Consider the following 121,866-nt stretch of genomic DNA (forward strand, 5'->3'; position numbering starts at 1 on the left):
TACAAGTAGGTTCCAATTAACAGTCAAACCAGGATTTCTAATGACAAATGAAATTTCTGGTAAACAACAGTCTTAGTCTGTCATTCCATTGTTGAACTTTTGAGGCACATTGCAAGAGTTATTGTTCTTGATTTACATGGTAGATGAATGCATGGTTTTCTCAAAAATACAGATCTCAATACAGAAAAAAACATTTTAGTAAAAATATGTGCATGTACTATGTAGACTGAATAAACATCATCATTTATTTGATGGGTTTTTCTGCATTATGAATCATAACTACGGTGTAGAGGTCTGAATTATATATGAATTGGTACTTAAACCAACCTTTACATGGTAATACTGTCAATACAAATGAAAAGAAAAATGAAAATAAAACAATTTATTGTACATAAAACAGTATTCTAGAAAACTGTAAAATTAACAATGGATTTATCAGTGAACATGAGTAAAATACTTGATTAACTAAAAGCTATAACTATTTACATACATAAAATAAAAAAAGTACATACTACATAGAAACAAACACAGAACTTTAAAGGCAAAAGAAATAAAATATTTGTATTTCGTGTTTCCTACAAGATGGTCTAAGTCAACGCTATAGAAACCAGTCTGAGGCCATAACAAAATAATTTCTAGGACTACATTAACATCAAGAGCATGTTTATAAATGAAACACAATTTATTCCGATCTAGCTCTAGAAGGAATAGTTCTCAAAGAAAATTAGAAAAATGAATGAAGACTAAGATAGGCTTGACGAGTACTAATTCGACATCTACACATACTAATAGGTGTTAATTGAAATTTTTCTCAACGTAACGAAAAGAAGTTAATGCATCATTGGTCAAAGGCTTTTTTTTATATTTTGCACTACTCATATAATAAAGTATTCGAAAAAAAATATTTCCAGATTTTGAACAAAATTAAGCATTTTAATTCATATTTCTTTTAAAAAGCTTGTACTTTTGAAACCAATCTTATGAACATGAAAGCAGAAAATTAAAACAAAATTTCATTACAAGACAAAACATTCCTATCAAGTTATCCACTTAAGTAACTTGATGAATATATTAATGACAACACTGAGATCAATACTTTATGATCAAAACATGAAAACAATAGAATAAAACACAAGTAAATAATAAAAAACATGTATTTCAGGTACAAAACTGCTTGTACTACACAAAAAAAATAAAAATTGTTCTCTGCTCTTTTTACCCTTGCAGAGAAAAAAGAAAGTAATTATACTACAAACTGTGCAGTACATAGTTATATATTTAAGAGCATAATCTAAATTTAAGTAATTTAAATACAAATTGAATAGTTCAGTTTCAAGGTATAAAACTACTAGTCCATTCAAGCTTACGTCCAAAAGCTTAATAATTTCATCTGCAGTACTTCCTTTAAGACACAGATTTTAGCTACATTTTTATTGTTACAATTAACAGTTCTACGACAAAATGTCAGTTACAATTGCACATATATTTTTCATTATGTTGGTAGTCTGATATCAATTATACCATAAAGTGAGAACAGTTAAAAAATTTGAATTGTCAATAAAACAAAAGATAAAAATTCCTACATTTAATGTTTAAGTAACAGCCCACCTAAGTATATGGCAAAATTAATTATAAAATTTCATTGAAAAAAAGGTCAAATTTTGTTATTTTTATAAAAGTTAGAATTAGGCAATTCATTTATCGAATAAACAAGGATTTTTTTGTATGAAGCCTTCTAGAAAAAAGTTGTGTGAATTGACAAATACCATAGAATGCTGTCAAAATAAGAGTTACCTCCCCTTAAAGAAACTTCAATGCATTTTATTTACCCTTTCCAAGCACCAAAGGTTGATTTCACAAATAATTCCAGTGTAAAAATAGTTGCAAGCCATGTAGCTACAATAAAATTTCCTATTTTGATGTCATTACCTACAACCAGTAATACACTTATGATTTTTTGTGAAATCAATCACAGATGATACAACTTTCTAAAGCAATCTAAACAGCATATAAAAAATATGTAACCTCCCCATATAAATCACCCCTGCACAATTTTTAGCTAAACAGTTGCTATAAGCTAACTAAATGTACCTTAAAATACAAATGAGATTAGTATACCAAATAACTATCAAAAATTTAACAAACATATTATGGCAAACCTTCTATTGTCTCATCCCAAAAGTGCAATGTATGTTATTGGAGCAAACCAACAATGAACAGCAATGTGAATTCCCTGATTATACTATTTGAAATAACTACATGTATCTGCTATACACATAACACACAGTGAAAATACATAAGAATTTGGTTAATGGCAATTAAAACTTATTTCAATTTTAGGGCTGGTAATAAAATAACATACATTTAAAAGTCTAACTACAATTAAAGGGCTACATACATTTACACTGCAGGGCAGGAGATTTTGTCATTTTCACTTTTTCATTAGAAAAAATCTCCCAAAATACAATTATTAATATTCCAAATAGAATACAGCAACTGAATAGGTCTTTTTTATTTCTGTCATTAAGTAGCACTCCAGTTAAGAATCATGCAAAATGTGATAAAAGGTTGGAAAGCCTACATATTTTTATTTTTGATATTTTGTTTAAAATGTTATCATAAACAAATTAAAATGTGGTTTTTCATATAACCCTCATTCTTAGGAGATGAAAATTATATAGAATGAACTGTTGAATTCAAAATTAAGGGAGACAGCCCCGTAACTGACACTAAAATACTGTTGGATTTTCAATGTGGATTTCCTCCTAAGTGCAGACAAGTTGGAATGAATAGTTAAACATTTCATCATATAGACCTATAAAGCAACTTAATAACAAAAATGAAAATGTGTAGCCTTTTTTGGGATGTATCACATATTACAGAATTTGTGTAATTCTTAAAAAGACTACTACTTAAAAAAATACAAGTCTAGATCCACTTTTGCTATGACTTGCCCTACACTGAGAAATGGTCCTGTTGTTTAAATTTTAAGCTCCTTAAAGCTTCGTTTTATTAACACAGTCAACCATATTTTATTACAAATTGAAAACTCCTGTATATACTCTGAATCAAAACATTGAAGTATGAATACAAGTAACATTACATGCAATGCCCACTGCATCAAGTACAATGATTGAAATTTACCTGGCCTACAGTGTAACACAAAAATATATGTATACAACATAATTTAAGGTAACACAATGCAGAAATAAAGTAAAAATAAGGAGGATGAAATCTTAGTTCTGTAAATATACATTATCAAGGGAGTCATATCATATCTTCTACATTTCATAAAATGACAAAATGATGTATTTCACAATTTATAATCTCAATTAAATTATAACTACCACAACAAAAGTCCTGATTTGAGACCATTCTTTTCAAGAGGTTGTACCTTCCAACACTCAAATCCAACAAGCTTTAATTTTCTACAATCTTGTTTTATTGTAGTGCCATATGTACTCTTTCCAGTTGTGGGCAGCTTTTGGACAGGAACTTATGGTTCCACAAATTAAGTCCTATCAAAATTCCTTCTTGTCCATAATGAGAAGTTCAGAATTAATCTAGCAGTACACGCATCTCAATATGACACAGGCATCTTTCTAGAACAGTCCTCAATCAAACTAACTTTCTTATTTTTCATGAATGAAAATGTCTATTCTTCCATATATACACATGTACAGCCCAATACAAGTGGGCAATTTTTTTTTGCAGAAGAGCAAAATAAAATACATTTTTGCAGTTCAAGGTGAACTTTTAAATGTACATACATGAATATACATATGTATTCATGAATACAGCCATATTAAAACCACATAAGGGCAACATTTCAAAATACAAAAGCCTAGATACAATCAATATTCATAACATACATATTCACTTTTGAAAAATATTGGCATTTCTAGCATTTTTTTCATTAATATATATTATAACCCATTTGCTAGGGGATTTAATAAAGAACATTTCCATCTTTAAAGCCCTTGTATTGATTTAGTTTTCTGTTTCTTCCACATGTGCTACTAAAATCATAAAAAAATCTTGGAATTCTTCTTACTTATCAAAGAATTCTGATCATGAAAATCATTCGTCACTTCCCATTTCTTTTGACATCAGTCAAACTTTGTCTATTTCATCAGTCCTATTAATAGAATTACACATATTAATAAACACATGAAAATACATCATATTTATCACATCAAACACTACAAAATAGTAATCAGCACTGATGTAAAAATAGAGCATAAAAATATCAAAAAGTTTATATATAGTAACATTCCTGATCGTGTGATGGTCTTGATGATGCAAGGTAGTTAAGTAATGCTGTTTCTTTCCCCCATCTTCTGTTCTCCCTCATCTACTCCATATCTACTTCACAACTGCAAAAAAAGATCAATTGTAAATCATTTTCCACAACTGTACATTGTCATTGATAAGAAAACTATTCCTTGAAAACTTATACATTTATTTCTACACGTAAATCAAGTAACCTTTTAGCAAGGGCCATAATTCCTTAAAACCATTTCACTTAGATATTGTTTTCATTTATATTGTTTGTTTTATTTGTTGGGATTTAACGTCCGAGCAGCAATAATTTTCATTTATATTTATCTTGGTGTGTGCACATACATGTACATGTATGTACCAAGTTTCATGGTTAAGTGACTCATTTTCCCATGGAAAGAGTGTCAACACAAACTCAGACCTGATGTGTGATGGCTAATTTAACTTATGCACATCAAAATAAATCTAAAGCCTTTGTTACCAAACAAAATAAAGGATTATAAAGCAAGATATGAATAATTATGTAATTTCCGACAAACTATGAAATGATAACAAAATGAATAATGAATATACTCATTGCCAAGGCAAGAAAAGATTAGATCTATTATAAATAAGAAATTGGTGTTTTCAAGCATAAAAAGAGTGAAATTAGCAAAATTTAGATAATGAAATACTTGTACATAATGTAAGACAATAAATATTTAATAGTATGAAATTGATAAGTTTTAAAATAATATATTGCAAGGGTTTTGGATTTAAGTAGAAACGTAAGCAAACATAACATGTACAGAAGTGTACAACAGTTCCATTCTCATCATGGAACATTTAAGGCTTTCAGTCGCAGATCTAGTGGTTCCATACGTCAGAACTCTGTCAGAAAATTTTGTAAAGTTCACACAAAAATGAGCAAATAAATGCCTGAAACCTAGCTACATAAAATGTAAAATTCCCCTTTTCAAATTGGGCTTTGCCGTGACCCAATAATACATTTTTACAAAAAATTACAAGAAAGTACCATCTAGCCTTTAGTGAAGAACAACTATCACTAAATGATACGGTCTTTATGTATGGCAACACAATTAACAGTGAACAAAATTCAACAAGACCCCTAATTTTCCTCTCTTTTAAAACTGTGGTTTATTTTTTAATAGTTTTTTATTTACTTTCTTGTCTCAGAAATTAAACTTAGGTACCCTTTTATTTTAACCTTGTACTATTATCTTACAGAAATTTCCTTCTACTGGTACATTGTATCTGAATACTATGAAAGAACTATAATGTAGGTGGGTAAACAGTTTTTGTAGTTTATGTGACATCAAACTGCCAATTAAAAATATCCCCATAACGTATTTGTTTTCTATCAATCAAAACTAAGATTTTCTGACGATACCCGAGTTCAAAACTTGTGTCCTATCCAACAAACCCCACCGATAAAAATAGATTGAGAGTATTGGCTACTAGAATTTTAAATATGGAGACACCCCCCAACTCACTCTTCCATATCATCTGTCATATCAAACATACTGCTATCCTGGACAATTCCTGAATCTGTGTAGGAAGCACTACAACAAAACACACACAACATACAGTAGTTTGTCTCACAAAAAGTCATTAGTGTAAAATTAATCCAAAGTTATGACATCATGACTTGAAAAATGCATTGTGATATCATTACTTATGACAAATTTTACACTTTAAAACCCAGAACAACTTCTTGTGAAACTGACCACAGGGTGTTTATGATCAACAAAATTCAAGTGTAAATGTCCTGTCACCGTGTACAATGTACTGGTATGTGATACACACTGTTGCTGAATGCTTACTGAAATAATGTCCTATCACTGTGTACAATGTACTGGTATGTGATACACACTGTTGCTGAATGCTTACTGAAATAATGTCCTATCACTGTGTACAATGTACTAGTATGTGTGATACACACTATTGCTTACTGAAATGCTTCTAATAGGTTAAGGTACTATATGATTACTAAAATTAAGTGTGATTTATAGACTAAATATTATCAGGTGCTTGTACGTGTACAATGAAATCTAATACAATGAGAGAATTGTTATTACAAATTTTCACAGTACAACCACAACCATAAAATTGTAATGGTGCTGATAAAAACTAAAATACTTTAAGAAAGTCATGAAATTAGAAATTTCACAACTTAACAGAATTTTCTCAAATTAAGAAATCTAATATCTACATATCTAAGTACATGGTATTGTATCCATTATCATCTAAACTGGAAACAAGATAAATTTGTCTTAATGTTTAATATCATAATAGAACAGAAAAGTCACAGTTGGAATATTTTAGTGTTAACTAGCAAAGAAGTAAATTAAAGAGCATCATACAAAGTTGCAATGAAAAGCATTATAGCTATACATGTACATGTATAAATGAAATGAAACTATAGAATGCCAATGAAAAGAGGCAATTGTAAAAAAACATATTTATGAAATATACTGTATGTACTGTTGTAAAGGTCAAACTAAGGGTCAATAGTTCATAAAATTAAATTGTAATGTTTCATTGGTATTTCTAGATACATGTGTGTGGTTTCCATATGCCTAATTCTGAAGTTTCTGATTCGTATTTATAAGAATGTGGTAAATCAATATATGCTTCTTAAATACAGAGAAACATGTCATAACAGACCCACATTAAAAATGAGATTCAGTTCAAGCATACAGTTTCAAAAAGCCAACATTATAACACTTTAAACAGATGTTTCATAACAGGTTTATAGTCCATTCAGGTTACTTTGTACACTGGAATATGATACAAAAATATTCTCACCATTAAATTATATTGATCCTTTAAAGACATGTATCTTGTTTACTTACAAGTAATTATTTTCTGAAATTTTGAACTTCACCAGATAATTAATTATAACCTTTGCTCAGAGCAACTTACCTTGAAGATCGGCAAGTGAAGAAAACAAGGCGTTTCAGCTTCTTGTTATAAAAGAAATAGTTGAAGGACCAGATACATCCAGCTTCTCCATATGGGTCAGAGGCCAAATCAGGGTTATAACTGTGACAAGAAAAGATGACATTAGTTAAGAGCAGGTTGGTTGTAGTACAGAAACTTATTTGTGAATCCTATGACGTTTATGAATACACAGAATGAGTAATCAAGGGAACCAAGGTTTTAGCGGAAATCAAAAGAAAGCAATCCAGGGACCAAACATGGCAAACAGACATACACAACTCGGACTCGACCAATAACTGGGAGTATGAACCAGGTACATGTATACCGGTAGTGTCCTCTGCTTTCCTAGAAACACCTGCGAGTTGCTCATGTATTTTTTTTAGTAAGACCTGTCTAAACACATTCCTGGATAAACCAGTAACCAGAGTTCTGTGTAAACCAGACATATTCTGCAGTCTCTTTATATCAGTTTCAAAACATTTGTACCTGTGTAAACCAGACATACATGTATTCTGAAGTCTCTCTATATCAGTTTCAAAACATTTTGTACCTGTGTAAACCAGACATATTCTGAAGTCTCTTCACATCAGTTTCAAAACATTTCGTACCTGTGTAAACCATGGATCCGGAAATGGACAAAAATGCCAGTCATCGACCAACAAATTTTGCAAATGACCGACGACAATTTTCCAATATCGGACATAAAAAAAGTGTCAACCCTTATAAATTACAGTCTGTTTGGTTTTATTAGTGTATAAACATCCTTTCTACCAGTCTCCTAATTGTTTATTGGAAATTAATTGACAGGTGTGTGTCAATTTAAGCCGAAGTGCAGCCACCTGTGACTGTGATTTACCTGTAACTGATTAGTTGATCGCATAATTGAATTAACGGTACACGTGGAGCCCCATTGCATTTACAAATTAATTGAAGTAACTCGGAGAATCTTCATACATTTATTAGTTGATTAATTAAGAAAAAAGATTGACAAGTCCACCATTTTCCTGCCGATCTTTCAGAGGTAATGAAAGCACACAGAACTGAAACTACAAATCAGTCGTAGTTTGTAATTATTAATTCATCAATTGAATCATTTTAACACAGAAGTCAACAGACCATTTAAATCAATATACAAAATGTGTTCGTGAATTTCTTTTATAAATAATCAACTTTTTTTTCATCACTCGGAAGTTTTCGGCTGTTATGTGATGAAAAAGTCCGAGAGATACGATGTTTTGTTTACATGTTAGAACATCCACATTTATTCGAAACCAAACTCATTCACTCGCACTGATATTTTGTAAAAGTCAGAGTATGTGATGAAATAACACACTTTCCAATATTTATCTTAAAATAACTACATACAAATGTTTTTTTAAGTTTATTTTCAATCGGAGCATGCAAAAGACTGACAAAAATGTCTGCTGAAGCTTGATAAAATGTTCAGCATGGGCTGTCAGAATTTCCAGACCCTTGGTGTAAACTAAACACTTAAACATTTTGCATAGGACAAGTTAATTATATCTGTCACTTGTCCTTTGGACTTCATACTGTTTGAAACTGTCAATCTTTTATGGAATTAATTTATGAATAATCAGTAAGAATGTACAGTAATATTGCCAAGGTTTAATTTTTAACAATTTATAGTCACATGTACATGTATATCAATTATGTCCATGTGTACAAATTACATAAATACATGTTGTATACATTGTATGAAGATAAATCTGCTACACAATTGATTTATCTTTATTTTATATCTTCAATTTTATTCAAACATGGCAGAGTACTTGTATGGAATTATTCATAATACCTGTAGATTTCACACTCCTGTAGGGAACATTCTTCATCAAATGATGTCCACAAGCTCTGTTTCAAAGCTCCATATGCTTCCCCTAGTGTGGCAAACAGCTGAGTATCTATTGTGTTCATTACCCACTACAAATAGAAAAATGATGGACCAAGGTAATTACAACAGTACAGTCCTGTTTATGATACTTGATGACTACCCACACAATACATGTATTTTTTACCATATTTTAAGAAAATGATTCATAGAATCATCAACTTCGTGTGATTTTAACATACATGTAGAAACATGAACTATGAAGAGATTAACAATAGTTAGAGAGAAATTTGAAGTCAAATTTTGTAGAAACTACAAAGAACCTACATGTACAAGTATATAGGTAAACATCATTGCTGGTATACATGTACACGTGTATAAGTGATTAGAAAAATAATGATTATATTATTTGTTTGTGGTGTTTTATCTTCAGACTTTGAATGAGGTATCCATGGAAGTTCAGAAAAGTCTCATTCTTCAGTATTTTTCACAGTTTGCAACGCTAAGGCAAGGGTTTGCTGTACATACATGTAATAAAGCGAATTATACCTCCAAACTTGGTTCTTTGCTGAACTCTTCACTTTTGGCATTACTGAAGTCATAGTCTGGGTTAAATGAAGCATTCAGCGTGGAAATCAGATAAAACAAGGTCTTAGTAGAAATTGTATCACACAGATAACTCTCCCCTTCACTGCCAGTACTCTTGCTGTAAGCCCTGTAAAAGATAACAACAGGCACATTATGTACAGAATGAACATTGTAATGCATATACATTTGTACATGGAAATATCATGTTCAATGATCCTCCTACTAAAAGTGAACTTTAGGAAAACCATCATACACATACTAAAACAGTCCTTTTTATTTATTACATGAGGTTATATAAAATACCTGCAAGTGCTCAATGCACATACATAAACACTGACATCAATCCTATGATTGAACTTCTACAGATGTATAAATTCAGAGTTTCCTTAATGTACAATGTTAAAGTACTCTTGCAGCCAATTTTAAACTCTGGAATCTCACATGTTCATGTACATTGTATAATTGTATATCAGCGAACTACATGTAAATGATAAATTTAAATCTACAAGTAAAACGACCTCCATACTGGTACTTACTTAGAAGGAGACCTTGAGAGAACAGTTTGAGGAGGGGATAAAGCCTGTAAATCTTCAGGACCCACTCCTCCCTCAGCACTGATCAGTTTATACAGTCTTTTATCGTTACCTGCCATCTTACAGGAATAACACTCAACTCTGTAAAAAATGTAAATGAATCAAATCAATGTAAATTGTACACTTACACATGTACATACTGTACTTACATGTATATAGTATTTTATGCATCAGTACAAACAAAAAATCATCATATTTTTTTGGCAAAACTACAGTATTGTCTAATAAACATATTCATTGTGAGCAAGGACTGGTTTTAAAATATACATAAACAATAATTAATTTTGATGTACAACAATATGTTGTACATGTACACCTATAACATTACATGCATGCAAAACTGTGTATTGAGTGTACTATGTAATGTACATGTACTTGCAATCATAATATTTTATGTGAATGTATATAGGAATCATGTATGTAGTTATGTATTACAATTGAATCATTAACTACAAGGTACATAAGCCTCAGGCTATATACATGCAGTGACTTGCTAAAAGAATAATAAAACTCTTCACAACTCTATCAAAATCCCAATGCATTTGTGTTTATACTGCAGTTTTTATTCAAGTGTTTTAACACTAAACATGTACATTTTCTTATTTTAACATGTGCAACTGTATACATTTAGTATTTTAGTAAGCAATTTGTCCAAAAACAATATAAGCCTATTACATAATATTACTAAAATGTCATTCAAACAAAGAATATTTAAACTCCTCTAAGTTTTCCAGTAAACCATCTACATGCAAGTTTAGGTGATTACTTACTGGTGTTTGTATGGCCTATATACATAAAGTGTTAACAATTAAACTTATTTGCAAAGACAAATTGTGCAAAGAACAGTGGCAGTAGACATTTGTGGTTAAAACTATCATGATTTATAGATGTGCTTACCTTCCTTCCAACTTGGAGCTACCCAGCTCTTGGGTTAAAGCTGAGTTAATTTGCTCAAATTTTGAATTCTCTAGCAACTTCATCTTGATTTTTTTCACTAACTGGTGAAGCACAAGCAAATCTTAGATATTACTATCTTTTACAATCAATTTGATTTGTGGTCAATCAATGACAATGTTCAATCAAGCGTGACTTGGGTGTCACTTGCACCTGTGGTTAATCAAGAGGCACTAATTTAATTAATTTAATTAGACAAACTAATAAGACTGAGTGAAGGATTTAAGGGCGGCAGATGACAGTTAATAGAAATGATACTACTTCTTCTTCTCGTTGATAAAACAGTTTGTTTTTGCTCACAATAGAAAAAGTCATTCATATCAACAACAATGAGCTCGACGTTTTCCATGACAAATTATTCAATAACACCACAAACTCACAATTATTGGACAATGTTAAAAAGTCTCTGTCAAATTCTCAGTCGTACAAATATGATTTGGTTCGTGAAAAACGTCTTTATCAAGCAATATCCTAGATCTTTTTTACTATTTCCTTATTACAGCTGATTTCGAAATTTTTGTCCCTCAAAATGTCCTTCACCTATCAACATATCCCAGAAATCCCCTGTACATCCGTGGTCTTACTATTTAGCGACAAGTGATGTACCGGAGAGATAGTTACATATGTCAGACCGAAAAACTAAATCCAAGGATTTTCATATCAGACTACTATAAAGAAAAAAAAAAAAAAAAAAAAAAAACTCCTTACAATCAATTATCAAGTTTCAAGTTTAAGCTGACTCCTATGCCGATATTAGTTATTTATCATCATACAGGAAAATCTGAAGAAGCTAGGCATATCTCACAAACTAATTATAATTTATCATTGAACATTCAGAAACCTTTTGAATATTCTTACAATAAATACAAATTTTACATCTTAATCATAGTAATTGAAACAATTCTCATTTGGCTGCTAAACATTTCTTAATCGAAATAAAAAATCGTAAAATTAAAATAATAATAATAATAATATCTGAAGGACAATGGCCTTTGAACCAAAATATTTACCTTCAGGGTCTACTCCAAGCCCGGGACTACCAGTTAAAGTACAAAAAATGTCACTTATTTTAGGTACAGCAATTATACTAGATATATAAACCCTCCATAAGACACGTTTAAGCTATGTAGCTGCGTGAAGTCGCTGGAACAGCCTCCAAGTCCTGCGAATTTCCTTTGTTTCTACAACACTCCTTTTTAAGTCGCTAATATTGTTAGCGACCTAGCTCTTGCACTCGTAATTTCAGTTCTTTATATTCGCGTATGATTTGCATAATTATATATTCATACTCCATGTAATGCTGCAGATCTTTGCCGTGTTTACCGCCATAGCGTAGTTCTAGCTTCATACTCGTGAGATAAGGTGTACTTACATGTAAATATCATACACGTGTGTTAAACGTATGTTTCTTGCTTGTATGGGAACGGGAAGTTTACATGAAATAATCGGTTAGCAGTGAACATTAACTAGTCACCGATTCAGACACAGGACTCAATACAAGACTAAATAGGTCATATACATTAGCAGTTTCCCGATCTCTATGAATATTAATTGCCAGTTGTTTAATCTGGTTCCTAATCTGGTTCCCTGGTCAATATCATAAGCGATCCAAATATCGCTACAACGTACATTTTGAACTTTTTTTAAATAGAATACACATGTCTATTTGTGTTTGTTTGTTTGTTTGTTTGTTTTGCCTGTATGAGAACGGACAGTTTTTCATTAAAAGATGAAGTGATCGATTAGCATTGAATTTATGCGAAGATATCTATATATATAGCCATTGCCAGTTGTTTAATCTGGTCCCGGGTAATTGAAAACGTTCGGGTCATCATGGTTACGAAACAGTGCGCAGTCATATCAAGGGGACCAAAATTTTAGTGGAAGTCACCCGCTTTTAGATATATCTCATTCGTATCATTTCGGATTTTGAAAGTAAGCCAAAATCAGCGACAGAAAATATTTGACGATTAGCGTCTTTGAAGACCTCAGTCTTTGATTTTATTTGGATACGGTTTCGGTTAACCGGTAAACAGCCTGTCAAACCATCTCAGTGCTGAAAATAGTTTTTCTCAATTTAAGGTATGAATTCAGCCATGGAAAGGTTAAAATGCTGGTACTCTGCTTGCAAATATAACTAAAATGTATTTTTATTATTAGTTCATATATAGTTATTTGACCGTGATATGACAGTGAGAAGCCATTGCCTATAAGCGAACATTTTATTTGGTTCACTGTAAAAAGCGAGTAGCTGTATGCACATGAGTCGATTTCGGCAGAGTATGTTTTTGATTTTAAGGCATTTATTACATAGTCTTAATTTTTAGATAATATTTGGAGAATCTTATTTTGTGCATTCTCTTCGCGACATGTATCACTTCCGGCCATTGTGTTAGGGGTTTCTATAGTAACAATTCCCTAATTCCATTTTGTCCCATTATTAACTTTTGAAAATATGTAAATTATGTTTGTTCAATACTAAAACAACCCCTAACGTTAACGAAGTTATACTTTTGCCATCATGAACTTGAGGATAGATATGATGTGTCCATCTCCACCATGAGAATAGAATTATCATTCATTTGTTCTCTTTGTCCTTGCTATATATGCTAGTATAACTGGACGTGTATACACGTATTATATAAGCAATTCGTCAGCTGTTTAGACCATGCAGATAAATTTTACTTTGCAGATGAGCCATGCTTCTCTTAGTGTTTCTAATGCTCCGGGTGTATGCTTGTTAACCAGTCCCTTACCGGCGTTCAGCGAAAGGGACTTTATATTTTCACTCCGTCAGTCAGTCAGTTAGTCCGGCATATCAGCGTTTGTCGTCATGCTTGAAGATATACATTTGATAATTGTACATAGCTTTACCATGGCAAGTTGTAGATCAAGTTGGAATTATGTTCCGGTTCGTAGATTCTTTGCTTAGTTGTGGCCCTTTCCACACTTTTTTGTCATGCTTGAAGACCGTCACAAGTTACAGGTCAAGTTTTAATTTTGTTCCGGTTTGTTGACTTTTATCTGAGTTATGGCCCTTGGGATTGGAAAATAATTAATGCAAAAACTCAGTTTTCCGCACTTTTTTCATCATACTTGCAGATATAGATTTGATGTTTTCAATGCTTAATCACGACAAGTTAAAGGTCAAGGTTGAATTTTGTTCTGTTTCTTGATATTTTGCTGTGTTATGGCCCTTGAACTAAGAAAATTATAAAACATTTGTTATTTGGTACATTGATTTGCCATGACAAGTTACAAATCAAGTTTCCATTTTGTTCCAGTCCTTTGGTTATCTACATGTGTAATGGTCGTAGGGTTTTGAAAATTAATGCAGCCTCAGTTTTCTACACTTTTTTTTGTTAACTCATTATTTTCATTTCAATGGGGTTTTTCCCTTTTGACATATTCACCACATACATTGTCGACTTATAATAAGCCAAAATGCGGTTACCTTTAGTTTCTCTACGGACCACAGTCTTGAACAGCACAGAACTGTGGATCGTTTGAAGGAGATCAACGAACCCAAATTGTTTCAAAATACCAACCCTTGGGCTATAATTTCAAAACTGGCCTCTTGGAAGCGAAGTTAAATAGCCTTTTACAGCCTGTAACCAGAACCAAAAGTTGCCCTTCCATTATTGATTGGACAGTGGCTTGCTCCCACTATTAAATATGCAGCCTACTAGTTAGGTTAGTACGAAATCCATATGTCTAGGTAAGCAAATAAAAGTAACACAGATGTCATGGAATAATATATGTTTATTGATAACATTAACAACGAAAACAAATAGCAGTGATCTGAAGTCACAAGGTGTGTTTGATTTGATTTTCCATACACTCCATCGAATATCATTAGGTACAGGTAAGACTATTAAATGATCATATGATCAGGATGTCAGCGGTGTACTCGGATTGATGACTAGGTATCTGATTTGCTCAGGTAGAGTTACGGAAAAAAAACTGGGTAGTATTCAGTGTTTTCTTTTTGCTAATTAAAAATGAATATGACGTGTATATGATTAACAATAAATTAGTACATTAAGGTGACTATTTTCATAAAAAAATGTGAATGAAAATTATCATGATTTTATATATTTTTTTTTTCATGATTCATGTTTATTGTAACATATTACGACCCAGTGAGTGACTGCTAATTAATATACCATGAACGACTAACATTTTTTTTTTCAATACTTGTACATGAATTAAATTCGTCAAAAGTGCTATTTATGTGATTGCACAAGTTTATCTACTTTTTGAACCGAAGACATCAATACTAGTTGCAGGCGATAATCTTAACGTGTGATGTATCATTTGTATGTGAATAATATATTTGCATGGTTGCATTCACTCATGACATTAAACAGTCAACATTGCCGATAATTTACTACATAACGAAACACTGGGCTCAACATGCCCAATGAAATGAACACAATATTATATTTGCATAACAATAATCAATGAAAAATGGAATATCAAAGTATACATATTATAGAATGTAACAATGCCTCGGTAACACAATGTCTGATAGGTAACACACTGCCTGACAATATTATATAATATAATATCCCGGTAACAATGAATATAATTATATCATAAACAAGTAATATATTTGACCCAGAGATTCGTACAGTTTAACATACTCGCAACAGAAACAATGAGTATTACAAATTTCCATGATTTACATAATTATTGTTCTATATTGTACAAAACAAGAGAAGGTCACCCTTTATGTTCAACTTGTTATTTTGACCTGCTCATTGATAAATATATCAATTTATAATTTAAAGAAAATAAAAAAGAAAAACACGTCATAATGATGTTAATTTGCATGCCAATTTGCATTTCAAAATTCTATAACATTTATTCATTTGGATATATCATTATATTTTTAATAATCAGTACGACTAACTGTATGTTTTGTAACCTTGACACTTTTCTCTTTTGAATGAAAAAATAAAATCACCAATTGCTTGCATATTGCCAAACAGTCAAGCAGTCGGAAATACTGAGAATATCTGTATTATAATAGACATAACTATATGTTATAATGTAAAATCCTTGGTTATCTATCAAGGGATTAGCAAGTTTAACAACTATATACAATGCCCAGCTGTTTTTGTACCACTGACGAAGACCTTAGGGTCGAAAATTTTGGCATCACTTTCTGCGTTTTATTTGTATTAAATTTGTATTAAGGTCATTTTTACGTTTAAATATGACAATTGTTCAGTTTTTTTTAATTTTTATAATCGTCCTCCTTAAGAGCAGTATGGCAAATGACAAGGGACATCTATTTTATTTTTAGTAGGCGTTGATCCATTCCTGTAATTTTTTGCCTTGATTTTTTGAAAGTCACTCTAAACTCTCAGTTTTTTAACTACTGGACCAACTCAACTACGCTTCACACACGTTCTACAAGCAACAACAAAAAAGGCCGAGGAGTCCTATTGAACCAAAAAATCATTGACTAACGAAGATGGCCTATGGAATATTTCCACACTCTATCGATTCTATGCAAGCTTCCTCTGCTGGTCAACTTTACTCTTGGATCAATGATATGTGTTCCCAAATATACACATTCGGGGGCTCTTTACTTTACTTATTTGTGCGTTACTAATCGGCCATTTCTGTTACACTTGTATATTTTTTCTTCTGTGTAACGAGGAAAGACCGAGTAGTTCTAATTAAACAAATGAAAGAACGATAGGGCGGACCTACTGGTGTCTATAATATACATAATTCATTGGAATACATAATTCAAACAGTAAATGGCTTGTCCGACCGAATAAACTTCATGTCTTAATGCTTAATGGGACTATTAGTGTCCTTTTAAGCAAAATCTTAAAGGCATTAGTTTTACGTAACTTTTTACACCCACGTGACATCTATTTAACAATATCAGAATCCTAAAATGCCTCGATATGATAATGACAGTCAAAACTAATGAGATACATGGGAAAATAACAAGTAACTTTCCACTAACACACAATGGTTTAGATTTTGGCTTTTTTGTTCGTTCTATAAATAATGAACGCACAGTTCACTTCCGGTAATGTTCAGGAATATACGAAGGAAAAAATGAACACTTTACGTTACATGAAACAGGACAAAGGTGGTAGTTGGTACAAAGTTTATGCTTTCAAGTTGACAAGGACCTCATTCTTAGCTTATCACTGTTTATTTTTGATTAGATCCAAGTCGCATGCATTCTTTCACAACACCAACTTCGTCTACTGTAACATCTGTAAGTTTTATTTGGTCTTATTTTGTCCATACATATGGAATACACTGTCAGTAAGTCATCTGCACTTTGTACTTCTAATTCAAATGCTTCGAACGCACTTAAGTATGTGCTATGCATGTGTAGTTAATGATTTCCCCTCATCCACTAAATCATGTTATTCAAAATCCTATTTGCATTGGTCTTTATACAATATATACAGTAAAATACATAGCTATAAACTATAACTACGTTCAAAATTGATCATCTGGTAAGACGTTGACGAAGTAAATCCCGCATTTCGTACAATTGAACTTGAATGTTGGCTGCTGTAGTCTCTAAATTTTCTAGCCTTTTTTGCACGTTTTCTTGGTTTTGTTTCACCGTAGATACTATATCACATACTTCTGTAACCCCTTTGGATATCTCAACGGTACCGATCACATTCTCGCGTAATCTATATTTTTCATCATGAGATTTGTTCATGGTACGAATGGCAGACATCAACTTCCGGCGATGACGCAAAACGACTGTGCTAGTATGTCCATGACCAACTTTACGAAGCCTCCAAATAAGCATAGACTGCTTAACCACGTCTGCCGCTGCATTGCGGCGTATTTTATCCATATGAATCTGTTGAACGAATGTATGCACGTATTTTTCTGAACGCGTCTGTTCTAGCTTTTTAGCCAGGACGGCTACACAGAGAGCCATAATTCCAACACCCATCATGCCCGTGCAAATGGCAAATACTCTTCCGCAGATACTGTAAGGGGTTATATCTCCATATCCAAGAGTAAGAAATGTAACAGCAATTAACCAAACTGCGCTAAGGTAGCTACCTGCTGGAGAATGCTCCTTGTGGAATTCAAAAGAATAATATTCACATATTCTGACGCTCCATGAGTTGACAATAAGTGTAGTGACAAGAATGCTTGTAAGACAAGTACCTGGCATGGTAGACATTAGGGCCTTGAACACAAACTTTGCATTGATATTAACCTTGCTTAATGTGCCCAAACTTTGGACAGTTGTATCCCTGAATAGACTGCTATGAACAACTAGGAACCGTCCTAGTATGTAGATTCGTAGAAACATAAGAACAGACAAAATTGCATTTACTGGTATGTAAACTGTTTCGTACCTAAATGTATCTGGATTTAGAACCAGCATAGGCGTCGTAGCATTCCCATAGGGAATAGGATGAATGGAACAAATGACAAGTTCCATAATAGTCTTGATGATGATTTTCATATTGATCACCAACTTCCAATTGTCCAGTCCTGTGGTAACTAACTGAAGTTTAATACCTATAAAGTTATAGAGAAGGACAAACACTATCAGTATGACAGTTGTTATGGTAGTTATTACCCGTAGAGCTGTTGAGGCGACGCTATCATAAACAATTACGCCTCCTAAAACTAATTCGTAATGAAAAACATTACACAAAATGCCAGTGAGGCTGAGAACAAAGGAGACATCTACGACCTTTGACCTGTGACTGATGAGCTCCTTTCTGTGGCGGAGTCTGAACCCTAAGTTGTGCTTCTCATCCATGAGTTGTGCTTTAAAATTCTTCATAGACTGGTTATCAATAAGATCTTCAGTGCTGACGTAGCGAGTATATTGGAAATCTGACTTAACTAGTGGTATCCCTGCATTTTCCATTATGGTACAAACTTTGGAAAGTTTCTGTAAATAGAAAAATTCAGATAAAACATACAGTCAATGTTATTAATATTACTCAATATTAACTCAAGAAATCCGAAATCACAATAAATATTTCAAACGAAGATACACAAATGCTGGTATCGAATTTTTTTTTCTTAAGACCTTCCAAATGCCAGGATTGCATAAGAGTATTAAGCAGATGTGCAATTGCTGTGCAAGTCCTGTGCCTGTTAACCTGGAATAGAATTTGTCTTCTTCTTCTGATTAAGAATGAAAGAGAAGGACAGAGTTAATCACTGATTAAACTACTTTATAAAAACAGGAACTAACTGACAATACAAAATAGCAATTCATGAATATATTAAAGCACGTATGACATCTGTGGCACTGTCGGACGTGTGTTTTCTGTTTTTACTGGAGTGATAGGGTTGGGTCTGGTCATCACGGACCATGGACTGAAAACAACTCATATATATATATATATATATATATATCAGTACACGAAGGAAATTCAATACGTTCCCTCTTAATTACTGTACCTACTTTTCTCTAACTTCTAATAAAAAATATAATAGAACAAATACATAAATAACTTAATGTTATTACGCAAACACTTAGCACGATTTCGTGTTGAATAAATTCTTATAATTCCAATGTTAGGATTGACAGCGAATATCAAGTCAAACTAGAGTTAAACTAGGAAAATGTAGTTATGAACTGTAGAAAACTTAGTTGACTTCATTGTTGAACGATTTCCGGAAATACGATTGGAAAATTCAATATTACATTTAGAGGATTAATGTAATGATCATTGATAAATGAAAAGAGATCATTTTTTATATGAAATTTGAAATTATTAAGGAAACGAAGAAAAGTCATCATGCAATTGTCTTTCTGATATGTATCATAAGATTGTATTTAGAAACCAGTATCCAGAACTAAGGCTCAATATTGACAGAAACACCACCGAGAAACCAATGATCGAAAGGTCATCCAACAGATGATCGTCATTTTCAATTAAACATCATGATATTTGTTTCAGAAATTATCTGTCTCCTATAATGCATGTTTGATTCGTTTCCTCATGGCAAAATTTTATTTCATAGACGTAAGGCATTCTGAGACATGACAACCTCATTAAAACTCTCGGCATCCTTAACTATCTTCTGCCCAAAAGTCTTGTATCAGATAGAAAGTCTTATTTGTTTAAACTTTAGTATTAATTTTATAAGTAGTACTCCAGCTAAGTATCATGCAAAATGTGATTCATGGTTGGAAAGCCTACATATTTTTGTTAATGATATTTTGTTTAAAATGCTATTATAAACAGATATTATCATGTGCCTTTTCAAATAACCCTTGGTCTTAGGGGATGAAAGTTATATAAATTAAATTAAGGAGATAACTCTGCAGATGACAATAAAATACAAAATATTCTGCTGGATTTTCAATGTCGATTATTTCCTAAGGGCAGACAGACTGTAATGAATGATTACGCATTTCATTATATAGATCCATTAAACAAATCAATAACAAAAATAAAAATGTGTAGCCTTAATTTTTTGGGGTATATTACACATTACAGAATTTGCATGATTCTTACAAAGACAGCTACTTAAAACCTCTGTATTTTTGTTTATAATCGTTTGGTATTAGTACAGATCCTATGCAGGAATCAGGTAACGCGAATATTCTAAGGACAATATACTTTTAAGAGTATATTTAATAGTAATCAAGGTATTCTAGCGGAAATCAAAAGAATGTATTCCAGGGATAAAGACCAGACCGGGAAAACATGCAGACACATATAACAAAGAACATAAAATAAACAAAGTAAATGAGCAACTCGGATTCCACAAAAAAATTGGGAGCACGGACCAGGTGCACCGATAGCGTAAGTGTCCTCTGTTTTTCAAGAAACACTTGCCGAACCGCTCATAAAAAAGTCAAGTCAGGGGTAGACAAAAGGTGAAAGGACCATGATACGTTGAACAAATCGGTTCTCATAGTGGATACACTTTAACTATTCACGAGTCCATGATGACGACTTCTGTAGTGATGACTTCAATCTTGTAGCAACATATATATAAACCCTGTCCAGAAGCCTAATTGTAAGAAGACTAGCGGTACAATAGTCTGCGTAGTTACGGCAAGCTCTAGCATAACGTATAAGATGTGATATGAAAACTCCATACGCAGGTGAAAGTAAATGAAAAGTCACCGCGTTTGTCGTAGTTTGATCAATAGTTTTCCTTTACCATCGATCTCTACGGGTAGGTCAAGATATGAGGCTGACTTCAAAGAGTCTGTAATATCCTCTTACCTCAAGTTCTTTGGGGTAGATGCGATGTATCAAATCCCCGAATCGAGGATTTTTAACGATAATATGTCATCTCTATAGCGGAAACTGAGATTATAGAATCTGGCTAAAAGATGTTCCTTCCTTTAGATCAGATCAGCTATAAAGTCAGCCTCGTCATAAGAGTGAGCAAAATTTGTTCCCATTGGAATGCCGACTGCGTGTTGAAATAACGCGTCTACAACAATGGACAAATATGTTGTCGATAAAAATTCAAGAACTTTAAATATATATCTTCTTTGGTATATTTGGAAGATGATTTGGAATCGTATTTAACACGTATGAGGAATCTCTACCAAGTGCTACATATCTGTATCTAAGCGTACCGTCATTTTTTAGAGTATCAGCGATGTATGATGTTTCTGAGGCGGGATTTTAACTGTTTTGGGCGAATAAAAGTATAAAGAGTTGAAAATCATAGGTTTTAATCTAATGTATTCTGATTATACAAGTGTAATTGAGGGTTTCCAGAAGATCTTTCGAATTTTTCAGGATCCACATTGAATTTAACATACTAACTGTCAAAACATGTAAAACGTGACCTTACTTCATCAATTGACCAGAAAAGCTTTATAGAAAACCAATATATACATATTGGACTACCATGGATTTTTTTTCAGAAACGACAAGTGGTGCACACTTAGAATCTATTCCATGGTATTTTCCGTCGATAGAATCAGTGTTCTTTGCTTAATTGCTCTGAAATAACGCAACCTACAATTTTTGCTACATTTAATGTTCTAAAAGGATATTACATAATCCTGCTAACTCAACTAGAAGTAAATGCCGAACAAATTATTTCATCTTTGATAGCTTCTATTTGTTCTACAAAGAATAGGAAATTCAGGAAATACTTAAAGGTAATTTTTGGCATGATATGATTATGATATGACATCTTAAAGACCTCTTAAATACATGAACGAGAAGTCACGACATCCCAAGTCAAGAAAGATAACTCAGAGCTAGCCAAATTAATATTAAGCTCTTTATTTTGACGACATGCAGAATATTTCCATCGTGTAAAATTTACTTTTAACTTCAAGATTATTGTTTGTTATTTTATTTAATTAATACAAGTGTATATTTAAACCGTCACTGTGGTAATGGGGAAAAACTATGGCGACTAAGTGGAATTATAATCACGTAGTCAGACACCACTGTGAATTCGAGTTCAGCAAGCGCGTAACAGTTCGAAGATATTTTCCAAAATTCGGGGATGTTGGTGGGGGGGGGTCAAACTTTCAAATCTTTCAACTACCCGCGAAAGTTTTATACAAGGTTGTAACATCCGCTGCTACGATTATGACAGCACACTCGCCTTCGGCGTGTCAGATTGTGGATTCACTTTGGACAGAGTTTAACAAATAATTGATATTTTGCAATAGGAACGAATTTTTGTGGCGAACGATCATTTTAGTGTTGTCTGTGAAACTGCATTCACAAATTACTCCAAATTGGCGGACGGTCAGACGGACACAAAACATACTATGATTGTTCACAGTAGCTTTCTATAAAGAGGAGACAAGCATACTAGTGATATTTTTTCTCTTCAAATATTTCACAAAAATGGATCGAAGACAGCAGTGACCGATTTTCGTTAACACAGGAAGTTGATGTCCGAAAAGCCTGAAATCGGATCCCAAAATATGAGATCCGTACCTGATACTGGATATAAAATATCAAGAGGCTGCAATTAGTACATGTAGTTGCTGAGAAAGGACTGGTGTTACGAAAATAATTTTCCTGCTCGCCTGTTCGACCAGCATTCACCAAATTTGTATGGAATAAGCATGGTTTCTTTTAGTATTTCTAGAACTGTCATGTTCATAGTTTCTAGTACTATTGACACACCGTCAGAAAAAAAGACGAAGTTACATCCATCCTTATATATTGACCCTCATAAAGAGAGAGAACATATTGAATAACGGTAATGATTAATAAACAGCTGCGACACAAGCACATGATACGCCCGTCGTCTTGTGAAAAAAAATATGTTTTTGGAATAACACAGGGTTGTACAGGATGTCATGCCAAGTATACCCAGACTCATCTTTTATTTTTGCTTAATAAGAAGTTTAAATAAGAGACAGACAAAAAATGCTTACGGCATATTTTATACGATACCAAATTGAAGCAATAATTATGATTAAGGGAGCAAATATTTTTGCAACGAAACTTTTGCATGTCAATACTTAAATTGCAAGAATTTGATAAAAAGAGGAACAAATTTAAAATTTGTTACAACATGTTTCAGCATTCATTGTATAATGTATCTCTAAAATAAATTCCCCACAGTGGTTCTCTAAGCAAAATAGATGTTGCCCTGCCTTATTTGTCATACCAGATTTCGAAAAGAAATTCATGTTTCATATACTAGTAACTCGAATATCTAGCAAAACTAACGTGTTTAGATATAGCATCTATATGATGTTGAGCGCAAATTTTGTAGGAATATTTAGTAATATGATTTTAGGCTATGCTTATGAAGGACAGAGCTCAATGTCGTATTTAAGACAAAACAGCGTCTCCGCATTTGTGTAATCGTCTACTTCCGTCAGAATATTTTTTAGCCATTTATAGTTCTGGTCTTACATTCTACATATACATGACGTCACTAACGCTGCGTCCATATAAAGAACAAAGTAATTTGTTTCAAAATAAAATCTTCATGATTAAAAAAGTCTAGATTGATTGAGAAACATAATCCGTTGAAGCTCAAAAGATGAAAAGGGGAATAAGAAATGGCTTACACAGCATGCAAGCAGTGTGGAAAATAATTTCTAACAAAATATTTTAAAGAAAGAATTAGAAGAAAACATATCACAGCAAAATATTTATGCACCAATAAAATTCCCAACACTCACATGGTCAATAAATTGTAAGGATGGTAATGGATTATATCAGTCAACCTTGCTTACTTAACAAATTACGAAGGTTACTGTTAATTTGTTGATAACATTTTCCAATATGATATTCTTTGGTGATAAGCTATTGAATTCCTTCTTAGGCCTGAATGTTGTCAATACTACTTAGCTTGTAATAAGACATAGTTGCCTGTCAGTTTCCCTTTATTTCGCAATTTTTTCTTCTGAATTAACTTTATCTTTGATAAACTCTGTCTAGAGTTTGGTCGAGTTTTTTTTATGAACACATCTTTTGAAGAACCGCTGCCCGTCTCCCTAGCAACGTATGCGAACTAAAATACGCCATAGGCCAAGTGAGCTATCGCCATCACTTGGGAGTCCGTCGTCGTCGTCGTTAACAATTTGTCAAACATCCTCTCCTCTGAAACTACTGAATGGATTTGGATTAAACTCAGCATGACTGTTTCTTAGTGTAACCTGCACAAAATGACTATTTGAATTTTTGATACGTGAAAAAAAAAACGGCCGCCAATACTAAAATTAGAACATAGGGGTAAGACAGAAGTTTTTCTCGTGTATTTCCAAAACCGTTAAGTTTAACCAAATTCTGGTTAGGATAAAAGTGTTTAGCATTACAAGAGCTATTTGCGGTCGAATTTTGATGAAAATATGTTGACCCATGTTGGAGTCATTGCCTTTTTTGGACGCTTGTTGCTGTTTGTGATGTTATTACTGTAAAATCTTCACCACAGAAACTTATGTAAAGAGTTCAATGAAAGTATATATGTTTGTTTCTTAAGGTATACTGCACAAAATAACCGTTTGGGTTTTTGATCCGTAGCAAAAACAATTGAATTTAGCTTAACTCTGATGGAAAGTAATATTGTTCACCATCAGAAGATGGACTTATGCCGAAATTTTCAAAATGATTCTTCACCCAATGTAGGAGTTACTACCCCTGAAACATATTTTTGTCCTTTTTGATGTGTAACCTTCTTCTCTGAAACCATGCGGCAAAATTTACTTAAAATTGGCATATTATTTTAAGGTATCCTGCAGAAACTGAATATTTAAATTTTTTCATCTGTCCAAAACATGACCGTCGTCAATAAATATAGAACATGCGGCTAAAATGCTTTTTTTTTGCTATTTTTCCTCGACTAAATAAGAAAAATGAAGATGAAAGCTTTTTAAGGAAATTCTATACAAGTTCGGGCATCATATGTAGATATGCATGAAGAAGATAATTAATGTCAGGTCCCTGCCAGGGGTATTATACGACTTCAAGGTTAAATGGGCATTTACACGGATAGTGAACAAGATATTATGTAGGAGTAATCACGGGAACCAAGATTCTAGCGGAAATCAAAAGAATGTAATAATGGGACAAAGACCAGACATGGAAAACAAATACAACAAAGAACATAAAGTGACTAAAATAATACATAAAAAGTAACAAAAGTGAATGAGCAATTCGGCCACTGCTGTCTGTAGAATCCTTTATCTCAAATTCTTTGGGGTAGATGAGATTATCAAGTCCCCGAATCTACGATTGTTTAACGATAACACGTCATCTATATAGCGGAAACTGAGATCAAGTTAAACGATGTTGTTTTTCTTTCCGATCAGATCAGCTTTAAAATCATCCTCATAAGAGTGAAAGAGTAGGTCAGCCGATAGAGTAGCACAATTTTTTCCCTTTGGAATGCCGACCGTTTGTTGAAATACTGGACAAATATGTTGTCGATAAAAAAATTTCAGCATATTGAAAACATCTTCTGTATATTTGGAAGATGATTTGGAATTATTTTTTACAAAGTATGAGGAATCTCTACCAAGAACTATACATTTGTATCTATTTGTACCATCTTTTTTTTGGAAACAATGATGTATAATGTTTTTGAGTCGGGATTTTAACTGAGTAAGGGGAATAGAAGTATGCTGTGTTGAAAAATCATAGGTTTTAATGCTATTATGTTCTGATATTAATCTTGAATTGTAAGATAGACATGATGTTCTGAGTTGACAGGCAGTGTATTAAAATTTTGCGACCATTTTCACCAGTTGCTCGGATTCCAATGATGTTTGGTCTCTAGAGGAACATTATGTTTTAAGTTGAATGGTGATCACGAAAGTTTTGTTCTGGGCGGACATTTCCCGGCTAAGTTTTATACTTGGTTTGATTTCATTAATATTTGGTTTGTATTGGAACATGGTTGAATGGTGATGATGAAATTGTTGCATAGCCATGGTTTAACTTCATTCTATGTTCTTTTCAGCAAATGTACACCGGGCAAATACCCCTTCAGACACGGTGGAATAACAGGGCATAGGGGTACCACTACCAAAGTTTTTTCTAGAGGTTCTAAAACACTTTGAAGGCATTTCAAACATTTTACAGTGCCTTAGGTACACAGCTGAAATTGGAAAGCCTCTCGATTTTTAACTCCGAGTTTAAGTTTCAGGAATACTTGACTACTATTATTGCACTAACAAAATACATGTAAATCACAGGCCCCCGTTTCAGACAGAGCCTCACCCCTAAGTACTAATACACAGATATGTTGTAATACTTGGGGGGAGGGGGCGAGGCTCTGTCTGAAACGGAGGCCTGTGATGCTATTACCCAACTGGACTTTAATATTTTATTCCCTTGCAGTGACCTGACAGTAATTATCTTCTTCATACATATCTACACATGATGCCTAAACTTTGTATAGAATTTCCTTAAAATCCACTGAATAGTGTAAGTTGATTTACCAATTTGTGTGTATCACTGAAATTAGGATTATCTCCCTCAGAAGGCATTGATATTTTCATGCACAGCTATATTTGATGCCAAAATTTCCTATTTAATTTCATCATAATCAATTATGTGGTTTACGAAGAGTTGCACTTTCGAGGTTTCATCATATTAAATGCATAAGTTGTATCATCCTTACAGACATCGGACAATACACATAAGATGCCAAGCATAAAAATTATTATACTCAAACCTCAATGTTGCTCTTATGTCCAAATGACTAAAGGTGAAGTTCTTTTTACTTCAGATAGATTTTTTAATGATTAATGTGATCCCTATACTTTTAAAGGGCTCTCTATTTTTATTTTACTCGTAGACCAGGGTAAATTGTCTCTGGTCTCTATACTGTTCCATATAGTATGCATATTAGACCTGGTCAGTACCAATCTAACACGAAGAAAAATCGTCGGGAACGCCGGTTCGAAATTACAATAAAAAAATCATTCAACAACTTTTAGAAAGGACATGTAAGTCAGATACAAAAAGAATAACGATCAAAAAGTAAAATCATGGAATTTTTTAAGTGTATCATTGGTATAAAATAAATAGATTTTTTAAATGTAGGTATGATCAAAACACACACACACACACACACACACACAAAATAAAAACATAAAACCTCAAAAAATAAACTTGATTGTTAAGGTAATTGTAGCTGATGTTTAATTGCTTGTATATAGTTTCAGAGATTTAAATCACAAATATAGTTCATAACAGTCTAGTTCTGATAGTAATGTGCATATTATTTGTAATAGTTCGGAATCATACCCATTTTGTAGTTTTATTTAGCTCTTAACCCATATCATTAGCACAACATTAATCCGATTTTAGTAGTTACTAATTTCAATAACTGACAAATTTATCCGTAATAGTAATGTAAGCCTTTCAAATCTTAGTAATTCAAGATACTTTACCTAATATAGAAATCAAATCCACATTAATTCAGTACCCAGACAGACTAGCAGTTAAAACATAAAAAAATATAATAAATACCGTGTACATTATGATAAAGAAACATTTATCTACTTCGTAAAATTATGTACAACACATATTCACAACTTACCACAATCAAAACCAATACTAGAAATCAAAACAGCTAATGCAAAACACACACAGGAAACTACCCTGCTCAGGCAAAGACAATCGACACAATGATATAGTCAGCTGTGAAATATCAGGTTTATAGCTGTATATAGCTGTTCTTGTCTGTCACCAAAGGTCGAATAACAAGAAAAGTGTGATCATTTTACAACAAAGGCATGTGGGTTTATAATGTACGTCCAATCAAAATTTCACTAAACTACATTTTTCATAGATGTATCCAGTTGAATTCTTGAACTTCACTGGATGTCATAAATTTTGTTATTTAACGCTGTTCAACAAATATTTAATATACTTAGAAGAATACCTAGTATTCGCACTTAAAATTTGGCTTTCATGCAGTAAAGTCACAACATTGAAGACCTCAGCTCTAAATCCGTTTTGTTATATGCATGCTGATAGTCAAAACATATGTGACAGGTGTACTCCTCAAGTACATCTTGTCTCTTCTAAGTATATATCCCCATAGCAAAATACTAAATATATGTTTGCACCCAACGCTTTGTAAAACACAGATTTGCCAAAAAGTTTTGAATTCTACACTTTTATAAAACTTTAGCTATTAGCATGTTCAAACCCTTAGAATACGCAATCAATGAAATGAAGTCTGATCCTCTTTGTTTGCACAGTGGTATTTCATGCGTCAGAATTCGCTTCACACAGACAAGATACAAATATCGCAGACTTTTTTTTAATTTGAAAATACAAACTTCACGTGAATTGAAAGAAAACATCAATATTTCTAGAGCATATCTCTTTGGTATTTGATCTGGGAGTGCAAGTGTGAGATAATACAGCAAGTAGGCTTTATGCTATAGCCAAATACGTACTAAGAAAATAAGTCCTTGTGTCACTGCACTATATATTTCAAATGTCAACATTTTAAAGAGACCCGAGAAAAGAGCGCCATCGTGTGATCAAAAGTCAAACTCATTGCAGGAAACAACATTACGGGATCCGAATGAACAACACAATGACATTTGCAATCCTTATTAAAATATCGAATGCGTATATTTGGAATTCTCTCGCCCGACTTAGTCTTTACGTTTGTGCAATATCAAGAACAAAAATCGTGAAAGAAGAAATCCTCAAAACATTAGATTACATTTTGTTTCCGCGACTTCCAAGCAACAGTCTAACTATCTCCAATTTAACAGCTCCCAATGAATTTGTCCAAGGGATTACAGCTTGAAGTAATTATTTACCTAACGATGCCCATAAATATGTCAGCGGGGAGCAATTAAGATATAATCGCATTATCCATTTAAAAACAAAGAACTAGCACAATTACTCAAAATAATCCTTCGTTCCTTAAAGGCTCCAACCTTGCTGATATAAACTAATTGTCAATAGTTCAAACAATCGGTTTTTATTAGTCTTTTATCATCGAAGTTCGTGTTGGAAATTTAAAACAACAAAACAACGGCTCTCGTCACTTGATTGCTGCAGTTAGTTTTGTTTATGTATTAAAAAATGTCTTTTTAAACAATGATGGAGACCAACAATGTGAAGGAAAAACAGCAGTATAAAAAAATTGACTGAAGGCAAGATGGAGGTTATTGTATGCGTCATTTGGCCATATTGAGCGAATATAATCTATGAATCACAATTAACAGAACACTGAACTATTCAACCGACAAAAGAAAGTTATAAGCACGCGCTATAGCCTCACACAGACGGCGATTGTAATAAGTAAAAAAAGTTGAGATCTTAATAAACTACAGTAAAAAAGCTGTGGAGTTTGAAAAGGGTCTTATTATCTATTATTTTTTGTGTTGTCTTTAGGAACAATACATTGCTAGGTTTTCCAGGCGATATATATTGGATATCACCCAGGTTTGACCCTATATTTACAAAGTGAAACTGTAGAACATCGAGATAATTAAATGTATATCACAAATGGTCATAGATATATATTAACCTATTTCGCGTTCATCAAACATTGATTTTCTCCTTTCGAAGCATGATACGCTCTTGTGTATAGACTTAACCCATAACGACTTTCAGATTAATGTCCCCGCATGACGCACTCAAATATATCAAAAATCATTCTCATTTTTCATCTTCTATAAAATAATAACCAATATCTTATTGATCAGCTTTGAAGTTTTTTTTAGAAAGTGCATTAAACTGATTTCGGAGCCAGTCAAACATCCTCCGATGATTCTTTGGTTTAGATATATTCAATGGCGTCGTGATAAAAAAAAAATATTGAATTAACAATAGACCGTAATGATGTGTTTTTAAGAGAAATAAAACGTTGGACTTTGATTATAGCTCATGATTAGCATCTATCATATAAAGGTTTATACTACTGAGGTCGCTTAATTGAATACAAAATGGCTTATTAACGAGAAAAATACGGTTTATTTAAGTACGCGGGAGACAGTTGCTGTAATCATTAGTTTTAGTTTTTTTTTTTGTATAACAATGGGGCATGGTGCTAAACAAGTTACATAGTTTACAATTAACAAGTGAATGTCATTCAGCGATCAATGACATTGCATCACAATGGAGCAAACAGGTGATACTCAAAGAGGTGACAATACGAAGACCACAAGACTGGACTAAATTACATATTATATACGTGCATTGAAATGTGCACGTAATTGGACAACTTTGGTAGTATAATATAATACAAGTGTCATATAGTGTGGGTTTTTTCTATAAAGCTGGTGGGTGTATTGATTTTCGGTCGGTGCTTCCGTGCTTTCGCCACATGCGTTAAGACAATAGCCGGTTAAATAATTTTGGTTCAACGAATAAAAAGTGCAATGCAGACACCAGACATTAGAGCTTAAATGGCAATTTTCTATCCCAAAGAAACAATTTATTCTTAGTAGTACTAGTACTGTGGTGTATTAATACATTTACATGTTTAATACATCTACATGTATAACCTTGGTTCCCTTGATTACTCTTTAAAAAGTTCAATTCAGATGTTTTCTGAAAACGGACTTTACTACACCTTTAAAGCTAAACCCTTTAAAAATAAAATGTGTTGATATTAATCCTAATAAGTGCCATTTTCCTTGTGTTTTGTAAAAGCATATAAAGCCGACAGGTACGAATTACAATTTGTACTGACAAGTACAAAATTAAAGGATCGATACATTTAAACAAACCATATTTTTTCAAACCCAAAACATGATGATCACTTTAAGCATGTGGGGAATAATATGGGCCTGAATATAAACTTTATATTTTGTTTACAGACGATGGGCAAAATTCGATTACACAGTAACAACAGGCGAATTATCTCGCTGCAGCTGATAAACAACAGAAGCTCAGACAGATTCATGAAGAGAAAACAAACTAGATTAATTAATTTAGCAAATGATGGTGACATCAATACTGACAGAACAAAAGCTATTTCAAAGAAACAATTTGCATTACGGCTTGTAAACAAGCTAATACAACAATCTTCTCACCAAGTAAATGAGAGATGCGCGGTGAGCAAGGTCGATATAATTTACGAAATTTTGGGAAAAAAAATTTAAAATACACGTTCCAATTCAATATGATCTTTCAATTGCAAACATGATAAATAGAACTGGTTAACAGTAAGGAATAAATAACTATATAATACTTAACTACTCAAATATTTATACAAGAGATGTGAAATTGGAACGAACTGGCATAAACTAAACTAATTTCTTAGAAACAATTGACATTTGTGGTTGTGAATACATTGACTTAAATAACATTTCCAGTTGTTAATTGAAGGCCTCATGTAGCAAAGTTTGACAGATACTTATGAGAATGGAGTTAATTGTCTGACCCTGTGGGTGAATGATGAAGTAAAAAAGGCCTCAATATTATAATGGTCAAATGTCTGCACCTATTCGTTCACCGAGTTCCCAATATGATTGTTTATGTACTTGTTTCGTAAATAATGGTCTAACCAACCCTGAATAATCTGAAGACCTGTCTAAATCAGTTACTGTTTGCAGTCCTTGGGAAACCGAACACTTCTCTAAACCACATTTTTAAAGTCCAAATGGGACTCGATTTATATGGATATTCGCTGTACAACTTTCTGGTGAGATCACATACACTTGGGCCAGAGATTTTTTTATATTTAAATTTTTTTCCAAAAAAATCAAAAATTCATCGTTTTTAACCATTATAAGCAAGTTCTGACAATTTTTTTTTTCCATTTTTCGCAATTTTGACCACTATGGTATATACAGGAATATGATAATGGCAAAATTGTCGTAAGAACTTGCTAATAATTGTTAGAAACGATGAATATTCGAATTTTTTTTGGGGGGGGAATGGATATAAAATAAAAATCCTGGACCCAAGTGGCTGTGGGTGAGATGTTAGACATTGAAACGTATGTACAGCATACCGGAATTAGCAATGTTATTGCAATACTAACATTTTTAGAGAAAATGAGCACAATTTGGGCTGGGATTGGCATGCTATAGCTAATTCCATAGTTTTGGTTTCGAGTACTTCTTGTATACAATTTTTTTTTATAATTTAGATCTTTCTATGTATTTGGTTCTGTTCTTGCTGCTGATAAAAGGTTACACTTCAAACACATGTAACTGTAGTACATTTGCAATATTAGTATGAGTGGTACTTCCGCATCCGTAAAATAAGAAAGCCTAGAATACACCCGTTACCTTTTCACTCCATAAATTCCCAGTGACAGAGAATCTGAAATGGTGGTTTTCAGAAAATAAGGTTCAAGCCTTATATGTGTTCTCTTTGTAAAACATTCGTATAAAGTTTTCAACATTTTCTAGCAAAGGTTTATTCCAACCCCGGAAGATCCCATAGATCCCACTGTATCTTGGGTAAAGATTAAAATAAATACACTAAATATTAAAAAAAAAAAAATGTGGGGTCCAATTTATTTTCCAATAGACAAAAAAGCATCAGTATCAAGTATTAATTAGATGTATCATCGTGTAAATTCCACAAGTATGAGTGTTCACTTGTTGTTAATCTTGAACTTCGTAAATAGCGTCTTTCATGCAGATTACACATGGGAAAGTGGCAACATCCCAGTATATGGTAAATTTAGAGGAACAAAATTTACATTTTAAAAAAATTGATGTAGAAGAGTATTGCTTTTTTTTTTCAATTTGAAAACTTTGTAGTCGGGTAAATGCATATGGACTTCATAAAAACAAACCAAGATTTCAAAAAGCTTTTAGAAAATGCCAAGCTTATACAAAATATAGTTGACATTTTAATGACAAATGGCGTTTCATTACGTCAAAGAACGTCAATATGTAAATCTAGTTTGATTAGCTTATTTTTCCCTTTACACATTTACCACCTACATGGTAGGGTAAGTATTGTTCGAGTTGGTGATAAATGTTTTGGTAACACTCCTAATTTTCCAGTAAATCATGTTACTCTATATAATTTGCATTGTTCATTCGATTTAAGTCTGAGAAGATTATCATCTAAATAGTAATACAATTTGTCTGTGGTCACTATAATTTGACACATTATATTTAATACGGAGGAACCATTTACGTAAATGTCTAATAAAAGGCTATGAATCGAATTTGTTTTCGCTCAAAATAACAAATTGAGATCGTCGTGTGATGTCCACTGTGCGACCATTTGTCCATCAAACCGAGGTTAAATGGAGGAGCCCTTTTTAAAAAAAATATGCTTCTAAAACATTCAAGTCCTGTAGTACCAAACTGATATATCAAAATGCCAGATTGAAAAGGTAAAGAATAATGCTTATATCCATGATAAACAAAATCATCATTTGCGTTTCATAAGTATTATCCGTCATGCAACATGGTAATTTAGATTCCTACAGTACATTGTTTTTACATATTTCACATCTTACCTGGCGGAAGGGAAGGTCCATTATAGTATGGTGGAATCTTGTATTCTTTCATCCTCGCTGTATCTCATGGACCATCGTCTGAAAAATAATAAAAAGCTACTGAAAAATATTATCCAACATCACAAATGAAGAAACAATGTATTAGATGCATTAGAGTATAAGTCCCCTTTTCTTGTACATGTACATAGTTATTTTATAATTCTTGCAAAACTCAAGTAAAGAATTTTTGAGTATTTGTAAGTCTGAATACATTTTAATCGGTAAAAAAAATACCTATCACATCTTCGATAACCAACGATTACACCCCGTCCCCTCTTTCACAGGACCGTAATCCTTTGATAAGGAAGATGAAATATCTATTGCATACACATTTCTGATAGCACTTCAATTGGTTGTCACAGAAAGTCCTCTTTCAGCAATGACATAAATACGATAAAGCGTGGTAAAATTATCGGTCCCGACTTAGCAAGGACATTTTATTTCCCATCTCAAATATATCTCAGAAATAAGTTATCATATGAATAAATTGTACCAACATGTACTGGAGCGAACAGGAAGTCAAATTTGAAAGAATTGCATATAATTTGTTTTGGTATATTTTAAAATAGGAAAGTCCAAAGTCCAATTGAGTTATTGTTTTTTTTTGTTTTTTTTTTAATTATCTACTTGACCTTCATATAAATGCAAAATAGTATTGTTTCGAACATATGTCAGCCCCATTAAAGTGTTAGTCTATAAGAATCAGGCAGTGACTCAAAACACGATATAAAACAAAATATTTTGAAAGTGCAATTTATCTTCTTATGTTTGTCTATTTGCACCATCAGAATTATTCAGGAAAAAAAGACAAGAGTTTCCATATCATTTTGGTAAATTAAGTTATAAATTCATGAATTCAAAAATGCACCGAAAATGAACATTTTAAAGGCAGATAACTGTGTCAAAAACCTCGTTTTTCTTAAAGTCTATTGAAAATGTTTTAGCAAATTCAGTGATGCAGAGATCAAATAGTGTTTTTTCTTTCAAATAGAGAAAGCATCCTTGAGCGAAATTATACTGTCTGATCGGTAGGTATTTAAGTCTGATAATTTTCACAGGTAATTTTTTTTCTGCTGCAACCAGAGTGAATGCCATTTATTTAAAAATATACATCGAATATATATTATTTATAACAAAGAATCCCCCTTGGTAATAAAACTGTTGGAGCCTACGGACCCGAGCAAAGTAAAAGTGCTACAAAGTATATAACATTTGAAGACACCACAACCATACGAGGCATGGCATTTGCCAATTTAAAATTATTTCTTTAAAAAGAAATCCATAAACAATGGAGTAGGTCGCCAATTATTTCCGGGGACAATAGGGTATTTTGCGGTCTAATAATATTGGAAAACCTAGCTGTTTGTAAATTGATGTGGTTAAATGAGATCAAGCATCGATTCAAAAGCTTTTGAAAACGATTTGTATACTTCAAGAGAGTACCATGGGCCGCCTTAAATATTCAAGGATGTCCTTTACGATAACCATTTTGATGAATAAATGCACATGATTAGTAAAAAATAATGAGATTTATCAAATCAGGGACAAGATAATTCGGCGATGTTTTACAATTCATACAGGAATTTATAACAGCAAATTCCAATTAACAGCCATTGAATAGTTTTCTATATTAATCTTTTAACAAATTTGCTGCACGTAAATTTTTCACTCAATATCATAATGCAGATAAAGTGCAAATACTGTTACTGAACAAATGTAATGCTGAATTGCATTTTCTGTAAAACAAATAAAAGATCTGCTTCGATGCTGATGAATGAAGGCTCTGGAAATCTATCACCGTAGCATTAATTCAGTACATATACTTGAAGTCACGAGTAATGCAACGCCTCTGCCCTTGCTCTTGTATAGAAAGGTTTTGAAATCCTTACTCTGAACATTGCAGACGTGCCGATGCACCATACATTTATGAAGGACAATCTAGGATTTCTCTCCGACACCAATATATTGATTTGGTAATTTTGCCCTAAGTAATGTCCGGTATAGTTCAAGTTACGCACCAACCAAGTTTCTTTCAAAAATGAAAATTACATGAAATATTTAACTTTCCTGTGGTGTTGAACCATTTTTAGACAGTAATTATATGCGTTTTTCCTATCATTCAGTATACAGAATGCCAGAATACTTAGTATAATGGAAGCTTAACGACGTTTGTAATGGTGGTCATACCGTATTAATTGTTGCTGTTGGTGCTTACTAATTAGTTATATATAAATAACATTGTATTTATTAACTCAATGTAATCTAAACTTCTCGTGACTGCGGTGATTCGATGACGGGACAGAAAGGTCACTCATTCTTTTGTTCTTGGACCATGAAGTAATGAAAAATGCCTTCTGCCAATGGTGTAATGGTTTGGTAAGCTATAGATATATTATGTCTAATTGTCACAAAACAATTCTTCTAACATTGTATATTAAGGTCCGGCTCATAATAATAGTTGTTAAAATGTGACATTCACTCACTCAGTGAATTTAGCAATGACAACTCATACACACACTAGCAAAAAAGGCACAATTCAAAGCAAAGTCTTTCTATAATTAATGACACCAAAAACCTCTTATTTTGAAATTCTAAATATCGAGATTTCAGGAAATACGATTTAATAATGGTTAACTGTATCGATACAACAATACTATGGTATATTTAGTCATAATCAAATTTCGCCCTTTAATACCAAATTCTGTCAAAGAAAGACTTAAATAGAGATGCCACGTCTCGGGTGATATCAGTCTTTCGAACACTTCTTACAGTACACTAAGGTAGATTCTTCTTTAGAAATAAAAATGCAATGGATCCAGCTATAAGATGGATTTAATGAAACCTATGATATAATTTATATCAATGCGGTTCGTTCCAGTTAAAACGTCTTTTTGTGCCAGACGAATGCCGCGGTACCGGGTAATAGAAAGTAAGCCTTTATTTAAACCATTACCACTTTTTATGAATAATATTGTCTTTTTGTGAGCATGTACTGCTCCTCCCGATTTCCCGGTCAAGTCCTTTTGGTGGTGTTATCACGTACTTCAGGAATTCGGTTAATTTGACTACACAACTAATCTCGACTCCTGCAAAGAGGGTATAAAAATTATATCCGTAATGTCAAAGCTTTACATCTCTGATACGGTACAAAACTCCACCCCTTTTATGACACCAGAAACAGTGCGGATTTGTAATCAGTAGTACTCATGCCCTGTGATATTTAAACATCCTGTATACCAGAGCCTGTAAGTGATCGGAGTGATATATAAAAACTCAGGAAGCGGTTATAGGTCTGCGGAGGAGATTGACAGAAGCCTCTCAAAACAAAAGTGGTGCTTCGTACTACTTCGAGCAAGGAATAAATTAAGTATCCAACGTGCCCCCTGGGGCAACTTTCATACCATTTGCTCTTTGTGACAAAATATCACATTAAACACAACTGTCATATCAAATTTTGGATAAATGCATGATGTTTGTTTAATGTTCGTTCCCACAGAAGCAAAAAAAAACGTCCATATTAATTCAATTAAGTGTACTGTATAAATACAGTTGGTAAAAGTTTCTAAGTACAGCTATATCTAATACAATTTGTACTGAGTACATTTGTGTAACAACTAATAAAACGAAGCCATTCGGAATTTCCAGTATTATATTAAAGGCTCCTCTTACCGTATTGAGTTCCGAAAACAGTGGGTGTTTGCATTGTCGGTCGGCTTTCCAATTCATTGCTATATAGCGTGATACAAAGGACTTGTGGTGGTACGAATTTTCTCTACAGATGAAATGATTATGTTTTGCAAATGAAAGTAGAATATTTTTAGTTTTGATGATTGAAGCACGAAGGTCGTTTTAATATTTTTGCTATCGTTTCTGATGGAGATGAGAGGTAATTATTCAGCGTCAGTTGTTAATTGACAGGTCAAGGTCGTGAATTGCAAACTGATTAGACAATCATTTTTAGTACATCTTTAGCACCGAGTAACTGGGTAATGCTTTCACTTTTGATAAATTAACCTTAAAATACGTTATACTGAAAGAAAGTCTTCGGTTATATTCGGGTGAAAATGTTAGGTATGGGAAGTGCATCAGCACAAAATAATGAAGTGTACACTGAACTGTAAAGTTTTCTGGCAACGAGGTTTTTTTTTTTCACTGTGTAAAAAGAGGACATGTCAAGCGAAATACTGCCAAACCATATCATCCAAAAAGTTAAAATCAAAAGACCTACGGCAAGGACAGAGGTAATTGGAAAAATTGTGAGCTAGGCTGGCTTAAATATCCCCTATACTCACCCCTAGAAACCATTGGTCAAATTATAAAAAAAAAAACCGTCCAACAAGAAGTTGATGTCGCTCGAATCTGAAATCGAATCTCACGATAAGGAATACATATATAAAAACAGTAACAATACCAAGTGAAAATTTATTATCCTTAAAATATCAAGTGGCTGAGATAAGTAGTTGCAGTTGTAGTTTGAAAGGCGCCGATGGACAAACGAACTGAAGTACACCATGATCTTTATAAATCCCAGGGGTATAATAGCCAAATAAAACCGAAACCGCGATGAACAACGTCGATTAAAAAATGTCTCGATTCGTATCCCAGTTGCAGTTGTATGATATATAGTTGATTCAACACGTAATTCGTAATGACATGTGTCTTAGGGTATAATTTTGATCTCGGTAGCGCAGGAGTACTCTTTACTTTCACATTTTCGAACATTAATTTCGTACAAAGTTATTAGCAAAAAATACAAAAAAAGCAATAACAGGAAATGAAAAAAATCCTTTTAAATTAAAAAATTATGTCACGCATTTGTTTCCCCGACGCAATCGATATAGTTTCGCTCTTTACCCTTCGACCTTAAAGGCGCTCTTGCATGGAAACGCAAGTCACCTGATCGCAATTCTGTTTCCCGATTGGCCAAATACTTATAACTAAGTTGCGTTCGAAAGACTTTAAATTATCGAAAATTGAAATTGCGTGCCATGTGTTATTTCCTGAATGAAATGTAGAAAATTATAATTAAAAAGAAAAAAAAATACTGCGTCGACTATCTTTATTTTTAAAGATAGTACTTGTCCGATTAAGTGTTAGTTTTAGTAATAATCAGTCAAAAAGGGAAACATTAAAAACATGCATATCAAAACCTCACCGATCTTACAATATTAATTTCACTCAAAGATACTTTCTTAATTTGAAAAGATCACTATTTGATCTCTGCATCACCGGATTTGCTCAGGTATTTTTCAATAAATGTTAGAAAATGAGGTTTTTGACAGAGTTATCTGCCCTTGAAATGTTCAACTCAGTGCATTTCAATGCAACTATAACTTAATTTACCAAATTGGTATTGAAAATGTTGTCTTTTTCCCTTGATTCCTGGTGCAAATAGGCAAATTAAACGTTCAAAATTGTGTTTTTTTTCATTCCATGTTTCACCCACTGCCTAATTCTCACAGAGACTGACACTTAATAATATTGGTCTTTTTTTTTCCTAAAGCATAGAGAAATTGAAAGACGGATCGTGAATTTACAATGTGCGTAAGTTGAATAAAATTTTAAAATCAAAAGGAACGAGTGGACTATAAGTAGATATACTGAACGTGAGAACGAAGACACGTGTTTCAAGGAGTAACTATCATCAGCAGCATTTGAATCAAATATTTAGGAAGATTTAAATTAAAAAAATGTATATAAAAAGTACTCAAAACCAAGAACTATCGAAGTAGGACGCCAAATCCATCACTTGGAGGATCTACCATGTGCAGTACAAGGAATGATGCCAGTGTTTAATTTGTAGTACTGCAAATATTTGATTAATAAAATCGGATGTACATTAATTCGGGGTCATACAAGTCTGTCTACAGTGTTGGTGTCAGAATATCCTCGGCTAAATTTGGTCCACTAGCAGTGGCAACGACTATATAAGGTCTGAAAAATTCGTTTACTTGATTCTTTATCCTACATAACAACACATAGATGAGCTATCCCGTACTACCACACATCGTGTACTAAGTTGCAGCTCTTGATTAATTCTAGGAGGAATGAACCGGCCAGCGAAAGCTATATTTTTATATAGCCTAGCTGGCCGAGTGGTCTAGGGCGCTAGTCTTCGTACAAGCGGTGTTGTCATAGATGTCACAGCGGTACGAGTTCGAATCCCGCGGAGGGAACGACCAAAAATTTGCTTCGCAAAATTGACAGTTTTAACATCGTTGGGAATTTTTCAGACCTTTCTATAAGTTCCCTGTATCAATTTGATCTGATGGTGCAGTGTAGCGAATAGAGTCGTCACATTCTGAGACGTTTGAATAATATTGATTTGTTGTGACATGCATCATTAATTTGATCCTCTATCCTACATAATGACACCTAGTTGAACTGTCCCGTACTACTATACATCGAGTACTAAGTTACAGCCCTAGATTAATCCTACGAGGAGGAATGACCCGGCCAGCGAAAGCTATATTTTTATATAGCCTAGCTGGCCGAGTCGTCTAGGGCGCTGGACTTCGTGCAGGCGGTTGCCACAGATGTCACAGCGGTACGAGTTTGAATCCCGCGGAGGGAACGACCAAAAATTTGCAAATTTTGGTCGTTCCCTCCGCTGGACTGTCAAATTAGAGAAGCAAACCTCCCGGTAGTTAAAAAGTTTTTTATTCATGCACCGGCTTGGAATGAGAAAAAGTCTAATTTCAGCTGCATGGGGCACTTTTAAGTTTCATTTCTATCGATATCTAATCGATATAATAAAAAGTGTATGTTAAAAAGCATTTAATAATGTATATGATTTAATTTTTACATTTCGTCATGCATTTGACTTTTATTTCTCGGGGAACTTGCTTTCTATGAACATTGATCGGGTCTAAATTCTAAATTCAACTGCTGTCACTTAAGTCAATATGAAATGTCAATTTAGATGAATCTAATTTTTTGTAAAATAAATCATTATTTGAACAACACTAGCAGTTGCCATGACAATGTTTCAACGATAACGCCTATTGTTGCTGATAAGATTGCTATTTACGTAGTTTCGTATGAAGCGTCACTGCTCCTCTGATGTCATCAAAAGCTTTAATCAAGTTGAAAATAACTTGAGTGACATTAAAACTTCTTAAAAGACAGAATATGAGCCTATGTAATCCGGAGTTTGGTGACAGTAAACTGATAAAGCGGGATAGAAGTATATAATGAAAAAAGACTTGCCTTACCGCTAATAGCAATGACAATCACTGATACACATTTCCTGAATTTAGCATCACAATTCATTGAAAATCTCAGTCTATCTACCTCAACTGCAACCTTGGGATGCTAGAAAGTGTCAGTACTCATTGCTACAAGATTCTAGCCGGGGCTCCATAGGGAAAGTCAACATGCACGAATTAGCTTAATTAGTACAATGTTTTAGTGAAGGGAAAAAGGCCAAGTGCCAGAAAAAAATTCAAACCTTCTGTGCAAAACAAGTTTTGGGTCTAATTAAGGAAATACAAAATGGAAAACCAACTGATTCAGGAAAATAATTAACCCCTAGGAGTGCAAATGGACTCTAATTAACGTGTAAAGATACAGAAGTATATCAATTGTTTTTCTTATAGACTCCCCCACCTCTTAGTGACATGCATTAGCACCCTATGTATAGAATCCACTTAATTACGAACACTACTTCGCTTTAATGGCATACTAGAAAAAATGGTATGAACATCAGGACGTTCGTAAATGTTTACATGTCTGTCGGGTAGATTCAACTAAAAATAACAGCTACGCTTTTGTGATTCCCTGCGATTATGAAAGATATTCTGTCCAGCGATATGGTTTTTTGGCACCCTTTCCCAGTCTGCACACGTTTTTTTTTTGTTTTTTTTTTTGTTTTTTTTTTTGTCATGTAATTTTATTTCATTTGAAGAAGTAATACAATATTACAAGGAAACAAGCCATGTTCGTAGCTATCATTCAGTTTGTTATATTTCTTTTATGTTTTCCTTCTAGATTCAATTTATCTAGTCCCTAATATTTCCATAATGCATTGTGCTTAAGCTTGCGTGCATTTTGACCTTCGAACTGACATGATTATTATAATAAAATACTTCCTGTTCGTCTTAATAAGAAATGACAGCATTGCCATTGCATTATTTTTTTTCATTAAAAGTGTCAAAAAAATTTATTAAGACCGGTATAAGGTATATTCTTCATATACTTAATATAAAATCATACCCAAACAATTGTTTTAAGATAATATGCAGATATTAAATAAGAATTATTTTAAACTGAAAAAACTTGAAGTAAATTGAACAAACGATATACCTTACCTGATAAAAAGGGAAAACAGTTCTCTTTTCTGGAAGACCTAACTGTCCAAGGCAGGGATAATTAACTCCGACAAGATATCGTTACATAACAGACGCGATTTATCATACCAAATAATAGCTATTTAAATATTAATGAAGAACATGTGTCAACAAAATAAAGTTTATGAAATCAATTAACTTGCGATAATATTGTTAAAATACAATGTATTTCGATTAATAAGAGAAAATGATAACCTTTTGATAATACAAATGCTACTTTGTTACAATTTTGTTTTTTTTAAAAAGCAATTATAACTTAAAGTTACAAAAGTAAGCTATACTAAAGACCTTCTTAATGTAACATCATAAAACTACACTTGTTTTTTATTATTATTCATGGTTGCATGACAGGGAAATCAATTTAACTATATATTTATTAGTATACTATATATGCATATCGACTACACGTAACTAAGTTGGCAAAATTAATACAGTACAGGGCCGGATCCAGACACTTGTGCTAGGACATTATTTGCCATTTTGTCTCTATTTTACAAATGTAAATGATAAATTTTCCAATAAAACACGGGTGTCAACCCCCTCTGGAACCGCCACTGCAGTACTATTTTATTGTGCAATGCTGATTTTTTTATGCCCCATGAGTTTGTAGTAAGTGTTGTAAAAGTTTGCATTCGCGAATTTGAAATTCAATGAAAACAGACCTTTAAAAAGACAATTATTGATATTTAAAGAACTTTACAATAATCAGTTATTCGGAAATTACTGCTGAATCTGTCCATTTCTCTGTTCAACGACTCCCAACTTATTAGGTATAATTGTGTAATCCGTTTCAAAATACCATTCTATAACACAATCCCACGTTTTATACCATACTACAACATACGATATTGGCTCTGAAGCAAATGCTTTCATTTTGTTGGACGAGAATCTATCGTCGTTTATTTGATGTAGGAAAACACGGGCTTATTAATGATTTAATTAGCCCAATCCCCGACAGATCGGACCTGTGCTTCTTCTCATCAATGACACGAATTGATTTCATGGAATTTCATGAATTTGTCTCCAAAGACGGCTCTTATTACCAAGACATTTACATAATCAGTACTTCTAGTGCTCTTAAGGATTGTTTTGTTGAAGAGAAACAATATACCGGATAATTTGTCTTTTTATTCTTTAAATATATTGACAATATAAGACTTAAGTCGGGTGATTCCATCGGAATGAGTTTGAATGGGACGATTTCTGGAGTATGCTGCACATCCAAGCATATAAACCTATAGTATATAGAAACATATATGTCCGTCTGTCTGTTCTCTTATCCATGTCGTGATGGTTCCTCATCGTTCATTGAAGAACCATGGTTGGCGTTGAGGTGACATTTATTATCCCGATGGTGTTTTTGTCGCTTTGATATATTCACCATATCCATTCTCCCTATAAAATGTGACATATTTTTTTAAGATCGTTTGAAAGACTTCTCCAAAACTTCACTTGATATAGAATACCTTTTAATCAACAGGCGTATGACGCTGTCGACACAACTCATGGAATCTGTTTACTACACCAATAACAATGCTACCCTTCTTTAGCAAGTTGTTGAGAATGCTCAATGTACACTTCTGCAAGGTAAGGCTTGGGGAAAACAAAAAAATTTTATTGGCGGAAATGAATATCGAGTATTATACTCTGCGCATAAATATCGACCATTCCCAGAGTTATCACACAAGATAACATATAAACTCGTTAGAATTTTTGTGTGTTCTGGAAAGCCTTAACTTGACCTACGTAATAGATTCAGCTACCTTAAGAAGCTAGCCTACAAACCTAATTATAACAAATGGAGCGTACCGCTACGGAATTTATTCATTTTCTCGTATAGACAGCTTTTTTTTTTTATTAAGGGCATGAGGTTTCTAATATCTGAGATGAGTTCATTCTGAAATGTAACGGACATGATTTTCTTTTGATTTTTTTTAATTGCAACATTAAGGTTTCAAAAAGTCCAGTCGTGTTTGCGTGTTTTGAAGAAATCTTAACTTTGACATGAATTCTTAAGACACTGATTGTTAACGTTCTAAATCACTTCCCAGTCATAGAATCGGGCCATGCCTTAAAACATACCCATGTAGATTAGGAGAAAATAGCTACATTACAGATATTACTTACAACATAATAGATTTCGTCAAGACAAAACACACAGACGACATTGCCAATTAGGGAATATGACCTTTAACAGAAATCGTACTGACCCATTGGCACGTTCCAAAATTTTAAACTCATCAACACCCACGTAGCTCAAGTTTTCTACTTTGTCCTTTTTGTTTTTTTTTATTCAAATGTTTAAAAGTAGACAGTTTAGGCTCCGTTTAACACTCCATAAATCAATACGAAGACATCTCATTAGAAATGAGGAAAGGCGACAAGTAATCTGTTTTGATATACGGCAGTGTTGTATTTGTTGATGCAGTTTGTTGTGTATGTACTTAATAGTGTTTTATAATTGTTTGTTTTATTTTTATATTGCACAGGCCAAAAGGTCTTTGACCATAACTATAAATGTGGAATTGAAAAAAAAATTACTAAATCACAATGACAAAAAAAAGATAATATTGAAATTATGAATTAAAATTATTACTAATAACTTTTTTGTGCAATTACTGTCATTGAAAGAATAATCAAAAGTACCAAGATTATAGCGAGAATCAAAAGAACGTCAAAGACCAGACATGGAAAACACACACACAATGAAGAACATAAAATGATATAAATAATACATACTAAGTGACAAAAGTGAATGAGAAACTCAGAATCAACTAAAAAGTTTGGAGTTTTTTTTATTGTTTTTTTTTTGTTTTGTTTTTGTGGGTTTTTTTGTGTGTTTTTTTTTTTTGTGGTTTTTTTTTGGCAGCTGAAATCAATAAAAAATATTGAAGGATAGAACTAACATAACTCATCTCAAATTAAATATGTTGTCTATTCTTTATGAAACATTATCAAGTCATCATAGATAGATGTTTACGTTCAAGATCATCATATAAAATAATAGTTAAGGGTCATTATCCTGAATGATTGAATAAACAACATTTCTCCATCCTAAAGTATACATTTGCGTATTTAAAATCCATTTTTCGTCCATAAACGTCATGCTCGATACAGCTTTTGTTTAACCCATCAATTAATGTTAATATCAATATATATTCTATTGAGAATAGCTATATCATTCGATTATTGAAAATAAGCATCCTTATGAAAACAGATATTCTTTATGGTACCCTTTGCAAACAAGTCATGGACGCGGTATAAAACTATTAAAAGATATAAAAAAAAAACACGTAAACAAAATAATTAGTCCAAGGAGAGTGATGAAGAGTGTGTGTGCGAGACATATAAGCAAACATGACTAACGTTTTGACCTTTGACATTTTGGGTTTTTTATTGCTTGTGGTTTTATTATCTTTTCATTAAGAATTTATTGATTCAAAGCCCCCCTCCCCTCCAAAAAAAGTATGATGAAAATGGGGCAAATTTGGGTTAGGGCATGCAGTAGCGGTGAAGGGGGAGGGTTCAAGAGATTGGATAGCCGCACCCCCACCGTTTGTTGTAAAAGTTTGTTGATTCTGCGTAAAATTGTGGCAAAAGAAAGAGCAAATCTAACCTGGAATCCCAACCATTTTCTAGCGCCTCTTTTCAAAAGCTCTGGATCCGCATGATTGTCATGGAGACAAACAAGAGCTATTAATAAATTAGCTCTTTCAATTTTAAGTTCGTCTTATTGATGTAATTGGCTTACATGAATGTAAGTGTATAATTATGTACAAAACAACATTTTTAAAATCACAGACTCCACAACTGAAATTTTTAAAGTATTTATCAATGTGTACTTTGCCTTCAATTGAAACCATAATATCCCATCTGTTTATATCAACAGAAGTTACCGATGCTTAAAATGAATTTCATCAGTCAATTAACGAAAATAAGGTTAATTAAAGTAACAGTCTCTGTAAGAAATATGCAGGTAGTCGTATGATTTATAGCAAACCTATAATATAGTATTATTGCATAAGGTTTTCCATATTGGCTGAGTTATTGGTCCGAGTCTAGCCATATTGGACTGAAGCGTATTTGCGCACTTTTGTATTTTGTATTGTATTGGCAGTTCTAACCATATTTATGCTAATATTCGAACGTTAGTCAATAATACACATTTTTCTTCAGCTGTGCATGAAACATTTCCTATTAAATGCATGTCTGTTTGCATTTATTACAATGTTTTTGTTTAAAGTTAATATTGACTATATACATGTATATATGGGTTGTGATAAATATATTATGCGGAACTACGTGTAAATATATTGGTGGACATGTGTTATAATAGTGACGGCAAATCTCTGAATTTTGCGCGTGCTTCCAACCGCCTAATTTTTATCACGACCTGCAATTAATACGTACACGTCTTTATATTTTTAGATTATCAGATGTGTTATAACTATAAATCACATCTGGAGAGGCAATTGCCAGTATCTTTTCTTCGGTACATAAATGTATTTCGTTCAAAAGTTCAAAAGTAGATGGATTAACACTTTAGTTATTACATAACAGGCATGTAATGGGAATATTATGGTTGGTATAAAAATAAATCAACATCTGGCATGTTACCATTCAACCGTCCAAAACGTTAGCTGCCAGATGCTTGAAGAGGTAAGTATACCCACGGTGAAATACATACACCAGTATTTTTTTGTTTTTGTTTTTGTTTTTTGTTTTGTTTTGTTTTTGTTTGTTTTTTAATTTCAGTAGTTTTTATTCATTTGAGAAATAAAGGGCAAACTAGTGAATTTTTGAACAGTGATAGATTACTTGACGTGACTGTAGGGGGCAGACACACACTTTTAAAGACAAATGTCTCTATTCTCTTCTAGCACGAACCGGTCATTGTTAATTGCTGGCTATACCTGGCTTTTTAAGCCAATTGAATTTCTCTTCTAGCACGAACTGGTCATTGTTAATTGCTGGCTATATCTGGCTTTTTAACCCATTGAATTAATGCTTGACAGGCTTACGCAGTACTATAGGCGCGAATTCATAGACGGACTCGGTGTACGCCTCCCTAAAATTGGGAATACATTTTTTTTGCATGAAATTCTATCGACAACATTTCGAATTACTCCCACTAAGGTGAAATCCTGAACCCACTTCTGACTTTCGAAATACAGATGACTTGACGACAGAAAACCTACTATAAACCTGTATAATAAAATTGGATCAGTCGTTCCTTGTAATGGTGGTCTAATTTATGATGTGTCGTAGAATTTTGAGCTCCTGTCGTCGTCTACCTGGGAGTGGTTTTTACGGGCATAATGTCATTTTTTTTTTAAATAAGACTTGCACTGTTGGGCAAGCAGTTAGAAATGTCAAGACTAAATTAACAATGGCAAATAGTAGGAACTGTCACATGCTTAGAATACTATTGGCTAGTTCTGTCGGGCAAAAAGTTCGAATTGTCACATACCTACAATAATACTGGCTTGTCTTGTCAGGCAAGTAGTTAAAAATGCCAAATGTTAGTTAGGTTGTAATTTGGACAAGAACAGTTATATTTTTACTTGCCTGATGTCGGTTTTGCTTTCGCCGGCAATATGCATTTTTCAATGCCCCGGTTTAGAGTTATAAATAAAAAGGAAATCAGGAAGTATTTGCTTACGGTTAAAATACATGGGATTGTTTTTTTTTAAATGAGTCGGCTTGAACCAGATATTCAAAAATTCAAATGATTGTTCCTTTATGTGGCGAAAAATGTATTCGACAAATTGACTATAGGGAAGTTATTTGATTCGTTGACTAGAATGTGTTGTACTATACTGATGTAGTTTTGACTTCGGCGCCAGGATTGAATAATATTCACTCTATTTAAACACAGTTGCGGAAAGGACTAGAGGCTCTGAAAAGAGTTTCTCAAATACGCACACACATGCGTATAAAAACAATGTATAGTAGCGAATATTACTAAAAATTTACTGTACTAGACAGATGAACTGTACTGATTTTTTTTTTCAGTGCTACTATAATAAAATACGGCAATCAATGCCCTCTCTACGCTTTTGATCTTTTTTGATCGAGGAAACTAAGTTCATAATAAAATGCTACAGCGACTATTCTTGTAACATAAAAATTCTTGTCAAACTAGTGATGTCAATGGAAAAACCTCAACAATAAGCATGCAAGCCTGAATTTAAGTAGAATTATTGACCCAATTGTTGTAAAAGTAAACTATTGCAGATATTTCTAAATTGAACCCTGAAAACATGTCTGAACTAGACACGGTTTAAAGTTCATTCGCATAGACCGAATGCATTTTGAAGTTCAAATGGGGTTCGGTTCACTGTACTTATTAAGTATCAATCCCTGTAAGAATCAGGCAGTAGTTGAAACATGGTATGAACAAAACTACCAGTGTAATTTGACTATTTGCACCGCCAGAATCAAGGAAAACAGACAAGATTTTCCATATCAAGCTGGACCATTGAGTTACAATTTCATTTAAATGCACTGAAAATGTACATTTCAAGGGCAGATAACTCTGTCAAAAACCTCATTTTTCTAAGATTCGATTGAAACTCTTCTATCAGCAAAGCCAGTGATGCAGAGATCAAATAATGGCCTTTTCAAATAGAGAAAGTACACTTGAGTGACATTACATTGTCACACTGGTAGGTTTTTGACATGCATGTTTCTGATTTTTCTCAATTTGCCTTATTTTTACAATTACATACACTTAATAACATATTTTATTCAAAAATGATGCTCAAATAATGTTGATAGTTTTCCATTAATGAAGAAATTTCTGTATTATTTTTTTCATAAAAAATGATTTGTTAATTCTCATTCGCTATTTTGTTGTTGGTCTCGAACCCTATGCTTGTGTCGACTTGTGAGAAGACTATTACGTCAGGTTGGATACAGTAGGAGGATGTGGTTTAGTCCCAAGACAACCATACGGCAATAAGCAGGCGTAAGATGGTTTCCAATCTTCTTCTGGTAACCTATAACCCTAACACATCTGACCTCAGCTTATCGTGAAATTCGATCCCCATGGTAGAGGACTTATTAGCATGTCTTCCGATCGATGAAATTTGCAACAGACCTAATTATCAGCCGAATACTAGTATTGCAATTTGTCTCCACGCATTCGTTATTGGGCGATTATATTGATATTTTGGGAGAGTTTGTCACGATTGCTGAAAATCCTGTGAAACTAGTATTTTTGAGGTGCTAAAATGTTCTATACTTACTCCTCGAGACAGAGCATAAAGCAGTTCCCAAGGGCGATCAAGACCAGGGTAGTCTAATATCAACTATGAACCAGGAAGCCAAATGCAGGGTCGACATAATGGAAGACACCGCTGATTCCAAGTTTTCATCAAAATAATTGACAAGTGAGAGGCGGATCCAGGAATGGGTTCTTGGTGCTAGAACACTTTCCATCCCCAACCTACTATATTTGTTAGAAAAGTTTGTTAATTTTGCCTAAAAAGAGCAAATGAGCCCCCTAAAATTCTTCGGATTCGCCATTAGACAAGTTGATATTGGGCTTTGATGAGGACTTACCGTCTGTTCGCCCGTTTAATTGTGAAATATTGAATTTCAAACTCGTTTATAAAGTAATAAACTTAACATATTGAAAGTATTGTGCTCCATATTGGAATATTGAAATTTATTTATTAAGTAATAAACAACCCATGTTAATACATTTCTTTTCATACAAAACGTGAAGAAATACAATAAAAACACCATATGGTGCAACGTAACGACGCCACCTTAACCAACATCGGATCATGATATCAGATGTATTGATATATGTCGATTGACATGCACATATATATAGGGAAATCCGAAGAAAACAGTTAAAATGTAAAATTAACCATTTTTTCCAAAATTACGCTCATGGGGGCCAAACAGAGTAATATACATTATTCCAAAAAGAAAACTCCAAATTATAAAAAAAGAACAATTAATGTAGGTTAGGCAAATGAGAACTGATGACCGAGTCGGACGTGGAGCTCATTTTCGCAACTTCTTTATAAAGTCACAACATATTATAAGAGTTATATTTTAATGCTAATATTAGTATTTTTGACGGGTGACAAGTCTGCTACATGAGTAGAATTCAATACTTGAATTTCTTTCTTTTTTTTTAAATTCAAAAGGTATAATTGATTTAGCTTTACAATTAGATCCCTTTGAACATGTCAACTGTTCAACTTTTTTGGCAAATGCTAAATGCGTATTAACACATAGAATCTTTTATTAGTTTAATGGCAGAAACAATTTGAACTTGAAATAAATAATATACTTGTAAAGATAAAGTCATCAATAGTCTGTATAGTTGACTTCTACATTCGCCATATACGTCCAATATGTAGTGGAAACTGGTTCACGGTTTTATTATACCAGACGAAGCAAGGAAACAAGACCAGCTATAGTTTTGCGGAAATACTAACATTGAAAATGTCTGAAATGATTCTATATTACTGTACCACGTTTGTTTTGTAGTAATCAATTCAAGTTTTTGTTCCCTTGGCTTCCATTGCAATTCACCTGATCCCCAGTTGACCTCGATATAAGTATGAAAGTGGTCATTGGCAAAGGATGTTAATGGAGCAAAATGCAAAGTTTCTCCTTGCTTCAAAGAGAAATCATCCAACTATGATAAATATACCCATTTTATTTCGTGCTGTGGTAACTTTCCACTTCTTTTGTTTCTACATGCATTGGTTTATATGATAAACAATCTATGAAGCACTGCAAATGAAAAGGAAATATATGCCTAAAATGCCAATAAAAAATAAACAAAGTCAAATAAACAAAGAAAAAAATAACAAAAGATAAGGATGAAACTAAACTTCAGTTCCGCATTTGTACCCAGCGCGGTACTATCTGGCCGGATTTATAAAACGTGCAATAAGGGAAACAGACGTAACGGCAGATATATCTGTAGATAATAAAACGGTGTGTCGCATATTTTTCATGGTATTAAAAATAGTCCATAAGTGTTATCACAATTCTTTTCACCGAAACAAACCTCCAAAACCCTTTTACTAGAATGTGACGAACGATATTGACCTATTTACTTAAATACAAAGAAATATATCAGCGATATTTGACACATAGTTTATATTTGTATACAAGAAACCCACGTGTTAAAAAGATCTGTAAAACATACTAAACCTAATTCCGTCATTCAGAAAAGAAGCAATTATTAAAACACACTGAAAAACAAGTTGTTGCGTAAAAACGTACAGCGCATGTAGTATAAGCAAGGTTGCTGTTCTCGTAAAAAAGTAACTTGTGACGTCAAAACCTCTAATGACTAGCAGATTCGGTGCACTAGACTGAGAGAGTTAACCCCTGAAAGGGATTCTGTATTAAGACTCGACAATTTATCATATAATACAGAATTATACAACGTCCTCGTGGCTTGGGAGTCGAATGCAAGAGATAGAGAGGGTTACAAGTTTTAAAAAAGTTTTTTTTAATAAATACTGTGATAATACTGTAATACTGTTTCAAGGATTACCAGTTTTAACATTCTTTTGGAAAGGAGTAGTCGATTAGCTTTAAGTTGTTTGCAATAAATCAAACACATCCTCACATGCAAAACACAAAGGTTCGTTTTAGTTTATTGGAATTAACTGTAAACATGTTGGCACCATACTTTAAAGTATTTACACGTTATCTACGTAATTACCGCAGTAACACTTCATTCAGCAATCAATGATTCAAGAATAAGCCAACATTCAAATATAACTCAGTAACTTTTCATTCAAACCGAAGGTAGACTAAGAAACTGAATTACAGAGGCGTTTTCGAGTTGGGGAGAAAAGGAGAAGTAGTTATACCGGAACAGCAACAAGACAACAAAAGCGTGAAAAAAAGCATGCGCAATGCTTTTCAAAAAATAAAAAACAAACAAACAAAACAAACCAAACCAAAAAAAAATTGTCGTTGTGCTATGCATACCCAACTCGTACTGAAAGTTGATATCGGACAGCTTTTAAAATAAAACCACATACCAATTTTGAAATCAATCCATCCACTGAGAGCTGAGGTTCTTGTGATGAAAATTTTCTCTTAGTTTAGTTTAAACATATTTTATTGCTAAAATTTACAGGCAATTGGATTGGACATAAGTTATACCAACTTACAAAGGTCCTTTCCACATAATCAATTATAAATATTTTGTGAACATACGTCAGCAATAAAACATAATATACAATTTAAACAACTAGTTGTGACAAAACTGAATCAAGGACAGTATATATGTTATCATATGTGATGAACTTGTCATTTCAATATACATGGCAATAGTTATCTGAACTAAAAAAAAAGAGTATAAAAAAAAGAGAAAATATGGGAAATATTAACAGGATGAAGTTAAAATTGCTTGCTGTGATAATCCTATGTCAAAACGCTTTGATTGTTTGATGAATAGTTGAACTGATTTAAATATATCTTTGTTTAAATCATCAGATAAGGTTTCATTTCCAAAAAGCAAAGTTTCGATTGTTAATTCTGGTAAAAAGACAGTATTATTTTTCATTTGTTCTCGTGTCTCTAAATATACTGGGCATTCCAAAAGGTAATGTATGGCATCTTCAACCATCCAGCCGCAGACACAAAATTTTCTCTATTATTCCATACGTCCTACAAAACATGAAGTTGATATCGGACAGCAGACACAATTGCATACAACGTATGCCCCATCTATATAAATTCAAATTTGAAATTAACCCATCTATTGGGATCCAAAACAATTCGGACAGACTGACGGACGGAATGACCGGCGGAATGGCGGATGAACAAAGGAATTCCAATATACCATCCGCTTGTTGAATGGGAGTATAAGAAGATATTCGTCTCACCGTTTCGTGTTAAGAAACTCTTATTTCATTTGATGAGGCCAAAAATAAATATATATCTGTTTGAGGTTACATTGGATAAAAATAGGGTAGGTAGATAGGTAAAATCATTTTATTTTTTTACATTATTTTATACAGATTTCATGACTTTAATAGTGTTCGACTGAAAATGTTTAGCGGCATTTCAACTAAAATGCAAATAAAATGGCCTTGGGTTGGCAGAAAAAAATAGGGTAAGTAGGGTAACCTTAAACAGACATATTTTTTTTCTTGGCCTGAACAAAACAGGTTGGGGATAGAAAAAAATGAAAAGTTGATCAAGATGCAGAAAATAACTATTAAAGCGTTCCTTAAAACATCAGCCAAATTTTACAAAATCAATGAAATATTCAACAAACAAAATATTACCTTGAGAAGAATAGGATGTGAAAACAATCCTGTCCAGTCATACAGAAACTTACGTTACAAACCAGTAGATAATATATTTTGATTTATAATTTCGTCTTAAAATACATGGAAATGGCAAACAGACACGTAAGAACAGATGGTAAAAACAGTTTTTAACAGGATCAATCTACAGCAACAACGTAAGCACATACAAAATGTAAAGCTGTGTTTTAAATAACAGCACAATATGCTTTAGGCTTTTCAGATTCGCGTGCTTTGGGGACAAGATCAGCCTGCCTGCTCAATATTTTTATATAGGGTTGGTAGATAGAAATTATGTTTATGTGAAAAGAGGGTATTGAACCCGAAATAATATTGAAAACGTATAGAGAATTTGGTTAAACAATACTTTAATAGTAATAAACTAGAAAAACAATCAAATTAAAAGCATCCATATTTTTAGGGGCAAACAACAAATTTTATTACAGGCAAAATATTCAGTAGTAACAGCACCATTTTAAAACAACCATGTGTAGTTCTAATATTCATTCATATATATTGTTGAAATCAAGACAAAATTACGTAAACGTTTGTTGGCATTTCGAAAAGCAACTATTCAACTTGGAATTGGAATCTTATTGCATCAAGACGTATGTTTCTTAGTAAACTTAACCAGTGTCAAAAGGACTTCATAAAGATATTCAGAACCACCCTTTCGGATATCAATATTGGAAATCATCGACATTTTTTGCTAGTATTTAAATGTCGTTTTGAATATTTACTATCTCGTGGCAAATCTCTCTCTCGAAAATTTTCAGCAAAAAGAAAAATATAAACATCAAATTGTACAAGTAAAAAGATTCTAATACCGGCTGACAATATAATTTTGATCAATCCAGTGGATCCCATTTTGTTCTAGGCAACCAGATTATAATAGCAACCTGCTATTCAGACTCCGATTAAACCCGCTGTTACCCAACCTCCATTCATATAGTTATGTACTAACGAAAAGCACCCGAGAAGATTCATGATAATTCTTTCAATAGTTGTGTCTTCACAGAAGTTGTCAATACTTCAAAACACACCAACCCGAACCAACTTTTGAAGTTAAATAGGTTTATGGTCGTTACAAAACAATGAAAACCGAGAAGTAACATTAGTTTCAGCACGACACGCACTTAGCAAATCGAAATAACCAATCAAAGTTCGGTGCAAATCAATGACTGACAAAATTACTATTATTCTAAACATCTTATAAAGGATAAGAAGTAACAAACTGAATTTTCTCATGAACATTAATTTCAGCCATTGTTAATGTGAAATTTTTAAAAGGAGAGTGGATGTTTACGGCCATAATGGGCCTAAAGCATAACTCAACAAGAACAACGTAAATTTTCGGATTGGAAAAGGTGGTGATTTTAAGTACAAGGCTTTATAATAATCAGGCAAAATGGTAAACAATCTAAAACGTACATTTCAATAACATGATCTAACAACATTATTTAACTGATGGACATCTTTTCTATTTGAATTGACCACTATCTGACATCTTCATTACCGGTCATTTTTCAAAATGTTTCTTTGGATGTTGGAATATTGATGTTTTGAAAGAGGTACATGTATGTTCATTTGCAATATATTTCAATGAAAAAAAAAGATTTTTTAAGATTATATGGAGTTAACTTGTTTTTATTCCTTGGTTCTGACCCTAGCAATAACTATTGATTTTTATTAGATTCAGCATTGCTTAGTTGAAAACAGTAAAACATTTACTTAGTTATGGCAAAAACTAAGGATAAACTTAGTTATGGCAAAAACTAACGATAAACTTACGCAATCCTTTTTGTCAAAGTTTCAGTACTATCAGCTAAAACGCAATAATATCATTATCTTTGATGAATTGCCTTCTTCAGAGTTATGAGGTTCTTAGAGAAATTAAGAAGGTAGCTTATGATGTAACCATTAATTACAGAAACCCCTTTCTGATTAAATCAATACTTCTTTCCTTTAACGTGCAGGCTTGCTCTTTTCAAGAATGAAAAATTTCTTTTTCAAATTGCAGTCACATAGTGATAGAGGAGTTTTGTCGTCATCATTGTACACGAGTGTCTATAATTATTTTTTTATACATTTTACCGGATTAAGTTGTTTAAACCCGGTCAGAAACGCAGCGTTAACACTGAAGCCACAAAAAAATAATGTATATGTGTCCGGTTATCCTACCCAACCTTAACATTTTATGGCAAATTTGGCTCCAGCACCGACTGTTAAAGACTCTGGATCCGCCTTGCAAATAATCCTTTATTATAGCACATCATTGAATTGCAATGGTCGTATCGTTTTCGGTTTGGAAAGGAAGATTAAATCACAAGCAGAACATAGACACTTACTCTACCAGTACACTTCGTCAATAGCTTGTTTTTAAAAACTTTTTTAGGTCGAAGTCTTCGTGTGTTTGCTTATTAAACATGTTTTGCTCTTGCTCAATAGTTCACCACAACAACGTTCCATGATAGTCAGTTGTGACAGTCTTCATAACTGCAGCATACGACATTCTCGTTACCCAGGTTCGAAAAACATATTAACTGACATAAAAAGACTTTAAAAAGTGTCTGGTTTGGACATGTTTTCAATTTACTCAGGTTTTGATTCGGACAGGTTTCACTGTAATTTGTTTTAATTGGAAGAGCTTTTACTTGTAAAATTAAGATAAATCGAATATTTCGATGTTAAATATATCTTAGTGAACTTCACTGCCAAATCATAAATTTGTTTTAAAATAGCTTGTCATTTTTTTTTCTCTCAGATTTTCTTACATGTTAAGTAGTTACACTAAAATATACCCATTATAAACGTAATATTTTAGCTTCCATGCATTGGTTTGATTGAGTACCAAGTAAATAAATATTTGACTTATCTTAATACTTAATCAATTCCAGGTTTAACATGATTGTTAATGAGCGTTTTAAATTAGCAATCTGTACCAAGTAAGAGCGTAATACAAGTAGGGATGTAAATACATGTAATACTAGGTGCAAAAAGGTAAAGGATTATAGCAAGCCCGCAAAATCTGTACTAAGCCATTAAATACCAGATTATCATACTTCCTGTATATCGTATTTGTCAATCATGCGAATTAATTAATTACTAACACGGAGTAGCAGGTAGCAACCGAGGATAAAAGTTGGAAGGCTATAACACTGGAGGCGCGTGTAGTTTTACGAGGAGATAGTCGCGCACAACTGTTTGTACAAAAAAAAATCCTAAATGCTCATTAAACTAAAACAAAAACGGTATAACCCACAACCTCTCCTTCTGGTTTGTTTTAAACCCCAAACTTATCGGCCCTTCGGTGTTCCCATCTCTTAAACCCAAAAAGAGTACATGCAGGGGCGCCTATCGTTAAACATAAAAAAATTCTTATCGTACTTAATATTACCACCAAAATGTTTTTAATATATTTGAAAATCGTTCAGTCATTTTATCAACATTGTACCAGCAATGTAGGTTCAATTTTCCGACAGAAAAGACTATTTATCTGCAATGTTATTGCATACTTTCAATAACAAATTAATCATGTTGATGCCCAACTTATGTCTTTCTTCATGTAAGTTTTTATTAATGAAAGATGAAGGGAATCTGACATTCAATGATAATGAGTACAGATGCACTTATATAATTTGCTATTTTTCTTGATCATGATTGGCCAGAGTTGTATATTATATTGTTATCATGATTGTTTTCTTCACAAAAATCGAACGCAAGTTTTTTTCTACCGCTTCCATTAGGCCAAATATAATAATATGTCTGTTTCTTGCTTATTTTTATTCTAATTTTTATTTGTTATTATTATTATGTTATTATTATTATTTTTAAGTATACACTTAACATTTTATAGCCATTCTGGCTCAAGCACTGTTAAAGTCTAGATTGTTTCCCCATCAACTCAATGTAAAATTGCTTTTGGAAAATACAGTAATTTTCCAACTTTCCATTGACACTTGTCTCTGAATACTAGTAAATATAGATTCCTATACATTACAGTGTTGTGTTGTTGTAAGTGTAGTTGTGTCGATTTTATCTGAGGCAAGTACCTGTGCTACCAACATACCTTGTTTCTTGCTGGTAGCAGGAAAAAAGACTATTTTGGCCCTAGATTGTGTCTTGAATTGTCTTGTTTCCTATGAAAACTAGATCTTTTCGTGAACTTCACAAAAAATCTTTAGTTTAAATTACACAATTGCCAACTATTGAATATACGTGTACATGAACATTAAAATAGAGAATCTTGTTAATGATTGTATCATTTAAAAAGAAATACCAAAACCGTATCATATGAAAGTTTGCCGTAGGATCGATATCACATAATTTTATTCTGAAATTATTGCGTGCAATAAAATTTTATTAGTGCAATATTTACTTTTTAAGCCAACGTACGATTATAATTACTGCGTTACACAGATAATTATTGTTTATGTGAAATTCATGTTAATCGAGTTTCACTTAAAATTCAAGTGAACTTTACATGAAATTAACGCGATTTTCACGCGAAATTCGCTTAACATGAACTTCATGTGAACAGTTCACATGAATTTCATGTGAAGGCTCGATTCACTCGAATTTCACGTGAACTCTGTCACAAAGTTAATTTGCTCAATTCAGGTGAAAATTATATGAAATAATTTTGCCTGTGAATCGATATTAAAAAAAAACTGTATTGTATTGCATTCCATGCATAATGAGCGTTTGAATTATTGCGATCACAAACCCGTCGCAATTTCATGCAACAATAAAAAAAACATTGCGGCAATAATTTCTGTATCTTCATGTAATGTAACTGTACATGTCGAAATGAAAGACAAATCACACTTTTGTTTATGCGCATTGTATGGCGCAAACCATGATATCGTCTTCGATTTTTGACGTAGCTTTTCAACTCCTAGAATTATAACGGGAAAATAAACATATATTCAGAATGACCTGGAGTGAACTGGAAAAGAAAGCAAAGCAAAGGCTAGACTAAGTCCTTGTTCCACGTGTCATCTGGTACGACAACGACTAGATAAAAAGGTCTCCTGCCATAAACTTGTGTGGAACGCATATGAGTTTATATAGGAAGTGCAACTGAAAGTTAATATGCAAATCATGTTACCTTCAGTTTGTGCCAATACTATTACACACTCTAAGACTGTTAGCTACGTAAATGTCTTTCTTTTTATGAGATTTGATTTATGAAAGAAGAAATATTACGGTCATTTACCCCAAATGCGTTTGAACCGAACACTCCGCGATAGAAATTTTGAAGATTCAAGATACATTTAGTTAGGATTGATAAAATTTGCCTATTTATCATTTAGGTCGTGGTTTTCATATAAATGGGTAAATTGAATTTCATATGTATGACATATTTTACACATCGTACAACTAAGCAAGATTTTGGAAAACTATTTCTGACTTTGAAAGATTCTGTATATAGAACAATAAGAACCCCTGTTCCGTATAAGTGGATATTCACAGTCACTTAAGAACCTTTGTTCTTAAATGTACTAAGAAGACCAGTTATTTTTGGTCTTTGTTCAAACGTGGTCCAAACAATAGTGTCAGCTGGAAAAATGTGTGGCACTGCGTTAATATTAGGTTCAGGTTTATGCACTGTTAAGTACTACGTGTATGTATTCTGTACAGTTACAAGGATAGGGCCGACAATTCATGCAAGTCATTCCTCCTCGAATAATTAAAACAGGAATTATGACGATTTTGTGTGTGTCCCTTTTCATATTTTTTCTTCGCTTTAATGTTGACACCCCCAACACAGTAGGTTGTACAACTAATTCTTTTTTAACTGTCTTTTCAAAATTATACAAATATTGAATAGTTGGTATTGTAACATCTTCGACAGGTTTGGGCATAATCTGAACTACATGTACATGTACACAGCATTCCCACCTCCTTAATGGGTCGAGTTCATTACACGACAGATTCAGGTAATTGTTTCTGTTAAGTTATAGAAGATTCAGTAAGCATCAGTGCCAAAACCTATTACAACACATTTTTGCTAACACGCAAAACCAGGAAACTACAATTTGTAACATGCGTGAACAAAAACAGCACAATGGTATGTATTATAAAAACAAGAAAACATTTATAGAAATATAACAGAGAGATGATTCTATATAAATTCTAACATAAGCTTTCTTTGTCTTGAAATATGATTAAAGTCAATTTTCATGATTTAATGAATAACAATTATCATTCTTTAATGCTATACAAATTTTGATGTAAATTCAAGATTTTTTTTTTCAAATTTGAAAAACACAATCGAAATGCTAATGTAATCAGATATGTATTTATACAGCAACTTTTTACATTAAATATTGAGTGTTTAGGCAGTCAATGGGCTTCAAGAAAAAATACGGTTGGTTTGTTTTACATAGCAGCAATTTACTTCTGCCACTCCAAAAAACTAAATATAAAAACTTAAAGTTACGTAATTATCTGCATGTTAAAAGCAAAAATTAAACAAAAGTTTTGATACATTAACTATTACATTTAGATAATTTCCGAACATTACGGAACCACATTTCGAATGGCAATTGACATCTGACCTTTGGAGACGAAGCAGACGAACTTACCTACGGCAGAACATACTGCATGATATCCGTTCATATTCTGACATATTATTCCACATTTACACCTGGCTTAATGTCAGACAAGAGGCGATTCTCTGACAGATCTAATATAGTCAAAACACACACAACAAATAATTACAATGACAGACAACCGCACGAGATTACTGCAGCAGACGATCGCAGCGCGCGCTGTAATTTGATTGGTTAATTAGCTAGGAGTCTTCATTAACATCGATTTCTGATATTCGAGATGGTTTACGTCCGATGGATAAATTGTAGAGAATTTCTAAGCATTGAGACACTAAGATGGTTCTGTTGAACAGTTAATAACTTCTTTTTTTTCTCAACGCCTATCAAAGCGTTCACAATATAATCCTGGTCGTAAATTATTCAATCAATTACACGATATCTACATTTTCTCCCATGTAAAAAAAAATCTGCCGATTAACACGTTTCGGTATCGAACATGTTTATATCCGAATTTTTTAAGGGAAATCTAAATGTCATTGTTGTAATAAGGTTGATTTGATGCGACAGCTTGAAGCGTTAGCGAACCTTGAGATTTATTTACATACACCTCCGCAGTAAAAATCACGCAGAGGAAATTTTAATACTGGAAATACTATACCGCACAAGCGTCAGAGCTTATGCTATGATAGAAGTTGTTTGGGGCTTCGCATTTATGGGTAATAAACATATGAAATCGGTATATAATGAATTTGATATATTTGATAGAAATTTGAATAGATTTAAAGATATCCGTATATTAAAAAAATAAAAAATAAAAAATCACACATTTCACAAGGAAATGAAATAATTCGCGCCTGCATTTTGAAAATGGTAGTTTAAAGGGGATTTGTCAGACTTACTGTGTAAATATCTTTTCAGTCTGCACTAGCAGAAATAACCCCACCCAGCTGACCCGTATACAAAGGGTTATATTCTGTATTATCAAAAATAAATAATCGCAAGATGTGACCAAGATCCAGAGTAGGAGTCTCATCTTTCTAGTAATTCACATCTATTCAGGAGATTTGCCTTTTGAGTGATTTGAAATATCATTTACGTACGAACATCATCTTCAGTGAAATCAAAAATTGATTTAGGAGTGCTTGCAATGGCTCCTCATTACTTTTTAGTCTCAATAATACTTTACATGCGTATCCAAAGACAAAGCCGAGCCTGTAGTCTTATTCTAGTGGTTGTCATTGTTTTTTTTCTTTTTTTTCTTGTAGACTAGGTCGATTTTTGGGCTTTTATGAACAGTTTCCCATGTTTAATTTGGGGTCTTTTACAGCTTGCTTTATGGTATTGATCTTGCCCATCATTGAAGAAGTTAAATTGTTCGTTGCTTAGTATTTGGTGGATGGCTATCTTACCGGCAATCATTCCACATCTCCTATTTTTATATTCCATGTGTTTAGATAGTCACTGTGTTTCTTTGTTTTTTTTTCTCATGTCAACTTAGTCCTATATTCTTGATCCAACAATTAGAATTTCGGAATGATCAGATGGTATCCACTAACCTACGCATGGGTTTTTCATTATTATTTAGTGTAATTGGTTTGGTGTCTCATGAGGAGAAATTACTTGCGTTTGTCAGATATTTGGATCGAGTACTTAGCTCTTGATTACTCGGAATATACGAATTTGATAATTTCCTATTACTCCTTTGACTTTGTCTCGACTTCAAAACAATGAAGACTTCTTCGTGTTATTAATTTTCCGATTACTACATGTAGTTTTGAATATACATGGACATTAAAATCGAAAAGCTTGTTATAGACTGTATCCCTTTAAAAAAAAACCTTTAATATCGGAATCCGTATCTAGATATGCATTTTGTCGAGAGTCAAATGAGGCGAGTTGTGAGTTTGGTAATGTGAGAAATAAAAATTCCGAGTAGTCTGATCGTGCAGGATTACAGGCATGTTTTTTTTCAGTAGCTTGTACGTATACCAAGTTTTGCACTCTCTATCATATCTTCGCGTTGGAACATTAGGCCATTGTTCACATTCGAAAACGTTTGGTGACATAAGTTTACTTAAAGTTCTAAGTGAAAAATACATATTTTGGGCTTATATTAGCTTCTGAATTAACTAGAGAAATAGGGAAAGTAAAAATCAGGTTCATTTGCACAGAAATAATAACATATTGACCCGCAAGTCTTCCGAATTGAGAATTCACAAACTTCAGGTTGTCAGTTTTACTTGTCCGAGCACAGGGGCTTACTTCCAGTATCAATATGCAACCCGATTGGTATATAACATATCGGGCTGCATATTTGTTAACATTTATAATCATACTATGCATCAACTCTATCGTCGGGAAAGGCGATTCGATTTAGAATTGGATTAAAATGTCATAAAATCGCCAACGCTCTCCTATTTAACTCAACGCGTGACGTATAAAAGTGATTCCACAGATTAGGCGGTTAGTGTGGATCTGACAATTCTTTAATGAAATGTCGAAAGTGTAAATATAAAATTAATGAAGTGAAAATATGATATGACAAAATATGCCAATATATAATATATTATATTAGATTGACATAACAGATTCTACGTAAAGGATTATATGGGGTTACAGTATACCACGATCCTTATCTTATGTGTCCTGGCCTGAAGTTTTTTTGCTACTTTCTATTTCAGGGTTTGCAACGACTTTCCGCAAACGCTGGTGGCTAAGAACAGGTGTATTTAGCGGGAATATAAACACCTGGAGAGTACTATCAATCAGATGAGCGTGACGTAACCAAGCACAAATCAAACGCTCTCTTTGTTCTTTGCCCAAATTCAAAAATAAAACTCCTAACTGTAATGGGAGCATCACTCTTTAAAGCAGTGTCGAATGCAAAGTGGGGGTGCATGTGCTTGGCACCTCCCTTGTGTAAATAAATTTGTCATTTTCATGTGTAAAATTGACAAAAATGGCAAATTATGTCCTAGTACCCCCTTTTCTGAGAAACCCCGGTTGCCACCCTTCCTTTTCAAAGTGTCTGGATCCGCCCAGTGGCGTTTTTATTAATTGGACGGATGAACGACTATTTGGGTTTCAGTCCCAAGCGGACCGAGCATGATCTGTTACATGTACACGATCTCTAATACTTCCGCTTGCTTTTATATAAACCTCATCAGATCTTGAATATTTGCTACAACTTAGAGGAAATGTTAGCGTTGTTTTAATGCTTAAAATTGTTATAAAAACAGGTCAATGTTTTATCGTGACTCACAGCGAATGTGAAAGTTTGCACATTCTAAGAGCTAGGAAACCACAAAACCGGCTTAGACTCAACGCCTTAATCGGAAAATGTTATGTCGATAGAAAACAGCTTGAATAATTGCCATAACGCTATGTGGATCAGTTCGGAATAACCGGTTAATTATGGAATAAAGCTAATATCACGTCTAACACTATAACTGGATGATTGGATTAAATGAAGCAAATTAAGTCATATTTATACTTGACATGAGAGCAAATCAACTAAAAGGAACAAAGAAAACATATTTTGTATACATTTCAAGGAAATTACGTAGCGTTTACTATCATAAACAAAACTTAGATATTCTATATCGACTGTATACATGTATAATAACGTGTTTGATTTCCGAATTGATAATTCGAGAACTATCCCCGTCGGAACTCGTAGCACATATAATGTCAATGGCGGGACAAGACGGGGTTTGAATTGGTCCGAAGTTTGTTGGAACCAGCTCTTTTGTTAGAAACGGTATTTTACTCTCTTACGATTCACCATGAAGGAACTAGCTTGTAAATATTTTAATGACGACAAAGCCGCATAACTGAAATCAGCTACAGATGTAAGATTTACATTTGTACAAATAAATATACGGTAAACGTCACAATTTCAGGTGTGCCACATTGGCTTTTGTATTGAACATTCATTTTGTTGTGTAATGACTTATTTTGATTAGTGAGAAGCCTTTTGGTTGGTTGGTTCTCTTATGATAACAAAGGTTATTTTGTATAAATAAACTTGGTACTGTGACGTCATTAGCGCCGTTGGTCCTAATGATCCACGAAATTATTACCAAAAAAAATTTAAAATTAATCCTTAAATAAAAAATACAAAATAAACTCCTTGAAATGTGATTAATATCAGCCGTTACGCTACACTACATTGCGCTCTCTAGCTGGGCGTCTTGAGGCATCCACATGAAATACAAAATGATACTAGGCAGTTGATTATTTTATTTGCAAGAAGTTTGGATAAACATATTATTGTAATTTGTAGACAAATATAACTTGTAACGTATAATAAATTTTGGCCTACTTGGGAATTTTTTCAGACTTTAAAACAAAATATTTTATAGCACATTCGGAAGTGTCGGAAGACCCCTAGTTTGGAAACTTTATCCCTCCTTAAGTCTATGTGTTACACAGGCTAAGTGTATCAACGTAGTAAATTTTTTAAAAACGCAAATCTAAGACGGACATTTTAAAACTTCCTTGATCTCATATGTAATGAAAAAAGAAAAACATGGTTGGAGCGGATAGGCGAATTTTGTGTCATAATGATAGACTCATAATATACATGACTCGTCCAAGTGGAACCATCCGTTGCAACTGAGATGGGTCCCAATAACAGAAAGCATTCGAATGAGGAAAAAAATGGCAATTTTCCGATTAAAGAGTGCAGTATTTATGAATGCATGACCCTTCGATCCTTGTTACAAAATAGTAAGATCGGAAGAATTATGATTTAGATCACGGATAAATGCTGTACTAGTATTAAGGCAAAAATGTCCACGAGAGAACCAGAAGTAAAATTTATATCTAAAGAATACCGTCTTTCCCTCACCATTTGAGATCTGGCACTTAACGACAAAACTGTTTCAGTGGCCCCTCATCGGAAACTACAATACCAACTTGGGATAATCGAATAAATGTAAAATACAAGGGGAAAATATTAGGAAAACAAGACGGCCATCAAACAATTTCATGACTTGGGACAAGTGAACGCAATTAAAATGCGAATTACTTAAATACATGACTCCTACCTATTTAGAGAGCAGCCTAATCCAGACTTTGTGGTTAGACGCACAAGCATACCACACAATAGCCTTGTTACATGTAAGAATAATCCATTCTAGCTGTAATATTTTGACAAAAAAGAAGTGGTAGGAAAAAAACAATAATCCACTAAAAATCGACAAAACTTTTGATCGAACTGTCCTAACAGTATAATTCACCATAAAACAATTATTTAATGCGTGGCAAGAACAATTTTGCTATTACACTAATGTAAATGGCATTTCGGAGTATGCCAAAACGCACACACTGCATTTTTTTTACTAATTTGACGAAAAGGGAAATACTAGATATGGATGTTTAATTAAACGAAGTTTTTGCAGGATACTCTATATTGGTATTGATAAATATCGGCGAGACAAAGATATTATTCGCTGATCCCTATATTTAATTCCCGTGTGGTTCCACAACTGTATGATATCGAAGCCTAAAGCCAACAATATATTGATGTTTTGCAGATATTTTTTACACGAAAAGAGAAGTCACTCTATTTTCGCCTAATTTCTCTGAAATGCTAAACATGTTAAGTGACATTTTCCGAGGTTCGAGAACAAATTATATCCACAATCTGAATGACATTCAACAGTATTTCTTACATAAATAATATCTTATTTTCATTTAGGTGTCGCGGGAGAAGTACCTAGAACCCATCCATGCGTTAAAATACGTGTACCAAATTTGGATAAACACAATTTTATTTACTTTATTGTCGAAAAGTTGATTCAAATACGGACACAGCATCCAAACTTGATACTCTTATTTCAATTATTAATGAGCTGTTTGACAAGATTCTGGTCACAACTGAAGTACAAAATGTAATCACAGAATTTTGAGGTTGCAGGTAAATGAGGAAGTTATATACTGGGTTGGGGAAAATGCATATTCTGACCCCTTTTGACCCTTATTTTAGCTCCTTTACTTTACGAACAAGAAGTCCTTTAATTTAAAACAATCCTTTTGTGGTATGGAATCACATACAATTTCATAAAGATCCATACACTTAATACACAGTAATCAAGTTATTGTTCAGAACTGTGCGTTTTTTTTTTATCCCCTAGTTCCTTAATGGTTAAGTAAACACCTCCAATCCCAACTTGTCTGTCGGTATGGAACCTTGTGATACATTTGAATAGACATTCATACACATATGCATATAGTTAAGTTTTAAAGTACTTGTTTTGGCACTTTTTACTCCTTTCCATAGCAGTAAAGAGAATAACCACAAAATCAATCAAAATATTTCTTTGTTCTTTGTAGTATAAAACATTACTGTACAATATAGTGATACCGAAGATCCATACACTTAAACTCCAAGATCAAGCATCTAATATTCAAGTTATTACACGTAAACCTTGTGGGTACGAGTTACCATTAAACGGCCGCAAATTGTTTGTGGTCGTATAAAATGTGCGAATTGTCAGTCATGTCATTGAGTAGGCATAACGGGTACTCATACAAAGAGTACTCAAGGGAACCAAGGTTATAGCGGTAATCAAAAGAATATAATCCAGGGACAAAGACCAGACATGGAAAACAGACACATACAACAAAGAACATAAAGTAACTAAAATCATACATACAAAGTAACAAAAGTAAATGAGCAACTCGGACTCCACTAAAAACTGGGAGCATGGACCAGGTGCACCGGTAGGGTAAGCGTCCTCTGCTTTTCTAGAAACACCCGCCGAGTTGCTCATAAAAAGTCAAGTCCGGGGTAGACAAACAAGGAAAGGCAAACTATGACCCGTTGAATAAATCAGTTTTCATGATGCTGATGGATACATCATAACGATCCACGAGTTCATGATGACCACCATAAAACTTCTGTAGTGATGACTTCAATCTTGTAGCAACATAACCCTGTTCCAGAAGCCTATTTGTTAGAGTTCTAGCGCGATACAAAAAGTCTGCGTAGTTACGGCAAGCTCTGGCATAACGTATGAGTTGTGATATGAACACTCCATACGCAGGAGCCGAAGGGATGTTTCCACAGATGAAAGGAAAGTTGACAATTCTGAATGAAAAGTCATCACGTTTGTCGTAAAGTTTGGTCAATAGTTTTCCTTTACCATCGATTTCTATGTGTAGGTCAAGATATGAGGCTGACTTCAAAGTGTCTGTAGTATCCTTTATCTCAAGTTCTTTTGGGTAGATGCGATGTATCAAATCCCCGAAATTAGGATTGTTTAAAGACAGTACGTCATCTATATAGCGGAAACTGAGATTGAAAGATCTAGCCAAACGATATTCTTTCTTTCTGATCAAATCAGCTATAAAGTCAGCCTCATATTAAGAGGGAAGAAATAGGTCAGCAAGTAAAGGAGCGCAATTTGTTCCCATTGGAATGCCGACCGTTTGTTGAAAAACACGTCCACCACACTGGACAAATATGTTGTCGATTAAAAATTCAAGCATTTTGTAAACATCTTCCTCTGTATATTTGGAAGATGATTTGGAATTATTTCTTACAAAGTATGAGGAATCTCTACCAAGAACTATATATTTGTATCTAGATGTACCATCTTTTTTTGGAAAAACAACGATGTATAATGTTTTTAAGTCGGGATTTTAACTGAGTATGGGGAATAGAAGTATACAGTGTTGAAAAATCATAGGTTTTAATGCTATTATATTCAGATAATAGTCTTCAACTGATTGTCTCCAAAAGATCTTTCGAATTTTTCAGCATCCACATTGACTTAATACCACTACGGGAGCAACAAGTGTTGTGGTAGGACTGCAGACCCTCTTTGACAGTTGTGAGTATATAAGTTAAAAGTTTTGAAAGAGGTTTGGTGGTACATTTTGCAGATCCAGCTATGAAACGTTGTTTGTATGGATTCTTGTGAAGTTTAGGAATCCAGTACATAGACGGTAAATCACAATCATCGTCCTTGGTAGAGAGACCAAAAGAGGATAGCACAGATCTATGGTTTTCCATATTCTCTTCTTTGGAGAGAGTGATAGCAGTATAGGTCTTATCACTGCTATTATTTTCTACGTCTACCTCTGATAATAAACATTGGATATAAAACGTTTTGCAGACAAAAACAATGTTGTTTTGGGCTTTGTCTGCTGGTACGACAACATATTTGTCATGTATAGTAGACAATGTTTTTGCTACATCGGGGTCTTTGAAAACTGATGTAGCCTTGGCACTCATTGACCTACTTAAAACTTTCATTCGTTTCAAAATTAAAGACCTCACGGCCTTTAACCACTCTGATAGAAAATCAATGTCTTCTTGCTCTCGTTTTATCCATTTTCTTGCATAGTCCTCGACGGCATCCATAAGAACTTTAAAGTTATAATTCCAATTTATGGAGCGTGGTTCACGGTACTTGGGACCTTTAGAAAGGATATTACGTAGAGATTCGTTTTCGATAATGGTTAAATCTCCCGTAACGACGTGACCAGAAGGACCAAAATTAGCAACATAAAAAATCTACAGAAATTCAACTAAGCATTTGATTTTCAAAATACATTACATTCAAACAAAGTGCGAGTATGTAGGAATAAAATTAAAGCACTTACCTAGAAAGATAGTAAGAGAAAAATAAAAATTATATTGAGAGAACAAAACAGATTAAAACTAGACATGATTGAAGGAAGCCTATTATCTCCTAGATACCATATATGTCAAGCATTCGTTATTATATGCATACCGATAATATGGTATAATAAGAGGCTCAGTTGAGGTTGCCATCATTGAGTAGATCGAGATGTGCTAATGTGTTGATAGGTACATATTGAGTAGTCAGAGGCTCAGCTGAGGTTGACGTAATTTAGTAGACCAAAATGTGCTGAGGTTTTGATGGGAATTAAGTAAATCTGATGCAGTAAGCAGATAATTCAAAATAGAATGAATACTGCAGACGCTGAAAAACTGAAGTATTTAAATCTTTGTTGCATGCATTCCATGTATTAAAAAAAAAACAGGTTTGTTTGGACTTATCTCATTTGATTTGTGTTTCAAATGTATATGTTTCTTATATTCGTACTTACATGTAAGAATTAGATAGTGATTATGCTGTCCGTCTGTTCGTCCGTCCCCAGTTTCTTTACGCAACTCTAGTAAAATACCTAATGAAATCCGATGATACCTGCACAGATTCATCATTAGATTCCATTTTTCACCTTCTTTTTTATTTCCATCTAAATGACTTTTGGGGTTTCCTTAATGGTTTCTGGGAGGGAAGTGGGATGTATCAACTTGTGATAGTACCATAGTTTTTTCCTAGTTTAATTTCGATTAATACCAATTTAAATAGTAATTACAATTATTAAATATTCACTGTATATTGTTCTTGCAAGATTTGGAAACTATAAAAAATAATAATAATTACAGTTTCACATAATGTAGGTTAATTCTGCAGAGGTACCCCCATCAAAAACTACAGCCTACGGTGATAAGTCTTTCAAATAAAGCCAGAACTTTGACCTCATTTGACCAGTTTAAAATAAATAAAATATGATGCACGTAAAACATGTGAGAGGACGAAATTGAATTTCTTGGCATTTTTAAGAAAGATCACGTCATCTACAGTTGCACATTAGATAAGATTTATAACTTTATAAAAAATTGAGGTGTGAGTTATAAAGATTTCGTTTTTTGTTAAAAATACGAAAGTAGTAAGACCCTTACTCCGTATTCGTGGTTGTCGACAAGGATTTTACTACACATACATATGTACTAATGTTTTACATTTAGATTGCTCAGATTAATTTCACCAGGCTCTCAGTGCTTCTAATGTCAAAGGTTATATTCGTATTGAAATTAAGTCCTCTATTGACAGCTTGTGTGGGGGACAAGAATGCCACTGTAGAGCCTTTAACCTGTGCTGCCCCATGGCTGATCTACTTGTTGGCTCGGACTACTTTTTGTTTGTGCTTGCTTTTAATTATATTTTCCTCGTGTAGTGTTGTTATTATTATTTCACGCCTGCATAGACTTTTTTTAAATCTATATTCTGTTTTACAGTTGTTTTGACTTGGGTTCCTTTCCATGATTTGTGCACCAAGCGGCGCTTGCCACACGGATGTCAATTAAACTGGATTGGAGGCCTCGTCATGCTGTGAAAATTGGTTAATACTGTGTCTGTTGTCTGCATGTATGTATGTCTTTTTGTTATATTTGCATGTAATTGTCTGTTTAACTAAATGAAGATTACTTACTAATTTACACGTACTTAATACACACAATAATTTATGCACCTACAAGTTATGAATTTGGTTTACACTGCTATTTCGATCAGATAGATAACTTATTGTGTATGAGAAGTATCTAAATATCTCCCAATGTCTATCAACAGTTTTGTGTATCCGCAACGAATATAGAAATGTCATTATCATTTGAAAATAATATACTTTTTCGCGTGATAATCAATGATTCTTTGGAGCATTACCTAGAGAAACCAGGAAAATGGAAAGAAACACGAGAAAGGCAGAATCCGATTGCAAGCTTTTATCTGTATTGAAGATGTTATGCTACGTGTGATTGTATGTCTGAGATAGAAAACAATTAGTCACAATTGTAAAATAATTTTATGTGTATAATTGAATATAACAAAACATGAATATGACATCTGACAATGGTCGCTAATGTTGTTTATAAACATCAAACAACCAAAACATCTAAAAACACAAACCATCTTGCAATCTACAACAAAACAAAAACAAAAACAAAAACAAAAACAAAAACAAAAACGTCAGTGGTTCTTGTGAAGGACTATTTGAGTATTACGGAAAACGGTTCCGGAAGATATTGAAGTTTGCATATCTTATAGGCAATAGAAGTCAATTGAACAAATGACACTATTCATTGTTGCTGCAGATCAACCAGTGTCAAACCTTACCTAAAAGCGCCTGGCTTTAGAAGTTTAAAAAACACTTCAATGCGTTTCTCGAAAATCGGACTCGACCGCAAATGTTATTCAGTAGATAAATATATAAAGATATTTAACTGTCAGCTGGGTACGTAACAAAACAGTAACATCCCTTACAAGATAAATTTTTGTTTGTCAAAATCAAAATTTATCAGTAAAGCACCAATCATTTCATTACAGGGAGTTTTGGTAATGTTCAAATCAAAGTAAAGTTATTCTAAAAATATTAATGTCTGTGCAAAAAAATTGTAGTCTGGATATTCATATTGCATATAAAATGTGTGTATTGACCAATATTTCGCTTATTTTCTGAAGACCAGAATAAACTTATTTTAAGCATGAAACCCCAACCCCATACAATAAGGTGGTTAATGCTCAAATATTAGTGATCACACGTTTTAATATCGTTTGTACAATAGAGGATGAGGACAAATATCATAGAAAATCAGAAATTACGTCAATGCTTCCACCAACATTGAAGTGGTGATCCATCAAAAGAAAATTTCGAATGATATTTATTTCCATTGTGGAACTCCATCCGACTCCATGACTTTCCCGCGGCCATTTTTCGTTATTACCTCCCCTGTTTGTGTATCCAGAACAACTAAACAGGGAATTCCAGTTACTCCGAATTTCTTGCTGCAATTCATCTAAAAACAAGAAATATAATTTACATTTTGTATATTCATAAAATTAATTGACGCCACAGGGAGGTGTTTGGTTGGCTTTTTGTCCTAAAAGATTCAATTAATTTATTTTTCAAAAGCCGGAATTCTGATTGTTAATTGACAAGTTTGATTTCATAACTAGTATATATACCCATAATTTGTGAAACATGCAACATACCTTTCGATCTCTATCCGAAAAATCTAGAGCAAGCCATGGCATTTCTGAATAATATTCATTGAAGCTTGCTTCATCTCGGTCAGAGCTGATGAAAATAATTTCTGTGTTACTCCCTGCCTCTTTCCATTTCTTGTATTTCTCTGCCAAGACGGGCGTAAAACCCCGACAAGGCGGGCACCAATGAGCGGAAAAATACAAGGCTGAAAATAAATACTTTCTTCATAAAACTAGCAATCAAGATTAATGCGAAATTTCGATTTTTATTTAACCACAAAAAATATTTCCCTCATTATACGGTCTATTGGTAATATCAGCAAATCATGATAGTATGTTTGAAAATCTCAAATATAAAACACCAATATGATATGATACATATCACTGATTTCAAGAGTTGTGTCCCTTACCCTAGGTCAACCTCCTTAAAAAAATAATCAGTCTTCATCTCCTTTGGTGGAATGACATCTGTTGTACAATTCTAAGATATCCATTCACTCATAGTTACGTTGCTGTACGGACGTAATGAAAATTGAATTGTTTTTCGGTATGTTTTTAGCTTAAACATATTTATTCAAGTATGTAAGTACAGTAAACATGTACACATTTACATACAAACTCATGGAAGGATTCGGAAAGAAGCTAGATAGCTTATACAAAGTTCCGTGTCCTTAAGAGTAAACTTGCAAGAATATTCTTATAAATAAGATGCATTTTGAATGATTTTCTTAATTGACTAGTAAATAAGACAAACGAATAGAAAAATAAAAATGGAATTACAAAATTAGTGAAGAGATACAGTACATAGAAGTCAAGCATTTATAAACCTTTTACTTTTGATAATAAACTTCTGAACTTTAAGAAAAAATTATACATTTTGTTCAGCATTTAGATTATTTGAGCCATACATTACATTTACAGTAATAGGTACATTGTACATCAAGTGCCATGCCATAGAAAATATGATTTCATTTCGTAACAAAGTATATTTGGGACAAAAGAGCAAAAAATGAGAAGTTGATTCGACATGACCGCAGGTGCAATTAGGGGAATTAACAAGGTTACGACTGAACAGATGTTCGTTGAGTGAAGCACTGTTTATTCGCAGTCTGGCATGTAATATTTGCCCCAGTCGTGTAGCAATAAAGTAAAGATTCGGGCATTTTATCAAATGTTCCTGAATCTAATTTCTAAAAATGTTAGTGGACCTAGAACTCCTGGTATTCTGAGGAAGTTTGTTCCACAGTTTAATTGTTTCTGGCAGAAAGTATTCAGAGTAGAAGTTAGTTCTCGTGCGAATTTCTAAATTATTTTGTGATTGTCTAATATAATGTCATGCAAGGAATCAACCGAGTTTCGAATAAACGATTACAAGTACTCTTGAGTTTCCTTGTTAATAATCTTATTTAATAATATGACTCTATGTTTTCCCTTCCGTCTGAAGTTTTTCCCACCCGTTTGATCATAAAGTTTATTGATAGATGATAATTTGGTCCCTCCTATTACAATTCGCATAGCTTCTATCTAAACATTTTCTAGCTTGTTAACCAGGGTATTTTTTGTCCCTAATTCCTAAACGACACTTGTCACAAAACCTAAAATTAATCCAAGCATGTTTTGGGGTATGGACATGGTGATACAATACCTGAAGATCGATACAATTATGGACATGGTGATACAATACCTGAAGATCGATACAATTATACGCAAGTTCGGACGACGCTGACAACATGATTCTATTAAGAACGCAATTGTTTTTTGCTGTAGTAAAAAATAAACTTTTGAACATCGAAATTTTACTGATAATGTCTCGCACATGCTCACCAATGAATTTCATATCTCCCATTAAACTACTAGTTTCAACATCTCCATCCTTTCCTTTGACCTTTGCTCCAATTAAATCTGGGAAGAAAAGATTAAACAATAAATCAATTGATGCATTTAAATCTCAAGTTAAAATTCCGTGTCATCCATTAGATATCGTCGCCATTTGATCACACTTCTCATGATGGTTTCGTCGGTATGACGAGTTTTGCGACATTTGATCATTTTCCCCAAAATTACCATTCACGAGCTCCGTGGCCAACGTGTACCTTTTTTAAGCAAATTCAACATCTTAATCAACTTTATGTCGAGAACACAAACCACCTCGATAATCTAGTGGTAGCACACCTCGAGCCTAAAAAGTTGTGGGTTCGATGGTCCACTAAGTTACTCAAGTAACTTTAAATGGGGTACAGGGTGCTTCACCATTAAGTGTGTGGCACGTAGAAGTAAGAATCCCATGTAGACTCAGTGGCAGACACAAAAGGGGGGGTCTGAGGGTTAGACCCCCCTATTTATGGCAACCCCTTTTTAAAATTTCTTCACCCACTGACTGGCTTGGAGTAAATTAATGTATGAAATTGGGTAATGCAAACATGCCTTTCTATGGGATGTTGCATTCTCTTAATTGTACACTCTTCGTCAGCATAACTTTCATCTTGAAAAAAAAACGAAAAAACAATAATTTTTTTACCTGTGATGTTAATTGGATCATTGTTCCAATTTGAAGGAAAATCATCTGAATCGTCAACATCACCAGTGGCATCCTCACTTATAAGACTTCCGGTTTTCCCGTCAATAATCGCTAAAGTTGGAATACCTTCGACTTCAAACTTCTCAGAAAGACTGTTCTGAATACAAGAAAAAAAAATACATGACATATTGTATATCAGGATACCACGAAAGAAGTAAGAAAAAATTATAACTAATGTTATCTGATTCCAAAAAGGAGGGGTGTTCGGTAAATTTTGTTGAGTCGGAATTATTTTTCGAAATTTTGTGGGTCAGAAAAGTTATTTCCAAACAATATAGGAAAAAAAAATATTTTCATTTCACTGTACTTTAGATTCTATACTTTTGGACAACAATTGATTGCATTGTTGTCTTAAAGAAAGTGTAGTCCAGAATATTTATTTCCATCTTGTTCAAAGCCAAGATATATATTTACGAAATTTGCCAGTCCCGCTTGGCCCTCAATAGTCGAATGGTCGTCCACAAATGTCTGTGGAGAAGGATATATTCACAATGAATGTTTGTATTTTGTTCAATCCTACTCGCATTAATTAGAATCCGGTCTTGCAACCTTCATTGTGATAAGTGAAAATATCTAAATCTAAACAATATATATTCTATACATTCAATAAGAAGGAACTATACAATATTTTCACAAAAGTTAATTATTAGTTTTTCCGACGCAGTCGGTATAGTTCCGCTTTTTACCCTTTGACCTTAAGGACGCTCTTCTATGGAAACGCAAATCACCTGACCTCAATTTAGTTGTCCGATTTTATATTGATTTACCACATGTTTTGCTGTGGTTAATTCATTTAAAGCCCCGTTGTTTCCGCATTTTTAGAAACAATCATAGTTGCTTACCCTTCTTTCTTCGTCATCATACGGAATAGCTAACCATGGCATTTCTTTAAAGTAATCATCAAAGTTAGCTTGGTCCCTGTCGGAGCTGACGAAAATAACTTCAAACTGTTTTCCCGCCTCTTTCCAGACGTTGTATTTTCCTGCTAAATGAGGAGTGAAGGCTCGACATGGCGGACACCAATGGGCAGAAAAATAAACACCTGGAATTGTACATGTTAGTAGTCAGGCTCAATTCTGATGCGATTCTCCTGTCGACTTAGAATCCTCATTATATTTTCTCGGTACATTTTAATAGCTTTACATAAAAAAATCAATAATAATGCATGACTTATAAGTCCCGGATTAGACACACCAATATATCCTCAGGCCTACGAAAGTGAATACATTATTACATAGAATTATCTAATCTTCAGTCCTGACAAAATTTGATCTTGAAACCATTTAAATGTCCTTACGTATCACATAAAAAATCAAGCCTATCGACAACGTGAAGTACTATCAACAATTTTAATAACACAATATGGTAGATAGTGAATCAGTTTGAGTGTTCTTACCAATAATCTTATTATCGCCACACAAGTCGCACACATTCACATCGCCATTTTTTCCTTTCACCTTCTGACCAAACATTTCCACCAATTTTCCAGCCATTTTCTTTATACTTTAATATCAACTCGAAATTAAGCTGAAAAATCGCAATGCCGTGAATTTTAATGTAACAGGAGATTCTAAAAATAGGTATGAACTATTTACTTGTAGCCATGACTAAAAATAGCTCACAAGTAAATACAAGTATTAATATTAATATTAATCGACTTGTAAACCTTTGCGTAGACGATGATATGATTCAGCTTTATTTCTGGACATTACTATTGGTAGAATGTTCTACAAAAACAATTCTCCGCATTGTAGACTTATATTCATTATTATGGTTTCAGCGCCAGTGGATGGACACTAATTCAGCGATGATTCTTCGTCACATCTTGTGTAGGTGTATAATAATAACTTCATGTACATCTATATTACTTACTTCGAGTTCACGCTCCCTTAATTTTTCTTTCCACCTGAATGATTTTTTTTTACTTTTTAAAATTTCTTGAAATCTAAATAATCTTTCAATTTGTTTGATTGTTAGTTTGTCTCTTTTAATATATGTTGCTTCACGTGGTTAGGTTTCAAGTCAAACTTTTGAAACATGTACTATTTAACACAAGTAAAACATCTCCTTAAACATCAAATAATTCTAGATTACTGTACTGCCCACATAGTCAAAGAATCGATTTTTCGAAACCAGGTAAGAAATCCCTTATGGGAAGTATACTACTTTTTTTAAGGGAACTACCATTTGACTTTTATGGGGAGGCTAGGATCAAATTTGAAATACAAAAAAGCAGGATTGAAATTTTAAAGCATCAGAAAGCATGGACAGGCCATAAGAAAAAATAAAAAGACAGGATCTATTATTGTCCTAATATGTTTTGTTTATGTTAAAAAATCGGCGCTTTGGAAAGGCGGGACAGAACATTTGATCCTTGCTCCCCATATAAATCAAACGGGTGCTCCTTAATTGCATTTAAAACTACTGCATTCATGAAATATAGTAGATTCTCTTTAGGTAGAAGTAACTTGAGATGCCTTGTGCAATATAATCAAGAGAGTCGGATCTTTTCGACGAGACAGTACGTTTCCGATGCAGAGGATATGGATACCATAGGAAGAGTGCATCTCAAATTTTGCAAGCTTATATTTCGTGTCAAATTACAAAGCCAAATAGTCAGACGTTCATCATAGAGTTACATGTACATTTGTACACCCGGGATCGCATTTTTACTATCAACAGTTCATACTTTTCCCTTTTTGAAAAACAGGAATTTTAATATTAAATGTTAAATCTGGTCGTACCGTAATAATTATATTCATATCTATAGGTTTAACAGAATGACACATTGTTATGCCAAGTTATATATTGATCGTTTTTGAAAATGCTACAATAGTAAAGTGTCAAAAAGTTTCCATACTGACAATTCTAGTCAAATGTAAATGACAATCATGAAATTCCAAGAAATAACTTTAATTTTTATTAAAGTATAAAACTTTGCAAAGTGTGTCGTTTGTGAAGTATAGAAATGAAACTTTTGCAGAGCACTTTAGTAACAGCGAGTCATTTCCGACGAATTAGAACGATATCATATTGCTAAAAAATTCTAAATTGAAATGATACAAAAGGCTGTCATTTAACCGTTTTTTTAAAGGATTTACAAAGCATTTTATTGTAACTGTTTAAAGACAACATTAAGATATTATATCCACTGCAGCATCAATTCAAAGTTGGCTTTTGTTCAAAACATTTAGTTAGTGATTTATAGAGAAAATTTCTCTATAGATGACAATCGCTCATCTTCTGCGATTAAATTTACTGTCTGCCAGTCGTGAACTAGAGATTATCAAATGTTGAGATAATATCGTCGGAGATGTTGGTTATTGTAGACAAGACCCCAAGAGCTTCTTGCTGCACTTCCTCCCATTTTGGCACAGACAACAAATTTTGTATTTTTCATTTCTCTATGAATATATATATATACAAACGTCTCAGAATATTACGACTCTATTTGCTACACTGCTCCATCGGATCAAATTGATACAGGGAAGACATACAAACGTATAGAAAGGTCTGAAAAATTCCCAACGATGTTAGAACTGTCAAATCTGCGATGCAAATTTTTGGTCGTTCCCTCGGCGGGACTCGAACTCGTACTGCTGTGACATCTATGGCAACACCGCCTTCACAAGTCCAGCGCCCGGCCGGGTCATTCCTCCTCGTTAGACTAATCTAGGGCTGTAACTTAGTACACGATGTATGGTAGTACGGGACAGTTCATTTAGATGTCAATATGTAGGACAGAGGATCAAATTAATGATGCATGTCACACACACACACACACATATATATATATACGTGTCTTTATTCCTCTTTAATAAAAGTTTTTGTACGAAGCAAAATATATCAAATACTGTATAGTTGAACAATAAAAAGAAGAGTTAAATGAGGGGAAAGTTACCGGGTATTTTACAGACTAAGCTTATTTAATTTAATTGTACACAGAGTCATCTGTTCTAATTCTAACTTTTATTTAAGTGTTCACAGAGTCATCTGTTCTAATTCTAACTTTTATTTAATTTAAGTGTTCACAGAGTCATCTGTCCTAATTCTAACTTTTGAATCTCTTACATATCTTAAAGACGTGTAGTGCACGTGATTTAGAAAAAAGTTCTGCTCATCACTTTCGAGTTTAAATGAGGTGTTACTTGAAAGTATTGTGCACGCAAAGTTAAGAGAAGAAATATTATGTAAGAGTACACTAAACTGGAAAGGGTTTTATGTTGATGGTATCCCTCCACAAATCGTCTCTTTTGCTGCTGACGTAGTCACATGACACCAGTAAATGTTCAATCAGGTTATGAAAAAAAATTCCACTCGTATTGCAGAGAAATTGAACTGGTTCAAGTCTCACCATACAACACATATCTATTATATACTTCACATTGTCATGTTTAGGAAACTTGAGGACTGTCCATGCTCTGTGTGGTTTAATCGTAGGGTGTATTTTGATGAACATTTCCGGGTCCCTCGTAACTCTTGCTTACCATAGTGTTCGTTCAGTGTTATTGGTATGGGTATTAACAATACTTTACCATTATAAGTTATGAGCTCCATGGTGACCGTCTATGGTTATTTAGACAGTCATTAGTTTCTGTTGTATGGTGGGGCGTTATAGGAATCCCCCCGAATAGATCATGGACGATTACGGGAACTTGTAACATCTTTGTACGATATTGCTTATCTTTATTATGGGGAAATAAATTAATATTTGTATCGAGCTATTTATAGTAAATAGTAAATATTTCTTTTAAGTTTTTTTTTAAATCATTCAGTGGATAAACTAGGTGAAATTTATTTTTGTCATGACATCCATATCAAATGTACACACTGGCCGGTGGCGTGACTAAACTGTATAGGTCAAATTGATTAAAAGTACACACTATATTAGTCTCAACGTCATTCTGCAACGATTGTTATCATTGGTGGATGGATTTTCCTTTCATGTTCATTTGCATATTGTTCATTCAAATATTTTCATCAATGGCGGGTGGATTTTTCTACATTTGCATATTGCATGTTGTTATTTGGACGAATGGTTTTTATTCAATCACGAGAAGTCAACACAATGCAAAAGCGTACAATGTCTTTTAGACCAGAAAGCGTCGGCGTTTGCAAAGTCTACTATATAGTTTGTTAATCCGTATTCCAGGGTGATTCAGTAGATGTCGGGGATGAATCCAAGTTGTTCAGACACACACATATGTAGTATTCCATAAGTCTAGTAATCATATAATTCGCTTCGATAATATGCTAGGTTGAAGTCTGCAAATCTGCCAAAGAATAAAAGCGTGCACTTGTCTGAACGAGTACGTGGTGGGAGAATTTTACGAAGGTGACTGAGTTCTTCCTAACATTACTAGTTCGGTTTGAGACAGAATATTCCGAAGTCCACATCCGAAAAGGGGTTTACTGTAACACACAAGAAGTATGATAGAAGAACATGTCAACGGATTTTCATAATTCATAACAGATATAGCGGTTGAATGTAGTAGTCTACATGCTTTTGTTGTTTGGTCAATTGATCTGAACCAAGAGTCAAATAGAATTCCTACATGCATTGCGGATTTCACATTAGGCATAGGATCGTTGTTTAAAGTCAGAGACAATGGTGAAGTAAACGAGGGCATTGATTTTGAGAGGTGAAAGCGAAAAACCCACGTTTTACTGTATATTTGACAAATGTTTATCATTGATTGCAAATTGCTTTTTCGGACGTTGACATCAAAGCTATATATATGTCATAAGCTTGTACGGAGCTTCCAACACGAATGTCCACGAGAACACAACCAAGTTTTGAACTGTCAATCGGGCACAGGAGATCGTTAATGTAGACAAAGTAAAACAAGGCAGATAGGACACCACCTTGTCGCACACCACGTTGTGACCAAACAATCGGGAAAGTTTGTCCTTAAATAACACAAAACGGTGCATGTTTTTTATGCATTTGGTCTATAAGAAGCCACATTTTACCAACAACTCCATATATGTTAAGTTTATATAATAATGTGTCGTGCCAAACCGTGTCGAAAGCTTTCTTCCTGTCTTATAAAACCACAATGAGGGCACTGTTCCTCTCAATGTACTGGTAGTCTCTTGAAGGTTCAATGAAGCGTGGATACTTGATAAGGATTTCTGATATGCCATTTGAGTCGGATGTGGGGAATTTCCTTTTCAGCTTTTCAAAACGGTCTATCATGGCTTTCTCAAATATAGATATTTAGCAATACATGCATCTAGTAAGCGATATACCACAGTATGAGTTCGGATTTGACTTGTCCTTATTTCCGCCTTTAGACAATGGAACCATAACATTTGTTTTCCAGTCTACAGGAACGCAACATTCCTGAAGTACCAAATTAAATGAACTACACATATATTTATGTAGAGATTTTCCACCATATTGTATATGTTCGTAAGATAATTACGTTATCGAGACCAAATGATTTGTGTTTAGTAAACGCTGACAAATGTTTATTTCAACGCCATCGAATCGACAGATAGGAGCGCTGATTCTACATTTTTTTCAATAGATTTCTTGTTCGATGGATCCATTGACTTGCAGTCAAATTTATAGATGTTTTCAAAGTATTCGGTCCATCTGTTACCTATTTCATCATCAGACTCGCACGATTTCTCATTTATGCATAGTTCACATAGTTACTTGTAGACAGGACTCCATGAGCCTCTTGATGCACTTCCTCCCTTTTTGACCCAGACAAGAAATTTCGTATTTTTCAGTTTTATTATCCTTCCTCTTTGAATAAAAATTCGAGATAATTTACTCCAAGGATACATATTAGACAGGTAAAATACTACACACTCAACAAAAGAACATAAAATAATCAGAATTATTACGTAAAAAGAAACAAATTATTCAAAGTAAACGAGCAACCCGGACTTCACTAAAAATTCGGGTATTGGACCACATGTACCGGTAAGGTAAGCGTGCTCTGATGTACTAAAACACCCACCGATCGCGAGTTGCTCATAAAATTCACGTCCACGGATAGACGAGGAAAGGAAAACTACGTCGTATATATGATGTATAGAAGAAGAAGAAGAACTGTTTATTTACCAATACAATACATTTTTTTTACATACAACAGTTTTGATTGAACATATATAATAACATATAATATCAACAGTTAATTTACAAACTAAATAATTGTCACATTTTTAGCTTTTACTTGCATTATGAGTAATACATCATAGTAATCAGCACATAGTGTTTAGTTATCGTACTGGCACACCTCAGTTTCATTTACAAAATTGGATTATGATAATGGAGATTATAATTATGATCATCAAATTATTATATGAATAAAGAATGAAAATGTATATTCACTTAAGGGCATATCTATTTGCAACAGTGATAATAATGCATTAGAAAAAAGAAAGAAAAGAAAAGATAAATAAATAAATGCAATGGACATAATTCTCACTAGAAGCCTCCTTGTGCCCAGTGCAGAGAAGCAAGTCTTTTGAGTTGCTTCAAGACAAAGGACACCAAGGGACGGTGCTCTAGGCTTCAAGTATGAAAATTAAGGATCAAATTTGCATATACTTGGCTTTTAATTACCCAAAATTCTTACATTACATATTACAATATAAGCAGAAAAAGATATGGGAAGATATTAATGATAGATAAAAAAGAATAATAATAATAATAAATAACATATACAAAAAGAAAAATTATAATTTAAACACCACTTGATATAATAAGATCACTTAAACCAGATAAAATAGAGTTTTCACAATTTAAGATCCATATCAATTTGTTTTCATCACTGAGGTTAATAAAATGTGGACATGTAGATATTATTAACTCATGTAGTGTATCTCTCTCTATTTTATTTGATGAGCATGAAAAAAGAAAATGTACTTCATCGTCTACTTCTCCTGAGGCGCACCTGCGACATAATCTATTTTGTCTAGGAATACCATGATAATGCCCTGTTTCTATCTCTAGTATATGAGATGAGATGCGTAACTTTGTAATTTTTCTCCTTTGCTCAAAATTTACTTGAGATAAGTATTTCTCTAGCCTTTAATTTTAGCATGTACATTAAGTTTGCCTTCACTGTTCTTTCTCAAATTTCTTACCCATGTCTCTCTACAGTGCTGAGAAAGGATCAGTTTAGAGATTCGTTCAAATGAGAATTAAGTCATGTTTGCTAGACTATCATTTATATCCTGACCAATGTTCATAATGTATTTTATTGATCCATACTATGAGGGTTTATTTTGTCTAAACAAATTTTTAGATTCTGCATAGGCCTATTGAAGCAGTGGAAAGTCCGACTGTAAATTTTCTAGTCTATACCAATATTTTATCATCGATTTGATAATATCAAAATGAAGCGGAAGGCGACCTAGTTCTGACAATACTGCTAAATTTGTTGACCTTTTATGAACACCCAAAGTGAATTTTGAAAATTTTACATGAAGTTTTTCACATATAAGTCTTTGGTATACGGTATATCATCGAGTGGTAAAACTTTCTTTTTAAGTCTCGTTTTGTATGGGTTAAAATATCCCGATATCTTAGCACCATATAGAAGAATTGGTTTGATGGTATGATCAAAAACTTTAATAGAAGCTTTTATTGAAGGATTTAAAGATAAAAAATCATTTCTAAGCTTGTGATATGCTGTCAATCCCTTTTGATATATAGGGGCTGCTACATTTTTTATTTCACTGTACCTGTGTATAATGTTGTTTTGAGGCTAGCGCAATCTGCCCTGTTGTGTGAGGGTTTTTGTATCATGGCAGAGTTGTCACTTTGACATATTCGCCATTTCCATTCTTGTTAGAAAATAGTTAAAAAAAGAAAAAAAGAAAATTTTATTATCCAGTTATTAATTATTAATAAGGACCCTCAAGGGACATGAACATTCATTAACAATTATTATTATTTTGATATAACATCAACAATAATATATACATGTACACATACATGTTTAAATAAGACAAACAAATTTAATTTGTTGTTTTATTAATATATATATATTATATGTTTATCACATGTACAAGGTAAAATAAATAATTAATCGTACATGTATTTGGTATTTGCTCTGGTCACGTGGACTCTCTAGGCATAAATCCATTAAATCTGCTCCATATTTAGATCTGTAATTGTACATTTACACGTATGATTCTTTTGTGCAAATACCTCAGTACAAAAAAAAAGAAAACGAAATGTGTTGTTAGGAAATATATTAACTATATATACTATGGTAAATCTTTTTTATTTTTTTTTTCAAAGTCAAAACTAAGAACAGAAAACTGAATTTATCCAATTTATGGTTGAAAGGGTTGGGTCTCATAATGAATTTCAGGCGCATAGCTGAGGCCAAATTGAAGTGTAGGCAAAATTACGGCAGGGGGTCTGGGTCCAAGGGGCGGAGCCCCCCCCCTGAAGCTCCGCGGAGATAGCGTTTTAGAGCATCATTTATGCCTCTCCTGGATGTATTTTTTCTAAAAAAAAAAATGGCAAAATTAAGTGCAGTCAAAAGCTTTTTTGCCTAACGGCAGCTACGCGCCTGAATTTCAATAATATCAATATCAATATTGTTCTACCAGACAGCATATTATAAGAAGTTTAAAACTATTTTAATTTTCAATATGCGATCTTTTCTATTGTCTTTACTATTTCCCTTACGTACATTTCCCATATACTTCCTTCAACATGTTGAAATTTCCTTATTTACAATATTGTCAACTCTTGCAAGGATACATTTTGTAAAATCCTAGTTTAGAATGGTACCAGTTAACGTGCTTTACATGTTTTCTATTAGTTAATTTTGTCAATCGTAAAGGTGACACAATAACGCAATTAAAATTTTGGAAGGAATGAATTTAAAGTGTTATTACATAAGGCTCTATTTTATTATTATTTTTTCTATTGGCCAGAAGCAGTACACGTGATATTATATTTTCTAACATATTGATTACCTGGAAGATGTTTCTGTGCAATAAAATATATTGCACTCTCGGGCTAAATTTATGAATGAAAGTACGTGGCACGAGCCGCCACTGTCAATGAATTTGTAATAGCCAATCGAATCGCTTCTAATAAATGAATCAAGCCAATCAAAATTGAAAGTACTGAAGTACTGAGTCAATGAAGCCTTCATAGTATGCTCTGTTTCTCACTGCACAATCACATTTCTAATCATAAAAAAGGATTGTAATATTTTAAACTGGGGAAAGTAATATTTTTACCATTCTTTCCTTTAGAAGAATTTTTTTTTCAAAAACCGTTTATTAGCTGAGCAGCCATGGCTTCTTGAGTTGACAAAACGAAAGGGTGAAAATGACCCACAACCTTTTCTTACTTTTCACACACACACAGATTTGACAATACACATTAAAAAATATACATGTTAATTCACTCTTCTTGTGTTTATTTATCATAGAACTGAAGCAAATATTTATTCAGGTCCAAGTTCTCCCTTAGTCATACATGGACAAAGACTCTTTAGTTAAACCACTGTTGAATCCTATGTTCCTGTGTCAAAACATGTAAATTTGCCATTTCTGCTGTCTAATTATACTTTCAAAATGAATTATGACCATACAATCAGACCAAAGCATCAATATAGTAGTTCACCCAAAACCAAGGTTCTTTCACCTCTACTACATGTAAATAAAGTTACTAACAGTCATAAAATGGAGCAGTCCTGTGATAGAAACAATCTGTATTTTCATGTCATTTAAACTACTTGTATCTCCCAGTACTAATGGACCCCATATATTTGTTCAATGGCTAAATCAGATAACTAGCAAGTCCCATCCCTATTAAATGCAATGCTGTCAAAATATTCTAAATAAACAGAAACTGAAAACTTTTGGTAAATAACATTTTTACTATCTATTCTAAACTTTGACCAAAAACAAGTACGTTACACAGTTTTCAACATGTGTTGTTAATTGTAAACATGTGTATATGTATTCAGATGACAAACAATGATATGAATACATCAACTGAAACTAAGTTTTTGTACTGCTTACAAGTAACACATTGTAAACAAGTCTTATCTTTCAAAAAAAAAGATAGCCAATGCACTATTTTTTTTTCTTTTTACTGCTTAGGAAAAAGAATACATGTTACGAGTATTTGTTGGTACATACAATGTATGTATAGCATGCAATACCTATACTTTAGCTGTTGTTGCATAATTATAAACTGATTCAAAAAGTTCAAATCTTCAAAAGTTTGTAACATGAATATAACCATACATTACACATCAAAAAAGGGTAAATTATCAGGACTATGAACTCATGATAGATTCATACCTATTTATCATAAACTAACTGAATGCAAAGAACATTTTACAAACATTGTACATCAATGATATAAAAAAAAGTTAAGCAGGATTAATACAGAAAATTTGACATGATGCTCGTCTGTTGAGATGCATGCGGGTGGCTAGTTAAAATGGCACTTGGTCAAAATGGCACCAATGTAAATAGTTAAAATGGCACCTAATATAGTCAAAATGGCACTTATTTTCTGTAAAATGACACTTGGTTTATTTTTGTATTGTTTTTTAAATAAATAAGAATTGCCATACAGTCCCAACCAATGACAGAATAAATTAGTTTGGGATTATGGTTTATGGTTTTGCTAATTACCTATAATTCATGGCTTTGTTTATTTGATAGGTGGTACAGGTATTATTATAATTATTTAATTATATTATCTCACTACTTCAATTACCATCTTGATACGTCCTGATATCCACATTACTTTCATAAAATTTAGAAGTTTTATGAGATTATTTACAAAGTAATAAATGTGATATTTACTTCTGTATTTTAATCTAGTTTTTATCTGTAATAAATTTCACACCTTATTTTTTGGGGGGTATTTCATTTGATTTTACAAAGTATTTTTATTGTGTTATATATTTTCCCATTTGTATAAATAATTCAATGAAAATAATAAGATATGTGAACAAAATATTGTAAATAAAAGGACAAAATGAAATTTATTCAGGTGAAATTATAATACATTTTTTATCACAATTATTGTGTGTTATGTCCTGCAAAAAGACTAATTTTATATCTATCCAAAGTAAATAACCTCCAAAAAATACCAGGAAGAATACTAAATATATCAGAGGATTTATTTTTATATTATTAAATGATTACACATACATTTATGATGGGTGCCATTTTAACTATGTACAGGTGTCATTTTGACCGAGTGCCATCTTAACTTTACAGGTGCCATTATGACTAGAATTCACGTGAAAGTACTGTAATAACGGGTTGATTGGCAAAAAAAAAAGGATTCATTTTCCCTTCAATATTAAAATATATAAAACTTTTCTCTCAAAGACTATTTTCAGCTATTTTAAGTCATGAATGCATAGGTTGACTCTATCAGCTGAGAGTGTCCGAAGAAAGTGACTGGTTGTCTAAAAACATATCATGCCTAATTTCCGATCATTATATATTTTTAAATAGCCGATTTAAAAGTCCAGTGCCAATCTATATGTCTCCGTTATTGTATCAACTGAAATACCCATTCGTCAATATTGTCTGCAGTTGTTAAACCACTTCACGATTTACTTTGCACAATTCCTCTATCTTATAGGCTCCGCTATACAGAATATACAGTGATTGGTCAAAATGTGCTGATATTGATTCAGTACTTCAATACGTTATTCTACTTGTAAAAAAAAATTCGCTTCTATATTTAGAAAACCATTTTCGATAAGTTTTATGACTATTTGTTTTTGTGTCATTAGAAGAAAAATGAATAGCAGTTTCAGAGCACAAGGTCATCGGAGGTCATCGAGTCAGTGATACATTTTTGGAAACAAATATGTCACCTAGGATGAATGGTGAAAGTCTTATGTATCTACGCCTTACGGTTTTCAAAATAAAATCAATAACGGAAACTGATTTCGGTTAAAGTTAGATAACTCATACAAGGAATAGTTTGATCGCTTTGAGCGACGGGACATTTTTGTTGGCCAAGTACAAGACAAACGTTATGGACTTGTCAGTTGTCTCTATCTATACAAGTTTTTCCTATAGAGGCAAAAACGACAAATTGGTGTTCGGGGAGATAACTCAAGGCGTGTTACCTTGTCATTTCCCCGCAAGTCCGTAACGCATAGTCCTAGTGATTCAGATTTACAGTCTGAAGTGTCGTAACAATGTGTCGCATACTCTTCTTGCCAAATCCATTTTAAGAAGTTCCGGAAGAAAAAAAAATAATCAAAAGAATTACAGTAAGGTCCCCCCCCTGTGGGGATTACAGTAAGGTCCCCCTCCCCCGTGGGGATTACAGTAAGGTCCTCCCCCTGTGGGGATTACAGTAAGGTCTTCCCCCTGTGGGAAAGACCTTAATGATTACAGATTTATAGAAAGTAGACCTTGTTTGTATTACTTTGCATCTGTCGCTGTAAGTTGACATTCTTGATAGTATTTCTGTTGATGATATTGAAGGTAACTGCATTGTTAAATTATAAAGAAATCTCTGAATTTTCTGCTCATTTTATCTCAGTTCTGTGTACTATACATATCATCCAAGGGTTTAGAAATCTTAACAATGCACAGGGATAATGATTTGTGTGTGTGTGTGTGCTTCGGAAGATTGGGTTCTACGTGATATCCCTTATCATCATGAGTTTGATGTCAGAAAATCATCATTCTGTATCTTAAAAAATACCCTCAGTTTGTAATACCGATACCTCGTCTGTATCGGTTTTACAAACGACCCTCATAATAAGATATATTTTTTATTACATGTACCTGCACATTCAAAGCGCACAACAACCAGTGACGTGGGATGATGGCGACTGGTTGGTCTGGGGTCAGAATAATGTGACTGACTGGAGTGGTATGCATAAAATTTCAAGGTCAACTTAGTTTTGTCCTTACCTAAATTTATGACGTTTTTTTTCTTAAAACATATCGTGTGTTTTCCCTTCACGGCTGTTGGCAGCATAAGACGACGGAACCCTGGACAGTTTAATTGTGACAATTAAGTATAGTCACTACAACTAAATTAAGTTGGCATATCTTTTCATTTTGATTAGGATGAGATATTTTAACGCAGTATATAATGATAGTTAATAATGTTATTGAAAAAAAACTTAAATTTAAAAGGAATTAATAGTGACAATTGATAATAAATCAGCATTTGAGATATAATTTCCCGAAGAGTTATTGGCTCCTGTTTGAGACGGCCGTTAGAGCCTCAAGCACAAGTATTATCATGCATGATCTGTTTAAATTTTTTTCGTTGTTTTGTTCATACATGCAATTCTTGATGTGTTGTGTTTGTTTCTTTCTGTCACAAACATAGTTGTTATATATGTTTAATGACAATAAAGCTATTTGATTTGATCTGAGTTCTATGGGCAACTATTCATAAACAAGACACGGAAAGTACTTCCACCCTACATACAGACAACAGCAATGATTTGTAGGCATGCTAACGTTAACGCATCATAGTTTTTTTTTCAAAGATGAATTGCATGCAAATAAAAATTGAAACGGGGTGTAATTCCGGTGCATCATGCCTGAAGCACCTTGGGTGTTATTCTGAGGGCGCATGTGCTCATTGGAACACGTTTATATCCGAGATGTGATTGATGGAGCTGATTGTTGATTCATGTTTCATCTATTATATCATGAAAATACATGCACGTGTTTCATGATATCACCAAAAGCCAGTGACACTCTATGTGACATGCAACTCGGAGGAAAATACGAGCGAGTATAATGTAGCTATTATAATGAACTTCTGAACCAAAATATGCAGTATATAAAGTGTAAAATACTGATCTACATGTAACTCATTCATTATGTGATTGACACTCTCAGATAGATAGTGTAAGATATTTGTTTCCGATTTGTTAAGTTAAACTGATTTTTTTTCTGAATGGCCTCCGTGGATATAGATTTGGCTGCGGCAATAATTCGAAAAGAATTTCATTTGCAGAGTGGTTATTATGCAAAAGAAGTATTAAGGTAGCCGGTTTACATATAGAAACAGATCACAAATACGAATAAAAAAAAAAATAATTATTCAAGTATTAGGTTTTATTGCATGCGTGCATAAATATCACAGGTCATGTTTGTGTTTTAAAATACACATTTTTTTTTAGATTATTTAAAATATTTCTGAAAATATTAGTAGTAACATGATTGAAGCTACTTTCGATAAATTATACAAACAGTAGCATTTATAAACATTCTCCAACTAAAACTGGACAAAAAGTGTACAACTGTTTGTTGCAATAGCTAAGACACACTAATAAGATTGCCATCATTTTTTTCTGAGACTTTTTTTTTAGAAAAGACACATACTTTCCCTCCCATGAGTGTCCATATTGATACAAACACATTATGTGAAAAGCATAAAGAAAATTTATGAAATGTTTTGCGAAAAGTGAATTAATTGGATATCGATTTGAATATCTATCTCCATGAATCGGGAAAACCATCGTTTTGCATGACGTCACCACGACCATTCTTTGAGATTACCTCCCCTGTACTTCCATTCAGTACTACTAAACTAGGTATACCGGTAATACCAAACATCTGTGAGCATTTGTCCTGAAACAGATAGATACAAATAAATATATAGGACGCACTATTCTTAAAAATTGTTGTGACCGTTAAACGGCCCGAATACGTATATGGATAACTAATAATGGTCACTAATGATATTAATGATAATTATGGCAAGCCAAAGTGGACAAAAATGAGTATTTCCTTATATTAAAAATGATTTTTTAATATTACAAATTCATTTTCTAATATTACAAATTAGACATCTTATATCACAAAACGCTTTTTTAATATTAAAAAAAATCATTTTTTTAATATTACAAATTCAATTGAATTTCTGATATAAAAAAACCGACTTTTTAATATTAGAAATTGATTTTCTAATATTAAAAAATGGATTTGTCGTATTCAGTTACGATTTTTCAATATTAGAAAATCATTTTGTAATATTTAAAAATGTGACTGATTTTGCAATATTGCAAAGTGATTTTCTAATATTACAAATTCATTTTCTAACATTATAAAATGTGTGATGTTTTATAATATTAATAAATCAGGAATTTGTAATATTAGAAAATGATTTTTTAATATTACAAAATCAATTTCTAATATTAAAAAATCTTTTCCAATATTAAAAAAAATGATTTTGTAATATTAAAAATTCATTTTCTAATATTACAGAATATTGATTTTTGTCCACTTTGGCTTGCCATAGATAATTCTTTCATTTCAAGAGGCGTTTGATTAATATATTAAATGTCAGTCTCTGTACGAATCAGGTGAAACGTAGTGCGAAAAAATCACCATTTTAGTAAAAGGTATTTTGACTATTTGCACCATTAAAAATCAAGGAAAATACAATATTTTCCATATCATTTTGGGAAAATGAGTTATGATTTCATTGGAGTGCAATTAAAATTAACATTTCAAGGGCAGATAACTCTGTCAAAAACCTCATTTTTTTCATTCTGTTGAGAAACTTCTGAACAACTCCAGTGATAATGAGAACAAATAATGATTTTTTACAAATAGAGAAATCATTTTTGTAGTGAAATTACATTATCATATTAGTGGGTTTCTGATTTTTCCCATTTGTCTGATTCTTACAAAAATACAATTGAAATACAAACAGGATTAAATATCAACCAAGTCTCAAAGAATTCAAAGTGATCAAGTAAGGTAATATTGCGTTAAAATATCCGAATTGTTCTAATATGCTTAAAGTAAGGTAATTATGGCCCTTTAAACTAGTGTATTAAAAGTCAGTGGTTTTTAAAAATGCTTTCGTGTCTCCTACATATTGACATTGTACTTCAGCCATTGACGACCGTTTGTTTGTATATACACGTTTATTAAAATCTGTTAATACCTGTCTTAAAATCAAGGTCTAAGTCGATTCTAACCATTAATATATTTGTATTTAGAAATGACAAAGTTTTCCGTAGATTTTAGACCCAAGTTAGTCCAAAGTCGGTGTTCTTTACGGCTTTTCAAAGAACAAGAAAATATATAGAGCGTTCTCGAACAAGAAATATATTAAACAGGAAGACTACGTGCAGATGATACTTTCAAGCACTTTTATTAATATGAAAAAGTGGATCTTCGCTCATCAATTACACGTGGGGATCAACATTTTTATAACTTAGTATTAAGTTATTGTTCTTAAAAGGGGAAATCCGAATTTAGAGCGTAGGCGGACCGCATCAAATTTGCGCCTGAACAAGTATATTTTTTGCATATCTTAAACTTACGTACGACACCGCTTTTATATCCGACATATACATTGGAGCATTTTATACCAGTAGGAAAACTCATTACAATTAAAGAACGGAACAAGTATGTTTTTTTTAAGAAAAAAGCAGTTTAAGAGGTTTTATAGCATCCCCCAATGTCAAATAATCAACCATGACTTCCGAAAAGCAGGTACAAGAGAAGAACCAAACCGCTCCAAAATCCAACTTTAGACCCTGCTGAGATAATAGATACATTAATGACCACATCTGTACTATCACGTTACCAAAGATAATTAGTGCCTCTAGGGGGCAGACCAGAAATTTTTGGGGGTATTTCTTGGCATGAAAATGTCGAAATCACTATTGTGTCTATTTATATTAACGGAGTATTGGCTGTCAGTGCCTGTTGACGTTGCTACAGGGTGACCAACTGATAAAAAAATACCAACCTTCAAGTCTCTTTTAGAGAAGTCTAAAGCCAACCATGGCATTTCATTGTAGTAGTCCCCGAAACTTGCTTCGTCCCGGTCAGAACTAATAAATACAATTTCGATGTTTTCATTGGCGTCCTTCCATGCCTTATACTTTTCGGCTAAAACTGGCGTGAAGCCTCGGCATGGTGGACACCAATGGGCAGAGAAATACAAAGCTGAAAGGTAGAAAATAAACTCTTTACTCTTTTCAGTACTAATCAGTTATATAAAATTCAGACATAACCTATGGAAGAGGTGATCCATGGTGCAGAACAAACACACAAAACAAATGTTTTTTTTTTTCAATCTACATACAACATACTTATATGTAACTATAGTCCTTTCTGTAAACAGATCTGTATTTTGCAGAAAAAAATATGCATTCATCTCCGATTGAAACCAACCAAATCAAGAGCGATAACCCTTGCAAAGTGCCAATTTCATACACAATCTTTATAATTTGTATCTGAAAAGTGCAACCTAAGATTGGTGAAGAGGCCTGTAAGTTATCGAATTAGAAACAAAAAATCATGCATGAATCACATCTTGTATGATATTAATAAAAACTTATTTTTAAGACCATATCATTTATCCTTAAATCTTCGGCCGAGTCCGTATCCTCCTTGAGGAATAGAAGCGGACTCACCTGAGTTTGTTTAGAAAAAAAGGGGAAAAAACTGATTTCTTCAAGAAATTTATACACCAACTTAAAAATGTATCTATATGATGTAATATAAGATCTGTAAAATAAGAAGTCAACATTGGTTCGTCTACACTTCCAAAATTTAAAGGAATACACAATTGATACAGTTCACGGTTGAAAGAAATAGAAGATTTCGCATTTTTTCTAAAAACTAGGACTATAGGTGGCATAATTTTACGTTTCTTTCCAAGAAGAGGTTAATGGATTAAACATAAACTTCCAAGAATGTTATCGAACTCAAGAGATCTTAAAGATTTCTAAAGAATTATAATCATTTCATTCTTTCTAAATTTACATTTACTAAGAAGCAACAATTTGATTAGAGATGGGGAGTTCCAGGAATATAATTTATTTTTTTTTCGTTCTGTCCTAACACTTGTCATTTAAATCTTGTGAAATAGAACCTCAACTAGGATTTTTTACGAGTTATTGTCTTGCAATGCATTTTAAAACCTAGTTCATAACAACCCACAATTAAAATAAAATGATTCTTGCTTTCAATTTGGAAAAAAAAAGAAAATACACACATTCCGTTTCTAAAGACTTTAACATACATGTATTAGTTTTACATTAGTTTATATGTAACACATGTACATGTGTCATCCTTTTTTAATATGCTACAGGATATAACAGATAAATCCACTTTAACATCTTTAAGGCTTCTTTTCTTTATCAAATATGTAAATACATGTACGTTTTAAACACACGTGGAATACATAAGGAAATATATAGCAATGGATCGTCAATCATGGCTAAGGAATACTGTAATGGCTACCATTGTAAAAATATATACAGGTTAAAAAAATTGATTTTACCATAAAACAAAATAAAACTTAAACCTTAGTGGATCCAGAGAGGGGGGTTCAGAGGTTGGACTCCCCCTATTTTGTTGAAGAATTTTAATTTTGCACAAATTGGGGCAGAAATTTAAATAAAATATAGCCTGCTTGAAATTTCTGGACCAGCCCCTACTTATATGGTTTCTTGTTTTTTTTTTCACAGACCGATGTTATTTTATAGTTAAAAAAATCATACTTTATGATTTACTGTTACTAAATATACTTTTTATTCCACCACTGTGCTCAGAGCAACGCATGGCCCGACTGGGCAAAAAACTAGGGGCCCACCACATGTAATTGCAGTCACATAAGGTGTTGTAAAATAAAAATCTTACCGACAACTTTCCCCTCTCCGGTAAAACTGCTAGTTTCTACATCTCCACTTTTGCCCTTGACGCTTTCTCCGATCAACTCAGCAATCGCTGACATTTTCTTTCGTGCTGTTTATACCGTGGTCAAGCAAGATATGAATAATGAACATAAATATTTACCACAAATCGATTCACAGTCGGTTCACGGTTGGGTTGACCTCGTAATGAATTATAGGAAATCTATAAATGTGTTTGTGAAGGTTTAAATCTAGGTAGGAAATAATAATGTATAGTGTGAAATAAATTTACCTGACTATCAATGTGTAATGTGGCACTAGTCACGTAAATTGTGCTACGATAAAGCATAATTACGATTTTCCCTACAATTGTAACCGTATTCATGGGATCAAGGATTATCATATGGTAGATAAATTCATGCAAGGAGGGACTTCCACCTGTTAATAAATTGTTAATTTCTTGCAAAATTGACAAAAACTAGCAAATAATATCCTGCACCCTCTTTTTTCTGGACTCCTCCTTTCAAAATATGTAGCTCCGTCCTTGAATTTTAAAATGGGTAAAACGGTTTAGTTTGTTGGAAAGCAAAGAACATAAAGATGAAATAAAAATTTCACAACAAAATTGGAAATAAGATACGGAAAATAAACAATTTTGATCCAAGGGCTTTTAAATATTGAACAACATAGACAAAAAGAAAAAGGAAAAAAGCTATATTTCTGTAGATGCATTGTACGATACTTTCAAGGACTTACTAAGAAAGAAAAAAATGTATGAAAACGAAACTATTAACATTGAAAATTATGTTAACAACATACCAAACGAATTGAATGAATTACTCAATGGCCCAATCACTTAGGGCAAAATAATTGAAAATATTAGGGATATAAAACAAGTACTATCTTTAAAGATAGCCGACGCATATTCTCGCTTTGTTAATACCCAAATCTGATTTGATTTTTATTTTTATAAGATTTTATTTGGTGAACTGTGTGATCATTGTGTTATGCTTCGTATTTTAATTACTCTATTGGTTCGACAAGTAAACTATTTGCAATTATTCAATTTATAAAAGATTATTCGATATAGGAAAGTCATCGAAAACATTTCCGAACACCGATGCCCCTAATGGAGCCTTAAATTTCACGGTTGCTACCACAGTTGTCCAATGAAATCCGAGGTTGTAAGCTACATCTGTTAGGTTGCCATGGTTAAGCATCATTGACGTCACGTGATGTCAAAGCGAACTCAATACCGACTGCGTCAGAAAAAATTGCAAAGCAAAGCCCGTTGAAATTACAGTATTGTTTTATAGAGAATATCATTAAAGCACTGTTTCGTAGCTAATGTCTGTCTTATTTAGTTCTCGGTATCAGTATTGTACCTGGGTATTTTTGTACCCGTTTATAAGAGTAAAGATTCGGTATCGCACCCAAATAATTAAGTCCTTTTTACGAATGTAAGTTACAAGTTAATACTGAAAAGACAAAAGTTGTTGTCTTCAGTAAAAAAAAATGCATACAACATTTTGAATTTCGAATATATTACAAAAATATAGAAACTGTTGAATCATTACATGTCTTGGCGCTGTATTCAATTACAAAGGCAGTTTCATTATTGCAAGATAAGCGTTTTAAAAGTTGTCTTTTGCTCTCTTTAAGAACTAAGTATTGAATTTACATCCAAAGTTATTGATACTTTAATATCACCAATACTGTTATATTCCTCTGAGGTTTAAAAAAAATGCAAAACATTGAAAAGGCACGTCTTAAATTTTGTAAAAATATCCTTAAGCCCAGAAGCAGTATCCCGAATTTGATAGTTTATGGAAATTACTGTGAAAGTACTTAATATATTCGTGCATACCAATTTTCGTGGATAAGGAAAGAAACACAATTTTGTGGATTCTTGAATTCGTGGTTTTGAGGTTTTCAGTATACAAATCGATGGAAATCTCCTTTTCGTTAGTAACCAAATTTCGTGGTTTGGCCTATCCACGAAAACCACAACAATTGGTACCCCACAAACAATAGTACTTTCACAGTAGGCAGAGTTCCACTTGCAATGTTTGTTAAAGTAAGATTGGTTAGCTTTTGAGGAAGAACACTGCAAAGAAAAACAAACATTTTTTTTAGCTTATGATAATTGCACGAGCGTAGCCCAATCAAATTTATATGTGGGATGACTATATTAACTCTGTCTTGGATGATATGGGAATTACTTAATTATGGAGTGAATATGAACTAGCCTAAGGTCACGGTGAAGCAGACATGTAATCAATTCTATCAACCTTGTTTGTTCAAATGCAGAACATACCTCGTTGAGCTTTTTAGCAGTGCGATACCGTAAAACGGTTGAGTCGGTTTTAGATATAGTTGATCGTTGTAATGTGATGGAGTATGGGAAAATCAGACGGTGTATACATCTGGAAAATGACAAAAGTTAATTTACAGTAAAAGAAAACGTTCATTTAAAACTAAACTTAATATTCAACAAAGTAAACATAAATCTATTGCAATGGGTATTCATAATGAGTTTGAATTGTTATTTGAAATTGAAAGAAAAGAATGATTGAATATTCACTATAGTTGTGCCTTGTTCCATTTGATGCTATCACAATTAAAGAAAAAAAATCAATCTTTTGAACATGTTTCCATGTTTCAATGCACTAGCTGACATGAGCTTTGTAAAAGTTGAAAAATTGAGTTAGGTAAATTTTCATTCTACTGCGATAGTTTGCTATTGCTACTGCTGTTGACTTCATGTACACCACTCAATGCGAAAGTTTCAATGCGTTTTACATAACATTACTTATTAGTGCTTGCAGTACCATCAAAATCATATTAATTCACTGATTTTTATAATAAATTTTGATGTTATGATGCTTTTTATTTTATAATGAATCAACTAAATAAATAAATAGTACACGTACAACGGTAAGACGATAATCCACTATAATCTGGAGAAACAACGGTAAGACCATAATCCACTATAATCTGGAGAAACAACGGTAAGACCATAATCCACTATAATCTGGAGAAACAACAAGCATGAAAAAGCAAGAAATACAACAAATAGAATAAATCAAACTTAATAAAAATATTTAATATATCTGGTGTTGTTTTTACAGTCTATTTCAGTTGTATCTTGTACACATATAAAACCTAGGATAATAAAGCATCTTGTCTTCTTAATTGAAATACAAGAGGAAATGACGGTTTTCTATGTGTATTAGTAACTTTATGGTTAGATTTTTGAATTAGGGAGTACATGAATTGGTATGTTTTCTAAATTCATAGTACATGGGCAAACTTATTTCACATGATTTTCACACGAATTTCACATGATTTTCACCTGAATTGAGTAAATAAACTAAGTGACAGAGTTCATGTGAAATTTGAGTGAATGGAGCCTTCACATGAAATTCATACGAAATGTTCACATGAAATTTGTGGTTAGTGAATTTCACATGAATTTCACGTGAAGCTCGATTTACATGAATTTCACGTGAAAAATATTTGCCTGTGTATATAAATACGTATGTTTTTTTTCTCTAAATAGCATATTAATGGGTAGGGTATTAAAATCTATATATTAAGGGTAGGGATATTTTGTATTATCCATGGAATCCATGTAAATTCATACTGCAAATAAATCAAAATTTACAAAAAACCCTTTCATATATAAATATTGTGAAAGCTAGATACCTCTGAATACAATTTTCAGAGTTGTTTTTTTTATTCAGTGGTATCTAGCGTTGAATGCGTTAGATCAATCTCCTTATATACTAAATCACCTATTTCAGCCGCGATACTTAATATAGTTTACTATCAGTATTTCCCGAGTGTTTTATATTTATTAATAAGAACCATTCTATATCAAAAATCAGAGAGTAAACTATAGTTTTAAAGTTACAAATATATGACAAGAATAGATGTGATGAATATGTCAAAGAGACAACAACTCCATCAGGATGAAAATCCATACATGGGTCACAGGGGTTTTGCTCCCACTATCAAACATATACAGCCCCACTAGTACATGTATTTAACTTTTCGTGTTTATACATTTTGTATACTAGTAAGGCTGCATATTTGCTGGTGAGAGCAAGCCCCTTTGCATGGGTCTTAAATGAATGACGAGGAAAACCTCACGCCACAGGTCAAGCTGCAGCTGGCCCCAAAACAACATTATAAACACCCCTACATACCGACAAAGCCTCGGGCAAAGCTAAATCGAACAGCATGGCGATAGTGAACACTGTTGTAAAGAATGCCGCAGACAATGGTATTTCTCGGCTGAAGACATGCCATTCGAATTCTATTAAACTCTATTTTTCCAGATCGCTTGGCTAGACGTTACTGATCGATGATTCTAACTGGGATAACTTATTTCCGCTGCCTGAATTTTATAACACGATTACCCTTCATATTGCTGTACAGCGTCTCGAGTGAATTCCGAACATTAGGGCATGTTCGGAGCTCACATCATCATTCAAAGTACACCTATCGATTCGTTTCTACGGATTATTTGAGTTCACTTATAATCAAGATTTAGAAAGAATACGACGCCCGCGCACGAAGTGGGGTTAAATATTCATGTAAGTTTTTCATTCATTATCACGAAAATAGTAAACAGTTTATCTGAAATTGCAGCTACAACAAATAAAATATTCACGAAATTAAGTGAATAATAAAAAGGTAAACAGTGTTCCAAAATTAGACATAATAATAGCGTTAAAGCGAGTCAGCAGTTTTTATACAAATTTGTTAAAGGTTTTTGTTTTTGTTTTTGTTTTTGTTTTTTAATTTTTTTTCGGACAACATGATTGTTTTTAAATAGTTGTTTTTTTAACAGTCATGTATTTATTGCGTTATAAAAAAACGATCGATAGTCCTCTGCTCAATGTCAATATCTAGGACATCTAATACATTACTTGAGGTTTCGCTAAAGTCAAAATCTAGGATACCCGAAAAAAGGGGTGTCCTTCCCGACATATGGTATACGTGGTGTGCATTTCTCATGTGTCTATTCTTCGGATATAGATGTAGGCATCGCTGTACCTGGGAGACGTATATTTGGTACCATTTTATCTAACTACATGTATATCTGACATGGATGGGTGGCATTCTACCAAATGATGCCATAGATCTAGATACAAATAATGTTTAAAGATTTATTTGTCAGTTTACATGATTACATCTTCAAAAATTGTTCACATAGATTCGGGTATTGATTTTAGGTATTGATTGATTTCAGACATAGTTTTGGGTATGGTAATTCAAGCTAAAGCTCATAGATATGGATATTGCTTTCATTTTAGAAGAAAGAATAATCAAGGGAACCAAGAATCTAGCAGTAATCAAAAGAATGTAATCCAGGGACAAAGACCAGACACGAAAAACAGACATACATAATAAAGAACATAAAATAACCGAAATACAAACAAAGTAACAAAAGTAAATAAGCAACCCTTACTCCACAAAAAACTGGGAGCATGGACCAGGTGCACCGGTAAGATAAGCGTCCTCTGCTTATGTAAAGTCAAGTCCACCTCTTGTCATAAAAAGTCAAGTTCAGGATAGACGAAATGTAAAAGGAAAACTATGACATGTTGAACAAATCACTTTTTACGGTGCATACGAATACACCGTAACGATCAACGAGTTCATGATGACGACCATAGAATTTCTGTTCGGATGACTTCAGTCTTGTAGCAACAAGTTCCAGAAGCCTAATTGTTAGAAATCGAGCGCGATACAAAAAGTCTGCGTAGTTACGACAAGCTTTGGTATAACGTATGAGTTGTGATATGAAAACTCCATACGCAGGTGCTGAAGGTATGTTGCCACAGATGAAAGGAAAGTTGACATACGGAATGAAATGTCATCGTGTTTGTCTTATATTTTGGTGAATAGTATCCTTTACCATCGATCGAACAGTAGGTCAAGGTATGTGACAGACGTCACAGTGTCTGTAGTTCTTTGGGGTAGATGCGATGTATCAAATCCCCAAAATCAGGATTGTTTAACGATAATACGTTAGCTATATAGCAGATCTATAAAATAAAAGGATCTAGCTAAACTATATATAGCGAAAACTGAGATTAAAGGATATAGCTAAACTATGTTCCTTCTTTTGGATCAGAGTGATGGGACAGATCAGCAAGTAGAAGAGCATAATTAGTTCCCACTGGAATGCCGTTTGTTGAAAAACGCGTCCACCACACTGTACGAATATGTTGTCGATAAAAAATTCGAGCATTTTGGAAACATCTTCTTAGGTATATATGGAAAATGATTTGGAATTATTTTTTTTTTTAAATATGAAGAATATTGGCCTAATTATGATAAAAACCGCCAAAACAATACAAAATACAAAAGTGCGCCAATACGGAATTTAGCCGTCCAATACGGCTTTTACCCGTCCAATACAAAATGTACGTCATATTGGACTGCTTAAAATCCATATGGACTAGTTAGTCAATAAAGTTATAATTGCGTAAGATTTTCCATATTGGCTGAGTTATTGGTCCTCGGCTAGATATATACAGGTATAGATGATTATCGTGATCAACGGATATTATTAATAAATACTCTATGAAGTACAATGTGCATAGTTCACTGTCAGAAGGAGCTTTCACGGATTCACTATCACGAGGAATTTTATAGAAGTATTTTAAAGTGAACCGTGATTTTAGATCTTCATACAGTAGTTATAATTATTGTTAAGATTTCATGATTCTGCGCCTTGACTGGTAGATTTCTAGGAAACGTTACATAAGCGATGACCCTTTGCTTTATATGAATATTGTTACTAAATAAATTTGTTGACATATCGGAAGCAATGGGTTATCAATATGCGCCATGTGCAAGTAAGCGTATATATGGATTCTATTTTTGAATAGCAAGTATATGAATGGATATGTTTTTTTAATGGATAGGTACATGTATCAAAATCTCTGGTCACACGTCCAAACGGAGACAAACAGTGTGTCACTGGTCGGTTAAGTACAATCATGGTATGTTCGTTCTTGTCCGGAAATGCATTGGAATATTTACCTACGTACAGTTATATACGGTATCTATCATTCACTACCTGTTACATTGTATGTTAAATACGGCCAAGCAATCAATTAATCAATATACTTAAGTATGCTTCTGTTATGACAGTAAGTATCAAAACTAACTAGTCGAGTGTCAAAGGCAAAGCATTTAAGACGAAGACCGGAACAACGAGCAGAGACATCGATATAAAACACACACAAAATGTATCATAATAATTAAAAGGCAACCAGTGCTCAGCTACACTTGGATTAAAGACCGACTATCTCTACCGGTAGACTAAGCGTCCTCAGATGAGAAAAAAACAAACAAAAACGAAACAATTGACTCATCATTTTGGTCGTCAAGATGATTATGCCATCATAAGCACTTAAAAGTTATTTACTCGTGGTAATGAAAGTTTGTGACAGTACTGGCGGAGGAATTGTACTGCAAAATGCAAAGAGGGTAGAAAGTTTCCTCAGATAAATTGAAAGTTGATGATTTGGAATATTTTAAAGTCATCGAGTATGTCATAAAGCTTTGTCATAAATTAACTATCGTCGATTCCTAGTAGTAGGCCAAATAAGAGATCCAGCCAATTTATCATAGACAATTACGTTTTTAATCGCTTTGGGTTAGATTTCTTAAGAAGACCTAACCGGCGGGTGCTCGTGGTTCATTCATAACTAGGTGTTATCAGCTTATGCCAAAGTCACTTTCCTTTTCTTTGTGCACTGTCATTCATATTGCGTTTAATTTTTAGAGTAAAAATATTCATCTTTTTTACTTCAGAATTGGCAACATGCGCTGTTTCTTTTGGTCGATATGTTTTTGCATACTTGGATGTTGCAGAGCGAACGAACATGGAAACAAACCAATAGTGAATGCGCCTGCTGGACCTATAATGGGAATGAAATCGGTTTATGAACCTACAGGAGAAGCCATATATGAATTTAGGGGCATACCCTTCGCCAAACCGCCTCTTGGAAGACTCCGTTTCAGTAAACCAGAACCTATTGACAAATTCGGAAGAGTTCACGATGGTACAAAATTTGGGTTTGCATGCATGCAGGCAGTTTATGATCATTTACCTGATTTTTTCAAAGCTGAAATATCAGAGGATTGTCTCGTCTTGAATGTATACGTTCCCAGAAATCTAGAGAGGAACCGGAAATTATCCGTTATGGTATATATACATGGTGGTGGCTTTATTTTAGGAGAAGGTAAACAATATGACGGAAGCCAGATAGCGATGGAAGGAAACGTAATTTACGTGGCCCCAAACTACCGTCTTGGATTATTTGGTTTTCTTGCAGTTGGTCATTCTGCAGCGCGTGGTAACTATGGATTATGGGATCAAAAGCTTGCTCTTCAATGGGTTCATGAAAATATTGAGGCTTTTGGGGGAGACCAAAATTCAGTTACAATTTTTGGAGAATCTGCTGGAGGATTTAGTGTATCTTTTCAATCCCTCATTCCATCTAATCAAGGGTTGTTCCAAAGAGTAATTGCACAAAGTGGCGTCACTTCGCGGGTTGTTTTTCTGAAGAGGAATAGCATCGAAAGGAACGTAAAAGACTTATCGGAGAGAACATCATGCTCTTATGAAGATCGAGAAAAATTCGTGAAATGTCTGCGCGAATTATCTGCTGACAACCTTGTCCAAGTCACAAATACATTTGGTACCGAGCCTAGCGGTAAACTTAAATATGACCACATTAGCATACCAGTAATTGATGGCGAACTCTACCCAGAGCACCCGCTCATAAGTGTTGCCGACGAGACATCACAAATAAGCAAATTCTTCCGTTCGTTGGATTTTATAGCTGGGACTGTTTCTACGGAGGGATCGTTAGTTTTTATGCAGATGCCCGTGACACCAGGGTTCTTAGAGACATACAAGATGAATATTACCGAAGGCATAAAGACCGAGGCTGTTTGTGAAGGAATGGTGTCCCCCTTTGTTGATGCGTTCTATGAGGGCGATGTATCTGTCAAGCGCAAGCTCTGCACGTATTATTCCGCCGATTCTTTAGCTGCACAATCAAAGAAAGCAATGGAATTTCATGCTTTTGCTAACTTTTACTGGAGTACTGCAGAGATGTTGGATCTGCACACTTCAGAGCGTGAACGAACTTATCAATATGTAGTCACAAAACCCAGTCCCATTCCAATAATGGGCCCTACACCATCTTGGTTCTCTGGATGCGGGCACGGAGAAGAACTCATCTATTTCTTTAATGTCACTAAAGCAATAAATCCTCACCTGAATGTAGAGTTTACGGAGAGTGAGAAAGACCTTTCAAATAAGCTTATTAGCTATTGGACATCCTTTGCGAAGACAGGGTAAGTTGTAGTTCCTTGGAATTTAAGTACCAATCTGTATAAAATTCGGACACTGCCAGTCGTAGAGGTGATTCATGGTGCCAAAAAAAAACCCCATAAAATCCCTCCGAACAAACGATGCGTTTTAGGTCTACATAAACCGTATTACTTTTAAACTATAGTCCTTTTTGCATACATATCTGTATTTTGGAGAAAACCATACATTTGTTTAACGTTTTTTTTTATAGATCAGATCGATTTTCGGTTTTATTAATAGTTTCACTTCATTTATTTTAGGCTTTTTACAGCTTGCCTTATGGTATGGGTTTTGCCCTTCACTAAAGACCGTGTGGTGACTTATAGAAGTTTAATTTTTGAACTTCGTTGCTTGAGTTTGATGGATGACTATCTCGTTGTCAATCATTCTACATCTTCTATTTTTATATACATCTTCCTCTCTAATTTCAACCAAGGCAATAACGAGTCTTGCAAAGTGTCAATTTCGTGTACAATGTTTAACGATTTTTATCTCTGAAAATTGTATTGTTTCTGAATTTGAATGTGAATTCTCTAAGATTTTTGACATGCATGAATCACATCCGGTCTGCTGTTAACAAAATAACATCATTTCTCGTGTTTCTAGGTGTGGACATATTTTGAGTATTAAATCAATTATATTTTGTTTTCAAATACTGTAGCTTTGTAAGTTATAAGACACATTGGTACCTATCATTATTTTTTATTTATCTTTTTAATGAACGTTAAACTGAATAAGTGTAGGTCATGATCGTATGGTTTAAGTCACCGAACATACCTTCTCCCTTCTAAATATTAACAGATATTTTTAGGATTCTACTTTTATGTTTTTGTTTTCTAGAGTACCAGTTGGCGGGAAAAGTTCGCTCCCCTGGAAGCCGTACACAAAAGAGAGTAGGAGTTATCTGAACTTTGATATTCCCATAACAACGAGAAGTAACTACAAAGCAGGAGAAATTGACTTTTGGGCAAATGACCTTCCTCCATTAGTTTTGGAAAGAAGAATTTGGTTCGAGAAAGACGAATTGTAAAAGCGGTGAATAATAGAATCCGGGTTGTACGCATATTGCAAGTTACGATTTGTGTTGCTATCAAGTTTGACTGTCGGTCCATCTTCGTTCCCTTTTTTTTTTCAAAGTTTCACGTTATCAACCGTCCGTTTACCAAAAGTGTTATTTGAAAATGTCATTTAAAAGTGGACTCGGATTTTTCGTTTCACAAGACCTACTATTCCGTACTTCAGGTCACGTTCAGGTCGTCTTCGAGCAACCTGAATGGGAGAAAACAGAGTTTGTGTCATTTTAGACACAATTTGTTCTATCATTTTGTGTATGTGTTTATTTTATTTGTCCCCTTTTTAAGTCATATATTTTTCTTCTTATTTTGTCATTTTGTTCATGCATGTATTGACTATTCCATTTAATTGTTAAAATAATAGAGTTTTCTTTTTTATATGTGTGAATTGCTTTTGTTTTATTTTTAACTTTCAACTGCATCGTCGAGTTACGCCCCATATACTAAAACAACTTAGAAACAAACACTAGACAGAGGAGTCGACATTCGGCAAATACGAAAAAAAAATCACGTAAAATTTTAATACAATGATATGGTTGCATGTTAATAGCTCTCCCTATTTTATATGTTTTCTACTAGCCAACCCTTCCCTAGTGGGGGATGCACCTATCTAAGAATACTTGTGATTTTGGTGTAATATATAAGTCATCTGGTATGTACTAAACACTGGTGTTTCTACTTGCAGCTAATAAAATAGTTAACTTCGGGGAATAGAGTTGGTCTTTCTTTGATTATATGACAATTAACTGGTGAACTGACAAGATATTAACCTAATGTAGATTGAAATATTTTGTATTAATTTCCTTGTTAATTTACAATTACTTCGTAAGATTCAATCAAGGGAAGGTCAACTATATTCTCTGAAAGAGTAATCAAGGGAACCAGGATCTCGCGGAAATCAAAAGAATGTAAATTATCAAGAGACAAAGGCAAGATATGGAAAAGAGACACACAACACAGAACATAAAATAACAAAAAAAATAATACATACAAAGTAATCAAAGCAAAATTAGCAATTCGGACCACTAAAAACTGGGAGCATGGACCAGATGCGTCGGTAGGGTAAACGTCTTCTGCTTTTCAAAAAAAAACACCCGCCGAGTTGCTCATAAAAAGTCAAGTCCAGAGTAGACTGAAGTTAATTATTTTACTCGATGTAAAGCCACTGGAAAGATATTTACTTTTATCCTGACAGTTTTATTTTCCTTTCACGATTTTCATGTTTTGTATTTTTGGTCTAGGAAAAATATTTTTTGTACGACCAAATCGTTGCCATTTTTGAATTTGGCACCGTAAAAGAAAAGCTTACACGCAGGTTTCAAATTACCAGGATAAACTTGCTGCATATTATAATATTTTGCTGTTGTAGGTACAGAGAAAAGGAGCGTGTTCCAAATTTATTTTTAAAAACCATATTCCTAAAACATATACATTAACACTTACAAAATACAAATCAAAACGATAAACATCTACATGACTGTACTTATTCGGTGATAGTAAAAAAAAATTATTTCAGTTTAAGTGTTGCGTTTTGTGATACCTACTGATAACCCCGATTACAATAGAAAAAAAAGTACATTAGATAGAGTAAGGAGAGTTAAAATTTGAAAAAGCTATCCCACTAGTTACTTTTAAAAAATCTTAAAGAGAATTATAACCTGTTTTAATGGCTATAAAATGCATTAGATTTAAATAACATTCCGAAACCTCAAAACGATTAATATTTGTAAACGTGGCATGGAAAAAATATTTATTTTAATATTCCAATATAGCATTTATTGTTATAGCTCGTTTAGCCCTCTTAAACAAGTGAGCTACTACTATAAAATCCATATATGTACCCTGACAGTCACAAACATATACACAACAGAAAATAGCAATAGAAAACAATTATTTTATTTTAATGGAATGGAATATTTTTTCCCGATTTTAATGATCCTCTTCATAATTCTATTGACTTTTAAACCTCGTTTCTGATGTATTTCCATGTGTTTTAATGTGCTCAACATTCAAGCAAACACAACCTCATGTTCTAACCAGATGAGTTAGGCACATACTGTTTTCTTCAAAAAGTGGTAGGGCTAAGATTTTCTGTTGATTCGAAAGTTTAGAAAACATGATTTTTTCAGCAACCCTCGGAGTTTGAATGTACTTTGTTAAGTAATAGTGGAAAATTGAACCATTATGTTTGTCTATCAATGGCAGGGTATTTTTTGGCTAAACTTATTTCTTTTTTGAAAAATCCTGCCACCCCTTAAAATAAAATCTCCTACAAGCAACGGTATTGCATTTAAACATACACACCAAAAGCTTGTTTTCTTAACACAGAAACATCTACAATTCATCATGGCCTGTCTCTTCTTCAGCCTCTTGAAAATATTCCCTGAGAATTCCTGAAAAGACTTCAATGGCATCTTTAAACATTGCTCTCTCCGCAGTAATTGCAGTATCTAAGTTGATGTAGGATCTATCTTTCATATCGAACGGTTTCCAGTATATTTGGCTGTTTTTGTGGTTTGGATCTCTAAAATTAAAACGAATTTTCAGTTATTTGTAAAAATAAGTATTTTTTCTCGAAAAGTCAATTAGCGTAGTCGAATTGCAATTGGAAATTAAGTTGTGGCGAGAAACCCTACCGAAAACCAAACATAAAAGAACTATACAAGTATCAGTTTGGTATATTGAAAAAAACTAAAGAGACAAATGAAAATGTTTCACTTCGATTTGTATGATAACATATGCTTAGACTCGGGACGGATATAGTGATCCTCGTGTCTTCCGTCCGTTCGTTTGCCCGTTCTGCACTTTTTACAGATTTTTTTTCTACGTAACTATTGCTCACAACTACTTGATATGTTATAAAGGTAAGCAAATTGGAACTCGATTTCATATTTAAGCAACATAAACATTGTTTGCTACTATGTTTAAATTTTGACAGCTTTCTATACAATGGGATCCGGTCATTTATAAATATTGTTCCAAGCTAGCATTTGTACATTTTGTCACAATCCGACACAGAAATTCACAATTTTCCAACGATAATGGGATCCGCACAACAGCTGTTTAAATTTTGATACTAGGAGAAGGAATAATTGCATCTTTTGGAGAGCTTAATTCATTTTTTTCTAAGCTTTAGGATCAATTGTTGTACTTTTTTAAGAGATTGTCTATGTAAAAATCAGGCGAATTCTATGATATGGGTGGCACAACATATTTTTCCCTATGATTTTATTTTTTTGTTTTTGGACAATGTAATGTTTTAAGTCAAAGATTTTTTTAAATCAACAATGGATGGCTCAGAAAATGAATTTAAAGTTCCCTAACAATGCAACCAAATTTTGTATAAAATAACGAGTTAAAGCCCTTTCTCAACGAATTTCAATATTTCCTGTGTAATTCATTTCTAAGTAGCACTCCATCTAAGAATCATGCAAAATGTGATTCATAGGTAAAAGGCCTACATATTTTTATTTTTGATATATTATTTGAAATGTCATAGTAAACAGAAAATAACACGTGGTTTTTCATATAACCCGTGCCCTTAGGAGATAAAAAATTATATAGAATGCACTGTACATTTCAAAATTAAGGGAAATAACTCTGTAAATGACGCTCAAATACAATAGAATCTTCTGGATTTTCAATGTTGATTATCTCCTAAGAGCAGGCAGATATGAATGAATAATTACTCATTTCATAGTATAAACCCATTAAACAACTTAATTACAAAAATAAAAATATGTAGCCTTTTTTGGGGTGTATCACTTTTTCAGATTTTGCATGATTCTTACAAAGACAGCTACTTTAAAAGTCGTTGCAGTTAATCAAAACCCAACTTACAAACTTGAGAAAAGATGCATTTGTGATATGAAGTATAAAATTAACAATCATATATATTGCAAATTTCGGTATGCTGTACAATTCCGACGGATGAAAAAAAATCTAGAAACAAAATGTGTTATGTGCCACTCACTGCCTTGATTTTGCATAGACATCCTCTTAATTCATTAATTTTTGTAAGACGACCAAAAAGCAATTTTACAGTACATCAAATACATTTATTTAGATTCAAAGTACTATACATGTAGTCACTCGTATAAACTGGAAAGACATATATTTCAGACGAATATTTCACAAATACAACGATCAACTATAGCTAAAAACCAGCTCAGCCGTTTTACGGTAGCGCACTTTCAGTGCATTGTTACATATATAGTATTATGGATAAACGTAAGATTAAGATTGGGGTTATACTTTGAGAAATAACTGAATATTCTGATGGTACCGCATACTTAAAATGGAAAAGACTTTAAGTAAATAAAATATAAACCTCAATCGGAGCTACTCGTCAATTATCGCCACACCAGAATGTAACGTTTTCCTTTTGTAACTAGAAAGACTGAGTGGTTCCAATTAAAATAAACCTCGGTCACTCTGGCCCCGATTACGAAATTCATGTCAGGACTAGACAGACTGAGGCCTAGTGGCTCCCTTTAAAACCAAGCGCCGAATCAGCGTCTGACGTTCGAAATTCACTCTAGACGCTGCAGCGGTCCTTTTCACAAAAAATCGTAAGTGTAAAATTAGTCGTAAGTAATGACGTCATAATAGAGTTAAGTATTGTGACGTCTCAACTTACGATTTTTTGTGAAAAGGGCTGCAGATATTTAAAATCTTGAAAAGTCGGGAAAAAGTAAATGATTTTACGCGACGTTATCCGATTGTCAAATAATGTTTGATTTGAATAATGACCGGGAATTTCGAAAGGCCTGTCTGCAGCCATTAGTAAGAGAAACGAACGACTGTCGCTGCGTGGAGCTTGCCTTTAAAACGTACGTGTACATCTTACCCAAAAGTTGCAAACGAAGTCCAATATTGAATAAACTTCTCTGACAATTCTTTTTCTTCGTCGTTTAATTTAATAGTTGGGTTGATTACATTCTGTCCTGAAAACAAGTATGGAAGCTCGTCAGCATGTCCACTTCCTTCAAACCATGACGGTGGAGGGCCACCATAAGGTACGGGAGATTTTTTAGAGAACTTGTACTGCCAAGTTTTGCCACGAAGTTTCCGATGAGCTTCTAGCATACGCACCACAGGTGAAACAATGAGTAGTGTGGCGAAACATTGTGTTGCTTTACGTCCTTGCTCTGCAGTTGATCCCGGAGTCGAACATAATTCACAAATTTTCCGTTTCGCCTCCACATTGTTCCCGAGGTACGTTCTAACATAAGGTGTAATTACTGCTTCGCATGCAAATTTTGACGGCATTCCCTCAGAAATATTATACCCATAATGTTCTTCAAAAGCCGGGGTACTCATCATATATAAAATAGACCCTTCGTTTGAAGTCACCCCTCCGATCAAATCAATGGAACTGAAAAACTTAGACACATCTGAGTTTTTATCTTGCAATTGAACTAATGGATTATCAGTTATAAGTTCGCCATCAACGACGGCGGCGTTATTGCTGGTAAGTTCAACTTCGTCCGGGTTGGGAGGGACCGGAACAGCGGCGTCTAATAGCTCAGCAATGCTCTTTGTTCGAAGGCAGTCGGTTAATTGATACAAATCATCTTTGGGACATTTGGTGTTTTCAGATAGCATATTGCTGTATCGTTTTAACTGATTCGACAAAAGAGGAAATGTCCGCCCAAAATCGAAAGCACCACTTTGCATGATCGCCCTTTTAAACAAACCCTTGTTTGATGGTATCATAGATTGAACATTGACGCTCCATCCTCCTGCTGATTCACCGAAAAGGGTAACAGAATCAGGATCGCCACCGAATGATGCAATGTTGTCGTGTACCCACTGAAGTGCCAACTTCTGATCCCATAATCCATAATTACCTCGCGCAGCGGGGTGGTCAAGGGCGAAAAAACCGAAAACACCTAATCTATAGTTAATTGTTACAACAATAACATCACCTTGAGCAGCGATCCGATCACCATAATATTCATGACCGAATCCAAAAACAAGAGCACCACCATGTATCCAAACCATCACAGCTAATTTCTTATTTCGATTTATCTGATTCGGAACATAAACATTCAAGAATAGACAATCTTCAGACATATCCGGTTTGATGAAGCCTGGCATGAAATCCATTGCCATTTGAGGACAGGCCGATCCAAATTTTGTTGCATCATAAGTGTTTGCCCATTTCTTAACTGGAATTGGTTTTCTAAACCTCAGCGCTCCTACGGGTGCTTTCCCGTATCTGATCCCACGAAATTCGTTGACTAGTACACCAGACTCACTTTCTGTTTGGAACCCTTCAATTCTGCCTGATGGGGTTTCTACAATGATGGATCCTAATCCGTCATCAGATTTCCCTGCCTGGATACTTAATACCAGTAGTAAAATAGACGTTCCCCACATGATTGCGATGTCCTGAAAATGCAAGGATATAAAATGCACTGAGTAATTAAGAGGCACGCTAGTGGGGGCAAGGTATGCATTTTAAAACATTTGAAAATGTTTCTTACTAGTCCTAATTAAAAAATAACCCAACCAATCATGGCTTAAAACATTCTAGACAAATATTATTCGGTTCTACAAATTATATTCAACTACAAAATTACTTCCAAATTTAAGATTGGGGTTCTCAGCTCATAGCAGCGAAACGTAGCTCTAACTATTTTTTTGTATTTTTGAAACGTTAGATCTAGATCGCAAAATCAAACAAAAAAAAAAAGATCAAGAGCTATGATTTCGAAGCTATTAAGCTCAAGCCTTCGATGATTTTGCTTGAACTAAAACAGCTATAATGGTGCAACGAATATGCGAAGTTTTGATAACCTAAATTTCTTGATGTTAGTTATCGTTTACTCACGGGCACGGGTATAAATCAACCCAAAAGTTTATCATTTAAATTAAAAACAAACACACTCCAGTTTAAACATTGAGCTTTGTTAGTCGGCACTATAATGTCCCAAATATTGAACCGATCTCACAACTAAAATTTAAATGGCAAGTTTTAAAATTCGACGACCTTGCTTTGTAACTTAGTCCAAACCGGTTAGTCTGTTATCCAGTGTGTATTTTTAAGAATAGTCTTTTAGTAATACTCCAGATAAGAATCATGCAAAATGAGAGCCTACATAATTTTATTTTTAATATTTTATTTAAAATGTTATAGTAAACATAAATTATCATGTGGCTTTTCATATATTAACCCTTGATTTAAGATAATAAAAAGTACAGTAGAATTCAAAATCAAGGGAGATAACTCTGTAAATGATACTAAAATACAATGTTTCAATGTGGATTATCTCTTAAGAGCAGACAGATTGAATAAATATACACTTCATCAAATGGACCCAAAAAGGAACTTAATAACAAAAATAAATATGTGTAGCTATTTTTGGGGTGTACTACATATTGCAGAATTTGCATGATTCTTACAAAGACTACTACTTAAGCAGTTAGGATATAAGTCAAAGGCGGATCAAGCCCCCTTGTCCCGGGGGGACTTTCTATGTATAAGGTGATCGGCTTGTATCTTGAATAGGTACTGTTTTCCAGCTTTCAAATAATTATGTGAATACGTGGGGAACAAACATAATATGATAAGTCAATAAAATTTACATTACCAATTATAAAAATATTCAAAAACGTCCTTGACCTATCATCTGTTGTTTTCGGATTTGTAGAATGAATGCATGACGAATATTGTTTATATACATGTATATCCTAGTGTATCATAATCATATATGGGATTAGGTCACTTTTTCTGACACAATAGATGAAAAGCCTACACTCTTTAAAAAACAACTATATGAATAGGGTGGGGTTACAGAATACAAGTGGTACCCCCTGTGAAATAAGTATTGGGTTCCCCCCAGTCCTCCCGTTTTTCGAGACAAAAAAAAGTTGAAATGGAAGATGATCATTGAAGCGTGACGGTGTCTTTGGGCAGTTAGCCGCCCTTCTGTTATTAACTCCTACATAAGTTCCAGATAAGGTCTTTACAGAAGAGGTACCATATTATACCATTGTATGTAAAGAAACCATCGCAGCAAATGTGAAAATGTATGTCGACAACAATCAACATCGGAAACAACATGCCATCTCTTATTCAAATAATTAAAATTTTATTGTTCAAGATAAGAATTTGATTGAAAATTAACTGAAAATAATTATTTTCTTGTTCTTTATTTGATCAACATTTTATAAAAATCAGTTATGAATAATATATGTACCACCGCACCAATCTCAATGATTCATTCTTGGTCGTGAAAAGTACTAGCATTGCAGGGCACCCAACTGTGGATAATACGTATGTGACCGTAATTATTTATATCTAGATGCTGTCGCATCCCTGTCAGGGTCAATGAGACCAGATACATGTATCATGGTTAATTTTGGTCCGAAGTCTTCTCATTGATAGACATAAAAGCAAGAGGGATCCGATTTTTTTGTCTTCTTTTGACACTTCATTATAATATTTCCTCGCAGAACGATGCCCATTGATCTTATTCTCGTAGACTGATAACTCGGAACTTTCGAGATATTACGCGATAAATATATTATAAATTTAATTAAAACATGCATTCACGATCAAAAGACTTGTGCACCGAGATTTTCTTTTTTTTCTCACAAATCTAGTTGAACTGTATACTTTGCAATGAGTTTCATCGCTGTCGTGATGGTCATATATAAACTTGCCCTGGAAAAATTGATTAATTGTTGGTTGTTAACGCCCAAGCAGCAATATTTCAGCTATATCCAGGCGATGAATATGAAACGGATGATACAATGAAGATGAAATGATGATGAAAAATGGGATGGAACACAAGGATAATAGGGTTGACGAATTTGTGATTCCCACTGGAAATAGGAAGGTAGGTAGGGTCGGGAAATTTTGAGAAAATTTGAGAGCGTAATCTAAATGTATTTTATTAAAACCCATGTAGATTGGTTTCTTTTTCGATTTTAGATATTCAGTTTAATGTGTTCTTTATTTAATTCGGCTAAACAAATGTACAGCAGATTTTAAGTGTTTTGGACCGTTTTCAAGTTACAGGTGTCAAAGTTGGGCAACGCCTAAAAACATTTTCAAAACTTTTTTTTGGTCCGATTTCGAAATTTTTTATTTCATTTGATTCTTCATTAATAAATCTGCCTGCATTTTTCAATCAGATTTCAGATATCTCTTACGGTTTTCGAGTTATAAAAAGTCAAAAAGGCCCCAGAATAAATCTTTTTTTTTGTTTTGTTTTTGGTCCGATTTGAAAAAAAAATTCAAAAAAATATTTTTGCAATATTTGTACAGCTTATTATATCTTATAGCTAAAAATAATTGTCAAGAGGTAATTAGACGATCATGAAATACGTTGATTTTACAATATTTCACTAGCGAATGTGCAAGCGCGTGTCTACACATTTCAAAATACTTTGATGCAGGCACGCTGATCCCGATTTCACCAGGACATCATTGGAAACGAACAGTCAGGAGTGCGCCCAAGAGGAGGGGGCTTTCTTTTTCCTCTTTTCTTTTCAACATTTCTGTCATCATTTTATCAGATTCGCCAAAAACGTATTTTTTGTTCATTACGTCTACAGTCGTAATAATCTAATCTAGTATCGTAACTTCTCAATACTTTTTATAGTTTTTAAAATTGACGTTAAAAGAGTTTTTACGTCGCAAAACACAACCGTCAAAAATGCGCTTTGTGACATTTTTGTTAGACACGGTTTTACACACACACACACACACGCATATATATATAAAATGATAAAACCATAGAGTAGGATGAATACATTTTTAAGTATACGAAGAAATCGACTAAACTCCATTTGCCTTGTTGGTCAATTCGTTCGAATTTCGCATGGTGTACGCGTGAATAAATAAAATATTCAAATTTTAGATTTTGTGACATTTTGGATAGACACAGACAAAATGCTGCGCTTAGATACATTTTCAACCAAGTACCATTATTCTTAGAATATAGTATCTGCATCATATAATGTACATGTAAAAATCAAAATTTCATAGTTATTAGTTTTTGATAAAGACCGGATAGCACGCAATGTGTAGAAAACGTCGGGAAAAAGACAACATGACATCACAACTTACGTGCGTATTTATCTACTATTAGACAATAAAACTCATTATTTTTTAGAATAAACATGATATTCTGAATATTTATACAGTCCTTTAAGCGTGAATATACTTTGGTAAAAATACTACTCGTTGTTTTATTTTACAACCGTAAGCAAGAAAGTAGCCAATGGCCAACGTTGAAAAAATCAAGATTTGTGACAAAATATTACACAATTAAACACACCTAAAAATCAGTTCCAAAAGGTCTGAGTAGCTTGTGTCAGAAATAGAGAAACAGTTACTGATTATACGTTACACAAATGCACAAAGGACAACTGACATTAGGTTGAGAACCATGGTACATCATAAGTCATACAAAACGGACACAACCCATGTCATGCCGAAAACTGCGTTTACGTACTGAAAAACCCAACAGACAAACGAATCTTTTTCAGTCTACATATGATACATGTATACATGCACATAACGATAATCATTTCCACATTCATATCTGCACTTTTTAGAAAATCATACATTTATCTCCCACTCAAACCAAAACAAGAACGATAACTCTAGAAAAAAATGCCAATTTCATGTGCAAACTTTATAAGTTTTATCTCAAAAGAGCAACAACCGAATGAAAAACTAAGACTGGTAATGTAATCAGTAACTGTTTCTGACCAAAAGAATAAAACTGAATTCGGTGTTTTTGTTTTTATATTCATGAATCACCTCTTGTCTGATTTTTAAAAAAAATTGTTACTTAAATACAGTATGTTATTTTCGATGTAAAGACCCTACATTAGCGAATCAATGTTAATACCAAAGGTACTATCTTTAACGATTTGACAACAATATCATACATGTATCTATAATATCCGAGCCTATTCAATGGTTTAGTTAATTTATTTGGTGAGTATCGAGCTTTCCGTGCTTTGTGTAGAATATTAGCGTAAAACATAGGGTAGGAGAGTCAGACGCACGAACTAATCCTTTACATGTACATCTGTATTTGAAAAATTAATTAATTGATTATACTGGTTGATCTTTTACGAGCTTGTGATATCGCAAACCTAGATATAGTATACTAGTACTAGTTTTCGTTCAATTAAAAAAAGTCTACACTTTTCAAATTATGTCTAGTTGTATCGGCCACTACCCAAGTCCAGTTTCTGATATAAAAAATGTATGTAACCAGAAACTGGACGTGGATAGTAACTGCAGTTTGATGGTATCTTTTGCATTTGTAGTGATCCATGTTCTATAGAAAGGGGAAAAAAAGCGAAAATTCTGTCAGATAGAAAAAAAGGGGAGGGGCATCAAGAGGCTCATATAATAGACCTAGCTGTCCTCACGTACCTGTGGTATCGACAAAAAGGGAAGTCTTTATTCATACATGCGTGAGGATTTTTAAACCCTGACCTAATATGACTAACTTGTGTTATCATCGTCAGTCTTGTGGAATATGAAAACCAGATATCCGAAGCTGGAAATCGGTGATCCACATCCACCGTAGACATTTTCTCCATTGACCATGCGACTTAAATTTGATTCCCGTAACTATATGAAGATTAAGGTTAATATCTGGATAGATATGTAATGCATGAAATTTATACACCAACGTGAATCTGAATGTATTTACTACCTACCATACGTAATATACCGGTTACAAAACGAAAGGGTCTGTTCGATTTCTAAAATATAATCGGAACTTCTCGGAAATTTCCGCGACACTAAATAAAAACGATTGGATGATGAATAAAAAATAAATTACTTTAATATAGTTTATCGGCCAAATATGTTTTCCTACAGCATGGATTTCAATCATCAATAAGCTAGAGATGGCACGAAGTCGGAAAATATCAATACTTCATGCAGACACTTCGATATAATACTAACTATACACTAAACAGCATTGACATAGCACGACTTGTTCATAACTAACTAAGGGGGGTTTTAACGTCCTTGCCTACCCTGTCGGGTCTTGCACGGACGGTCGACTTGGACATATCAAGTCTTATCATATATATATATATATATATAGATAGATAAAGAAAGAGAATCTCAAAGTCAATACACCGTGACGGCGGGGCATATTATTTTGTGAAACGTACATATGTACATAAAAATTGTGATATAGTGATATGATTGTGATCCATATTAAGCTGATGTATAAGTAAAATTAAACCGTCAGACCCGGAAAAAAACTACCTAGTCTCGTCCTCTGTGAAATTCTCTACATTTTGCCCCGTGCTATATATTATTGAAAGCTTATTTGTGTCATTTTATCACCATGAAAAATGGTGCCTGGACCTGCGTTGCACTGCAGCTGTCATTTATAGGTTCAATGCTGAGGAAAATATGACGATAAAGTGTTACGGACCGGATATACTATATAAATATTTTTTTGAAAATCAAGTGAACGAAAAGTTGGATTTAGGTGTATAAACTGGAAACACAGATCCTGAAAATGTTTTATATGCACCAAAAGAGGCCAGTACCACAATGTTTGAGAGAAGTGAATATTTTGCAAATTTTGAGATAAGAAATGATAGGAAAACTCTCACTACGAGATATTTGATAACTGAAACAAAGAATTCAACCATAGCATCACTTGATGCATGGCAATCTTGTTAAACGTTATTTTCTACAATGCAATCTCATAGTTTGTCAGTCAACCAATGGTACATGTATATTTCTAAAACTGAAAATATTGTGACTGGTACTGCATCTAATTATCTAAAATTTCAAGAGCACGGCCACCTAATTTCTGTAAACCACACCTTTCTCCATAGTTTTCCCTGTAAATGAAACAGTCATGTCCAATTTACGTTATGGGAAAGAAATGGATCAAAATCATTATACTGCATTTTGTCCACAATAAATAAAAGAAAAACGATTATTATTTTCAGTGAAATTATAAAATATAATGTATTTGAGACCGTATACAATATAATTTGAATTAATAATTTTAACTTCTTACATATTATTAAGAGAAATGCCTCACAAACATTTACATTATACAATATAACCGGCGTTCTAAGATGATTGATCAGCACCGCTAATACATTTATGACTGGATATTAATTATCCCGAAGGGTTTTTATCCCAATCTGGATACTGGTTTTTTATACTTGACTATTTCATACCCAGAACCAAAGAGGTATACTATAATAAAACATAAAGGCCTACCTGTGTGTGTATAACATGCTTAACATGGATTATTTTTATTCTGATAAACCAACTATGGCAATTCTACATCTGAATTGCCTAGGGTAGGTATTTTAGGTAATCTATTGTTATATGTTTTTAGGACTTCATATCAGAATTGGAGATAAATATTAGTACCATTTGAAATAACTTAAAAGTACTTGAATATAAATGTTTCTGAAACAAGAAACCAGTTTTTGGCTGTAAATGTTAACTTAACTTATTATCAAGAATGCATGACAGATTTTGTACTAGAAAAGTTCTTCACTTATTTATAGTCTTAAGAAAAGTCAAATATTGTAATGAAGTTTAAATCTTTCGAGATTAGAAATTAGATTTTCAATGCAATGACATTTGAACACTATTGTTAATAGTGTAAATGAAGCTACATTGTATACTCTGCACATATTAACTTTTTCCAAAAAGAATGTTGGACTACTTAAACATCAATGAAACTACACTTACCAACACACGTAGGGACAATAGGGCTCCATGTCCCATCCCCAGACATGGCTTATCTACACGAATGGATAGCAGGGCTCCATGTCCCATCCCCCTGATCTGACTTAACACTATATGTATGCACTGCATGGCTGCAACTTCAATGCCCTTGACATGACTTACCAACGCATGTAGGCACAGCAGGGCTTCTGCCTCCTTGACATGATATAGTAGTGGTAGTAGAGCCTTGGATGACATAACCCACTACACATAGGTAGTGTACTGAGTCTCCTTGTACAAATGTCAGCTGGAGGGTAAGTCACCTTTCATTGGCTATTACCTGGGATGGCTGAGGACACTGTTTTTCTAAAAGATAAGATTCAACACTTCTAGGTATCATATTATTTGTTCATCACTCGTGATCATTATGTAAACAAAGGGAAACAGAACCAAATGATGTCAAAAGCCTTGATATCATACAATGGCAGGTTTACAAACTCATTTACAAAATTATCCATTATTCTTCGTTGTCAGAATAAAAACTGAAGACAAAGATTTGACAGTTTTTATCCCTCTTATTAAATAATTCTAGATTTATGCTGTCTTTTTGGTTAACTATAATTATTTTCAAAACTATTTAGTATGGCTTACCAGTTTATATCTTTTAAGTGATCATAATTAGAATTACACTTTGTTAGGTAAAGCAGTTTCAGCAACGGAAATCATTTTTACACAATAACTTGACTTTTGCACTTGCAGACACAACTATGACCTATATGATAAAAATGCCATAGTTTGGATCCATCTTCTCGTGGTTGTAAGTTAAGTCCCTGAAAACCATTGTACCCATAGAGACTGTAACCAAATTCACAGGTACAATTGTATGAGCCATTGGTGTCTACACAGCTATGTTCACATTGTCCACCGCTATAAGCACATCCATCAATATCTGTAAATTGCATTATTTACATATAGAATCAATATGACTTGATCTTTAATAACATACCCATGTTATAGACGATGACAAGTTCCTATGGTTACTAGATAACAATAATGCATTTGATGAGAATGTGTGTTAAGTAAACATTCAAGCACAAAAAAAAACCAGAAGACTCACCATTTTGATAAATTTTGACTTTGTTTGATCTTACCAAGCCTTTATATCTGAATCCTAAATACATGATTAAATAAACAAAAAAAGGAAAAACAAAAACAAACAACAAACAAAAACAAAAACAAAAAACAAAAAAAAAACAAAAAAAAACATTTAGTTATTGTATCTACATTACAACAGTTATGACTACAACAATACTACGATAGCCACGACCTTCGACCTACTACAGCAAAACTGCATTAGTAGCCTTGACTTTTGACCTCCCTTTACTAGTGGTTACATGTATCTGTGCCTGATGTACAACTACATCTGAGATCAAAGGCAAAAGACTATTTAAAGACTAAAGAAGAGTACATTTGTATGTGCCATGGGCAGTAACTTCAACTATTTTTTTTTTACAATTGCTTTGTTATGGCTATCATGCTGAATATAAAAAAAATATTCTATTGAGAATAACAATAATTTAGGGTTAGCCGAATTCTGAGGAGAATAAAAGTGTTCAGCTTGATGAGTTCTATCTGTGGTCAAATTTTCGTTTTTATCCGTTAAGCAATATCCGAGAAATCGCGGTCGATTGAGGAAAGTGTGGACACAGTACTAATTTGACGAATCCAAACAATATGAGTAATCGTTGTAAAGGATCTACGATCATCTACCATACATCAACGGTGTACAGGTTTGTTCAAGTTGCTTCAGTGGTTTAAGAGGAGTTGACCATTAACCTTTCAGGGGGACTTTTTGTTTTGTTTTGACTCAGAATTGTTTGTTATTGCGCACAGCGCGCAAAAATATGTACATTTCTAACGCATGTAAGCAATTTTTTTTCTTTTTTTATTCACATTTCTTATTTTTTAACTATTCCTGACCAAATTATTTTTTCTCCAATGTCAGGATCGAAATATTTTTAACAACCAAAGAAAAAAAAACCAAGCCCCCCCCCTCCCCGTGATAGGGGACCTTCTTGGTCTGGTTTGATGGTGTTAACGTTTTTCCATTGTCGAAGACCCTCATACAACATCAAGACACAGAAGAGGCATTAAAGCTCTGTTCCTCGAACAGAACTTTTTATCACACAATGTAATGAAAGAACTACATGTATACTATAAACTTTTCAGACTTGGTAATACATTTCCATTCTAAATGTGTGAAAATATCATTTCCTGTGTGTTTGTGATTGATGATCCAGTCGTTTTTTTTATTTTCTATTTTTTTTTTTTCTTTTTTTTTTTTTTTGGGGGGGGGGAGGGGTTGAACACCCTTTAAGTTTCTGAAAGTTCTGCTCCACCCAGTTAAAAGGTACATAATAAATCCTCAAATTTTAAATAATTTTACTAAAAACAAAGGGTAAGGGGTTTACCAGTCATGTCAGTTTACACATAAAAAGGAGAGGGGTCCGTACTTCGGGCGCAGATGTTTACACATAAAAGCGGGAGGTCTATTTCGACATTTTCTTCGCCTTTCCACAGTTTTGCACCTTAGAAAAATGGTGGTTGTCGTTTAATTAAGCAAATATTGAACGTACAATACTGGTGGTACACATGATCCGGACAGTACGTCGATTGAGCATGCGCGAAAGCGTATTATAACACACGGACCAAAGATGGTCTCCGAAATGGGATATTTTCCCCAAAATTTGTGTTTTTTCTTAGGAAAAAAGATTGTTTCTAAGACAAATTTGGGAATTACACAACACTACATGTATACGTCATAGCACAAATACATGTATATTTGACCTTGTATGGTCTCATAGGAGTTGCGGCTCAAAGAAATCGGTCCCTTCCTTTACCAGCATAGATTTCTTTAAAAGAATCTTCTCCTCTGACACTACTTGACCAGTTAGAACCAAACTTAGTAAGAAAATCTTTTAGATATCTCTGCATAGATCTGCGATCGGGATTTTTGATCCATTGAAACAAACATGGCCGCGGTTACTAAAAATAGAACAAAGGGGGTCAGAGAGGTTTTTTCAATCTTCTCCAAAACAGCCGGGTTGAGTCAAATTCTAGCATTGGGTAAAAGTGTTTAGTATGATGAGATCTATCTGTGGTCAAATTTTAATTGTGATTTGTTAAGCCATGTTGAAGAAGTTGTCCTTTTCGACGTCTTTTTGTTGCTATTTTAATGTTATTTTTTAAATATCTTCTTCTCTGACACTACTTGACCAATTGAAACCAAACTTGGAATGAAAGTTCCTTGGGGTATCCTGCATAGAACTCATGTGTACCGTCTGTAAAATGCTTGTTTTGTACGTATTCACTGGT

The 121,866-nt window shown here is 33.4% G+C and overlaps 6 protein-coding genes across 13 annotated transcripts; 1 reads left to right on the forward strand and 5 right to left on the reverse strand.

Annotated features, from left to right (window-relative positions):
- Positions 1–367: 367 nt before the first annotated feature.
- LOC148618115 (repressor of RNA polymerase III transcription MAF1 homolog) lies at positions 368–11,749 on the reverse strand. Of its 2 annotated transcripts, XM_088585983.1 has the most exons (7): positions 11,149–11,738; positions 10,195–10,332; positions 9,620–9,785; positions 9,038–9,162; positions 7,207–7,326; positions 5,775–5,843; positions 368–4,376 (listed from the first exon to the last, which is right to left on the reverse strand). In XM_088585983.1, the coding sequence occupies exons 1-7, from the start codon at positions 11,229–11,231 to the stop codon at positions 4,355–4,357; spliced, it is 723 nt and encodes a 240-aa protein (XP_088442109.1). In that variant the 5' UTR covers positions 11,232–11,738; the 3' UTR covers positions 368–4,354. The 2 variants fall into 2 exon arrangements, with proteins under 2 accessions (XP_088442109.1, XP_088442110.1); XM_088585984.1 differs by lacking the exon at positions 5,775–5,843 and having other exon boundaries at positions 11,149–11,749.
- A 3,200-nt stretch (positions 11,750–14,949) lies between these two features.
- LOC148618116 (small conductance calcium-activated potassium channel protein 2-like) lies at positions 14,950–65,491 on the reverse strand. Of its 4 annotated transcripts, none has more exons than XM_088585989.1 (3): positions 65,358–65,491; positions 34,057–34,134; positions 14,950–19,123 (listed from the first exon to the last, which is right to left on the reverse strand). In XM_088585989.1, exons 2-3 carry the CDS (start codon positions 34,075–34,077, stop codon positions 17,696–17,698), a joined length of 1,449 nt encoding a protein of 482 aa, XP_088442115.1. In that variant the 5' UTR covers positions 34,078–34,134; positions 65,358–65,491; the 3' UTR covers positions 14,950–17,695. The 4 variants fall into 4 exon arrangements, with proteins under 4 accessions (XP_088442115.1, XP_088442114.1, XP_088442111.1 ...); XM_088585988.1 differs by lacking the exon at positions 65,358–65,491 and adding an exon at positions 60,344–60,806; XM_088585985.1 differs by lacking the exon at positions 65,358–65,491 and adding an exon at positions 60,340–60,806.
- Positions 65,492–70,913: 5,422 nt separating this feature from the next.
- Positions 70,914–76,215, reverse strand: LOC148618117 (nucleoredoxin-like). Its single transcript, XM_088585990.1, has 6 exons — positions 76,088–76,215; positions 75,534–75,733; positions 74,632–74,788; positions 73,938–74,015; positions 72,120–72,319; positions 70,914–71,923 (listed from the first exon to the last, which is right to left on the reverse strand). Exons 1-6 carry the CDS (start codon positions 76,182–76,184, stop codon positions 71,789–71,791), a joined length of 867 nt encoding a protein of 288 aa, XP_088442116.1. The 5' UTR covers positions 76,185–76,215; the 3' UTR covers positions 70,914–71,788.
- Positions 76,216–89,742: 13,527 nt separating this feature from the next.
- On the reverse strand, positions 89,743–94,532 carry LOC148618118 (tryparedoxin-like). Its single transcript, XM_088585991.1, has 3 exons — positions 94,315–94,532; positions 92,414–92,613; positions 89,743–90,276 (listed from the first exon to the last, which is right to left on the reverse strand). The coding sequence occupies exons 1-3, from the start codon at positions 94,406–94,408 to the stop codon at positions 90,139–90,141; spliced, it is 432 nt and encodes a 143-aa protein (XP_088442117.1). The 5' UTR covers positions 94,409–94,532; the 3' UTR covers positions 89,743–90,138.
- Positions 94,533–98,761: 4,229 nt separating this feature from the next.
- On the forward strand, positions 98,762–105,177 carry LOC148618119 (fatty acyl-CoA hydrolase precursor, medium chain-like). 2 transcript variants are annotated; one of them, XM_088585997.1, is made up of 3 exons: positions 98,762–98,908; positions 102,147–103,700; positions 104,557–105,177. In XM_088585997.1, exons 2-3 carry the CDS (start codon positions 102,157–102,159, stop codon positions 104,744–104,746), a joined length of 1,734 nt encoding a protein of 577 aa, XP_088442123.1. In that variant the 5' UTR covers positions 98,762–98,908; positions 102,147–102,156; the 3' UTR covers positions 104,747–105,177. The 2 variants fall into 2 exon arrangements, with proteins under 2 accessions (XP_088442123.1, XP_088442124.1); XM_088585998.1 differs by lacking the exon at positions 98,762–98,908 and adding an exon at positions 99,248–99,389.
- Positions 105,178–106,173: 996 nt separating this feature from the next.
- Positions 106,174–121,162, reverse strand: LOC148618120 (uncharacterized). 3 transcript variants are annotated; one of them, XM_088585993.1, is made up of 5 exons: positions 121,128–121,162; positions 119,143–119,440; positions 118,675–118,857; positions 109,639–111,185; positions 106,174–107,313 (listed from the first exon to the last, which is right to left on the reverse strand). In XM_088585993.1, the coding sequence occupies exons 3-5, from the start codon at positions 118,747–118,749 to the stop codon at positions 107,124–107,126; spliced, it is 1,812 nt and encodes a 603-aa protein (XP_088442119.1). In that variant the 5' UTR covers positions 118,750–118,857; positions 119,143–119,440; positions 121,128–121,162; the 3' UTR covers positions 106,174–107,123. The 3 variants fall into 3 exon arrangements, with proteins under 3 accessions (XP_088442119.1, XP_088442118.1, XP_088442120.1); XM_088585992.1 differs by having other exon boundaries at positions 120,963–121,159; XM_088585994.1 differs by lacking the exons at positions 118,675–118,857; positions 119,143–119,440; positions 121,128–121,162 and adding an exon at positions 111,628–111,759.
- Positions 121,163–121,866: the final 704 nt, after the last annotated feature.

This window comes from Perna viridis, chromosome 5 (genome assembly GCF_037379345.1).
Source record: "Perna viridis isolate PV_CMFRI_1.1 ecotype Kerala chromosome 5, ASM3737934v1, whole genome shotgun sequence".
Classification (NCBI taxonomy): Eukaryota; Metazoa; Mollusca; class Bivalvia; order Mytilida; family Mytilidae; genus Perna; species Perna viridis.

Excerpts from the sequence above, each read along its gene's own strand:
- LOC148618116 (XM_088585989.1), bottom strand. The coding sequence starts at position 34,077 with ATGGACCTTCCCTTCCGCCAG. Across the intron at positions 19,124-34,056 it reads TGGACCTTCCCTTCCGCCAG|AAACTTTCCAAAGTTTGTAC; the intron begins GTAAGATGTGAA and ends TTCTATTTACAG.
- LOC148618115 (XM_088585983.1), bottom strand. The coding sequence starts at position 11,231 with ATGAAGTTGCTAGAGAATTCAAAATTTGAGCAAATTAACTCAGCTTTA. Across the intron at positions 9,786-10,194 it reads CTCTCAAGGTCTCCTTCTAA|GGCTTACAGCAAGAGTACTG; the intron begins GTAAGTACCAGT and ends TATCTTTTACAG. Across the intron at positions 9,163-9,619 it reads GCAAAGAACCAAGTTTGGAG|TGGGTAATGAACACAATAGA; the intron begins GTATAATTCGCT and ends TTCTATTTGTAG.
- LOC148618120 (XM_088585993.1), bottom strand. The coding sequence starts at position 118,749 with ATGTCATCCAAGGCTCTACTACCACTACTATATCATGTCAAGGAGGCA. Across the intron at positions 111,186-118,674 it reads TGCTGTGCCTACATGCGTTG|GACATCGCAATCATGTGGGG; the intron begins GTAAGTCATGTC and ends TTGCATTTTCAG. Across the intron at positions 107,314-109,638 it reads ACTTCGTTTGCAACTTTTGG|AGATCCAAACCACAAAAACA; the intron begins GTAAGATGTACA and ends TTTTAATTTTAG.
- LOC148618119 (XM_088585997.1), top strand. The coding sequence starts at position 102,157 with ATGCGCTGTTTCTTTTGGTCGATATGTTTTTGCATACTTGGATGTTGC. Across the intron at positions 103,701-104,556 it reads ACATCCTTTGCGAAGACAGG|AGTACCAGTTGGCGGGAAAA; the intron begins GTAAGTTGTAGT and ends TTTGTTTTCTAG.
- LOC148618118 (XM_088585991.1), bottom strand. The coding sequence starts at position 94,408 with ATGTCAGCGATTGCTGAGTTGATCGGAGAAAGCGTCAAGGGCAAAAGT. Across the intron at positions 92,614-94,314 it reads CGGAGAGGGGAAAGTTGTCG|CTTTGTATTTCTCTGCCCAT; the intron begins GTAAGATTTTTA and ends TCTACCTTTCAG. Across the intron at positions 90,277-92,413 it reads TCTCTAAAAGAGACTTGAAG|GACAAATGCTCACAGATGTT; the intron begins GTTGGTATTTTT and ends TATCTGTTTCAG.
- LOC148618117 (XM_088585990.1), bottom strand. The coding sequence starts at position 76,184 with ATGGCTGGAAAATTGGTGGAAATGTTTGGTCAGAAGGTGAAAGGAAAA. Across the intron at positions 75,734-76,087 it reads TGGCGATAATAAGATTATTG|GTGTTTATTTTTCTGCCCAT; the intron begins GTAAGAACACTC and ends GTACAATTCCAG. Across the intron at positions 71,924-72,119 it reads TTTCGGATAGAGATCGAAAG|ATGAATTGCAGCAAGAAATT; the intron begins GTATGTTGCATG and ends TCTTGTTTTTAG.